The sequence below is a fragment of the Musca vetustissima genome, unplaced genomic scaffold (assembly GCF_032173495.1).
Source record: "Musca vetustissima isolate MV318-11 ecotype Yass unplaced genomic scaffold, APGP_CSIRO_Mvet_v1 utg17997, whole genome shotgun sequence".
Lineage (NCBI taxonomy): Eukaryota > Metazoa > Arthropoda > Insecta > Diptera > Muscidae > Musca > Musca vetustissima.
The window spans coordinates 20919-165097 of NW_026875557.1; the positions used below are offsets into that span (position 1 = coordinate 20919).

Genomic DNA, 144179 nt, shown 5'->3' on the forward strand with positions numbered 1-144179 from the left:
ATATTGACACTAGTATTACGTTGGAATAATAAAAATTCAAGAAAACTACATTGATAGAGGGGGACGGAAAGGAAACCTAGTCTCAGTTATAACCCGTTCGCCGATTGGTCCACATATTGTATATTATGTGTGGAAATCTGTCCAGAAATCCCAGCTACTCATAAAATCGATAAGATTATGTTAGCCTATATTGGAATCGGCCCATTGGTGCTTGTCACAATTCTCGGCGGAGGTTAAATACGCCTATAGAAAGATTTTATACGGTCAACACAATTTCCATGATTTAATCTTTGGCCGGGGATTTATGTCCTTCAATTTTTTTAAGAAGGCGAGATTTGAGTGGCTCCATAGAAAAAATAGATTGTAATCCACAATATAAACAACATCACAAGGAGCCATGGCTACATGTGGGAAACTTAAAATTAATCGCGACCAGGTCTTAAACTTTATGTTTCACTGGCCGAAACCGCCAATAACCCAAGAATACACAAATTCATTAATTATTCCTCAAAGAATAGTTCTTGACAAAAATAAATTAATAATTGTTTGTTTGTTTTTATTTTTTTCAAAAACTTATTGTCAGCGTGACAATTTAATTTCTATGACAACAATGTTGTTTTTGTAAAATATTTGTTGTTACACCTTGAGTTACGCAATGTGTATTTTTGGGTAATTTGGGGTTTGTGATAATAAACCAAGTATTTATGAACAAAATAGATGTCGATTTTGAAAAGTCGACTTTGCGATTTCCGCAAAGATCAAAAGTCGATTTCGACTTTTAAACTTTTTAATGCAAAAAGTCGATATGAGACCGTTATCTTTGGATATAGGATAGAACAGAGCGTAGACGAAATATGGTAGCAGCCATACATGACCAGAAACTATCAAGAAAGTTCTTTTATTTCTGAAACGAATCGTAAAGCCAGATTGTTTTTCGTAAAAGCTATAGTAATTAGAATCCGACTGAGGGGAGAAATATTATGCTTTCGGATGAATTAATGTTAAATATTAAAGACTCAGACATGGAAAAATTACCGTGAGATAGTCGAAAAATTAAAGGTTAAGATCTGAACTTTGATGGGTGTTTCAAGGTATTTGGGACATTTGTATAACTGGATACAAAGTGTGGAATTGAGTCCCGCGAGATCCCCATTTTAGCCGCACTAATGATCACCGGCTAAAATGGAGAGTTGCCAAGTTTCTCTGCATTTCAATGTGGTGTTAAATTGGGCACTGTCGTCATTATACAGCAAATCGGAATTATGAAAGTCGTTTCAATACGTCAAATTTATAAAATTTTGAGTAGTCTTAAATTGTACCTAAAATCGACCAAAAACGACTTCGACAACGCGAAGCGTTGTTGTTATCGTTCCCTTATGGCTGTTTTATTTTAGATAACAAATAAGGCGGCGGATGGTTCAACGGATCCATTCTGCTTATGTCATAAGTGTGATTAGTTATATATGTCAGTAACAGAATAGAAGATAAATTAAAAAAAAATAATATATACCACCCAACTGTAAATAAGCCATTGAAAATTGCAACATATGACATCTCTTTTGCATTTGTTGTTAATATTAACTATTTAAATATTTATTTTATTTATTAAAATTACTTAAGGTGTAAAATAATTTCATTAGTTTTTTGTCTGTTTTTCTTTCTATTTCCTTTTTCAAAATGCTGTTTTAGTTACATTGTGGGTTTTGTGTTTTTTTTTTTGTAGATACTAATTAAATGTGATTTTTGTATACACAGCAAATAAACCTCCTTTGCACTGATAATCATAAATACATAACAATAGAGATATTCGAATTAAATTATATTATATTGACATTGGTATTTATTATTTTTCCACCACATCTCATTATATTAAGATTTGTTTCTTGTTTTTTGGTATTTGTACAAAAGATAAATCAATTTAATATAAAAAATTTATTCTCTTTAATGATGGTGTTATATATTTTTAGAAAAGGAAAACATGAGGCATTACTTGTATTTAATTTGTTTTTTGTATAATAAAATTTGTATATATTAAGAACAAAATGTTACATATATATTATATTTTTAATAAATTTATTTTTTCTTATCTTTTTGTTGTATATAATTAAGGAATTTTGTAAAGGATATGGACTCATTATTGTTTCAGTTTTTCTTTTTGGTTTTTTATTTAAATGCATTTTGAATACTAGACACCACCAGCAATAAAAAAAGACTAAAACATGTTCTTTAAAATTATACACAAAAATAAATCTTGTTGTTATGTAAAATATATATTTAAAAAATACTTAAAAACATATATATGATAAAAATCACACACTCACAAATAATTATTTAAAAAAACAATTCATAAAACTTATTTGAAAAACAAAAATCATTTAAGACATTTCTGTCACACAACACAATATCTCGATGAATAACTTAACAATTATTATACAAATATTGTTGCAAAAAGTAGCAAGAAAAAAAAATACATAAGTAAAAATAATCTATGAAAAATATTGCAAATAAGAAAGATTTTTTGAAAAAAGAAATAATTGCATTTAAATGGGGCTTAGATATATATTTTTGTTTAACATTAGATTTCCTATTAAAAAACAAGTTTTTTAAATTACACACGGTGCTACAAAAAGGTAATTATATAACAATAAAATTAATAAGCAGCAAAGCAGATACAGGGAAAACAATTAATTTCAGGAGTTTTCATAAATTCTCAAAAAGTATAGTTATGACAAAAACGAGATAGCTATTTATTAGAGGGTCTCATATTTGTACGAAACGTGTTTATCGATATTTGAAGGAAATAGTAACCAACAAAATAATAATAAACGGATTTATAATTTCAGTATTTTAATTGTTTTTCGTTTTAAATTTGATTTAGATCTTTCGCGATCTACACCCGTCGTCGTTCAATATGACCTCAAAACGGCCGTGGATGCCGAGAATGCAGTGGTTTTTTAATTTCAGAAAGACTAGAGGTTTTACAGTCTGTTTATGCATTTCGAAAGAAATGTTTCTTTCGCTTTCAATGCGAATGAAAATCAATTTTGGTTTATATAAAAAGTTTTTACAGGCAAAAGAAGTCGAACGATCAACAACTCGAAAGAAAACATAAACGTATATTTTTTCTTTACAAATTGGGTTTATGTATGACGAAAAAGCTGTCATCATGCGAACGAGAATGTCAAATTCACTCACTTGCTTTATAGTTTTCGAATGAATGAACTATGTACCAAAATTTGAAGCACATTCACACAACACAATCTCCATACAAAACAAACATTTTTGGAACATCATTTATAGGTATCGCTTCGATTTTTCATTCATGTTTTTGGAAAATAAAATTCGACATTCGACATTTTTTATGTTAAAATGTTTGTTTGTATTTGTATAGTTTTTCTCATTTTCCATTTGACTCTCTTTTATTGAACATTGTTGTAAAACATTGCATTTAATTTAGTAGTTTTTCGCATGGTATACGTTACGACAAACGAACGATAGCTTTCGAAATACAGGAACGCTTTTTTAAACGAAAGTGAGTGAGTTACTTTCTTTCGCATTGATTTTCGTTCGAAATAGAAAAACAGGCTGTTAATTTTAATAATGTTGGCAGGTAAACAGCTCGACGATTTTGAAATATTTGTATTCTGAAGAATAAACGGCTGACATAAGAATGATGTGCAATAATTTTAATATGATTCTGATTAAGGTTGTATAAATTTAATCGAAATACACCTAAATATGTGAGTTAAAAACACAAAAAAACGGAGAATTGATGAACAAATTTAAAGAATTTTAATTCATATTAATTTTAAGAATTTTTATTTTGTATTGAAATTGTTGGCCAATTTTAATTTTTCGTTCTTGTCGTAACCTCACTCTTTGAGAACATTTTGCAAACATTAAAACTTAAGGTTTAAATGTATTTAAACTTTGTAAGAATTTTTTTTTTGGTTGTAGCACCATTAGCGCCATTAAATAATTTCTCTTTTGAATATAAAATGTAGACATAATTATAGCATATAAAAACAAATTAATAATTAATTATAATTAAAAAAAACAGACATTTGCAGCACACATGCAGTTAGAATATTTTTCTTTTACTTATAGTATGTATAAATCTATCATTTATGTATAAACGACGACAATAACTAGGACGATGACATTGAAGCAAAGCTAATTGCCATGATGGATGTGTGTCTCCTGTGTGTGTGAGGATGTTGATGGCGAGTTTCAACAATTGTTATTTATTGATACACTTTTCATATGATGTGTTGGGACTTTTTTTGGCAACATCCAATGTATCCATACCGCTCGGCATCATCATTATCATTGTCCTGGCCTTTCGATTTGTCTGTTTGCTCTTCTTGTAGTAGTAGTAGTAGTGATAGAATAATTTGGTTGATTTTTTGTTTTGTTTCTGTTTTTGACTTGTATATTATGCTGCCAATAGATTTCGTATATTTTTAGGTGTGTTATCTTCATTCAAATGTTTTGTTGTATATCGCAGAGCATTTAGCAGGGGTTCGGCTTTAATTGCAGGTTGTTGCTGTAGAAGTCTTACACAGCCCTTGACATCGACATGAGAACCTCGAGCAAATGCACCGACCGGATGGACATGATCGTAGAGTATTACAAGACCGACCATAACCCGTAATACCAGCAGGTGGGTTTCTTCACGTTCAATTTGTTGAAGGAGTTTACTGGAAGGAAAGCAAAAAATAAAAACAACAATTAATATATGCTACAGTTTTTATATTCGAATATTTCACTTTGGAATGGTTGTTGTTATACTTACGGATTTTCCAACATTCTCAGACACACTTTGGCCATTGTGCCCAGCGTTTCCGTTGTGTTGTCCACATCGTCCGCATTGTCGGCAACAAATTTAGAGGTAGCTTCACTTAATACTTTCAACATCGGTGTAGCATGGGCATAAAACAATGACATACGATTGGCCAATTCTGTACTGACCAGCATATTGTTTGTTGCATCGATACGTTGCCGACTGACAATGCGTCGGTAATAACTGAAATCATTTTGTATCGCAGGTGTTTTCATCTGTAAATAATGGAAAATATGACATTTATTAATCAATACAAAATATATTGAAATGAAAATTTATCTTTTGGCTACGATTTGAAAATTTGAACGTGCATTATATTGAAGGCTTGTAACTTTGCATAAATGCATTTGAAGACTTAAAGGATAAGAAAATTATTTGACATAATTTTGTTGTTGTTTTGTAGTTTTTTTGTAACTAAAAATAATTCAATAAGAAGTATAGCCCGTGTGTCTGTCTTGAAATCACGATAGAGGTAGCAATATTTATGATAGAACTCTGACATGTTGTACATACATTGGAATTATTCCTAGGATGTTTGGTATTGAAAAAGGGATATACTGGTCCGCGTTTTGGTAGACTTTTTGACACGTTTTTCAACCGAATGGGATTTTATTTTGGCAGTTTGGGTTCTCAAGGCGTAATATATCTTCTTACCAATAATTATCAATAGGGGTTAATTTTTATACCCCCCTCCATAGGGTGGAGTGTATATTTGCCACTTTGTTTGCAACGCATCGAAATTTTCAATGGAGACCCCATAAAGTTTATATATTCTTGATCAGAATAAAATTCTATGTAGATTTATGACTGTCCGTCTGTTGAATTGCAAGTGGGATATATCTGTTCACGTTTTGCCATAGCACCCATATAGCGGAACTCACAAATATTCGGGTTAGGCCATATATAACCGTATAACCTTATGGCTAATGATGGTATATACACTTTGATACGGTGAAAATGTGCCTCATCGATATATTGGTTTTAGAGCCCATATTTATTTGTACCAAATCCGTTTCCAAACTTAGTTTATGTTCGAAGATGGGGAATATTGGATCACTCCTCCCCCACAAAATGGTAAAAATTGTGCAACAATGTAATTTTATAATATGATGCGAAATGACTATCCGATTTGAACCAAATTTTGTACAACCTATTTTTTTACTAAGCCTAGATCAAGTCCTCCCCCACAAATGGTACAAATTTTCAATATTTGTAAGGCGAATGGAATGTTAGATTTTAACCAAATTTTGCCTTGTTGTATTTACCTAGCCTACATGAGCTCCAGAGATGGGAGACATTGGTCCACTCCTTCTGGTACTTCCCCCACAAATGGTCAATATTCTATAAACTTGTAAATTTAATTTAAAGCGAATTGGATAACCGATTTGATCAAAATAAAAAACCGAAACCTCTTTGATAACAGCATATATATTATATAAAGCTAATAATAAAATATCTGTGTAATTCCAAAACCCTCCGCGAACCATACGCTGAGGATATATATTTGTCGGTAACACAGCCTGACACTTTTTTCTTGTTTGTCAAATCCTCCTACTAAACATGATCAATATTGGTTCACTTTTTAGGGAATCTTCTATATATAGCGCTCCCACATATAGCGCTACATTCCAAACTTCCGTATTCGGTAGAAAATCCCCCAAAAAATGATCATTAATGACATACGGGTAACCCAGATATAATTCGATATTTTGATGGGTTTGGACGCTCTAATTTGATTTATCAAATTCTTACGGGGGTGTCAAATCTTCCTACCAAAAATTGTAAATATCAGTTTACGGTTTGGTATAGCTCCCATCCTATTCTCGGTATTTTAAAGACTTTAACCGGATCTTTCAGCCCTGGAAGGTTTTGATATAACCCAACGTAAAAATTCCGCTTCTTTTTGGGTAATAGTACATTTTTAAACGAATTTTCGTTTAAGATTTCCAACTACACCATTTTCAAATATTATTCTAAACATAGTAAATGTAATTCAAGAATTCCATTTGTAATTCATAGAATAACTTTCGAAATTCATAGAATTCAATTTGAATGCATATACTTCCATTTGAAGTTCAACGGATTGCATTTCAAATTCATAAAATTCCATTTGAAATTTAAAGAATTAATTTTGAAATTCATAACATTTAATTTGAAATACATAATATTTCATGTTTTTTCATAACATTTAAAAAATTCGAAAAATATTGAAATTAATTGTTACGAATTACAACTGAAATATTTTTAATTACAAGTGAAATGTTATGAAATTCAAATTGAATTCTTTGAATTGTAAACTAATTTCCTTGAAGTTTCAAATGGAAAGATATGAATTACAAATGAAATTCTTTAAATTTCAAATGTGTTTGTTTGAATTTCATAAGAAAAGTTTAAAATGAAATGTTCCAAATTACCAATTACATTCTCGAATTACAACTGAAATGTTATGAATTGCAAATTGACACAATATAATATTCAAAATCTTCGTTAGAGTGAGAATAGGGTTTTTTTCTAAATATTCCCTAAATTTTTTCAACTAACCCTCGTTAAATTTAAATGGTCATATACATATGTAAATACTTTTGGAAGAAAAATCTCTAGAAAAACATAAAAACAAAGTCATATAAGAATGAAACCAAAAAAGTGACACTCACACACAAATGAATTGAATAGAATTGTTTAACTAGGCAGGTGAATTAGTTTTGAGAATTATTTCATAGCAGGTAGCTACTTTATAGTGGCAAAAACGTGCACAAGATAATCAGAAGGAAATGGAAAAACATTACGTGATTTGACAATTAGATTTGTAAATTAAACAAATCAGTCGAACGCAAGCAAGCAACCAGGCAGAGAGTCAATCCGTCCGTCCGCCAAGTAGCAATTATGCGTAATAGTCCATAAGTTGGACGATGTTCACATATAACATTAACATACATAAATGGATAATTATAATCAGATGAGGAGGTGACAAACAACCGCGACAGGTATTTTCCATATGAAATAATTCAAATAATTTTCGTTGTGAGAGTTCAGGGAAAAACGTGAGGTTTATGTTTTGAAGCTCATCACATCATCGGCGGCATCGTCGTAGCCGCGGCAAAACTTTAAACTACTCAATAGTGCCAAGTTAATAGAATCAAAAGCAATACTCCTCCTGCCTCCCCCATGTCCCTTCATAGCTCACACCGGAGTGGAGATGTTGCTGTGTTACAAAACAACAAGGTTCTAAGTTTTTATATATAAGTAGCGAATGTTAATGCTGGAAATTGTGCAGTTTTTATGTGGATTCTGAATAAACCACAACATGAATCATAGAGTAAGTAATAAATAATTGAAATCCGTTTTGAATGTATGGAATTTCCAATTTATTAATTTAAAATTTGTTTCTTTTCTCTAGAAAATAAAAATGTCTCCATTTTTACTACTGCTGCTGTTTCACAATACCTGGGGACAAGTGGATAACTATAATTCTTATAAACGAAATTACATATCATTACCTCATCCACAACAACAAGAACAACAACAGCTGCCAGTAATTGGAACAAATAACTTCCACGCAAATCCTTACAATACTCCATCATTTACACCATTCTCCTACTCGAACAGAGATTTTGCCCAGATCTCGCCATACTACAATAATGGTGATAATATTAATGAATTGCAGCAGCAGCAGCTGCCATTCCAACACAATACCAAATCATTGCCATTTACACCCAGTGTAATAACAACACCCACAGATTTGTGGTCTGGTCCACCTATTATAGTTGAGGATATTGGCTATTCTGCCTCTGATGATGGACAATTGCGAGGCAAAATACCATCTTTGCGTACACCCAAAAATCTACATATCAACAACAACCACAGATCAGAATACGAAGATGGAGAACAGCGGCAACTACAACAAGGAGGACAATTACAACCACAACCAAATGTAGCGCCACAACAGCTACAGCCATCACATTTTAATTATGGCAATGGAGTAATTTATCACAGCGATATTAGGCGGCATCAAATATTTAGCTCACCTGACAATGAAGTTTCCACACAAAGACAAGATTCGAGAAAACCCCAAATAAATGTAAAAATTTACAATGAACCGGAACTACAACCTCCATATAATACATCGCCAACAACAACGACAACAACAGAACATCAATATCAATATCATTCAAATCCTCCACAGCCACCACAACAATTATATGCCACAAATACAGATTTGAATTATTACCGGACAACGAATGCTGCTGCTTTTAATAGGACAGCCGAACAAGGAACAACTGATTATGCCAAACATTTTAAAGAATATTTGAAAAAATATCCACGTCGAATTAAACCAGAATATTAATTATTAATTACTTTAGAAAATAAATGCTTTATTGTTATTTGAAATATGAAATCGTTAACAAATATTCTATATATTACTAAAATTCCTGTATTTATTCAGACGACCTGCTAAATGTCATACATAGCGCCAAGATCTTCTGAACGAAAGCACTTTCAAATATCTTCTATTATAGCTAGAAGTAGGTCGAAGTTGTCTAGATTCCGACACCAATCCAACATTTTAAACTTATTCACCCCTATTCCGTATGTCGTCGTCGTTGTCGACGACGTTTCTCTTTCGACATCACTTCGCATCGACATCGACATCACTTCGACACTGATTTGGTATTCTGTAACACTCATGCGACGATGTCGACTATTTATCGATAATATCAATAAAAACAAAAAAATTGTTGCATATTTTTGGGCAAAAATGAGTTTGTATCCGTCACCTCACTGTGGCACAGGGTAAATGTGTCTGCAATGACCAAAAAGAAACGAGATAGACCCATAGTTTCTTTTTATTATATATGTACATAGAATTATTTTTCAGTCGATTTATTGTCCCTCCATCCATGTATTATTTTAAACAATTTACAAAATGATCCGAATGGGATGAAATTTTATTTGGCGCATAGACGATTCCTGTTGATATTGGTCAAAATCGGTACAGATTTATATATAGATCCCATATATTTTTCTTTATTTACACTTTATTTTGCATTAAGTATTGAATAGATTCTAGAATGATGTATCATGTTCTTGTCCAGTCATGTTTTTTTTTTAATTTCTAAAAAAAAAATGTTCAAACGCTTCAGTCGTCAACAAAAGCTATGACGAAGAAAACTTCGACATCGTCGTCGTCACACATTGTTACGGAATACCAAAAATGTTTCAATAGTTATCGATAAATGTCGACAACGACATAGGGAATACCAATTTGCAAAAGACGACTCTCTTCGACGTCGTTTCGTGTCGACGACGACATACGGAATAGGGGTGATTAACTTCGAAAAAATCGTTCATTTGCCGGAAAACCGGCATAAATCAAAAATTGATTTTGCAGAAAATGCTTTTTAAGTTTTCAATCGACTTACACCTTTCAAGGAACAGAGGAATTGGCACAGCTTCTCAATCAATGTTTTTAAGAGATATTGATTTGAATTTTGTACACATCATGATGTCTGAAGTGTTCGCATTATTAATTCAAAAATCACGATTTTTGGTTTATACCGGACTTGCAGCAAGTGTGAGAAGTAGGGTACTAAACAGTACTAAATTTGGTACAATTTGAATTTGGAGGAACGGGTGGAAATGGAATCCTCATTGTGATTGGGATTTGTAGGTAATTTTAGAATTTTTTAACTAATGTGAACGAAAAGTTCTAAATGGTACTATATTTGGTACCGATATTATGAGATGTGGTTTTGGGTACTAAATTTGGTGCAATTTAAATTTTGAGTGAACCGATAGGGTAGGAATCCTGAAATTGGGAAATACGATTTTCATTGACTGTATGATATAGGTAGTTTTGGAAATTAGTACTAATATGTACTAATTGGTACTAAATTTGGTACAATTTGAATTTTGGGTGAACCTAAAATTTGGAGTTAGCATCAATGTTGCAGTATGGATGTTGTTTTGGAAATTCGTACTATTATGTAATAAATGGTACAAAATTAGGTACAATTTGGATTTGAGTTTAGTGGAAGTTTATTTTATTGGGTACTAAATTCTGTAAAAATTGGATTTGGGTGAACCTACCGAGCTTAAATCATAAAATGTGAAATTAGTTTTGGAAATAAATACTACAAGAGTACAAAAGATAGTAAATGGTACCAAATTTAGTGTAGAACTAGATTTCAGTTGTGGTCAGAATTGGTGTGTAGTGTTGAGATATAGATACCCCAGATAGTGTATACAATTTGAAAAATCTGTAAACCGAATATCAAGTTCAATTTGTAATATGCCTATCAAACCTACATCAAGTCCGAAGATAGTACTTCTAGTAATCTCGCCCACAAAGCATCAATATTTAAACAAGTAATAACTATAATTCGAAAATTTCGACCTGGCCGAACGTTTTTATAACCTCCATTATAAGGTGAACATTAAAAATACCAGTAATCGTTTGATCCATAAAGTTGAAATATCAAAAATGTAGCAAACAATAAGCTTTTTTAGATGCACTGTCTTTTGCATTTTTAAAGAGGTTTTTATAATATTTCCATTCCATTGCGTGTATAAAACTTTTCAAATTTTAAGCCAGTATTATTAAGTTCTTAATTACAATTTATATTAATATAAAAAAAAAAACTAAAAATATAATGATTTTAGAAGATTAATAGAAACAAATTAAAAAATTATAGAAAGTGCCTTCGGGGTACATTCGGCATTTTAGAGTGGGGGACATTCGGTCATTTATAGATAGTGCTATATTATTCCCTTAACATGTTTTTGAGTTTGTCATTAGAAATAATCTTTTAATACGGTTGGAAATTACATATATAAGATCAAACGTGCTTGTATTGACGAAATTGCGATAGAAAAAAATTATTTCTGATGGTGTGTGTGACCTTGAGACGTCAACGTCCGCCGCTAGAAAACATAGTCCTAAAAGCCAAACATTGAGTCGCATATTAAAACAACATAGCCTTTAACTTTTAGAGGATCTGCATTTCAAGCGAACTGATAGCGATGATAATTACCAAGCTATAACTATGGTGCCGAATGTGTCCCATCAAATGCCGAAGCTACCCCGGGCAGGCACATACGGCGAATTTTAATTTTTTACAAAACTGTAAAAATGTGTACCTAACCCCAAAAAGAATCGAATGTGCCCCAGTTTGCCCTATATACCGCTATAAAATAGAAAAGCAAAATAGTTTGAAGTAATTTAGAAGCTCTTCCATTTATAAAAGAAGGATACCGATTTTAATAATACACATTATTCAATACTTCGAGTAAACCAATATTTAATTTTAAAGTATTTTTCAACTCCCCTATTACCAAAAGTCTATTTGCCCCCATAAATTGAATCAATACATTTCTTGTCTCCCTTAGGCATTTGACGCAAATCGTTATCGATTTATTTTAAATATTCAAACATTTCACGAATGGGGCGGTAATATTTTGCCTTTCAGCCAACCAATGAAGTACTTATACATAAATATGGTTTTATTATCAGCCGGTGTGTGCCATCATATGATCTGTCTACCAGGATGTTTTTGTGTGCAAAAAAAAAATGAAAACAGGAAAATAAGTTACATGTTCTCGACACGAAACACAAACAGTAGAAACAGGGGGATTGGGGTAAATTTACCTCCTTCCTCACTGGGAAAAATATACAGTATTTCGAAGGTAATTTGGAGCATAAAAATACTTTTGATGCTGGAATGTTTATGTTGAATGTTAATTATGTCAACATTCAACATAAAAATATTGTAATTGCTAATTTTGTCCATTGGAATATACACATACATTACACGCTGAGACTGGATATGAAACATTTTTTGATGCTGGAAATTTTTTTTACAAAAATCGAATTAATAATAAGAGAATTTAAATAAAGTATATAACAATAAATATATATAAATCTAAAATATATAAAACAGGAATCTTTCGTCTGTGGTGATGATATTTTACAAATAGTTCTCCAATAGACAATATTGGTTTCTAATAATGTTTGACCTATTAAAATAAGATAATAAGAATAAGGGGTTTTCCATTTCCCTTTAGCCAAGAATTATTAAAAATACTAAAAGGATACAAATTGTGATGTAATGTAATTATATGCTGTAATATCTATAGATAAATCCCATACTCTAGACTTTTAAGTACATATAATTTTGTAAACATGTTAACTTTGGATGAATAAAAGAATTGAATTGAATCCATTGGAATATGAAAATATTATAATACTAAAATGGATAATTTCTTTAAAAATTGTCGAACATGAGATCCTGCCTGCACTTCATACTTTATATTAGCACATATTCTACACTACACTTTAATTGGAAGTTCACATAAGTGGAAGATATTTTCCGGACAGTGGTTGTTCGAGTTTTGGAAGTTTGACTATATTTTTATACTAATCGAGCTTCCTATGAGCTCATCACTCTTATTAAGAAGTCCTCTGTTACTCGTCGGACCGCTTATAGACTCCACAAATACTGTCTGGACCTATTATGTTGTCCACTTTTACGTATCTCGTACCTCTTATGAACTCCTCATATTAGGTGGATACCTTTGTGAAATCTTAATACACCAATTGGACAGCTAATCTTTTATTTTGCAAAACTTTATGTTTACTTATGAACTCCTCTAATGACGAAAGGTCCTATGATTAGATTTTCCGGCACTGATGGGAGCTTTGATGAGCTGCATTTCTACTAATAATTTGTTATTATAATGGCAGGATGTATACCTATTATTAAAGAGATCGAATCTTTACAAACTCCTTCTATCTAGGACAGATTTATAATAGCTTTATGAGATATATAGTTTTTCATGGCTAATCTCTGATAAGATTTTCGTACAATAGCTAGAAATTTAACCATTCGTTATTTGAGGACGTCCTCCGTAACTCTTACCAGCTCCACTCTATTCTAGTCGAATATCCTATGATTTTCCTAATTTTATATTTGTCTGAAAATTTTCGAGATTCATTCCATTATCGGGTTTTTAATGACTTTTTCCACACTATTTGGACCTCTTATGAGCATCTATAGCCGCAATACTTATGAGCTCCTATTCAGGTCGGATATATTGTTAGCTTTTCCTCCTACGCTGGTCGCAACTGTAACGATTTCCTCCTCTACGGGAGGCAACTCTTCTAACTTCTAATATAACCGGCTGGAGTTTTACTAGCTTCTATTATATCAGTCCGATGTCTTTTGAGGTTCTTCTATAGAGAGATCAGATGTCTTACACACTCCTCAGTTGGTGCGAGCTTCTCCTGTACAGGACAGTTCTCTAATGTGGACGTAAATAGTTTGCCTTTCTCCTAAACAAGGTGGACGTTTCATAATTCCTCCTTATGACTTTTTACTATACATTTTGGACCTCTGAACTGGTCTGACCTTTAACGAACTTCTTCTTTACAGGTTGCACTTGTAAATAATTGCACCTATACTGGCCTAGCCTCTTCTGGGCTATTTCTTTGGTGTTTGGACCCCTAATAAGCTTCCCCTACTCAGTTCGGACTATGCCCGAATATCTTCCACATTTTTTGGACCTTTATACTAGGTTCAACTCCACCCGCTATCATCTACTAAATTCTTTGATCCTTTTATGCGTTTTAGCTTATTTGAAACCACTGTGCAAAAAAACGAATATGTCTAATTCTATACCGTATTTGTTTCACACGTAACGAAATAATGCAAACAAGATGTAAGGAAACGAAAGTATTAAGTGGATGCATATATGGGTGATATAGATACGTGTCGATGTCTTGTGACCACCACCCCACTTATTGTCGTTTGTATTCGAAGAATTGTCTTCAATGGCTTTTCTGTTCGATGACACTTCGTTGCACAAAGACGAGAAGAAGAAAAGAGAAAAAACAACAACAACTATTACATAAGTTGTGCACTTTTATTTAAGAAGGCACGTTTTCCACTTTCCTGACTGCAACATAAGTTCTACTTATCCAGGATTTGTTTTAATTTCACTTCAAACTGCAACTGAAGTATTTTAAATAAATAAGAATATAATGGATCAGAATTTGAGAAGAAATTTACATGAGCTTGAAGTTTTCTCAACAGAAAATATGAAAAAATTAACTTTTAAAATAAACTGAAATTATATTTCTCATACTCTCTCAAATACACATTCAATTGTTGTCACTGGACTTATTCACATGTCCATCTATTAACCGACTATTTCAATATCAGCTCATCTGTTAGTCATTAAATCATGGGCATCACATCATTCCATAATTAAAAATTCAAATATTTTGCATTGTATTGTTTTTGTTGTTGTTTATTTTTAATGCATGCTGTTTTATGGATATATGACAAATTAGCAATGCTGCTGAGAGGGAATTAATATTTGGTTGGCGAAAAATAAATCCATTATTTTTATATGAAATATAGGACTTTATTTAACATGCTTCGGAATGTCCGATTTGGGCGAAATATGCACCGTTTTCTTGTATGATTTGTGGCCATTTTAAAGGAATTTCTCGACCATTTCTACGATTTTATCGACATATCGACGATCGGCTTGAACGGAATCTACGAAACCAAAATTGCACATAATTGGCTGTTACAGTATAGAGAGAATTTCATTTGTAATTCGAAAACTAAATTTGGAATTTATAACATTTCATTTGTAATTTTATACTTTTCATATGAAATTCAAAAATACCAATTTGAAATTCAAAGAAATTTATTTGTAAATCGTAAATTTCCATTTGAAATTCGTAGAGTATAATTTGAATATAAAAGAAATTTATTTACATTTCAAAGAATTCAATTTGAAATTCATAACATTTCACTTGTAATTCATAATTGTTCTGTTGTAAAATGAAATGTTTTGAATAACAACTGAAATGTTTTGAATAACAAATGAAGTATTTTGGAAAAACAAATAAAATGTTATGTATTTCAAATGAAATGTTATGGATTTCAAATGGAATTCTTTGAATTTCTAATAGAGTTTTATTATTTTCAAATGGAATTTTAGAAATTTCAAATACAGTCCTTTGAATTTCAAATGGTAGTATATGGATTTCAAATGGAATTCTATGAATTTCGAAAGGTATTCCTTGAATTACAAATGAAATTCTCGAATTATAACTGATATGAATTGCAAATGGAATTGTCGAATTGTAAATTATATGTTGTGAATTACAAATGGAATGCTCCAATTAGATTTGATATGTCATTCAAAATGTGAAAAGGTGTAGACAAGGTATAGTTTTATGATATGTAAAACATTTGTGGGTAATTACTATATTGAATATCCAAGTATTTACCCAGATATTGGATATAAACTATTTAAATGCCGAACACTTGACGTAGGCTGTCAAAATTTGGCTCTTAAAATCTTTATATGAAAATAACTACTGACATGGAAAATGGAGTATCTGGGCTCATGGTTTGATATATACCCCAGATAACCGTACCTCCCAATTTAATGTGTTTTGGAAATTAATGTGTGGCTGGAAATTTTTCAATCAAACTGGCTGGAAATTGACACATAATGCGTAATAATTATACTTGCAAAAATTTCGACGCAGGTAGGTTTTCAGTTAGCGCTCATTTTGAGTATTTTGTCAAATATTGGGAAAAAAAAACTTTTTAACTGCCGAACTACATGACGTAGGCTGCTAAAATTTCATGTACGTGGAGATAAAATCGCTTTTAACTAACAAGGACTCAATCCACACAAGTTAGCAAAGCAGTTTTGAATAGCTCTTGGAATGACCTTTCCGAGAGTTACCTGTATTATATATATTTATTGCACAGTGGGTCATTGAATTTTCATCCCTAAAAACAATTCAATTTAAAAAAAAATTAAAAAAAAAAAAATCCGAAATTAATTTTTATTAAATATGCATTTTCTGAAAGTACACCTTGGCTTTCCAATGCCTGCATCCATATTGGTGTGCCATTTTTACTTTCAAATTTTACTAATATCATTTTTTTTTTAAAAATCCATTATGGTTTTGAATAGCTCTTGGAATGAACTTACTTTTTGCTTGTATTATTTACATTTATTGCATAATGGGTCATTGAATTGTTATAAAAACGATTTTAAAATCTGTTATACTGAAAAATAATCTGTTATATTGAAAAATAATATGTTATACGTGACTTTGCTAAATTGAGTGGATTTGGTCTTTCACTGACATCGAAATTCCAAATATTGTCAATAAATTTTCTCAAATATTTTTTTAATCAATACAATTTCTAACATTGAAAATGAGGTCATTTGGTCCATGTCAAGTGAAGTGTGTATGGAAAAGAGTAACGGATACTTACAAGTATAGGGATACCAATCCCAAGATGTTTCTTCTATCTTTTCCTTTCTAAAAATGAACAAAACTAGATCAACGAAAAAATCAAAGCTAGTATCAATCGTATCAATTGCGGTATAGTTTGTTTCGGAACAACCCAAATATAATGTATATTTTTATTTAAGTCCCTTATGACCTCATTAGTTTCAGAATAGGTTTTGCAAATGTGTGTCAACATTTTATGCAGTATGAAAATAAAAATCCGATTCAAATGAATTATTATTGCTATTAAAAAAACTTTTCTGTGGTTTTTTAAAACAGTAATAAAATATTTGTTCGATTACCACAGCGATAAAAGTTGATAAATTTTTGAAAAAAAAAATACCCCCAACAAAAAGTTAACCCCAAGTTACATACATACAACATAGTCACATATGTCCGTTTTCAGAGATGGTCCGTCAAAAACAGTGAAAATAACGGTATATGGTAATAATATTCGAATAAATGACGTTTTCTACATTTATTACATTTTATACAGGTATAATACATAGTCGAAAAACATATGTCCGTTTTTTCTATTTACTTTATAATTAATAAAATTAATATTATAATCGACGCGAGGAAATTTTATTTATATAGCACGTAATTCTGTTAAAATATTTTGAATTTTGAGGAGCCCTTCCCTACTTTTTTCACGTGAAATTTCTAAATTCCTTATTCATGGTATTATAAAATGTTGGCAAAAAAAATTGCCTTTGGTTCGTATTGACACAGGGCTCGGTACTTCTTTTATTATTTACAGGCAATATTATCATAAAATCAATTTCCATAAAGTTCAAATCCAAAATGAAGTGACATGCAACCACACAATAATCTGCGGCAACGACTGCCCACCACTATTCAAAAATTAATGAAACCTCCCAGGCTAGTAACCAGAAACAACAAAAAATAAAAACTTTCAAACACGCAAACATTATTAAAGTTGATGGTTTGGTGGTGATGCCTACACACACAGTCAATGAATTAATTGCAGTGGCAGGCAACTTTAACATCAGGTCACAGAAGAAACAACAAATAATCAACGAATTGAAAACCAGAAATTATACAAAACCTAATTTAACAAAAATTGCTAAAAAATTATATCTATGAGTTTAAAAAATTATTTAAAGAGATTTTTTTTATATTTATGAAATTAAAATATGGCGCCCAACGTGGGGCACTACAAAAAACCTATGTTATATACATTAAATTGTTTTGTAATAAAACCCATTAGATGTAAATATTGTATTATTATTAAGAACCACTCCCATCAATACCTCGTTTCCGAGGTTGTTATTAATTTTACCCATCTTAATATCCATTAAAAAATTACAATAATAAAAATTACTAGTTGAAACCTGTTGTTAATTGTTTTGTGTGCAAATTTATTAAAAAAATAGGAAAAACAAAACTCACCTTGTGTTCATCGAATTTTAAAACAAATTCTAAAATTTCTGCCAGCTGTTTGACCAGAGCCTGTTGTGTTTCCAAATGCTGTGTAGGATTTAGTTTACCGCCCACCAGTTGACCCAATAGCTTTGGTACGATTTTCTCCAATTCTAGCGAATGTTCGTAACAACGTTTTAATTTCAATACTAACGGCAGTACAGCAGCCCAGGCTTTTTCTTGGCACTGTGGTGTGGGATCGGCAATGGCTTCACGTATTTCTTTGCCAGCACCCTGTAAATAAATTTAAATGAAATGAAAATTAATGATTAATAAACAATTTTTAAAGGTAGTATGTATGTAAGAAATGCATATATTCTAGACATTGTGTACAAAAGGGGGTGATCTCTTTTTTTGATGGCCAAAGATCTTCCATTAGGTTTATATAGACCCAAAATATTCCAGAGAACATAAAGAAATAGTCAGTAATAAACGATGGGTTATTCTGTAATAAACGATGAGTGTCTTACATACGAAGTAATTTACACATAGAGAGCAGGTCTTCTACAAATAAAAAACATCTGGAAGAGATCTACGTTAAAAATAGGTCTTATGTAGATATAACACATTTGAAGAGTTATCGTTATAATAGCGCAACATAAGTTCTTATCTTTTTTGAGACTTTCTAGAGGTATTCTACACATAAAACAAAATTATGGAGGAATATATTTTGGGAACCACCATCTATTGTTGCCTAGCAACAACGTCTTCTTGAAGTTTTGCAGTGGTTGGAGTCCTTGCTTATTGTAGCGCATTCTTATTCCAATGGGTGGTGATATCTCTTGTCATTCCCAATTTGTGTTACAATCATGTTGATGCCTAGGTTGGTTATTAGCATGTCAAAGGATTTCGAAAACAGTTCATTTGGAGAAGAGTGTAAGCCTCTGAAAAAATCGATTTCAAAGAATTTTGTTTCCACTACACTAGCTCAACAATTTCAATTGTTATCCTCCTTCATCGGAGAGTGTCGGAAGCATTTCATCTGTTCAACTATAAAATCCTCTTTTCACACATTTCCGATTTTAAAGAATTTGTTTTCCTCGGTGTGCCTCGGATTGTGGTCATGCACACCAATCTCTGCATTACTTTAGCCATTTCCATTTTTTTCTCCTGTTATTCCTCTTGGGCTTCCATAGAGCATCGATATTCGATTAGTTTTATTAATCATTAATTTATTTTAGGTAAGTAGATGATTGGCCTGTTGTAGCCTATCATTGGTGTCTGGAAACAACGTATCTTTAAAAGTAGTGGGGTAATTACTTACTTCAGCGTTGACATTTTTTCTCTTATTGATATCTCCCGCCATTTCTAGTTTGTTTTGTCCTAATGTGATGGCGAAAATTGTTATTAGAATGTTAGAGAGTTTCGGGAGCATTTAAGTCTCCGTTTTACAAATATTCGATTTGAATGAATTTGTTTTCCTCTGTACGCATCGGATAGTTATCAGGTTCACTATCCACTGCACTACTCCACACATTTCCATTTTTTCTGCTGTTACTCCTGTTGGGCTTCCACAAAGTATCGTCGTCTTATTCGATTAGTTTAGTTAATCATTTATTCATTCCAGCTAATGAATGCGGCTGCCATCTATTGTTGCCTAGAAACAACACCTCTTTAAAAGTGGTTGGCGTCATTGCTTATTTTAGTTTTGTTTCAATTTTGTGTTATCCTGGTGTGATGATGTTAATGGCGAAGTTTGTTATTACCCAACAAACCAAAAGTATTGAGAATAATATTATATTAAGCTTACCAACACAAGCATTAAGCTTGAAAATGTCTTGAGAAAATCTTGAGAAATGATTATTAATAATTGTAGAAAAATCAAAACGGAACCCTTATGATACAATTACTTGTGTAATATTACTAAAAGCTTATTCTTGCAATTGTAGAATAAGCTTACAAATGTAATTTTATCTTAACTAGTGTGTATATAAGCTTACTCAACTCTTGAGAAACATTTGTGTACAACAATAGTTTATCAAGCATAGTTGAAAACTGTTTGTGAATTCAAATTTTAACAACATTTTTTTAATATTACTAAAAAAAGCTTAAGAACAACTATTATTATAAGCTTGTTCTCAAGTGGTATTGAGATTTGATTACTGAATGGTATGTTGGGTAGGATGTCAGAAAGAGGCATTTCATCTGGTGTCAGCTAAGAAGATGATTGATAATCGAATATTTGTAAAAAGAGGATGTAATGTTATTTTTACAAATATTCGATCAGAAAAAATTGTTTTCCTCAGTACGCCTGAGACTGTAGTCAGGTACACTATAAACTGCACAACTGCTTATCTTGGGCTTCCACAAAGCTTACATACTTGATTAGTATTTTAGGTATGAAAATGATTGGCCTGATTGTAGCCTGTTAGGTTGGATGGTGGGGCTGCCATCTATCGTTGCCTAGAAACAACGTCTTCTTGAATTTTGTGCATTGGTTGGGTCCTTGCATATTTGAGTTTAGTTATTTTCCTGTGTGTGGCACTATCTCCTGTCATTCCTATTTTGTGTTAACATCAAGTGTTGATGCCGAGATTGGTTATTAGAATGCTAGGGGGTTTAGGATGCAAGTCTCTTTTTACAAATATTCGATTTGAATGAATTTGGTTTCCTCATATTGGAGATATTTCAAGAGATGGTGTGTGTATATATAAAAATATACGATACCTTCTCCGATTATTTTTTTTTAATTTTAGATAATACATTTTTGAGGTCCACCTCGTTCTAATATTGTCTTATCCAGTTAACTATCAAACCGTTAATTAAATGCAATTAAGTTATGTTATATAACTGTTCTTTTCAATGAATTATTTTCGGCACGCTTCAAACTTCAATTACATATAAACATGTAATCTGTTGTATCGGCATCACTGGCTGGATTTAATTTTTAGTGGAATAAAAAATTCAAAATATTTTTTTAAACATGCATGTAGAAGAAAAATAGCGGTTTAGGTACATAAAACTTCAAAATAACATAAAATTTGCAAAGGGGAGTAAAAGAAAAAATGAAAAAAGAAAAAACAACAAATAAACCAACAGGAACCGAAAAGTTGAAAAAGTAATGCTAAACTACTGCCATAAATTAAAAATGCACAAGTCCAGTCGACAAGATTTGTTCTGGTGTTGTTCATCGTTGTTGCGTTTGGTGGTATAGTGGTTTGCTGTGGGTTGGTAGGTGGACGACAACATGACTGCATGCCATCAATATTTTATCCCCCAACAAATGTACATGTTGCATGTTGATTCCGTTGCATATGTTGATTGGTAGAAAATATCATGCAACACGGCAACATAGGCATTTGTATGGACGTATGTTCAAGAATGAATGGCAAACAAAGATTATAGAAAATATTCAGACATGTACACGGCATTAGAATGACTGGGTGGATAAATGACAGAATGAATGAACGAAATACTTACTGACTGAATACATGAATGTTACTATTATTCATTGTAAATATACCCGGTATGTGCCCGGTTACCTTTCTTTAGCATGTGCCTGCAATATGTTATGACCGCTATGGGGCATAAGAACAGTTGCAAAATAACAATACAGCGCGTTCAGGTTTAACTGGTTTGAATGGAACAGTGGTTTGGGACTTGAAAGTTAATAAAAAATACTAAGAATCGTAGAATCTTGAAGTTTGGGATGAGGGAATGCGTATTAAGGTTGAGAAGTAGGATTGTTATAAGGAGGTGGTTTTGGAAGCATGTACTCATATATACGAAATGTACTAAAGAGTACTAAATTTGGTACAATTTGAATTTGGAAAGTTGTACTAATGTGTACTATATGGTTCCAAATTTCGATTTGGGATCATTGTTGGGGGGTAGAATTGAGCTATGGAAGAAGTTTTATAAATTCATACTAAAGTATAATAAATTTGGTACCATTTAAATTTTGGGTGATCCGATGAATCGATAGATCTGGAGTCGTGAAATTTGAAAATAAGGATACTGTATGAGTGTAGAATAAGGGTATTGATGTAGTTTTGGAAATGCATACCCTTTGGTACTATATTTGGTACAATTTGAATTTTGGGTGAACGGATAGAGCTGGGATCCTGAAATTTGGAGTTAGGTTCACTGTTAGTGTGTGTAGGAAGTTTTGGAAATATGTACTAAATGGTACTAAATTTGGTAAAACTTGGGTTAGGATGAACCGGTACCCCAGGAATCCTAACATTGGGAAATAAAATTTGTATATTATTGTGCACTAAAAAAGTAAATTTAGTAAAATTTGCATTTGGGTGAGCCTATAGATCTCAAATCATGACATTTTGGACTTCCTCCACGAGGAGGACTCTATTTTGTGAATACTCTAAGAGCTCAAAGCAGATTCCTACATACGTTTTACGTATATTTAAAAGTAGCATCTGAAAACTCTAATATTTCTTTTATGTATAGGGTACTTAAAAAGGATCGGAGTATATTGAGGAATCACTGAAGAGCTCGTCTGTATATAGATAGATGTCAATATGTTGCAACATCTATTTAACTTCTTTTTACAGGAAACCTCTAAGAGCTCATGATTTCTTCTATTCACAAAGCCAAATAAAAGGATATCTCCATTAGACCTGCATAGAAGACATCGAAAAGGACTTATATGTATAAGAGCCTCCTATATAGGAGACTTTATAGGGATTTTTCATGTATATAATATAATGTATATGTAACCTTTAGAAAACGGAAGATGTCCATATATTTTCCTCTTACCGTAGGAGGCATTTTCTTGACTCCAGGCGTCCTATAGTACTTTTTATGAGAGTTTCAAGAGGTTTTCTATCTATATTATCTGGACATCTTTCACGAAAGAAGACCCTTTGGAGTTATTCTACAGATAGAATGTCATATTGTGGTTTCAAACAAGAAACACTCATGTGTGTGGTACTGATAAAAGATCCTAAAAGGTTATTCCTCCAAAAGTTATTCTATGTACAGAGTAGGGTTTCTAAGTAATAAAAAAATTCTAAGATGTTTCCTTAGTATAAAAACTTCTAAGAGTTATTCTAAATAAGCGTTATCAGTAGGTATATGAAACTGGTCCAAGATGTTTTATGTCTATGGATTACGAATGGGAACCCTTTAACAGATCCTCTATTGTTCTACCTTTGCCATTATTTATCTAATTTTGTCACCTATTTCGATTGAGTACTTTTGTTTTAATTAGTAATATTTTTCAATTTGCAAATCGGAATTGCATCCTTTCCACGTTCGGAGCGCTCCCTCCACTTCTATTGAGACACCTCAAATATCAGGAATTGCATTGGCATCTTCCGGCGACTAAAATCACATGTTGCTTTGACGTGTGGGAATCAAGGTAAGTTATTGGTTGCCAAATCAGGGTAGTAAGGCGGATGCATGCGAGAGTTTTTGGCCGATCAAACAAATTGTGGCTTATCACTCAAAATTTACCATCCTACGAATAAGAGCTCCTGCCCCGAATACTAGATTTGGGCGGTTCCACCTTGTTCGATTCGTCCTTTGTCTTAGTCCTTTGAACTAGTTCATTCCGGAAGGAATCAACTCTACCGAAAACCTTTCGTTGGATTTAGCACGTCTTCGAATGCTCATACGGTCGAAGGCTGTCTTATTTCAGGTTCATATGCATAGATCCATTAATCGGCTACTGTGAAAATCTTCTAACGGTATTTTAAACCTATCGATCGTATTCAAAAATACGAAATTCTACCTTACTAAAACACTGTGCAATTTTTGTTTTTTTTTTGTATTTTTTAAATCAGGCAACACACCGTAGCCTAACTGACCAAGAACAAATCAACAATTGTAGCCAGCAAGTAGACAGAAATAACGCCACACCATCTATGAGGCCATTGACCAATGCTAATGAAAGATGGGGATTTTCATTACTGTTATTATTGTTTTTGTTGTTATTGTTATTTCCATGCAATGCATGCGAGAGCTGGTTGGTTGGCAGTGGAAGTGGTAACATTTTCACAAAAGTTAGTTTTTTTTTTTGTGGTAGAAATGTGCAACCAAATGGCAGCAGCAATTATTGTTGCTGCTATTCTAACTTTTGCAAGTTTTTGAGGAACAACAAATGGTCAGGATGGTGTGAGTTTGTGTGTGTGTACGTTTGAAGTTATGGGAGAATAGAATAATAAAATGGTATTGGATTTAATTTGCATTTATAACGTGTTAGCCAAGAGTAAATTATAAATTAATAGCTAGCGTTTAAGTTAAACACTTTAATTATAAAAAAAACTCTAAGGTAGAGATTCGTGAGAAGTTGAAATAGATTTCATTACCTTTAGGAGAAATGTTTTGACTAGCTTATCGTTACATTATCAACATTTTAACCACGTCCTTTTGAGGTGTTATACAAAAATACATGAGATTTGCAATTTTGGAAAATTCTTCGCTTCTTCCTAAAACATTCGTGAAAATTACTTGGCATGAACAGCAAAATCCCTGATATTGAATCGACGGGTGTACAAAATCATTTCCTTCACTGCTTGCTTCAATGTTTTCTAGAGTTGTTCCTTCCGGAACGAACTAGTTCAAATGAACTATTCTCAAAAGGAACGATCGGTACTACTTTCCTTGATCTAGATATTTCCATTCACTGACGTGTACCCGTGAACTATTGAACAAAATGAACTACGGAACTAACTGAATATCCTAGTTCCTCTTTCGAACTAGGAAAACCTCAACGGAAAATAGCGGAAATACTCAATATCTGCTGTCCAAAAAAAAAATATATCTTCGAGAATCGAATTTTCAAGAAGTCGAAAATCAGCGAGAAAAATATTTAATATAAAAGGCAAAAAGTGATTGCTAAGTGCACCTAAACTTGAAATCGCAATGGAATATCTGGAAAAGGAATGTAACCTGGAAACAATAGGAAGAATTTTGCAGAAGCTTGGTCCTCATGGCAGTGTTGCACTGAAACAGTCATTTATAAACACCAAAAAATTCGGAAAACACGATTGAAGTTTGCGCAGGAACACGAAAAAAGGATTTTGCATTTTGGAAATCTATTATTTTTGAACATGAAAAAAATTTAACTTGTTTGGGTCGGATGGCGCAACGCGAATAAAGCCGTGGACCTTAAGCACACAATTCCGACCGTTAAGCACGGAGGAGCCTTTGTAATGGTATGAGCGCTGCCGGAGAAAAATTCTGGGTTTTACTGAAGGAATTATGGAAACGATTTATTAAACATTCTAAACGATAATTTGAAATGTAGTGTTGAAAATTGTTATCAAGATAATGACTCTAAACACAAGTCCCAGCTTGTTCGAGAATTAAAAAGGTTTAAACACCTCCTCAGTCACCGGATTTGAAACATATAGAGAACTTATAGACTATTTTGGAGAAAATATTAGAAGCCATAACATTTCAAGTAGAATGGGAAAAAATTCGGACATCTTACACGGAAAACTTGGTGAAATCTATATCGGCAAGGTTGAAAGTTGTAAGAGATAACAAGGGATATCACTAAGTGTGTTAACACCAAAAAAAAATCTGTTTGTTAAAAACTTTATCTTGCTTCTGTTAACAAATCAAAATTGTTAACCAATTTTTGGAAATAGCTGATCAGACCTCGATCTCTTAAAAACCTTTATGTTATTAGGTTGGGGTGAAAGAAATCCATTAGGTCGGTCGTTGAAAATGTCGATAAAATCAGTGACATGATAGATGTTGACCGGAATGTTAGCAGTCGTAACATCGCCCAGGAACTAAAAATCAACCATAAAACTGTTTTAAACCACTTGAACAAAGCTGGATTCAAAAAGAACCCGAAGTTTGGGTGCCAGACCAATTAACAGAAAAAACGCTAAATTCTTATCCCTAATGTCAACAACTGGACCGTTTGAAGATAGCAATTGACCAGAAACGGCCAGAATTGGCAACAGGAGAGGTGTCGTGCTCCACCAGGATAACGCTAGGCCACACACATCCGCCATACAGTCCGGTCTTGGCAACAGGCGATTATCACCTTTTGCTTGCATTGCAAAATTTCTTGAATGATAAAAAAATTGGTATCTAGAGAGGATTGTGAAAACCGACTACTAGATTTTTTTGCAATTTTTTTTTTTTTTTTTGAAATTTCGCCAAATCGGACATTCCTAAGCATGTTAAATGAAGTCCTATAGTTCATATAAAAATAATGGATTTCTTTTTCCCCAACCTAATATAAAATAGCTCCCTATGATAAGAACTACGGACTGCTATTAATTGTCCTTATAGTCTACATGAAAGTTTCATTTAAAACTCAACTTATAATACACAGAAGATTGCACCAAAAACAATACCATTACATAACTGAAAAACGACCCCTTAACAATTAGACATAAACACGACCGACCTTGCATTTCATATTCAAGTCAATTTACTTTGGCCACAAAAATGAAAAGAAGAGCTGAAGTACCCCAACTCTTGAGACACAATCCGTACTTGTCTAAAAAAGAGAACAAACAAACACCAACAACTCATATAGGCCCGCGGCGGATGTTGGCATCTGCTAGAGAAATATTCTGAAAACAACGACAGTTTTACAAACAACAACCACAACAATAAAACAAAGAAAAACTGAAACAAGCAAGTCACCTGTCTGCCAGGTAGTCTGAGAGGGAAAATAATGCCTCAACACACACACACACACACACACACAAACAAAAAAGAAAACATGTTATATGTTTAGTTATTATGCGGAGATAAAAACATAAACAAGGACTATGAGAAGGACTCCACAGACACACACTAGGTATTTTATGATAATGACAGCAGCGATAACAATAAGGACTAGTGAATGCAACAACAACGCCACAATCATAAAGTCATTACCACACTTATTTATGATGCTGCTGTTGCACAAGTAATGACGATGAGGATGGAGCTGCTGACAAAAACAGACCCACAGTTGGGGAGTAAACATATCAGGATACGTAAATCAACGTCCGTAAAATAGATGAACAAAAGGAACTAACACATTTCCGTAATTTCCGTTTATGTATTTGTGGGAATGAAAGGTATGGATTTCTTCCTCACATTTTCAATGAGGAAATCGTAAATTTTCTTCTATTAAAAGGTCTTCAATCATTGAAGACCTCAAATGTTTCTATTTCTTAGATTTCTAAAAGAAACCCTTAGGATGACTTTCTGACATTTTAATTTTAATTATTTTGTAAAAAAGTGATCAGTACCATTTGACGTACGACCATGTGTTGTGTTGTATACGGAGTCTGATAACATAACTTTATTTTAGAATTTCCGGAGTTACGTATGTTCGATTTTCTTATGTTAGTGCACATGTCCGATATATATGTTTATAATATTAGGTTAGTAGCGTTTTGATACTCTTCGATTTTTATTATTAAGTCTTGTGTAAATTACATGTCCAAGGACATCAAAAAACACTACCTTGATATTCAGCGTAGTTTGCCCGAATTAATTCGACAATAACGGAAGGGCTCAACCAGAACAGGTCGGGTGTTATAGTGACATTTGATGCTCGATCGAAGCTATTCGAATACGTCGAAAGATGTGGAATTCAAAGCTTTAACAGGAAGTTCCCAGGGAAGGGTACCGCACGGCATAACGATTGTTACGTACACGGATGATTGAACGATTATTTCGACTGGACCAAAAATTGATGGCATTCGCAAAAGGCTGAATCACACAGAGGCAGGCAGCAATTCGTGAATACAATTTGCGGGTAAGACCTGCCACCGATTGCAGCAGAAGAGCAGCAGCTACCACTACAAACCAAAATGGCTTTGACTCATTTGGTATCTGGGAGTAGTCGCCTAAATTCATAAAAGGCACGAATTGTTGACAAGAACTGCACAGTATGTGGTGGTAATGGTTCGCATGACATGCTACACATCTTCAACTCCCCACTTAGCTAATAACACATTCACTTTGGATACAACCAGTACAGATCGCAGACTTTTTGATCCAAGCGTTAGAAGCAGAGTCAGATTAGCAGAAAACAAGTAAATCTTTGGGGTGTAACGTTACATTAAAAAGAGGACCAATATTGTTATTTTTCCGTAGGAAGATTTGATACCCAATGAGAACCAAACGTGGATCGATATACCTCACCGTGAACCTATATTACTCATTTGCAATACCAACCATCCTAGTAGTAATATCAATGCCAATTCAAAATGTCCAGTCCCACATTGGCAGATTACTTCCCAATTCGTTCAAAGGTGGCTGTTACCGCTCGCAATGTTCGACTTATTGTGTCATCGGTATAGGCGAGTAACATTTACTGTTTCGTGCACATAGTACCTTTTCTGCCTCCTTTGCCTCTCGTATGACCTTTTCCAGGATGTTAAACAGGTCACAAGACAAACTGTCGCCTTGTCTGAATCATTGTTCGATATTAAAGGGCATCGATAGGTGCTTTCCGACTTCACCTGCTGACCTTGTGCCAATTAAAGTTATCCTGCATGTACGGATTGGGTTGTCGAATGTGGATTTATAGTCGACGAATAGGTGGTATGTGTCTATGTGTTTTTCGGTGGTCTTTTCCAGGATCTGGCGCAGAGAGAAAATCTGATCAATGGTGGATTTGCCAGGCTGAATGCCGCATTGGTATGGTTCAATGATGTCATTGGCCATTGGCTTCAGTCGTTCACACAGCACGCTAGATAGCACTTTATGTGCGATGGAAAGGAGACTCATTCCTCTATAGTTGGCCCCTTTGTTGTGCACGGGACACAGGATGCTGGGATTCCAATCATGGAATCATGAGATTCCATTTGGGCATGCATTCCTCTAGCCAAATTGTACTAATCAGATGGTGCATGGCTAGGTGGTATATATATCCTGACCGTTACTGACCACCGGCCTTAAATAGTTCGGTTGGTAATCCATCGGCACCTGCTGCTTTATTGTTCTTCAGCCGATTAATTGCTACTCTGACCTCATCTTGGCTAGGTGGTATACACTCTATACCGCCATTTCTTATTGATTCTGGGGTATCTTCTTCCAGAAACCGATAGCCTTTCAAAATGTTCCTTCCAGATCATCAACACGCTACATGTAGTATCTATCACCAGGTTTCCATCTTCATCTCTACAGTAGGATGTGCCGGCAACAAAATCATCGGTTTGGTGTTTTAATCGTTGATAAAATTTCCGGACTTCATTCACATGTTTTTCTTGTTCTTTCTTCTTAAAATATGTTTCTCCTCTCTCCTTTTCTACCCATAATTCTCTCTCACATTATGTATTGCTACTCTCAGGGTTGTCCTATATGCTGCGTTTTTCATATCAGTAGCATTACGACCCTCCTGATCTTACCATGGAATTAGTGTTTTGAAAAATGTGTTTAACCGTAGAAAAAAGTATATACATCATGCTGGAAAATCCTTAAAAAATAATTCTAAATGCTTATTAGTTCTGAAATACATTTGTAGCAGTCCTCTATATGAAGACCTTAAAGTCTGCTATGAGAAAACCTGAATTTTCTATAAGAAGAGTATATACTCTTCTATTAGAAACACTCAATCTTTTTTATTTGAAAAGAATCTCGAGTATTTAAGTCTCCTCAGGAGGTGATTTTTAATGTACACGATTTTCTTTTCATTTGGTGTGTACAACCACCTCTCACCGTTAATGTGTGGGATGTGTAATAAACCTTCCTGTATGACGGATTACTTCTACAGACAATAGGCTCATTATTATTATGAATAGAGTCTAAGTACTGTAGGAGAATACATGTTACTACATTATGTTGGTGTTGTTGTTGCTGTTATCCTTTATTATTACGTTAGTCTTCGGAATGAGCAAATATGCGAAGAGGTGATGCATAGGAAAAGTCATTAGAGTTGGATTTTATTTCATTTACTGGATCATTGAACTTTTAAGGTTCATAATTGAAGGGGTTTATAATTATTATTACAACATTTTGTTACTTCATTTGCATTCGGATATTTACATAGGAGGAAATATGAGAATGTGAGAGTGAAATATAAAGAGAAACTGATGTTACTTCAAGGGACGTTGTTTTAAGCAGATGCATTTTTAAAATGTTTGTTATATAATGAAGAGAAAGAGAGGGCTGAAGTATTAAATGCTGAATTTGCATACGAGGTCCGATCAAAAAGTAGCCGTTATCTTGAAATTAAATGGATTATATATGTTAGATTTTTAATTCATTATGTTAATTTGGCATATTGTTCTGTTCCAGATCCTAAAAAATGTTTTATTAATCGAAATCCCTTTATAAATTTGGAAAGTTTTACAAGTTTTTTTCCGGGAACAAACCATATGTTGGTAATATCAGCTATTTTGGTTTTTCTTATTGACAGATTTTTTACCATTCGAAAAATTCGATCAACGAAAGTGTATTAATTTTGTATTAAAAATAATATTAACTCTGTAATCGGTAAACCGCCTCCTTCAGACGGTCTGCAGTAAATACCTTGACTGCAGTCTTATTTTTTAAAAAAAAGTATTTTCTAATCTCAGTTGAGAGATGATTTATACTCTTGCTAGGAAAAATTCAGTAATCAAGTGTCTGTCTGTCGATCAAAAATTATTATTGAGGGCCAGAATCATTTTATAGAGGAAGTGTGTAAAAATTGGCCGGTTACAGGATGTGGTGATGGCTAGTCTACTATGAGCAGAACACAAATGTAATTGTGGTAAAACCTAGTCCTAGAAATGACAATGGTCGTCCTGACGTCCGAACACTTCAACAACCCATGAAAACATTGAAGCAGTGGAGAAAATGTTTTTGGAAAAAAAATTAATACTTTTTTTAAATTTCTGGAATAACTCACAGTTAATTTTTCGCTGAAATTTTAATGTTTTGCTCATTGTTTTTACTTCAAAGGCGTGGTGCATAATCACTTCCTGCCACAATGTGTTACGGTCGATAACATAACACATGCGAAAGGCAATATTTTTTCCAAAAAATGTAAACATTTCATTAATATCACAACTATTTTCCTACTTCGCTCTAATTTACTCTCTCTTTTTTGGACAAAATCAAAAATAATCCTCTCAAAAAAAGGACCACAACCACCATTCATTATTCGACTTTGCACTTACTCGATTGTGACTGAGTAGTTTTGTTTTCCGTTGTTTCTTTCAGAAATTCTTACCTACCTCTGTATTAGTGTTACAAAATTCGCATATGTATTTTCAAAATTATTTCGAGATAAATGCTAAATACAATTGTCGATACAAACAACAAGTCCAACCGAATGTTTAGCATTGTATGTGGTTGTTCTAATCACGCAGGACATAAGTATTTAAGGAGAAACGAGACAAGATGTAACGTTCTCTCTCTCTCCCTCAGACAAGACACCGGTACTTAAAGTTTTATGAATTGTAGTCATAGAATCCAGAAATCCCGACATTGCCAACACTTTCTGAACACTATTCATATATATATATATATATATATATATGCAGATGTTTGCCCTTCCCAAAACTGAAAACACCTGCTGTACCTAAAGAGTGCGTTTCAGAAGTGTTATAATTATATTATATCTGAGGGGGGAACTTTGAATGGGACAAGGCGCATTAATGAATAAATAATGTTTGAAACATTTTAAATTACGGTTATTTTTGGATCAGACCTCGTATCTTACTCGGTACTAATTTTTAAAGAATTTTTTTTTTTAACAATTCTGTAATGACTAATTATGTTTTCCAAAAATTAATTTATCGTTCTGAGTTTTTTTTGGATTTATAGCAACCATAACTAATGCAGTTGCTTTACCGAAATTTACATAAATTGTTGGTCGCAATGACAACAGTAACAGCTTGTCCATTCTTCATGGAGAACACAACTTCCTTCTTCTGTCCAACAATTAAAGTAAAAGCTAACTGAAATTGTTTATTGTAAGGACTTTTAAAAATCCATTTTTTTGTTCTCCTTCTGTCTCTGAATTATGTTTACACTATTGACCCATTTCGTGTCTGCATGTCGGCCAGGAAGTGATGAAACTTCACAATGAAATGTTTTATTTATGAAAAAAGGAAGTGACGTGGAAAAAGAAAACAGTAATGGAATTAATGGCCACAGGAAAGGGAATGTTAAAATAGTTTATGCAAATTATATGACCACAAACCGATTTATAAAGGGTGTGCCAAGCAGAATGAAGGATATTGTTATGGGCGGGCTAATAAGAGTTTTAAGGACGAGGAGCTGAAGAAGGGTGTCTTGAAAAAGAGTGCTGAAGAAGGCTGTCCTTATAGCCGATCTGAAGAAGAGAGTAAAGCTATTCTCTTTAACCAGCTGAACATATGATTTTAATAATGTTGTCCTTTTAGAGGTGCTGCATAAGGGTATCATTGTATACGAGACATATGTTGTGTAGTTAAGAGTGACATGAGAAACAATTTCAGTAAAAAAATTCGCAGTAAAAAAGGAATTTCGCAGTAGAAAAATTATTTTGTTTTGTTCAGTTGTGAATTACAGGTTGTTAAAAACGGAAGTGAACATAGAGAAATTTCGGTACATTTTACAGTTTGTGTGTGTTTTTACACAGATCTGATCTCATAATGGTAATTTTTATAGACAAAATGAAAACAGTCAGGAGAAGAATAGAAAATATAGAAAAGAGAATTGTAGAAGAAGAGAAGATGCAAAAAAGAACCAGTTGAAAAAATTAAGAAAAAATATGTATATTTTAGTTCTGTTAACGTTGATCGTCTAAAAATAGTAGTTAACGATTTTCGTCGCCAGAAGATGATGTCTCCATCATTAGGAGATATTTATAGACGAGGTTGAGGAGAATATTTTTATAGCAGAGACATTAATGGAAATTTTTATATAAATTTTCAAGGAATTTATGGCCTAATATATAAAAAATTCAAATTCTTAAGTCGTTTTGTATCCTAAAGATAACCTCCTACATCAAACTTTTTTTTGAATGAATTGTCATTTCATTTTTCGTCCATCATCTTTGCACATTTCTTTTCGTCCCGTAATCCTTGTGTTAACAGCATTTTTGACTTTTATGTGAATGAATGGCAACACAAACCCAAGAATGACTTAATAATTTTCCAAGTCACGTTCCAAGTAAAGTCGATGCCTCACAATGTCTGCGGAATCACCCACGCTGGCAGACAGTAGGAATTGGAAGGAAATACAAAAAAGAAACAATATTGTAGTCACTGTTGGGGTTTTCTTTTGCTTTGTTTCTCTTGTTTTCACATTTTTCTTCAAAGTGAACATGACAACGACAAAAACGAATGTACAAGAAAATGCAACAAGGTTTGTAAAGTTAAAATCGTCATGTAACCCCTAACTGTATACAACAATAATGATTATTATATAATATAAACAATAGTAAAATAATTTGTAGAGGGAATTATTAATATAAATATAAGAAAAACAATGAATAACATATTTTTGGAAGGAGTTTTTCTAGTTATTGGGAAACCAAACTGACAATTTCAAAATACTCCAATTTCTTTTGATATTTTTCGTTTATGAAATTGTGCCATTATTTGAATTTTTTTTGGCACAATCAGCCAACATATTACACGCATTTAGTTTGTTTTTGCTGTTTAACAGTGCATTTTTGATGTCCTGCATAAAATAATGAAGAAGCCATTACAAAGTAGATGGCAGTACAAAAGAAGAATAGCATGGCTAGACAATGTGTCGCCATCAGATTAATGACCAACTGAGGAACAGACAGAGTTTGTTATTTACACAGATATTTAAAATCCATATAAAAGGCAATAAAAGTTTATAGTATAAAGAATGACTATTCGAGATAGTTGGCAGGTGTTTAATTGGCAGCGACGAGTGCGTTTAATCGGGAGCGAGTCACACTCCAGCTATCGAGAATATCTTTCTCATACTGTATGAGACGGTTTTCAGTGATAGTATGGACTCCTTTGGGTAAGTTTTTCAACTGAATTGATATGTTGATTTGGTATAACGTATTCTGCAATGGTGAATATATTAGGTTGGGAAAAAATAAATCCATTATTTGTATATGAACTATAGGACTTTATTTAATATGCTTTGGAATCTCCGATTTGGGCCATATATGTTGTATGTTGTTGTATGATTTGTTGCCATTTCAAAGGCAACGTAATAATGCTATCTATTTGCAAAAAAAAAACTCTAGTAGTCGATTTTTACAATCCTCCGTAGATACCAATTTTTTACCGATTTTCACAATCCTCCCTAGATACCAATTTTTTATCACTAAAGAAATTTTGCAATGCAAAAAAAAAAAAAAAAATATGATAATCGCTTGATGCCAATTCCTGACTGTATAGCGGATGCATTAAAACTTCCCAACCAAGCTCCCGAAGTTTCTGGCGAGTCACTGAAGATGTGTGTGGCCTAGCCTTGTCCTGGTGGAACACGTCACTTCTCCTGTTGGCCAATTCTGGTCAATTGCTATCTTCAAACGGTCCAGATGTTGACAGTAGAGATCAGAATTTAGTGTTTGACCATATGGAACAACTCATAATAAATAACTCCCTTCCAGTCCCACCAATGCATATCAGAACCTTCCTGACCGTTAGTCCTTGTTTGGCCACAGTGTGGTGATTTACCGCTCTTTGACTACGATCGTTTTCGCACAGGGTTATCGCATGTGACACATTTCTCATCTCCAGTCACCATCCGTTTAAGTAATGGGTCTATCTCATTTCGTTTGGCCAGCGCTTCGCAGATGGAAATTCAATCCATCCTATTAATTGATGTAGCACCCAAACATAGCCGGCCAAATTATATAATTTCTCCGATTTTATCGACATTTTCGCTTGGAGTCATCATTTGACATAACATCCACATAATGGTACCCACCAATTTAGATGTAAACCCATCTTCTGACATAGTGGCTAAATGAAAAAGGAACCCCATCAGTTTTCGATATTTTGAAGATTTTAGTCCCGAGGTAGTTCTAATTTGGTATTACGTGCCGATCCATTATTTGGCATAGCCCCCACATAACTGTCCTTCCCCATTTTGGTATTTTGAAAGTTTTAATTTAATTTCTCTGTAATTTGGTATGATGAAAAAACTTTAAGGAAAATTTTCAATGCGAGTCCATCTTTTGACCTAGCCCCTCTATATAAAAAAGGACAAGACCCTTTTTCGTAATTTAGTATTCCGGATTCCTGGTAGGTATTCTTAAAATTTAGCCGAATTTCCCCAACGAAGAAGCGGGTTTTCGTATGGTGAAAACATCTTTCCGGGAAATTCGATGTGGGTCATCTTCTAGCAACATAGCTATAAAAAGAGTCCGAAACGTTTGGATATTTAAAAAAATCCACGAGTGAAAAGGGAGTCTTTATATATGGGAATCCGAGAACAGTCTACAAAGAAGTCTTCAATGACATAGAATAAAAGATAAGAGCTGAAGAGGAGAGAATTCCTCAACGGTGAAGGTGAATACATGTATTTATTTAGACGATCTGATTATGGTAGTCTTTATAGGAACGCGGAACACACCCAGGGAGTCTTTATATAGGCGCTAAAAATGGAATATTTAAATACAATATGAAGAAAGTCAGTAGAAGAGAGTATTTATAGAACGGAGTATTTATAAAAGAGACCATATTTAGAAAGTGTAGTTCCAATTTCAAGCCAGTTCCAAGCTACACTAACATAGTCTCCATAAAAAGATACCGACATATTTAAAAAGTTTGGACTCTCCACAATATGGATTGTATTAACAGTTTGGCCAGGATGAACTGAATAACTTTTCTATAACTAAACAAAGGACCCAAGACCCAAAAATATTCCACAAAAATATCGGTCATAGTATTTAAGATAGGGTCCTAAAAGACAAGAATCAATAGCATGATACTTTTTCAGAAAACCGTATATCTTGAAGGTTGGTGCTAACTAGAATACAAATCGATTGAATTCATGTGGTGATTATATGGTAGTCAGGAGACCTTTTAATCATGACTCGGCAACTTATACATATGCATTTGATTGGTCACACAGACACAAAGTTCGCTCTATCACCGTTGCTTTTAATTGACCTTTAACAAATTTTGTGTTTATTGAAATTCCATGGATTCAATTGATACAAAAAAGCCATTCTTTAGTTTTAACTCCCATTTCCAAGCCTAAATTATTGATTTGAAGAAAAAAAATGAATATCTCAAAAATTTGAATTTCATTCTAAAGCCCTATGAATTAATAATTTGCCCTCGTAAGCCGACTACTATTTCAGTCACATGGAACTGTAACGTGAACACTAACCGATCACAGACAAGTATAATCAATCTTCCACTGCGAAAATTCTCTACGCCACTGTCGATTTCACGTTCATACATTGCCGCGGACTTTTGCGGCAAAGTCAACAATCGCCAGCAGTAGCAACCACAAGCATGAGTAAATAACCACACAAATTGAAAATAAGATGTATGAATCATAAAATATTAAATGTGGTGAATTACGAATATAAATGTGTGTGGATGTGGTATTCTAAAACTGAATAAATAAACAATGGAAGTCATGAACAAGAGCAACAACAACAAATCATCGTCATCATCAGAGTACTCATGAATTTATTTTGTCGCTGACATTAGTGAGTTGCCATTTTGCGGTAGTTATTACAAAAAAAAATTGGTCGATTGGGAACATTTTCTGGCCCGGAATTTGTCAACTTTAATTTTATAGATTGATGGAATGCTGATAAGTAGAATCATTTATTCGTAAATTGAAGAGTTTCGTACGTGGTGATAAAATAAAGCCTGGTAAAATTCGATCACCTAAAGATAAAGGTTGTAACAAATGCGGATGATGTAGTCTTGTTGATCAATCATATGCTACATAATACAGGTTGCTTTGGTAACTCTTTCTAAACTAGCCAAAGCAACTCGTCTTGGCGTCAACCCCTCCTCTTCCCTTTTAATCGGGTGAACGAGTAAATTCTTGAAATTAGGTAGGTCTTTATGGATGCATTTTTTCTTGGTATAGAACTTTAACATAATATGGCAACATTGTTAATTAGCCAAGTGAAATGTATTTCTTTATTTTTTAAGTGTTTAAGACTGAACAATTCAAAAACATTACATCTAATTATTTGTATTATTATTTTTGTATGTTTCGTTGTTGTGGTCTAGCTGGGAAGGAGAGGTTGTAATAATTTTGGTTCCAGTGAATGTTTGTTTTTCCATGTAAACGCTTAATTTTGCAATAAAATTATTTTATTGCAAAAGCAGATAACGTATGACGCATGTGGAAAAATCTCTTCTATTACACGTTATCTTGATATAGGTAATGTATTTTTTTTATTATTATCCACTTAGATAGGGTGTTAACTTCAAATAGTTTACTGATATACACTGGTGGATAAAACTAAAGCAACTGAAATTGCAAACTGAATAAATGGCCTTTATTTTATTTATTTATTTTTTTGAAAATAAGGTTACAGTCAAAGTTTTTTCAGAAATTTATTCATTTTTAAAAAACAAAAAATTAAAACGCAAAATTTATTTTGAAGTAAAAATATTCTATGGGAAACAAAATTGACCCAATTTTGGCTTGGTCAAAACTAAAGCAACTTTTAGAGTTTTTCTTATAAATAATCAAATTTTGCTAGTAATACACACGTAACTATTATTTTTAATTACGTCAGCACTAGCCAATGAATCAATAAAATACTCACTTTGATCCTTGGATATACTATTCCTTGCATCCTGAACTAACTCCGTTTCGAAGAATTTGAAGTCGATTTATGAGCACAATAACACTCTTTCCAAAACCTAGATTAAGTCTGAAGATGGGACACATCGGTACACTCCTCCTATTACTTCCCCTCCACAAAATGGTAATAACTTTGCAGGAAATTAATTTTAAAATTGGATGTGAGCGGAGTATCTGATTTGAATCAAACTTTGTATAACCTAATATTAAGTCTGCTTCTGCCAACTCTCCTACCACACAGAAAACAATTTAATGAATTCATACTTTAGTTTTTTTTTTTCAAGAACCTCACTTAGAATACGTAAAAAATTCTTATAATCGTGAAAAAGCGACTATTTTACCAAAAGTATGTAAAAATTTCATTAATATCAGAACTATTTCCTTTCTTCGTCTTATTTTACCACTTTTTGCGCTCATTTGTTATCCTCTATACTCTCGAATGTATTTCTCTTTCTCTCATTGGTAAATTGACAGTAGGGTTGGAAAACATAGCCGCAGGTAGGAACAAAAAGTACGAAGAGATACCTTCAATTATATTTCAAATCATAATTATCGAGCAATATTGGCCAATATATATACCAGTTATATGTATACAAAATATATCTTATAATTTAAGCATAAATGTATTTACGAATAATAAAAAATTTACCAATGAGAGAAAAAACTCTCAAGATACATGACTTAGATTTGTAATGTAAAGAAGGCCATAGGTCTATCCCGTAACTTGTTGGTTTTTAGTTTTGTAATCGTGTATTTGGCTATTGTTCCTCTTGCTAACAAATTTCGTCTCTCCACTTACTCGATTGTGGTTAGTTTAACATTTCATTGTTTTTTTTTTATTTCAGACACTGCATTGCTATTATAAAATTCGCAGGTGTATTTTCCAAATTATTTGGAGTGCTTAACATTGTTATATGTAATGATTGCTTTGTGACTTAACATGCGAATATGGATATCAATAAGACATGACAAAGAACAAAAGGTAAAAGCAAAATAGAAGAATCAAAACTACAGAAAATTTCATGCAAACACACTCCAAAGTTGTTTTCAATCCTCTCTCTCTCTTTGACCAGTAAATAATATTTAAATGTTTATGAATTGCATTCATAAAATGTAGAAATCTGAACATTGGCAACATAAATTATTTTTTCTATGCAAGGGTAAACATTTAGAAAATTGTAAATTGTATATAAGGCGATCCGATTTGATCAATTGATAAATCCGAAGATGAGGTCATATAGGGTATAATATAGAGCGAATGGTGACTTGGTAGACCCTAATTTTTACTAATTAAAGGTAATAGAGGTGCTTTCCAGCCACGGATGGTATATATTTCCCGTCAAAACTGACAGACACCTTTTTACTATTTTTTTCTTTATGATGACAAAAACCGCATTGAATGATGTCAAAGACACAACGAATTATGGGAAGAAATATGCGATTAAATTAAATTAATTCGCTATATTTGGCCTCCAAAATGCATCAAACTTGGCTTAAATATTCCTTATTACCTTTATACATTCCATGGAAATATTTGTTTGAGCATACATCATTATCAATAGGATTTCCAATGGCATTTTATTTGTTGTTTTCGAGTTGCAAATTTGTATACATTCTAAAACGTCATAGATTAAGTATTGTGTAGATATTTTTCATAACAATTTTATACTTATGTTATTGTAGTCCGCCTCTTAGAATTTAATATCGAAAATTTTCGCACAAAATGTCACCTCATTCTCCTACTCCCTGTAATCCAGAATAACTAATTTTTCCCCAAAGCAGATTTTTTTCGCTTTCGAACTTCATTCAGAATAAGGCGAAAGCGAGAATGCGAAAAAATTCACTGTGAAATGTTGTTCAGAATAAGTCGCAGGAAAAGAAGCGAGACAATTCACGTGGAATTGACATCCAGAATAAGGCTGGACATGTCTTCTGTTAGCGGACCTAGGAAAATTATTTTTGGAAATATCGACTGTTTTCGATCAATAACCAAACTGGAAAATACGGAAGATGTTCATCGATTGGCTTGAGAAGCACTTCTGCTGTCGCTTGATGCTGACACAATAAATCTAATTTTTGACACAAAGAATGAGGATAAAGATTTTTGACCTCCGAATATTCTACGGAGAAGACAAGAAACACGGATATTATTTGTTCTCATCGTCGTTTTCCACTTTTACTCGATCCTCCCCCGTATATAGCTTTCAGGGGAACTGTTCGATTGAATTAGCCGAAAAATGTATATAGTAGGCTATAATATGTAATATAATAAATCACAATACAAATTACTTGGTTATAATTTGTCTATGACATATTGAAAATCCATATAAAACTTCCTTTCATTAATAAAATAAATCAATTTAAAAAATAATATTTTTTATTTATAAAACACAGCTACTGTTCAGCTGCAATACCGTAATGTTGATTTGTTGCCGGAAATCATTTATAATGCGCCTTAGTAAGAAAAAAATTGTTTTTCATTTAACGCCACAAATAGTTGAGTCGAGTGAGTTTTGGAGGGGGAGGAATGACACAGCAAATCTCATTGATAAAACAAACATGACGCTTAGCAATCAGAGCTAACTATTTTTTTTGTCTCGCAGAACGAGGGAAATACGCATATTAAATGATATTTTTCTGTTAGAGAATGAAAATTAGAGAAGTAGAAAGGATATACATATATGGGGGTAATCATTTTCTAGAAGTCATGACATCTGAAGTAGTAGATGTCCGAACTAATCCCAACAACTGTGTCCAATTAGTTTTTGGGTCAAAAATTAATCGAAAAAAATTGGTACAACCAATATATCAAAACATTGAACACATATTGCCAATTTAGAGTAAATTTAAGAAGCTTTCGAAAATTACAAAGCGAACAAAAATTAAAAATAGGACAACACAATTTGTCAAGAGAAAAAATGTGGGTCGGTCGTGTTGTGTAAAAAATGAAAATCATTGGCAGAGATCTATGGGTATTGGCTGCGTATTCCGTTTTTTTTCAGTAACCATTGCCGGTATTTTCTCTGATGATGATGGCGGCAATGATGGTGATCTCTTGTTTGTGTCAATTGTGCGTTTCGTCGATAGCGTTTCATCATGTCGTCGCTTAAATCTGATGCTATTAACAACAACGACCGCGTTGACGCAGCTTTCTAAGTACCATGTCCCCGCGCCAAATGAAAATGAACACTACTTGTAAATTCTTAACCCAATTTATTCGAGTGTAAATGTTATTGCAGCAGTACAGCGGCAAAAAAACGTTGTTTTTAGTATCACATTTGTAAAGATGGCTAAGAAACGACAGCCGCACACAAGCTGCAAGCCAGTCATTCTGTCTGTGTCAGTGATCTCAAACTATGGCACTAACATGTGAAATAGTATTTCAAACGATGAAAGCGACGACCAAGAAGAGGAATTGAAAGATGTATAACACTTTTTTTTGGTTTTGAGAATATCAAGATGGTGTTGATGAACGAAGAGAATGAATGAGGGGGGTGGGCTGAAGTGGAAAGATTCAACGCCTACCGCCGCACTAAGCAAAACAGACATGCGACACTTGTCACGTGTTCAGATTCCGAAGAAGCGGGGGAGGCAATAAGTGTGACAGTTAAATGCCATGACAACTTAAAATTGTTTTCTTATGCCGCCACCAAACAAAACCACTTATATAAAATAACACGTTAAGTTGTTTTTCTTTTCCAATAAGAAAAACATTTTGAAATTCCTGGAAGTATTTTGGGTGACAAAAGTTCATATTTTTTTCATCTTGGCTTTCTGATGGCAGTTGAAACTACAGAATATTTGCCACCCAATGAAATTTGCCTAAATTTTGAAAATACCGAATATTGGGGACAATGTTTACGTGGTATCAATATCGAAACGTGGACCATTTTTTCCCTTTTCCAATACCAAACATAGAAGTAGGGGCGACTAAGACAGCCTCGGGGAAAATTCGGTATAGATGCGATTGACGAAAATGGATCAAAACCTACTACAACAAGTGAAAAAATGTCAGTTGGTGTTGCCGATTGTCTGCGGAGGTCTACGGAATATCACAAAGGAGAGAGTGCAACGATGGTATTCGCTTGAAATTTTGGAGTATACCGATGGGTCTTATCTTCGAACATAATCTAAGTACCATAAAAATAATACGTTGTGAAAAATTTCGATGGAATTGAGTATTCGGTTCGCTTCATATGAGATGTACAAGTTTTCAAAATGTTGACCCTTTGTGGGAGAGATACTTGAAGAAGTGGAACGATAATCCCTATATTTAAACATTATACAATCATGTTTAAAATATTAGTTTGTAGTTCGAATCGAATAGTCCATTCACGATATATTACAAAATTAATATACAATTAAATCTTCACCATTTTGGGAGGGAGGTACAAGAAGGAGTGGACTCGTCGGTCCACTGGCGGCGAACGCCACTTTTTAAAGCCTTCATAGAAATGGGACAAAAAATGGAATCTTTAGGTGACAAACTGAAGAAGGGAGTAATTAAGGAAATTTTTCTTGAACATTAAGTTGTGAAGAGAGTCTTTATAGAAAGAAAGTTTAGAAACAATACCACTTCCAACCAAACCAAAATCACACTCTACAAGACGCGGATATTTCCCGTGCTGTTATATGGATAACCGTGCTGTTATATGTATGGGTATTTGAGCAAGCAGATGAGGCACCTCCTGGAGTGTTTGAGAGAAAATTTCACCGAAAGATCTATAGGCCGATCTGCGTTGACGGTGAATGTCGCCGTCGAATGAACCATGAGTTGTACCATATATTCTCGAACATCGGCATTGTCAGACACATCGAGCTGCAGCGGCTACGTTAGCTAGGCCATGTTGTGTGGATGGATGAGGATGCCCTAGCACAAAAGGCATATAAAAACGAGCCATTTGATGGCTCACGCTGAAGGGAGAAAAATTAAGTGGAAACACGGTCTTTAAAATTGGAAGAGCTGCACGCAAGACCGACGCGTCTGGGAATCTTTTTTAAGTTCGGCTTATGGAACAAATGTTCTGCCACAAGTCAGCTAAGTAATTGAGTATGCATAATAAAAAAAAAACAACATCAATCAAATGGCCAAGTCGAGCGCTCTAAAAGGGCAATATCCCTAATATAAAATCATAGCATAACTAAACCGCAAAGTGGGTCTGCCCTATGGCCTCAATAGTCTATTGAATTCTATCTTTGAGGTCTTGAATCGACACTGGAGTATTGATGTAGTTCTTTTTTTACAAACTCCCCGAAGGATAAATTCGCACCTCTTCGGAGATTATTTGCACCTGGAATCTTTTGGAAAAAAAACTATGTGATACGTAAAACAAACAGTTAATATAATCGAATGTTATCTGAAGCGACTCCAAATTGTTTGGTTATCCAAAGACTACTATAATTTTTCGATCTAGGTCCAACCTATGGTATGAGCCTTTTATGGTATTTTGGAAGGTTTTGATCATATTTTTCTACCGAAATAGCTGAAATTTGCATTTCGAGTTCTTGGCATGTAAAAAAATCAAACAAATTCCAATGTAAATCCATCTATTTATATAGCCTCCCTAATAAGATTCCCATCCCACTTTCCGAATTGTGAAAGTTCCCACTGAAGTGATTTTGATTTGGCAGTGAGGTTTTCTTGATGCCGAAAAAAGTGAATTTAAAAAAGAAAGTCCAAAGGTCAACAATAATTTTCAACAGTAAAATATCTTTGTGGAACATTTTTGTTATAGGTCCATGTTTCGACATAGCCCGCTTAAAATGGTCCCACCCCATTTTTGGTATTTTTAATTAATTTTTTTCTTAGCTTCTGATATTGCGCCCCATTTAAAGGTACTGATTTCAGGTTTCGTTTTTTCTTTTCCGCTAAACTTAGAGCGACATCGATTCTTCGTCTTTTAAGTCCTGCATTGCCTGCAGGAGAGTACACAAGGAACACAAGAAGTAGAAGAAGTTTATAAATTCCAAATGAATACGTTGTGAATGAGAAATAAGGCTATTTGTCTAATATTTTTTGTAACTCCTTTTTTTCACACAGTTATGTGAGAAAGTTGTCAAAAGTTGTTCCAGTTAAAATTATTCAAAGAAGATGAAGAAAAATTGTGGATGCCAGCGAGAAGAAGTAAAAAAAGGTGAAAAATAAGTTTTGAAAGAAGGAACATTTAAAATGCAAGACACAGGCATGGGAGACGTGTTGTTTTTTCAATGCTGACACAAAAAAGAATAGTGTATTTATCTATGGAAAATGAGTGATTGAAAATTGTAAGGGATAGAAAGACATGGAAACTGGAACAAGCAAAAAAATAAGACTAGGCGAAGTCCTTACGCCATCCGCAATTAGGAACATTTAAACTTAGAAATATATTTCTAATAAATATGGACTAAATGGACTACAACCTTTAGGGGTTACGGTGAGGGGCTTACTGAGGACATAAAATAGTAATAAAAAAATAGGATCGAACCATGATGAAGGAAAATATTGACCAATTTTGGTATGTTTTGCGTGGAAGTGGAAATAAAATACAAAAGTTATATAAGTCCATCATATGGGATATATCGTAACTTAACCCTAACATTCCCTATAATGGTTGAAATGGGTGTTTGGTTAATAGCAAGTGCAAAAAATAAGCATACATTTTAAATGCAATTGTTCATGTTATCGTTGTAGTGTTTTTGCGTTTTTATAAGTTTATTGTTCTCTTTTAAATATTCAGTGTCATATTAATTGCGATATGAAATACACGAAGAAAGACAAAGCTTAACGAACAGACACTCAATTGTGAAAAAGGGGCTGGGTGTATGATAAGTCTGTTTTGTTGTTGTATTTGTATAGAAATCACTGGAATTGTCACTTTGTTAGACTTCAAATGTTCCACATACATGCCTACTTACATATCATGTCATCACAATGCATTGCATTGTGATTTCAAAAAAAAAATACAAGGTGAAATTAATTTAAAACAATTTTGTGACATTTTTTCACTTTCATTTCATTTGCTTGTTTGGGTCAGAAAACAAAACAAACTAAAAATGTGATGGGACACTTGGGGGAGATGAAAATAAAAATGAAAGATATTTTAAAATATTTGGTAATTTTGTTAAGATATTGAGTAACAAATGGATTAAGTCGGTTTAAACCATTAAACAAAATAGGCATAATCGCGAATTTGAAAGGCATATTGACATAAATTGAACATTTTGAAATTTGCGCATAAAGGTTGACACCGCCAAAGCACATATTACTTTAGTTTTCCACTGTCAAATTTCCTTCCCCACGGTAACCGGTACTTGATGATCAAGTAAAAGGATCATAGGTGTTGTTAATGTGACCTGTAGTTTTATTATATTGTATAAGGGAAGATCGGGCGGACAAATAAAGCTATGTTGATACTGCTAATCGAGAACGGGGTCCTATAATAACTAAATTATTTAAATCGAATTTCAAATTTCTGAGATCAGTGGTAACCGCTCTGTACGAGTTGGCAGACCACATTGAAAGTATCTTCGAGAAGAAAATGTTTTTGTCTATTTGCATTGATATCGAGTGGGCTTTCAGTAATGTCGGCACTAAAACATTTATCCAATCCTAAGAGACCTTTCGAGTTGACCAGGCAATCATAGCCTGGGTCAGCCACAGGCAAAGGAATAGATGGATAAACTGTAGCCTACCAAACATAAATCATTAGAAACGAAGTAGTCATAATACTTCTTATGGGAAAGAATCCTTGTCGAAGAATCCTATCTGGGGTTCATCCTAGACAGAAACCTTAAATGTAATAGACCACACGATTACAATACGCTCTTTCTTACGAATGCTCACGTCGGGAATTCGATTGTTTTCAATTTATCGCTAATTATAAAGTTACAATGAATGAACAAGCATATGCAACCACTCGCGAATGCGAACATTTTACGATAAATTCACTAATGATAAAATTTCTCTGCAAGGGTTGTCGATTCGGTCTTTCGCTGTGTGTGTAGCAGAAAATTCGAATGTGCAAAACAAAGAGCATTCATTTCAACAAGAATACCATAAAAAAGTAAACACACACAGCGAACTAATGTGTGGGTAGCAGAAAGTGTTCAGAATGTCAGAATGTGTGAATAACAAAACACCTGCCTAACAACTATTGAGTTCACGAACGTTTGTTCTTTTTCTTGTTGAGCATTCGTGAGCATTCACGAATGTTCGTATTCTTTTGTGAGTGAATGTCAGAAAGAATTTCAATCACCAACGCAACGAACGATCGTTGTTGTGTGCTCTCACTCGTTCGTTATGTGTATGCGAACATTCTTTTCGGGAATTCTCGCTTGGCAAAGAATTTATTGCGATAAATTCATTCGTAAAATAAGCTCAAACGAAAAGAGAGAATTTTTGAGCACCCTGTAAAAAATGAAGCGATCGTCGCACCAAAATGTAGTACAAGTCATCAATTGGATCCTCAATTTGTAGTTTTGAGTCGGACTGTATACTTGAAATTAGAGTAATCACAACATTGTGAAACCATGATACCAAACGCGGACTCATAAGATAGCGGAGCACTAACGAATATGTCCGCTGGTAACTATTGTCACACCAAGATGGCTCCAAGCTAACAGGCAAGTCTGGGCTGGGATTTTTCATTGAAGAACCTACAACCGAAATTTCACTTCGCCTACCAGATCACAATACGATCCTGCAGTCGGAGGTTCAAGCTATAACGGCGTGTCTGAAAGAGTTTAGTGCAAAACTCTGGTCAGGATATAGTGACATATATAATGACAGATAGCAAACAAGCCATAAAAACAATAACCCCTATGACAGTTAAATCCAAAACTGTATTAAAATGTATAAAAATCGTAAATAATTTCTCGCAACATGGTCTCACACGAATCATACCCATATGAGCCACATAGGAATAGAAAATAGAAATCGAGATAGCAAATGAAATAATGCGAAACCTTTTAGGGTAACGCGTCTAGAACTTATGTCATGGGCAACGGAAACCCACAAAATTCTTTGGAATAGCGAGGGGACTGGGGAAAATACATTTTGTGGGGAGGATAAAACTAATTTAATCTTAATGCTAAACAAAAAGGAAATCAGCAGACTGGCTCACATGCTTAATGTTGTTGTTGTAACAGCCCTATTGCTTTCACACATTGGGCTGAGGGAAATCGAGTATAAGCAGACCCCTCTGTCATGGAAACGTCACATGCTTAATTGTTTGTCCTAATATTAGACATGTGATGGATGCTGCTTTTCGTCCTTACCTAACCTAAGTTTCTGAGAATAATAAGGTCGATCTAAAGAATAGAAGGGTCTCGGAGAGTTTCTCAATAGACGAAACACCCCATTGGGTTCCTCTACAGATATGTGATATGTACAAACCTACACAACTATGTTGTCGGGGTATTATAACTTTGTGCAGCCCCAAGAGTTTGTAACGCCGCGAAATATTGTTCCTAGACCCACATTTAAGTATACTGATCGTCATATCTCGACTAGCTGAGTCGATCTACACATGTGTGTCCGTTCGCCCGTCCTTCTATTCATTATAATTTGCAAACAAGATACAGGCCACAGTTATGGACCAACCTTCACGAAATGTTGCATGTAGGGTGGGTTCTGGCCAATGAATGCCCCTATTGTTTTTGGTAAAGATCGGTTAATATTTAGGGGATGAAATGGACCAAAAACTTTATTCTTGTCTGATTTTCTGGTCGCTCCCGCAATTATGCCCCGAACATCGCGAAAGAAGAATAAGCAAATAAAGCATGCCTGTTTTGATAAAGATCGATAATTATCAAGCGGGTCAAATGAATGGATGGAAGTTGACAGTGTATCCAAATGGAGTGGTTGGCCTTTAAATTGATACCAATTATATTGTCGTATGTACTCGGATGAGGGAGTTAAACTTAAATATTTATACGTGCTTACGTATTCATATATTATTTAGTAATCCATTAACCGCTGATCGCTTTAAAATTTTTCAAGAGGTTCCATTTATGGCTCCATAACAATTTTGGGATGAAGTGAACCGAAAACTTAATTGTTTGTGTTTTTCGAGTCGATATATAGGCCACAAGCAGAAAATCTCAACACAACCCACGGTGTAGGGAATCTCGATAAGTAATTAGCAGGACTGTAATGAATATTGGTCGTGCGGATTTGGTCGTGCGACGTTTCTATCGAATTTTGGTTCCTTGTGGACTTCTGAGAAATGTCCTCGATATTTTATCGAAAATTTTCAATATTCCAAACAAAAAATATATCGCAAATTAAACCCGATATTTGGCGAATATTAATACTTTTTAATAAGTAGAGATGGGCAGTGGGTAAATACCCAAAGGGTAAATACCCGGTAAATTGGGTAAATACCCATTTGTGGGTATTTATTTGGGTATTTACTATATTGAATCGGTAATACAACATCTTGCACCCTATTTCCGGGTTTCTGTTATCAAATCGATTTAGAATGAATAGTTTTACGATACTTTAAAGACGTGGGTAAAAACTTGGGTAAATACCCGAGTTTTTACCCAAAAATTGGGTATAAACTCATTAACTGCCGAACCACTTGACATAGGCGGACAAAATTTTGCACACATATTTCTAATGACAAAGCAAATATAGAAATCCAACATGGGGTCCCTGGGTCCAAGTTTTGATATAGCCCCCATATAACCGTATCTCCCGATTTAAGGTATTTTTTGCCTATTAGACACATTTTACAACCAAATTGGGTACCTTTGTATGAGGGCTACCAGTAAACGTGGACCTACATACATAAAATTTTGCATGGATATTTGGTACCCAAAAAGAACACTCTGCGCCAAATTACAGCCAATTTGGTTGTAAAATGTGTCTAATAGGCAAAAAATACCTTAAATCGGGAGATACGGTTATATGGGGGCTATATCAAAACTTGGACCCAGGGACCCCATGTTGGATTTCTATATTTGCTTTGTCATTAGAAACATGTGTGCAAAATTTTGGCCGCCTATGTCAAGTGGTTCGGCAGTTAATGTGTTTTTACCCATTTTTCGGGTAAAAACTCGGGTATTTACCCAAGTATTTACCCACGTCTTTAAAGTATCGTAAAACTATCTATTCTAAATCGATTTGATAACTGGGTATGGGTATTTACCCGGTATTTACCCACCCCTTGGGTATTTACCCGGTAAATACCCGGTAAATACCATCTCTATTAATAAGTATTTACAATTGAAAATACAGACATATAGAAATTTCAGATGTACTCTTATATGAGGGTGCTCCAATATCGATTTTTGGTGGAATGATTTACAGCCCAATGAAAATTACAGTCGTTCCAGTTCAAAAATACCGAATAATGGGGACTATACCCATTTCCAATACCAACGAATTTCTTTGAGCTAGTAAAGAAATAACTTTTAGTGCAATATTATCCAAACTGCATAGCTTTTCCAAACGACACCCCATAATAACGGAAATTAAAATCCATGAATTTATGAGGATCTAAAACAAATAGCAAACCCCTGTTTAATTTTCATATGGCATTTGCAAACATCAATTGTCATTGAACAACAATCCATCAAACATGTTGGAGCTGCTATGCATTTGACGTAATATTTATTATGGATTCAATGGAATTGATGTGATTTTATTGAATTGAATATTTAATTTATTTCGCCGGGCTCAACTAATTCGACTTATTTTCCCATTCCAAAGCGGCGGATATAATTACGTTAATTGGCCCATGTTTGGGTTGAATGACATCGTTGACGCATTTATGTTTGAACGTATGTAATAGCTACCAAACATGGTTTGACAACTTTGGTTACTGCTGGGTATCTTGTTTTTTTTTTTCCAAACATTTGGGCTATGATCTATTTATGGATGAAAAAAAAAGAAAAATTCCAAGAAAAAATAAAATGGCATTACATTAGGAGGGTTGGGCATATATGAAGTGGTTGACATGACTTACATTGGTCAGGGTCATAGACAGTTGTTGTTGCCGTTGTCTCTGTTACTATAAAGTTGTTACATCGTCTGGATTGTAAATATGGAAATTGTGTCATTAGGTTGGTCGTTTGACTTGTTGTGAGGTTCTGTTCCGATGCGTAAGACATTTGTGTCAATTATCGAAAAAAACTATTCTTTGGAAGTTGTCCAAAGTCATGGTTCATTTAGAATAGTTTTTTTTTTGTTTTTTTTTTTTTTTTTTGCAATGACTGAGGAATGTCTGGTCAAGTTATTCATTATTTAAACTATTCGCATTTGTTGCATGTCATTCATGTAGTTGTAATGATAGATAAGCCGCTTCGTAAGAATTATACATCCGGCATTTGTTTATCCACTGTTTATCCACTGTTTTTGCTGTGTTTTTTTAGCTAATGATGTAGACTATGAGTTTAATAGATAATTCTTATGGTGTATTCATTTATATGAAATTCAAATTAATTTGTAGACTGATTTTTTTTAACAAATTGTCTTGCGAACTATGTTTTGAAATAATTACAAAATAAAACCAGTAAGGAACGTTCAAAATTCGGACGGGGCCTTAACCACTTTGCCAATATACAGAGATGCCGATAGGTATAATATCCATATAATATAATAACCATTGGCATGGAATCGAACAGTCCAAAATTTCATCTGAATCGAACAAACGTTGGGTATATAGGGAGCAATTTCATGAACGGGCCAAAACGAAAGCAACTAAAATTGAAAGGTTAATAAATGCCGCTCAAATTTTTCAAAAATAAAGCAGGTGCCGATGGATTGCCAAGCCAATTCGGCTAGAGGAATGCATGAACAATGATTGGAATCTCAGCATCCTGTCCCGTACACTAAAAATAAGACCAGAGGATTTATGCCAACTATAGAGGAATAAGTCTATAGAGGAATAAGTCTCCTTCACATCGCATATAAAGTGCTATCCAGCATGCTGTGTGACTGATGCCAATGGTCATTGACATTATTGGAACAAATCAATGCGGCTTCAGGCCTGGTAAATCCACCATTGACAAGATATTCACTCTGCGCCAGATCCTGAAAAGGCCGACAAAAAATACATCGACACATTTCAACTATCCGTCGACTATAAAGCCGCATTCGACAGCCCTATCCGTTTAGAGGTGTTTAAAGCCAAGTCTTCGTTCGGCATGCCTGCAAAATTATGCAGGATAAATTTAACTGGCACAAATCAGCAGTGAAAGTCGGAAATGACCTCTCTGAGCCCTTTAATACCGAACGAGGATTCACACAATGTGACAGTTTGTCGTGTGACCTTTTTAACATCCTGTTGGTAATGCTCATACTAAAGGCAAATGTGAACAGAAATGGAACTCTGTACACACCGACGACATGGACATAATGGGTCGAGCATTGCGGGCGCTAACAGGACTGGCAGTATATGGCAAAAATACCATATGTCACGCACAATAGACTCGGACCAACTGTGGAACTTGAAAACTACAGCTTCGAGGTAGTGAACGATTTTATATACCTCGGTACCACCATAAACAAAACTAATAACATCAGCGTTGAAATCCGGAGGAGAATAGTGTTGGCCAACAGATTCTACTATGGTAAGCGACTCAAAAGCGAGGCTACCTCTCGCCAGACCACACACACACACTCTACAAGACGCTGATATTACCCGTGCTGTTGTATGGGTACTTGCGCAAGCAGATGAGGCAGATGATGTTTGAGAGAAAAATCCTCCGGAGGATCTATTGGTCGATCTGAGTGTATGGTGAATATCGCCGTCGAATGAACCATGAGTTGTGTCATCTATTCTTGGACATCGATATAGTCAGACGGATCGAGCTGCAGCGACTACATTGGCTAAGTCATGTTGTGAGAATGGATGAAGACGCCCCAGCTCAAAAGGCATATAAAAAGCGAGCCAAGTGATGGTTTCCGCAGAAGGGGAAGGCCACGAATACGATAGAAGGATCAAGTAGAAGACAACATCTCAGAAAAAGGTGTTTCAAATTGGATGAGATGCGCACAAGACCGACGCGCCTTGAAATATTTTTTAATCTCTGCTTATGGAACGAAAGTTCTGTCACAAGCTAGCGTAAGGGGGGTACCATAACGGTAATTTGGATTATCATTTAGAAGAAAATATATTTATTTATTTAATTTGTTCAGGTTCGATATAAAGGTACCTTCAGTATTTCGAAAGTTTAACCACATTTTTCCACCGATGTAGCTGTAATTTGCTATAAAGCTTGTTGAAGGCTGACATACATATATACAGAAAATTATAAGGGTATGCCCACCTTTTTAAATGGTCCCCACATAAAGTTAAAGTCCTATTGTCAGAATTTTGAAAGAATTAGTTTAGTTTTACCATTGTAGTTGTTGTAATTTGGCATTCCGGGATATTGAACTGTAAACCACATTTTCGGGGAAAAACTAGTCTATATATGTTCAAGTTTTAATATCTCCTCCACATAAAGGTCCCGTCCCATTCTCATGGAAGTTATTTGATATAGGATAGTGATTATTTCATATAGGGTAATGCTATGTAATTTGGAACATTAAGGGTATAAGTAACCTACTACCATTGAATGCAATAACATAATTCTTCATATAAGGTCCCGATTGAGGATACAAAAAGTTCGGACCAAATGGCTTTAGGTCGTCCCAAAAATGTTGAAGTTTTGCAAACTTTAGCTGCATCATTTTGAACATTTTTGTACCGAAATATTGGTTAATTCAAAATAAAGCACTTTTCGACCTATTGAACTGTGTAGTTCATGCATAAACTAAACAAGTTTTGTACATAGAATGTATGAAATTATGCTCCAGGACATGATGATCAAATGGTTGAGTGCTTGCTCGTAGGGTCAATGTCAACCGATCTGTAGTTCGAGGAGTCTGCTAGACCACCATTTGAATGTTACATTAGTAAGGACTAAGAACTTTTAGAAGCTGTAAGAAAGCCAGGTTCCGGATTTCAAAATTCATATGGTTGTAGTAGATATACATACCTGATTGTTATTACTAATGAAAAAGAAACTTCAGCTCAATACTGTAAGGATCATAAGAGGCTACTGCAGAATTAGGTCTCTCACCTCCCTCAGGAATATCAATGGTGTGTATTCTTTTGCAGATTATTGTATGGCATATACTACAAAGATTTTCTCCGGAATATATCTTACGTAAATTCAAAGTTTTGTCAAAATTTACTTCTTTTTGGGTATTCGTGGTGAACGCAATGAACCAAAATGTAGTAAGTGGAACAACCGCTAAATAACTGACTACATTGTACATCATAAAATCTAGCGTAGGCCGTATTACTCGTCAGAACTGTTAAATGCCACATTCATGAACGATTTGTTCCAATATATATTTTGTTCAAAAATTTTATAGATTTGGTGTGGTAGTAAACTTATAGGATTTGCGAAAAATATGTGCTAATTGTCTGACCAACCCATGTAGTAGGTATAACACGTTCCTATTCCATTCCATATATTTTTTTTCAACCTCGATTATGTTGTTGTTATATTGTTTAAAAAATCGCAAATAAGTAAGAAAACAATATTTATTAAGTCATTAATCAATCGTCGGGCTTTGAGGTGTTTAAAAATATGTTAATAAGCCGTCATTATTTAGGTGTTTGAATAAATTACAGCTTGATGAAATGAAACTCTTAAATCGGTCATTAAGAGGCAGAACATAAAAACCGGTTAGAAATAAATGCCTAAATTTTATGACTACATCGGCTAAACTGAAAATCTACAAAAATGTATTAATGTGAGAATAATATCTTCAAATATTTTTTTTTTGACAAATATTTAATTTTAAGGTTTTCATAAATTTCTTACCGACAGGTATACACCAAGATTTTTGAGAAGTTTTATAAAGAATAATTACCTAAAACGAAAAAAGATAAAAAATTAATATAAAATTGAATAAAGAAGAGTAAAAAAGTGGGAGATAAATTTTATATTTAAATAAAATAAAATATATGGTTTGTTCCAGTACTTTTTATATTAATTTTGTCATTCCGTTTGTAACTCATCGAAATATTCATTTTCGACCCTATAAAGTATGTATTCTTGATCAGGTTAAATTCTATGACGATCTAGCCATGTCCGTCCGTCCGTCTGTTGTTATCACGCTATCTTCTGAAGGAATTGATATAGGGTGCTGAAATTTTGCATAGGGTTGTCTTTTGTCTGCAGGCAGGTCAAGTTCGAAGATCGTTCCACGTTTAGGCATAGCTCCCATATAACAGTACCCTCAAATTTTCGGTATTTTGGGGTTCTTGAGCGCGTTTTTCAACCGAATACGCTGAAATTTGGTACATTAAGTTCTTATTGGATACTAAAAAAATTATAAATATAGGTCCACTTTTTCTGGTATCCCCCATATAACGGTACCTCCTAATTTTCAGTATTTTGGGGGGTTTTGATTGTATTTTTCCATCGAATTGGCTGTAATTTAGTATTTTGAGTTCTTAATAGGTAACAAATCTCTCCACAAAAAAATAGAAATATACGTCCATTTTTTCGGATAGCCCCCATATAAGGGTACCCCCAATATTCGGTATTTTGGGGTTCTTGAGCGTGTTTTTCAACCGAATTCGCTGCAATCTGGTATTTTGTAGTCGTATATGGTAACAAATCTCTCTACCAAAAATGTTTAATATTCGCCCCCCTTTTTGGGGTCGTCCCCATATAACCCCCTTTTTTATATTAAAATAGTTATATGATTTGTTCCGTGTTTGGGTTTGGTTATAAGACTCTGTTGTAATCATTTCATCCGCGGAAGATACGAAAAAAGCTAGAACATAAGGTTCGATAATTAACCTTATATATGTTCATATATATGAACTGTAACTCGCATTTAGGCCTAGCCCGAAACATATGGGAGGTACATATTGGAGGTGCCAGAAGGAGTGGACCGATATTCCCCATGTTCAAACTTGAACTAATTTTGGATGAAATAAAAAGATGGGCAAAATTTGGATGAAATCAAAATTGTTTGAAACAAATTTGGTCCAAAGAAACATGGGGTCACTTTTTGGTATGTTCCCTATATTTTTATTTCAAGTACCTGTCAGTGTATCTATCGTGGAGGGTATCCAAAGTTCGGCCCGGCCGAACTTAAAGCTTTTTCACTTGTTAATAGTAAAGCTAGTAAAGGGAAACATTTCAAAATTGCTCTCAGAGTACAAAATAATTTTAAAAGTTCGGAACGCAAATTCAGTAAATATTCCAAAATTAGATGGCAATACTTCAAAATGAACATAACAGCCAATCAGAAGTTGGCATTCCTGTTTACCATTTTTTTACTCGTTCAAATTTCTCGAGTAAAAAGTCTACGATGAGAACGCCATTTTGTTTTCTTTCTCTTAAATTTGGTTCAAAGTTTTACTAGCTTTGTGGGTTGAGAAACGGTTTTCGAGTAAAAAGTTGCAAAACTTGTAAAATTGGTAGATTCTTTTAGGTTCTGCTATGGAACTATAATATCAATAATTTGTATCAGAATAAAATGATGTTTGCAGTGACTTGAAAAAATGGAACTAATTCGTCAACATGTTTGGGTCGAGCAATTGGTCATGTGCCGACTGTTCCGCTTGAGTAGAACATTTCATTACACATTCCGCTTAAATAACCCGTATCTAACTCATTAAAAGTTCCACACAATTTAATATCAATTATATTGTTTGATAAATTACCAAATAAAAAAAATTCTATTCCAATATAAAATCCACCTGTAATTGGTTGACAAATTTGCAAATGGATTCATAAAATATTGTTCCATTTATTTAAATATACAACAAAAGTGGTGCTAAAATTAAATTTCTTGCACGATACATAAATATAAAACAATTTCATGCCAGACGAAAATGATTTCCATTTAATATGATAAATATATGATATAATATTTTGTCGTCTGTCTGAATGTCATGGACCTTTATTTCAATCATTCATTCATATTTATGAGCCATGAACCACCACCATGTGTTCACACTTCTAGCGTCAAAATTGCTATCCATATTTAAATTTGTATTCAATTAATATTAGGAAGAGGAAGAATATAACAACAATAATTGTAATTGTCTGGATGGTTCGTTTGACCAGACATATAAACAATTATCCATCAACAACTGTCTGCGTATCAATGTACAGTGTTTCGAAACAGATAAAAAGGATACACAACTTTATGATAGACAAGACATCAGTTCATGAATTAAATACAGTGTGTCAATAATGAGTTTAAACGTTTATAATTATTAAACATTTTCAAATGTTGTAGCTCAAAATAACACTAATTATATAATTTCTGATATTTATTTGTATTTTTTTACAATTTCATACTGCACATAATTCAGTTTGAGTCAACTAAATTAAAATTTAGTTTAAAATAAAAGAACAGTACAAGAAAAACAAATATGGCACAGTTATCTCTTATACACATGTTTACGTTTTTATAAAAAATCAAAAAATATAAAATTAATAGAGGTACATTGAAAATACGTTTTTATTTATTCAATGTGTAAACTCATTCTTGACATACTGTATTTTTTGATTGGAAAGGGAAAATATGGCCGATTTGCCTTTTGGTCTTCTTTACAGCTAACTAATAGGTTTTTTTCATATCCTATTGACCTTCTTTATAGATAAGGTTTTTGGAGAAGATCGACGAATTCGAGTTTTGGGACAAGTTAATGATGTAAATAATAAATTCCATGTACATCGCCCCAAAGAATGGAGAATATTGCTGATATGGAGAATATGCAGATCACTCCGAAAATGAGGTTGGATCAACATTTTAACGTTTTTTTATGGCCTGAGTTGAATGCTATTGGTCTGGGCAAGGTTTGCTTTTATTTAGAGGAAACTTTTCGGGCCATGTTGAGAGAAAACATTTCTTCATTTTAAAAAGATTTCCAAGCGCATCGGTCTTGCGCGCAGCTATTCCAATTTGAAAGACCCTGTTTCGAAATGTTATCTTCCCCTTCTGCGTGAGCCATCAGTTGGCTCGCTTTTATATACCTTTTGTGCTGGGGCATCCACATCCATTCTCACAAGACCTAGGCAACGTGGCCGCTGCAGCTCGATAGGTCCGACAATACCGATGTCCGTGAATAGATGGTACAACTCATGGTTCATTCGATGGCGATAGTCACCGCAGATCGGCCCATAGATATTTCTGAGAAATTTCATCTCAGTTTTACATATGGCGGTACCAAGGTATATACAATCATTGACTACCTTGAAGCTTTAGTTCACAAGTTCCACAGTTGGTCGGAGTCAACTGGACGTCTTGCGCGTTGATATCATCAGCCAAACCCACTTTGGCAGACTCCTTTTCGATTTGTTCAAAGGTGGCTGTTACCGCTTTCAATGTTCGACCCATTATATCGATGTCATCGACGTAGGCGAGTAACATATGCTGTTTGGTGTACAAAATGCCATTTCTGATCCCCTTTACCTCTCGTATGACCAACAGGATATTAAAAAGAACACACGACAAACTGTCACCTTGCCTGAATCCTCGTTCGGTATTAAAGGGCTCCTATAGGGGGGTTCCTATTTTAACTACTGCACTTGTGCCACTCAAAGTTATCCAACATACCCGCATTAATATAGAAGGAATGCCGAACGCAGACATGGTTTTAAATACCTCTAAATGGATAGTGCTCTCGAAAGCGGCTTTATAATCGACGAATATGTGGAATGTGTCGATGTGTTTTTCGTGGGTCTTTTCCAGGTTTTGGCGCAGAGTGAAAATCTGGTCAATGGTGGATTTGTCAGGTCTGAAGCCGCATTGGTATGGTCCAATATTGGCATTGACCATTGGCTTCAGTCGTTCACACAACACGTTTGATGGCACTTTATATGGGATGTAAAGGAGGCTAATTCGTCTATACTTGGCGCAGGAGACAAGACGATAGTCTCCTTTTTGTGCACGAAACACAGGATGCTGAGGTTTCAATCTTTGGTATGCATTCCAAATTGTACTTCGGCTGGTAGCCCATCGACAATTGCTGCTTTATTATTATTCAGCCGATTGATTGCTATTCTGACCTCATCTTGACTAGTTGGTACACACTCTATACCGCCCTCTCTTATACGTTCTGGGGTATCTTCTTCATCAGCACTATTTGATACCAGAAGCTTTTCAAAATGCTCCTTCCTTCAGCACACTGTCTGTATAAGTCACCAGGTTTTCTTCTTCATTTCTACAGAAGGGTGTGCATGCGCCAAAGCCTTCGGTTTGGTGTTTAACTCGTTGGTAAAATTGCCGGACATCATTATGACTCCTGTACATCTCGATTTGCTCACGCTCACGTTTTTCTTGTTCTATCTTCCTTTTTCTGAAAATACGTTTCTCCACTCTCTTTTTTCTCCCGATAATTAACCATCGGTTTACGTGCTGCTACTATCTGCAGGGTTGCCCTATATGCGTTGCTACGGTCTGCAGGGTTGATCTATACGCTGTGTTTTTCGCCTCAGTAGCATTACGACACTCCTGATCGTACCACGGGTTTCTTGATGGTGGCTTTTTGGTACCCAATTATTGGTTTTGCTGCAGTTTGTAGGGAAGAGGGCATTTTTTGCCATTGTTTTTATATAATATTGTCGGGACAAGGAGTGTTTTCGTCAAGCAGATGGGTAAGTTACAGCTTTTCGACGTCGAGGTTCCGTGTTACATTAGATCGCACATTTTAAGACGGGTGCGAATCTTGGCTGCCACAAGGTAATTGTCCGGATCGATCGAACGTCAAAAAAAACTGGATGAATGCTTTCCGTCTATCACAACATGATCGATTTGATTTCTCGTTGTTCGATCGGGAGAAATCGAAGAGGCCTAATGTATATCAAGATGCTTGAATCTGGTACTGCTAACTACAATGGTTTTACTGCCGCAAAGTCAATTAACTTCTTGTCGTTGTCTGATGTTTCTCGTTTCATTGCAGCTACAATACATGGCGTAATCATCTGATTTACATACGCCAGCCCCTTTCCATCGCATTTCCTGTAAAATAATAATATTGGCTTTGTACTTCTTGAGTACATCCGCCAAACGGAAAACTGCGCCTGTTCTGTACAACGTGCGCACATTCCAAGTACAGATTCGCAGATTGTTGTCCTTTATACGTTTGTGGGGGGTCGTCAACATTAGGGGGTTTGGTTTTCTTTTCCGTTGCTTTTCATAGTATTAATTTTTTCCGAGTGTGGGCAACTAACCCGACGCCTCAACCCATTTTTTATAGTTCTTATGGGTACATATCAGCTCACTATTTCAACGGGTGATGAAAATAGTTACCCCAGGTGACACCGCGTGGAGTTCAGTGTCCACAATTGAGATGAAAGAGCGCCCAAGATAAGCCTGGGCTTCGCCACGTTAAAGCCAATCAGAGCCGTTGCTTGTTAATTATACTCCCCTACTTACTAACTATTATACATTTTCTTTCAAGCTACAATTTCCCCACATTTATTCTACAATAAAACACTGTACACATTTTGGGCTATTTGTTGAACACCCTCATTATGCCATTCATACCGACAGAGGGTAGACACAAAAAACAAATATTTAACACCTATTACCATGTCCGGGTGTGAAATAATATTTTTCTTTTTGGTTTGGGGGTGCTGCTAACGGAGGAGGAAATTGTCTATTTTGCAATGGCCGGAAGTTTGGCGAAAAGAGAAAAAATAGTTAAACAAGCACGACAGTCAACAACCACTTAACACGTTCACACCAAAAGAATATCAAATTGACAATTTCGGCAAGTGGTTCTTTGTATGGTGGCATGTTGGCATGTTTAGAGTTTTTTCTTGTTTTTTGTTGTCGTCTAAGAAAGAAATACAATCGCTAACAGACTGCCTGCCTGCCACATGCAACAAATAAAAATGTAATAATTTCTCTTTAACTGCTAGTACTACTGGCAATTTGAAATTTGACAAACATAGTGTCATTCGTTTGTGTCTTTCACTCACCCGTCTGTTATGCCGAATACCCATCTCTGGTGTCTGTCTGTCTGACATGACTCAATTTAAAATGCGTTAACTATATTTTGACCTCTCACAACCCATGGGTCCAGTAGACCATCACCACCGGGGACTGACTTGGTTAATAAAATTATTTCATTTAATTTAATTACGACAAAAAATGTACGCAATATTCATACACAAAATGTCTGCATGACTAGTACGAGGGTCGTGGGAAAAGTTTTTGTGAAACAAATTTGCAATGTTATGACAAATAGAAAAAAAATTGACAAATTGTGGGGTTAAGAAGACGACACAATTCAATTGGAAATAGGCATAAGCTAAAGATTGAATGCTAGAAAAACGCATTCAATTTTTAAAAACCTTGCTTAGCAAAAAAATGTGTCATCTTTACACATCACAATACTTCGTTCATACTTAAATCAAGTTTCCAGTCCACTCCTTGTGGTACCCCCAACACAACGAGTGAAGATGAGACTCTTCCCCACAGAGAGTCAAAATCGTAATATTAGTTTGGAAAAAGAGAAATCCATTAGTATTATTATTATTTCTTTTTTATGTAAATGGTTTAAAACAGTTGTGGTCGATTTTTAGCTCCTGGGTGATATTACATCTACTAACATGCCGGCCAACTTCGATCATTTCACGCGGATCAGGCTATGTGAAAGATGGAACAAGGAGGAATTTTTATCATCTGAGAAAAACCAGCAAAACAGCCCCAAATGTCGACGACCCCCGCAAACGTATAAAGGACCACGATCTGTTATTGCCTTACAGGAAATGCGATGGAATGGGACTGGCGTAAGTAAATCAGATGATTACGCCCTGTATTATAGCTGCCATTTATGGTTAAAAGGAGAGTAAAAGACTTCGTCTTTAGATTCACTCCAGTGGATGAGCGAATTACTATAATCCATATAGAAGCGAAGTTCTAGATCAGTCTCATTTCGCCCATGCTCCGACATAAGACAAAGCCTAGAAACAGCATATGACCGCTGCTGTGGCCATGACAAGGAGATTTTAATGCAAAAATCGGAAGGGAAAATATTCTTGGCCCCACTGTCAAAAAATTCAGCCTACATGAAGAAACATCCGACAACGGCATGAGGTCGATTGACTTCGCGGCAGCAAAAAACATGGTAATTAGCAGTACCAGATTCAAGCATCTCGATATACACAAGGCCCCCGAATTTCTCCCAATCGAACAACGGCTGCCTTTAGCAGCCAAGGTTCGCACTCGTCTTAATGTGGCAGCAAAGGAGCGATCTAACACAACACGGAAACTCGACGTCGAAAAGCTGCAAACACAACAGGTAGCCGATGCCTACTCCGCTCAACATACCCACCTGCTTGACGAAAGCACTTCTTGTCCCGACAATAGTATAGAAGCACAATGGCAAAGAATTGCCCACTCCCTACAAACTGCATCAAAATCAACACATGGTACGATCAGGAGTGGCTTAATGCTACTGCTGTGAAAAACGCAACGTATAGGGTAACCCTGTAGACAGTAGCAATGGAGAATTATCGGAAGAAAAGGAGAGAGGAGAAACCTATTTTCCGAAAAAAGAACAAGAAAAACGTGAACAAATCGAAATGTACAGGAGTCAGAACCAACGAATTTCACCTACGAGTAAAACACCAAACCGAAGGCTTTGGTGCAGGCACTTCCTCCTGTAGAAATGTAGATGGAAACCTGGTTACAGATACAGACAGCCTGTAGAGGATTTGGAAGGAGCATTTTAAAACGCTTCTGGTATCAAATATTGGCGGTGAAGAAGATGCCCCAGAACCAATAAAAGCCGGTTAGAGTGTATACCACCTAGCCAAGATGAGGTCAGAGTAGCAATAAATCGGCTGAAGAACATTAAAGCAGCAGGTGCTGATGGATTATCAGCCGAACTATTTAAGACCGGTGGTCAGATGCTGATCAGGACATGCACCAGCTGATTATTACAATTTGGCTGGAATAATGCATGCCCAATGATTGGAACCTTAGCATCCGTGCATAAAAAGGAGACAAGACGATATGTGCCAACTATAGAGGAATAAGTTTCCTTCCCATTTCCTTTTCATTTCGATGCTTCGACATACATACATATTTATGTGTGAACATATATACATACATTTGACTATCAAGGAAGTAGACAAGGAAGTATAAATTTGATGTCCTTCCAAATATTACTTCGTGTTATTAGAATGGAATTCTCTTCGTCGAATATTTAAAAGAAAATAAAATGTCTACAAATGGAATTTTGATGAAGAATCCATGTAGAAAAATTTGATTAATATCACCACTGGGCGTGACCGTTGTATTTTTTTTAGTTTTTTATTCGGTTCACGAAATAAACGAAAGACAGCCATCCTTACGAAAGAGTTTGGATATGGTTTGTTGCTTTTGTTGTTGTTATTGTGTGTGTGTGTAATATTGCCATTGACATGTTGTGGTTATTTTTATATTGTCCTGGTCACACATAGTTTGTAGGTCGAACCGAGTAATAATTTGCTTTGTTGGGCCCTGCTGACACACTTCGTGTGGTGTAGTGTGTTGTCGTTGTTATTGTCATAAATAAATAAAAAAGAGTGATGGAAAATATGCGATGAACAAAGGATAAAAATAGAGAAGAAAGGTCGTGTGTCTATAGCGTAGATTAAATTGTTACAATTTAATCATGCACAAGAGTTGGCTATCTGCTATTTTTAATCGGAAAAATACTACTCATCCGGAGCCGTCAAGGCATTTTATTTTATAAAAAAATATGTGAAGTGTAACTTTGACACACATATTTTCCCTAATTTTCGGTGATGACTATGTTACCCGGATTGTTTTCAATAGTAAAAAAGAAGTCCTCAGGAGACCTGATGATTATTTCTACAGAAAAAGGACGTCCTCGGGGGACCTGAGGAATGTTAGAAAGATCCTCAGGTCCACCACCGCCCCCTCAAGTCACTGAGAACTACTTTTTTCAATAGAAAAAAATTCCTCAGGTCACCTGAGGACTACATTTTTCTATAGAAAAACGTTCCTCAGGTCCCCTGAGTACTACTTTTTTCAATAGAAGTAGATTCCTCAGGTCTCTTGAGGACTGCTATTTTTCTATAGAAAAAGATCCTCAGGTCCCCCGAGGACTTCTTTTGTCTATAGAAAAAAAAAATCATCAGGCCCCCTGAGGACAACTTTTTAACTATAGAAAAAAATTCCTCAGCTCCCCTGAGGACTACTTTTTGTCTATAGAAAAAATTCCTCAGATCCCCTGAGGATTACATTTTTTCTATAGGGTCCTGAGGATTTCTTTTATAGACAAAAAGTAGTCCTCAGGGGACTTGAGGATTTTTTATATAGAGAAAAAGTAGTCCTCAGGGGGCCTGAGGATTTTTTTCTATAGAACAAAAGTAGTCCTCGGGGGACCTTAGGATCTTTTTCTATAGAAAAAAGTAGTTCTGGGGGGACCTAAGGAACGTTTTTCTATAGAAAATTTGTTTTCCTTAGGAGATCTGATAATTTTTTTCTATAGAGGGACTTTTTGCATCTTTACCCTCGAGAACAGTATTTTTCTGTTAAAAAACCGTATTCTCTTGGAAATGCAATCCAATATTCATTATAGTCTAATGTCTACTTGTTGTTATGTCCATGTGTATCAATATCCCCTATTTGGTGGCTTTGTTTGTGACATTCATAGCAAATGAAATGTAATAATCAAAACATGTATTCTTCTATTGAAATGGAGAACACAAAACAAAAAATCTTAGATTTTCCAAAACAAAAAAGCCACAAAAATATTATTTAAGACCTCCCCCAAATGGAGACATGTGGCTGAATGCACAACACCAGATATACAGACAAACAGACAGTCAATCATTCGCAAAACTGTATTTTTATGGTAATACCGGTGGCGCCCTATTGTTTATTTTCGCTGCGGCTGTTATTATAGCATTTTCGAATTTTTTTTATTTACTTGAATTTCGTTTCATTCGTGACGTTCGTTTTCTTTGGACTTTTTGTAATAAATTAGGCTAAAGGGGTTAGATTGGTTGTATTTCAATTTCATGCCCTGAAAGGTTATCATAGGTCATGTGCCCACATTACAACAACAGAAGACGAGAGAGACAAACGAACAACAAAACAAAAAGCTCAAAGCAGACTAGGGTTTTGTCTGTCTACGATTTAAAATAGTTTTGGGGTAACATTTTCACTTTTTTGTTTGTTTTTTTGTTGTGCGAAATTTCCGTTGCTTGTCCGCAGACGACATAGAAGAGCGGGGGAGAATGACAATGTAAATAACAATTTAGAACATATGTGTCACCAATACTGCGATCCACTTCGTATGTGATGACTTTTTTCGGTGACCCAAATATGATGTATACAAATTGTGCCAATTCTAATTTCAAATCCATTAGAAGTTTTTTTATTGTTTTTTAAGCGGAGAAATTTTAAAATTTTATAAAAAAATAGTCTGATTTGTTGGCATGGAATTTTTTTTATGGAAAAAAGTCAAATAGGTGATAGAAAAATATTTTCATATGGTGATTTCTTTCTTTTATATAAATTAACATATGATTTTTGTATAGAAAAAAACTCTGCCCTGTTGAGGGTAATATTTTCTATAGAAAAAATTACTAAAAAATGTTAAATTTTTATAAAAAGAATCTGATTTGTTTGTATTGAATTTCTCGGAATTTTTTATAGAAGAAAGTCCACTTGGTGATTGAAAAATATTTCCATATGGCGATCTTTTGTCTCTATAAATAAACTGATGTTTTTTGCAAAAAAAAAAAAAAAAAAAAAAAAAAAAACTGTCCACATGAGGATAATATTTTCTACAAAAAAAAAAATACTCAATTGTCTGAGAGTCTCATATGACTTGAATAATATATTGAAATATGAACAGATCACTGTGGATTTTTTCTAATTCTCCATGGACTACATAAAAAAGGACCTGAAGTTAATGAGGGTTTTGTTATATAAAAAGCAAATTATTTTATATATAAAAGCAAATTTTTAAATTCAAAAATACCGTTTTTTAGAAGGACAAACAATTTTGTTTAAAGTAGGGCAATAAGGATTTTTTCCTATATAAAAATTCTACCTTTAGGCAAATTGAGAAGGTGTTCATATTCAGAAATATCGGTCCTTTTTTTAGAATTAGAATTTTATATTTATGAAATAATGGTCCTCAAAACATATTAATAAAAACGGACTATCCGAGGATTTCTTTATAGAAAAAAGTTTTGCTATAGAAAAATTTTGTCCTCATGCAAATAAAAAGTTTTTCCTATTGGAAAAATATCGGTCCTCAGGAAATGAGAATTTCATAAAAAAAATGAGAACGAAAAATATTTTGTTTATACAAAAAAATTGGTCCTCAGACCACCAAGAAATTTTTGGCATAGTAAAAATCCGCTGAAAGCCCTCTAAGGACTTTAATAAAAGAATATTTTTATCAATTTGTTTCCATAGTAAGCATTTTTTATGGGATTAAATTTTATTCCACGGGAAAACATCTTCAGTGAACAAGTTTGTTCTACAGTAAAAATATCCCTTAGCCTAATAGATGATTTTTTCTATAAAACAATTCGAAAGATATATACAATTATATATTTTAGCAAATACCTACAGGATCCACATTTAGTTCCATTCAGCACTTGTCGAACACATAGGTACACCTATTTTAGATTGCCTTCATATATTAATCGTTACTAAAACAAAACTCTTTGGTATTCATTTTAACTCTCCGTCTGTGACCCACATTCCAAATTTTAGGTTTCCAGCTCTCTCATTTACCCAAATCCAAATTGTACCAAATTTAGTGCATTCCGTACTATTCGTACACAAAATTCGAATTTCCAAAGCTGTCTGCATAGCTCAATTCTACACTTCAAAAGAAATCTAACTACCAAATCTCAGAATTCCAGCTCTATTCATTAACCCAAATCCAAATTGTACCAAATTTAGTGTTATTAACTAATTTTCTTACTCAAAAGTAATTCTTCATAAAACTACATCATTCCTTCACTCTAACAGTAATCTTTATTTCACCAAAGTCCAAATTGTACAAAATTTAGTACTTTTCGTACTCATAAGTACGAATTCAACTCAAAACTTCTTAAATTCTGCGTTAAAATATGTATACTATTCAAGTTCTACTGTTCATCAAATTCCAAATTGTACAAGATTTGGTACCATTCTGTACTTTTCGTACCTATATTCCAAAACTATATCAATCCTACACTCCGACAGCAATCTTAGTTACAACTTTCAGAACTTCAATTCAACACCCCAACAGTTATAAATTTCAGGCTCCCAGCCCTATCCGTTCACATTGATCCAAATTGTACCATATTTAGTACCATTTAGTACTTGTACAATTTCGAATTTCCAACACTACCTCAATCCTGTACCCTAACAATAATTTTAATTCCAAATATAAGTTTTCCACCTTTATCCGTTCACTCAAATCTAAATTGTACCAAATTTAGTTCCACTAAGTACAGATAATTACGAATTTTCATAACTAACTCAATGTGTCAACAGTAATTTTAAATACAAATTTTAGGATTCTCGCACTGCCTGTTTACAAAAATTCTTTTTTTTTTGTACGTTTACATTACATTTCAAATTTCTGAATTCTAGCTCTTCCCGTTTGGCTAATTCAAAGGGTACCATATTTAGTACATTTAAGTACTTTTCGTACCGTTCTAGTTTGAATTTCTAAAAACTAGCCTGATCTCACGCCTGCACACCAACAACAACCCACACTCAAACTTTCAAGCTTCAGCCGTTCCGTTAATTATCACTAAGTTTTCTTTTTCTGTTAGAAGAAATTTTGTTTTACCGAGAAATTTTTTATTTTTATGGGACACGTATCCTGCGCGACAAATTCTTAGTGGAATCTGAGGACCATTTTTTCTACAGAAAAAAAATCCCAAATGGCCTCGCAAAACCATTTTTTCTATAGAAGCTAATTTTCTGTAGACGCAGAGAAACTATTTCCTATCCTTTTATATATTGAAAATATGACCTAATTCCAGTGTTTTATTCTTTTCTATAGAAAAATTTTGTCTTAGAAGCCTACGAGTTTTGTAGTAACTAAGTTTAAAATTATTTTCTATAGAAAAAAAAGAACGGAGAATTTTATTGTGAATATATATAACTTTTTCTATTCTTATTAAACAAATAGTTTTTTCGTCTGTCAATCAATTATTTTCTGTGGACAAAAATTGGTCCCATGGGACGGATTATTTTTGCTATAGAAAAAATTGTTCGCTGGTTACCAAAATTCTCTTTTCAAAAAAAGTTTAAAAACCTTTGAATTTAATGAAAAGCTTTCCATTTCCAATTCAAAATGTTTGCATTTCTGTACTTTAAAATTTTCCATTTCCCCAATTTATATTTTTTTCCTTCGCCTAATGGAAAAATAAACCCCAAGCCTTTTGTTACTAGCTAAGCACATGTGTTGTTGTTGTTGCTGCTGCAAAAAAAGTATCATTTTAATGATATTCTACACATTCGTTTCGTCCGTTGTTTAATGAAGCATCATCGTCATCACCATCTCTACCGGTTTCAGGAAAGACCTGGTTTTTTCCATTTACCATTTTAATCCTTTGCCATTTACTAGTCGAAAGTATCTGTGTCTGTCTGCCTGCCTGCCTGTTCGGTCGGTCGGTCTAGTCTAGATTGTGTGTTACTACTGTAACTGCATTTGGATGTGGGCCAACTAAAACTAAGAAAAAATACTGGCATTTTCCTTCCCCACTCCTGTTTCTCTCTTAACCAGTTATTCCAGCATTGACTTTAGAAATGCCATGGTGTATTCAGAAGCTGGTCTAAACGAAAAGTGTTTCATAGTTGGCTTTTCTTTGTCGATGACATTTACGTACGTATAAACTGTTTATTTGAATGCATATTCCATCAGGGAAACGGGCTGGTGGGTGATTTGGAATTTGAATGCGTTTTAGTTAATAGTTAATGAAAAAAAGATTGAAAACAAAATATTAAAAGTTTTTCGTATTGTCAAAATGAGTTTTGGGACTTATCATTGTAGATGCACTCAAAACCACTTGTAGGCTATTGAGGATGTACTTAGGGGCATATGGGGAACATATATTTCGGTTTTTGTCTATGTTAGTTACAAACAATCGTCATAATATAAGTTCAAAATCTCAAAAAATCTTAATACGCGTCTATATAAGTTCAGTTTGAAAACTTGTTCAAAATTTCGTCGCATTCTGACAAAAAACATTAGACAATTTTGATGCAATTGATACGTGTATACCACGTAGCCAAGATGAGGTCAGAATATCAATTTGTCAGCTGAAGAATAATAAAGCAGCAGGTACCGATGGAACTATTCAGGACAGGTGTTAAGATTCTGTTCAGGAACATGCACCAGCTGATTAGTACAATTTGGCTAGAGGAATGCATGTCCAATTATTCGAACTTCAGCATCCTGTATCCCGTGCACAAAAATGAGACAAGACGATATGGGCCAAGTATAGAGGAATAAGTCTCTTTCTCATCGCATATAAGGTGTTATCCAGCGTAATGTGTAAAGGACTGAAGTCAATGGTCAATGATATTATTGGACCATACCAATGCGGCTTCAGACCTGGCAAATCCACCATAAACTAGATTTTCAAACTGCGCCATATCCTGGAAAGGAAAAAAACCCACGAAAAATACATCGACTACAAGCCGCATTCGACAGCCCAATGCGCTCAGAGGTGTTTAAAACCATAACTGCGTTCGTTATTCCTGCGAAATTCAGATCTACAGACTTTAACTGGCACAAGGTCAACTGTTAATGTCGGAAGGGACCTCTCGGAGACCTGTAATACCGAAGGAGGATTCAGACAAGGTGACAGTTTGTCGTGTGACCTTTTAACAACATGCTGGAAAAGGTCACACGAGATGCAAATGTGAACGGAAATGGAACTCTGTTCACCAAACAGAATATACTCGCCGACGACATCGACATAATGGGTCGAAAATTGCGGGCGGTAAAAGCCACCTTTGAACAAATTGAGAAGGCGTCTACCAAAGTGGAACTAAGACTGCGAGAAGACCAAGCTGATGGTATCAACGCGTAAGACGTCGAGTGAATGATTTTATATACCACGGTGCCGCCATAAGCAGTTCAAAAACAAGGCCATCTCTCGCCAAACCAAAACAGACGCTGATACTGTCCGTGTTTAAGAGAAAAATTCTCGGAAATAGCTATGGGCCGATATGCCTCGACGGTGAATATCGCCGTCGAATGAACTATGGGCTGTACCATCTACTCTCGGACATCGACATAGTCAGACGTAACGAGCTGCAGCGACTACTTTGGCTAGACCATGTCGAGAATGGAGAATGGATGAGGATAATCCAGCTCAAAAGACATATAAAAGCGAGCCAAGTAATGGTTCAAGCAGAATTCAATGAAAAAAACAAGTGGAGGACATCATCTCAGTTCCAATTCGTTCCAAATTTTAACAAGTTATACTGTCACTCAAGATTTTTCTCTTTTCCTAACACCGTTTGTGTTCGAAAATGGGGGATTGTTCAAAAACCCAATTTCATACATTCGCCATTTTGGTAATTTTTGTGCGGTGTACTTCTGCGGGTTTGTACTTAATTCGAACCTACATTAATTCACGAATGTCCCTTTAAAATATCAAGTGAAAATCTCAAGACCCCTTGTTGGCATCAAGCAACGGCACTTTAAACGCGTTTTTCTCGAAACACAAAAACTTATGATCCAATCCGTTCCAAATTTTAACATGTTATACTGTCGGTCAAGTTCTTCTTCTTCCCAGGGCCGTCGCTGATTTCGAATGCCGTTGGAATGTCCGTCGTCGAAAAGAAAGACGTTTCGCCAATTACAAAAAAAAATACAAAACCACAACAACGAAATTATATCAATTCCCTTTCTTATCCTTTGAGTCTTCAAGTACAAAGTTACAAGTCTTCAATGTAAAGTACAACCATTCGCCAGCCGGTTGAAAACCGTAAAAAAATCGAGAATGGGTAGAGTCCCCTCAAGCTAATTTTTTCAAACGAAGGAAATGTAAATCGCTATTGCAATATTAATACCGTTTTAATTATTATTATAAATATTTTGATGTTTCTAGAAACATGAAAATCAAAGAACCTCCCCACAAGATGCCAAAAAGCCATAAATGTTTGCAGGCAGCTGGAGAACTCTTTACACTCATGTGCTATTAATCGCGCATATCGTTCACAATATCAAAGCTATGTGGGATCACCAGGTCTCCTTGTGGAATAGCCGATCAAAATGATTGCTGAGCATTATTCTACCTATTTTTCCTTCTTAATTTCATTTATACTAATTAATTCCATAAAACGGCAACATTTAATTTTCATAATCTTTTGTTTTACTTTATTTTATTTTTTGTATTGTCCGCATGTTTTTTTTTTGTTGTTGCTTTTGTGACACTGAATATTAGGTTCAAAGTAAATATTTAACAAATTTGATGACTAATAATCTTCTTGTATAAATAATAGAGATTGTTAACCGCACACAACAACGACAACAACAACAACCATAAAAATAAACAACGGTATAAAAAAAACAATAAACACAATAATGCGAGAATGGTAGGGAATATTAAATGATGATAAGAGGGGAGTGCAAAATTATAGAACGCAAAAAACTAGACTTTCGGAGGTCTTAATTCAATGTAAACAAATTATACGATTTTAAATTCGACTAAACTATGTATAGGAGACGATCGCGCGAATGTGATTGTTTGAAATGTGACAAAAAAATAAATAATAAAAACATAAATTTTAAAATTGTAGATTAGATGATTCACATCAACACACAAACAAATATTTTAATTACAGTAGAACACTGTTAAAATAAATTGTATGCAACAAGAATAAGGATATAGTTGATTGAGTACATAGAAAAAAATTGCTTTGGAAACCCTTAAAATGAAGGTCAATTTTGTAAAAAAATTTCAATCTTGTAAAAAATTTTCAATTTTTCGTCCATTGTATCACTCCTGGCTATTTCGACGAAAAAAATGTCAGTATATGTTGTAATAGTATTACTATTATTTAGACAACTGTCCATTGTGACAACTTTTATTGCTTAATCCAAATAAGTAACTAAGTTCTACAATGGATTCCAAATAATTTACCATTTTGTTGTTATCATTTTTCTTTTGGCAAAAATTCCACTGCATTAGTTTATCAGCCAAATATGATGGGCAAATCAATTAGATTGTCATAAATGTCAATTATCATTCATTCAACGATTATCTTTTCTTTTGAATTTATCAAATTATTGAGTAACTGTTTTGTTTCGAAATCTATTGGATTTTTTGTCGAATACTGAGAAATGTATACCACCTGTGGTTTCTGCTTGATTCTATGAATAATAAAAAAGGGATGTTAAAATGTTAAATTGAAATTTTGAATATTTGAATCACGTGATGTCGAGGGACTTGAGTCAAATAATTACGTCACATTAAATTTAATTCTTCTTGTAGGGGACTTTGCATCACGAAATGAAATAAATAAGGGGTTATCATTTTGTAGATTATTGTTTGGAAGGCGCACCACCCTGAGTATAATTAAATTTATATTTTTTGATTGAGACTAAATTGAGCTTTGCTATCGCTAGGTATGAGATAAAACTTCCAAATATGTAAAAATGTAACAGTGATTTAGGTAGACTTCGATACCTTATTTTTTAAATAAATAACCACAAAGAAAAAAGTAAAATAACCACAAAAACGGGATATCGCAAACTTAGTAGTCATCAGCAGCCATAAATTCGGATGACGGCATGTCAAACACTGGTTGATTCGAATAAAAAATCGTTATCCGTCAGTGATTTACGGAGGAAGGCCTCCGATTGACGAGGTGAACTACTGACACCCCTAAAGTCAGTGCATTCGAAATACACCATTACATGGTGTATTCATCTAGGCTACAAATACAGACCTTAGTCAAATGTAACCAGTAGTCAATATACCCCACACACAAATAATATATAAATAAATAATATAACAACAGCAGCCAGAAATTAATGAAAAAAGCCGCCTCTCATCATCACCATCAGATGCTTGCTCACAAGATATATTGTTGTTATGGTTTGCGCAGGTCCGCCAACTACACACAGGTGTTATTATATATGTTTTTACCGAACAGTTTTCGGAATTAATGTTTCAAATCGGTCATTCAATTCGCTTCAAATTAAATTTACAAGTTTATATAATTAATATTGACACTTTGTGGGGGAGGTACCATAAGGAAAGGGCCGACGGTCCCCACCTTCGGACTTCATCTAGGCTTGGTAAAGATAATAGGTTGGGCAAAGTTTGATTCAATTCGGACATTCCATTCATCTGATATTGGGTTTGTAAATCTTGAAAATGTCGACCATTTATTTGTGGTGGTCGACATTTCCGACTTGATATAGACTTAGTAAAGAAAGTTGTGAAAAGTTTGGTTCAAATAGGATATTCCATTTGCCTAATATTACAATTATAAATATTTAATATTAACCATTTGTAGAACAGGTACAAAATGCTGTGGGTCCCAATCGGTCCCATTTTCGGATTTAATCTTGGTAAACATAATAGGTTGTGCAAAGTTTGGTTCATTTCGGACATTCAATTCAGCTGATATTGGATTTATAAATTTTGAAAACTTTGACCATTTTTGGGAAAGGGTACCAGAATGAGTGGACCAATTAGTCCCACACACACAATTGTTTCACAATTCCATCAAGAAGTCATCTTGTCTGTCGGTTGTTACTTCAACAAACAAAATCTGAAGCTCACAAAAGCCCAAAAACTGCTTCTCAACGAGTATTGGTGACTATGTGTATGTTTTATTTTTTTCCAAACCTCGAAGAAAAAAATCTAGACATGGGGCTGATAATTTACCAATTCATTTGCTAAATTGCATGTAAGCATGATCGTGGTAGTCCTTTCGTTAATATTATTTTTCATTATTAAGGACATACCTTATGGAACGATGGGGATGATAATAAACTTGAAAATGTATAGAATATAAAAATAGGCTGAAGTATTACCAAAAAAGGTACAATTCATTTCGCAGATCAGTGCACTGATTTAAACGATATAATAGTTTTCTTGCTTCCTGAGAGAGCAGGCTCCCAAGTTCCCTATTTCTTTTCTTTTGGTATAGACATAGACATTCTTCTGTGGACAAATGCCAAAATGTGCTACACGAATGATGAATTTATGCGACCGCTTTAAATTGTTGCATACCAGATTAAATAATTAATATTCACTCTCAAAAGGGTGGGCTGTATCATAATGTTTTTTTTTAATTCGAAAATCATTGAATTACTTCTCTTGCCCTAACAATCATTATTCACAAAGTGACATTATTAATCATGCACAAAATACACATGTTATTCTTATTCTTATTATGTTATGTTTTTGTTTTTTTTTTTTTTCTTATAATTTATCATTTACCTTATAGACTTGTATCTCATCCAGCACCGCTTCTGATTCCTTAAGCACACGGTCCACTTCGTCGTAGACTTCACGTTCAGTTTCCGTGGGTGCCGCATTCTCAAAATCCAAAAAGACATCGTACGATTTGGCTGTGCAACAGTTTGAGTCATCGCGTGCCAATAAACTCAATAATTTACCCATTTTTGAAAAAAGTTTTGGTTTTGCTTTTATGTGGGTATGTTCTTATTTTTTGTTGTTGTTACTGTAGATTTATTGTTATTATCAGGAAAAAACTTTGTTGTTATTACTTTTTTTTCCAAATAAAACAAAATATTATTATAAAAACACACGAAATAAAACACAAAATTCCGTATGCTGTTGTTGTTTTTGCTGTTATAAAAATAATAAAATGCTGCTCTTTTCACCTCTTGAGCAATAATAATTTCTTCTGTTTGTTGTTGTTACTTTGTACTTGAAAAAATGTATTTTTTGGTTTTGTTTTCTTTTGTTGTTATTGTTTTTTATTTTTTGTATCTGCGCACAGGGTTTAACGTTGCGTTTCCTTGTTTGAAAATACTTTTGTCGACAAATAATTTTTTTTTATCCAAAAAAATCGAAAATAAAAAAACACAATCCTATAGACATAAAATGAATATTTAATTAGAATTTTATTGTATGAATGGTTTAAAAGTTTATCGATTGTACATTATGTGTATGTCTGTGTGTTTGTTATGGGTTGAACAGGCGTTTTTTGATGATGGTAAATATTCAATTTGCAAAATTCATTTTAAGTGATTTTAAAGATAATTTGCAGCGATGAATAAAATTAAATACTGTGGGAACGTGAAATATGGAATAATCTGTCAAAGGGGACAAATAAGAATAATTAAAATAAATATATATGTAATGGAATCAAATTAAAGAAATACAAAGCCGTTATCTTCAGGTGGTCGGACCGTATTTTGTATATGTCTTACGGTAGATTTCCATAGTATAATAAAAAAAATTGCATAGATCGTGAAGATCCCACTTGTCGTGCGTGTGCAGTTGATGCTCATCCGTTAGGAGGTGAATATTACTTTATCACAACTATTGCTGGCTAGTATTATTAAGACTTATTGGATTGGATTACGGCTGCTAGATTGAAACCTGGGAACCTAACCGAAGATTAATAGGGTGATCATGTAAAAACACGGACCTTTACAGAACTTTTTTTACTACACCGGAAATTCAAACAATAGCCGCTTCATAATCCCGAAAATGTGGCGTTACCTTTATATGGGAGCAAGAACCTTAACACTTTCAGTTTTCGTCGAAGATATTTCTTCAAGAACCTGGACATGCTTAATTACAGTCACATCAGTAGAGAAATACACCGAACATGGGGTGGAACTTTTATGTGGGCCCATATCGTGGACCCACCAAAAAATGTTTTTCAAACTCCAAAAACCCTGAAAGCAGCATTACTCCCACTATTTTTGAAATTGCAGATAATCGGTCCTTATGACTTTAAATTGCATTATTAGAAAAAAAAGTAAAAGTGTCAGTCAAAATACGGACAATAGAATGGACCGTTATATGTGAAGTTATAGCAGAATGTGGACCAATAAATCCCATTTGCTGTACCAAACTTTCTAGGAGAAGTAGTAATGTCTGCAGAACTCTATCATTAATATTGTGATTTCATCATACAACAGAAGGCGGACGGATATATTTAAATCAGCATAGAATTTTATTCCGATCAAGAATATATATATATACTTTATTGGGTCGCCGCACTTGAGATTGTGAGGAACGGAATAAAAAACCATGGCTTAGATTTATTTTATGGTCTGGTCCATACGGAAATTTACATTTCCTGAGATTTGACTGTATGGATTAATGTAATTTTGTAAAAAAAATTAGTGTATCCTGGAAGTCTTCTCTATTCTATAGGAGAAAGTCTTAAATACCGACCGAAAACTAGCCACTGTATTCTATTTAAAATAAGATTATGTCGCGAATTCGATTTTGCTATAGATGATAGGGGAGGAAGCCAATATAGACTTCTCAATAAAATAGTAATTTAAATTTCAGTAATTTTTTTACACATATTTCCTAAGAAAATTTTTAGAACAATGGGGAAATACACAAATAAGGAGAATAAGTCTCCTTCCCATCGCATATAAAGTGCTATCCAGCGTGCTGAGTGAACGACTGAAGCTAATGGTCAATGACATTATTGGACCATACCAATGCGGCTTCAGACCTAACAAATCCACCATTGACTACATGTTTCACTCTACGCCAAATCCTGGAAAAAAAACCCACGGAAAACACATCGACACTTTCCACCTATTCGTCGACTATAAAGCCGCAGAGGTGTCAAAAGCCATGTCTGCGTTTGGCATTCCTGCTAAATTAATTCGGCTATGCAGGATAACTTTAACTGGGACAAGATCAGCAGTAAATGTCGGAAAGGATCTCTCGGAGACCTTTAACTCCGAAAGAAATTCAGACAAGGTTACAGTTTGTCGTATAACATTTTTAACATCCTGCTGGAAAAGTTCATTGGAGAGGCAAAGGTGAACAGAAATGGCACTATGTACACCAAACAACACATCGACATAATGGGTCGAACATTGAGAGCGGTAACAACCACCTTTGAACAAATTTAGAAGAAGTCCGACAAAGTGGGTCTGGCAGTAAACGGCGAGAAGACCATGCTGGTAGTATCAATGGGCAAGACGTCCAGTAGACTCGGACCAACTGTGAAACTTGAGAACTACAACTTCGAGGTAATCAAAGATTTTATATACCGTGGTACCGCCATAAATAAAACAAATGACATCAGTTTTGAAATTCGGAGAAGGATAATGTTGGCCAACAGATGCTTCTATGGTCAGTTTAAGTAAGCAGTTTAGAAACAAGGTCCCCTCCGGCCAGACCAAACTCACACTCTACAAGATGTGCTGTTATATCTGAAGCATGAGTACTTACGCAAGCAGATGAGGCAGCTCTTGGAATGTTTGAGAAAAAAATTTTCCGAAAGATCTGCATTGACGGTGAATATCGCCGTCGAATGAACCATAAGTGGTACCAGCTATTCTCGGACATCGACGTTGTTAGACGTATTGAGCTGTGCCGACTACGTTATGAGAATGGATGAAGATGCCCCAGCCCAAAAGGCATATAAAAACGAACCAGCTGATGGTGGAAGACAAAATTGCCGAATATGGTCAAATTGGAAAAACTGCGCCAAAGACCGATGGTCCTGGAATTTTTTTTTAAGCTGGGCTTATGGAACGAATGTTCTGTCACAAGCAATCTAAGTAATTAAGTAAGGGAAATGCAATGCTCTCACTAGAAATTTTGAATCTTATATCTTAGGAAGTTTAGATTTCAGCAAGACACAAATTATACCATTGTATTCAGGGCTCTTAGGACTATATGTGGTTAACGTTCCAAATGGGAACGTTACTGGGCCCTAAATTTTACTCTTTCCTAGTAGAATGTTGTGTCGGGTATACGGACGCTCGCTGTAAATGTAGCTTATGTTAAATATCGCAACCCTTCCATCATTCACAACAACAGTTTGCACTCCTCTGTTCGTCTAAATAACATTCAATTTTAAACGATTACACCGTCTATAATCCGAGCCGATATTTTTGATTAAACGCGACTTTAGCAGATTATATACCGAACATTTATAGCAACACATAGGTATAACATTAGGGAAAATAAAAATATGATCTAACTTATGTTTGGATTCAAGTTTTTTTTATCGAAATTAAAACCCTTCAAATCCTCTGCTGTTTATTTTATTATTTTTTGTAATGTTATTCTTCTTGGTAAACTTTTGAACACTTAAACAACAAATGTCATGATCTGAGTCAAGATGTCACAGACAAGAGAGAACAAGAACAATAATGAAATGAGAGCACTACAAGTAACACTACAAACAACAACAACAACAGAAACTAGTTGCCCCATTAAACCAATTATGGAATGTGTTAAAGAAACAAATAAAAGAAAAACAGGAACAGTGTTCTATCATTTAATAACAAGGTGTTGATAGAAATGACAGAAACTGAGTAAGAGAGGAACAATAAGACATTTGCAGAAAAAAAATAAGCCCCCCTCATGAGTAAATCGAATTATCGATAAATGGTAATTATGCAAAAATACGCATAGCTATCACACACACACGCGCATACATATTGGTCGACTATAACATATTGTAGCAAACAAAGGACACAAGAAAGGAAAACAAATAGTTGGACATAGAAGAAAAACAAACTTCACAAAAACAATATGGGTGGTGCTGGAATAACCATAACAAAAACAATTACAGATGTTGACCTCAAGGACCTAAAGTAGCATAAAGAATAACAAGAACGACAACAACAAAATGTAAAAAACACGCACAAGACATTCAACTCTTCTCCCAGTACTCTCGCCTGTTTGCATTTTGTTCTCATACGACGTTGTTCACATATTGCTGTATTGATAACATTCTTTGTGGGGGGTGGGGTGTGTGTTTGTGTGCGGCTGCGTTTGTGTACATATTGCCTTGCTGATGAAGATGATGACCGCTAGTTATTGCAGCGGAAACCAAAAATATAAACAAATCAGCAAATGTTTATACAAAAATAGTTCTACTTTTCTTCTGGATAGAGAAAAAAAGGAGGAAGGTAGATATTTTGGATTTTCTATATTGCTGAAATTCCCCCTGGGCCGTATGTATTAAACGTTTTTCTTTTTCCAGGTATTTATTATTATTGTTGTTCTTGCTGTTTTTGTTACACCGTGTGCTTTGTCATGTTTATTCATTGTTATCTTATATATTTGTTTGTGCAAAATGCTTATCGCTATCCGAGCCGCCATGGATTACAAAAACAACAGCAATGGCAGAACCAAAGAAAATAATAATTATAAATGGAAAAAAGCTTTTGAAAGAACCAAGGTAGATATACAAGGTAGCCGCATCGGCGAATTTCTACAACAAACATCGGTTGTTGTATTTTGATATGTCAAAAATATTTTGCCAAAACAAACAGATTGGCAAGATTTTCTTACACAAATTCTTGTAGAAAATGTTAATAAAAGTATTGCCAATAAAGCTCTTCGAAATTCGGAGATTTTCATTCATAATTTTGTTTTTTAATTTTTTGGTTCAACATTACAACAACATTTTTGACATTTATTTGTCCAACAGCTGGGCCGATGCGGCTACCTTATTAAATATACCTTGGAAAGAACATTTGAATGACTTTTATGGAGTTTTGTGATATTTATGGTGGGGCAAGCAAGCAGAAGCAGCAGTGGGGGCTGAATCATGTCCCATGGCCATATGTGCGTTTTTGCTGTTGTGTTACTGTTCCTCTAGTCAAAATGCAATGCACGTTTTATCGGCTTATGTACCCAGCAGAAGAGATGTCAATATGTAATTTGAGTGTATGTACATATGTGTTGCGATGATAAACGAAATGAAGAGGAAAATGGAGGTGTTTTCATTCCTACGCAGGGGGCGGACAATACTCCAGCACGGGAGGTTTTCTGCTATTTTCCAATCGCCGGTATAAACAGGAACGAGGGGTGTTTCCCTTCGAGTTTTTTTTTCCGATTTTTCACTATCAAAAACACACAGACTGCTGTGTGTGTTTTATATTTTATTTATATATTTTCCATGATATTAAAAGAATTTTGCAAATTATTTATTTAGCACCATCAACCGCTTATCACAAATTCCTTATTTTTTCTTTTTTCTTATTACTCTTGTTGTGGATATTTAATCGTTTTCTTTTTTCATTCGTTAATATTGTTATCACCTTTTTTTGTTGTTGAAAGAATAAAGAACTTCTTTTCTGGTTATAGCTTTATTACTTTATTTTTGTTTGATTTCCACAAAACACATTTACTGGAATAACTTTTTTGTTATTATTTATTTTCTGTGTTATATTTTTCCGAATTTTTTATTTTGATTTTTCTACTCGACGCGGGTTTGCTATAGGCCTCAATTTTCCACGAACTCCTTCTCTCCGACACATACGTTCTGATTTGCCGACAGTTTTTGTCCCAACTAGCTGAACAACAGAGTCAGCAGAGGTGTGTTAACGGCGTGTACGCAAGTAAAGAAACTCTGTTGTTTTGTTTAGATAATTAGTAGGTAGGTTCACACGATATGATAAGTTGTCATTTATTATTGTAATATTAGACAAAGGAAGGGAATTTGTGTTCTTGTACGCAAAAACGTATAAATCATGGTACAATTATAAAAGGTAACAGCAAATCCCAGCTGATTTGATTCCAACGTTATATTAGTGTCAATATGAATTTGACAAATTATGTTTTTAAAAATCACCCAACAGGAAAATTGGGAACGCATACAATTTAAAATTGTTCTTTATTAAATGTGCTCCTGTATTCAATTTACTCAATCTGCCAGCTGGGAAAGTTTGAGGAAGCAAATCTTTCTTCAAGGAATAACTCGCTATTCCCAGCATTTTCTTATGTGTTACACATATATATGGCAATGGCTCAATTATAGGAAAGATGTGGAATAGATAGAAATATAAATTTGATAGATTTTCATTCATATTTTTCAATTTTTATTTTGAGGATTCGAAAATATTTCATTTTCAAAATAAAAATAATTTGATGATAATTTGTTTGTTTGTTTACATTTTTCTGTCAAATGAGTTGACACTAGTAGAACTTACAACAACAAATTTCCATGTGGTTGTTGTATCGTTTTTTGTACAACAACACTTGCTGTTACCTTCAATTATTATACCATGCGTATAAATATACGACGTTAAGACTAATAGTACGTTTACATTTAAACGGATTTCGTTAACCCAGTGGATTTCAATTGTCGATTTATTTGCATATATGTCAAATAAATCTTCATAATGTAGGTTAACCCGGTAAAAAGTTCTAATGTATATGGCGTTTAAATCGACTCGATTTGTTAATCGTGGTACCAAATCCCAGCTGTTTAGACTAGTATTAAAATTTTATAAATTGATTTGCAATTTGTTTTGAATACCATATCAAATAAACGTAAATTAAATTGATATATATTCAAATTTAATTGAAATGAAAATTATTTTTCACTTCTTGAGTCTGTAAGTAAATACTTTACGGATTTTGGCACACATTCATAATCTTTTGTCAATATTTATATTTTTATACCAATTACCACACTGCGGTACAAGTTATTATGTCTCTGTGCATTTGTTGTAATAGGCAAAAGAAGACGAGGTAGACCAATGGTTCCTTTTGAGAATATGGATAGAATCACTTTCTGAGTCGATTTATGCATGTCCGACTGTCCGTCCGTCTGTCTGTCCATGTTAAATTGTAAACAAAGTACAGGTCGCATTTATTATCCGATTGAGATGAAATTTGGCACAAATCATTTATTTGGCCCAAGGACGAAAATCGGTTCAGATTTAAGCGGTGTACACACTATCACTTTTGAATGACAGTTTTTTATCGATTACTGACTGTCCAACAACCATGAATATTTTTGTGGTTGCTTAATGAATGACAATCATGAGAGGCCACACTATCAAACAAGCAAAATTTGGGCAAGAGTGTCATTCAAAAATGATAATGTGTACACCGCATTAGATATAGCTCCTATATATATTTTTGTCCGATTTTTAGCAAATGGTGCACCAAAGAGTCAAACTTAGGCCGATTGGCATACAATTTTGCACAACGTACTGGACTTACGATGGCACAACGTGTGCCTAGTTTTATTGAAATCGGTTCAGATTTAGATATAGCTCACATATATATTTTCCTCCGATTTTTTGACAATGGTGAATTTTCCAGTAACATTTATTCAGTAAGTTCTAGTTCAGAGGGTAAGCCTTTTATACTCTTTTTTGCGATAATACTGAGAAAAGTAAACAGACAACATTTAGTAAGATTTAGCAAATAAACCGCTGATTCAAGAAAACATTTGATTTGCGCTAAAATATACAACAAACAAAGGACGCACCCAATTATTTGTATTGTATTTAATATTAAAAATAAAATGAATAATAAAAGAAAAATTGATTTGTTAAATTTCTAGTAGATTCTTGCAATACGAGAACATGCCACATGTATATACTCAATTTCTTGTTTCCAAACGAGCATAGTAAAAATTGTTTTAATATTTTTTGTAATTTATTTTTGTGTTAACAATTACGCATGTTTTTATTTGCAATCAAGTATCAGCTGACTCATTACTAAATTATATCAAATTCGGTGTAGATAGCTCTAATTTATTTTCAGGATTTCGTAAATCCATATCACGTAACATGGTATAATAATAGAAGGTAACAGCAAGTGTTGTTGTACAACAAACGATACAACAACCATATGGAAATTTGTTGTTGTAAGTTATATTAGTGTCAACGTCATTTTACAGAAAAATGCAAACAAACAAATTATATTTATTTTGAAAATGAAATATTTTCGAATCCTCAAAATAAAATTTGGAAAACATGAATGCAAATCTATCAAATTTATATTTCTATCGCTTCCACTATCGCTTCCACATGCAGGGAATTGCGAGTTATTCCTTGAAGAAAGATTTGCTTTCTCAAACTTTCCCAGCAGGCAGATTGAGTAAATTGAATACGGGAGGACATTTAATAAAGAACAATTTCGAATTGTATGCGTTCTCAATTTTCCTGTTGGGTGATTTTTAAAAACATAATTTGTCAAATTCATATTGACACTAATATAACGTTGGAATCAAATCAGCTGGGACTTGCTGCTACCTTTTATAATTGTACCATGATCACATAAAGTGCTCTATAATTAATGGTCTGTTTCCGTACTGCAAGAATCTAACAAATAAATAAACCTATCATGAACACCCCTAATACAACATTTCAACCTGGCAACATTGCAATCAATTGTTGCGTTATCGTTATTTATTGTGCACTTCGCACTTCATTGTTATCGATTTTCACATTGCCATCACTAACACTTGTAGTATATTTTTGTGTGTGGTGTAAAAGGATTTGGGAGAAATTTTTGCAAAGAAATCCCTAGAAACATCTACAGGAAATTGCAATTCAATTTTTAATACAGCCATGGCAGAAAATAATAAAATTCAATTGGACGACATACAGAAACAGGTATTCGAGAAAATTGCCAAAAATGATAAGGACGGTTTCAAGCAGCTGATAGCTCAAGTTAAAGGAGGAGTCAATTTCATCGATGAAAATGGAATGACACCACTGCAACATGCCTGTTGTAAGGGCAACAAAGAGGCAGTACAAATTCTATTGGACATGGTAGGTTTTTCATTCATAATTTTCCACCAGTGGTGGTGGTGTTTAAAGGGCGCCTTTTTATTTACATTCTGGCCACGTGCTCTTGAGGCTGGGTGTTGTTTTCTAAGTTATTTCTAATAAATTGTTTATTTCTCTAGGGTGCCGATGTGGATTACAGTCAACATGGAGCCAACTATACGCCATTACATTTCGCCGCCTTATCCGGTAATACAGAAATCTGTTCAATGCTACTTGATGCTGGCATCAACCCCAGTACCCTAAACAGTGTAAATCGTACTGCTTCCCAGATGGCGGCCTTTGTCGGCAATCATGCCTGTGTTGAAACGATAAACAATTACGTTCCCAAATCAGTGTTGGAATACTACACAAAACCCCAAGGACTCCAGAAAGAACCCCATTTGCCACCATCAGTACTTGATGCCTTCCACAAATTTGTTATCGAAACCAACTTGCATCCGGTCCGTATTGTATTAAATCTTCAAAACTTCGGCTTGCTGAAACATTTGCCCGGCTTGAAGAAAGCCTTGGAATTAATGTGTGAAAAAGAAATGAAAAAGCCCTCCGATGTTAACGAACTAATGGCATTTAAATATCACTATTTGCGTTGGATTGTTTCCGAATTGATGCGATGCGAGGAACAGTGCAAGGCCCAGCGTAAAGACAAACCGGCAACTGATGACTCCAACAAACATGACTTTGTTGAGATTTTCATTAAACGGGTGCTGAAAGAGAACAAATTGGGCCAACTGGATTATGTCGAGTTCACAATACGCGATTGTGTTCGGGAATTTCCCTTCCGGGAATGTACAATCTTCCGTCAGATTGTTGCTCAACTGCCGGCGAAGGATGCTCCCCCCGCCTTGACTATACTACGTACTGCCATTAATGGTCAACGCGGCTTTGTCGACGAAATATCCTATTGCAGTTCCTGTGGCAATGAGAAGCCCGACAAGAAATGTTCCAAGTGCAAAGCAGTGCAATATTGTGATCGTGAATGTCAACGTTTACATTGGTTCATGCACAAGAAGACTTGTAATCGTCCCACATCGACAACACAAGCTGCTACACAAGCCCAGCCCAAGGGTCCCATCGATGCTGCCGAACTGCGCGAGGAATTGGCTCGGATGACTGCCAGTTAAACCATATATTTACTTCGTGGGCATGGGGTGGGTAACTTTTCCTACGGGGAAAGGGTTAAACAGTGTAATTTGATGTGTGCATTTTACGCTAAAAGTAGTCGTCTCCTTTGGAGTCACCATACATACATATATTTCCATGTGCTGAATAATAATTTTAGATATACATACTTCCAAACTGATGTTTCGCGAGGCCAATTACAGTCTCCCAATAATTTTATAAGTGCTAGATGTAGTTCGATTACGCATGATACGTTTTTATTGTATGTATTGTATTCGCGCTTATATAGATGGCAGTGCACATTTTAGAATCATCAGTTTATTATTTTTTTAAATAAATGAAAAATGGACCATGTGTTTTAAAAATTATTTATAGTTGACTCTGTAATTTAATTATATGTTTTTCAAAATATGTTATATGGATTTTTAGACTTAAAAATATTATTTTACTATAAACAATTCTATTTACAAGAACGTTTCACTCGTTCTCAGTTACTTGCACTCAGACGGTCAACATGTAAAAAATTGTTAGTACATCACTCATCCGATCACTCATCCGATCGCATGTAAATGTTTAAAGTTCCCTATTCATTCTCTTGTAACTACAACGGATCATGTCTCCACGGAGTAAATCTACACGCTATTGAATGGCTTTCGGCTCATAAACCGATCATGATCAAAAAATAGAATCGGAACTTTATTCAAAAAGAGCTGAGACATGGGAATTGGTTTTACTAAAATGTTTTATGTACAAAAGTATAATATTTTGATGTGTTAAACGGAACACACATTTTGTTCGGGATAACTTCCTCTATGAAGATTTATATGACATACATAGATGACATGCAATTGACAAATTAAATCTACAGGATTTGCATAATCCAATACCATGTAAATGTACTACTACAATATCGGAGGCCAACATCTTTATCTTTTTTGAAAGGGATAATAAATGGACATAACTGAATCCCCACGGATTCGGTATGTTGTGGATTTTGAGCACATTTTACAATGGAGGTGACTGTAATTCAATATATTGGGGTTTCATTGGGTTGGTATACACCGTTTTTTCCTTACTTTGAGGTTTATGGGCAAGTCGTCCTCCCCACAATTCCTAGGGTGGATGGTATTGGAATGTCCCATTTCCACGTTTTGGTATAGCCCTCATATAAAGGTACTCTCTCCCTTGACATGTTTTTCAACCGAATTGCTGTAATTTGCAGCGTATGGAGTATCAAATACTCTTCCGACCGAATATGATCAATATTGCTTTATATTTTAGGGTACCTACAATATAACGGTACACCTCAATAATCGGTATTTTAGGGTTATAGGCATGTCTTCCAAAAGTATCCGCGTTTGGAAATTAAGATTCACTTTGGTTATCAAATCTGCCTTCGAAAAATTATCAATAACGGCTTATGTTTCGGGATATCGCCCAATATTCGGTATTTTTATGGTTTAGGCAATATTTCTACCTAATTCATATTATGGTTATGTTATGGTAGTAAATCCTCCTACTAAAATTTATTAATATTGGTCCATCTTTTAGGGAATACCCCATATAATATTTTGGGGAACTTGAGAACGCATTTCAACCGATTTGGGATAAAAATGGTCAACATTGGCCCATTAATATATAATATTGGCCCATGTATCACTTTTTAGGGAATAACCCATATAAAGTTACATTCCAAATTTCGGTATTTTGGGGAGCTTGGATTGTAACTCAATCAAATTATTGTACTTCAATCAAATTTTATATTTTGGATTCTCATTGAGTAAAAAATCTCCCTGACCAAAAAGTACACCCATCATTCAGTATTTTGGGTGATTTAGGCACGTTTACCAACCGAATGCGATCTTATTTGATTTGTCGAATTCTTGTGGCGTGTAAATTATCCTACCAAAAATGATCAATGACAGTTTACCGGTACCATCACATTTTCGGTATTTAGAAGACCTTTGCCGCATTTCCAACCTATGGGACTGCAATGTGGTATAAGGGATTCTGGAAAGCTCACTTATGTATATACAAATTTTGCCGCGTATATATTAGTCCATGTTTTGATGTAACCCCACATAAAAATTATGCTTCATTTTCCTTATTAATAAATTTTTAACCGAAATTACTCATGTAAGCTACTATAATTTGATATATCAGATTTCTGGCAAATAAAAAATTAATTATAGAAGCCCGTTTAGATTTTTCAACTAGAGTCTGTAATTTGAAATACTATTTCATCGGAGACCATTTGGTTCAAATATGTTTCAGACTATTTGGAGTCTATTTACAAATGTCCGTTAATCTGTCTAGTTTGTGCACACTGTAATTGCCGAAAGGTCGGGAAATATAGACTGATTTCTTCTTACAAAGTCGGAAAAGTCGGTATAGGACCGCTTTTTTGGTATATTGTTTTAAGGTTCTCTCCTTTTTCATACCCTTCAACACACTGTGGCAGGGTATTATGTCTTTGTGCATATGTTTGTAACAGGCAAAAGGAATCGAGATAGACCCATGGTTCCTTTTGAGAATATGCATAGAATCATTTTCTGAGTCGATTTATGCATATCCGTCTGCCCGTCTCTCCATGTATTTTTGTGAACAAAGTTCGCATTTATGATTCGATTTGGATGAAATTTGGCACATGTCACATAAATGGAGAAAATCGGTTCAGATTTAGATGAGTTTCGACGTCATTAATGGCTAAATATATTGCACTTACAATACATAATACAATACAAAGCTTGCAATTCGCGAATTAGTTGACATCAGTTGATGCGCATGCGATTTTCGTATAAACCGAATCAATGTCTTTCAATAATTATTAATTTTTCGATGTTTAATTTAGCGGTCAAAGTGTGCCACTCGATGCACTTTACTATGCAAAAGCCCTAAAAATGGCTAAAAATCACGCAACGTGCATTTTTATGCGCATCCGATTTTAGTAATCTCCTATGAAAATACGCAAAAGGACACCTATTTTAAAAGGATCGGTTAAGAACCGCGGATGTGCCTCCACAATCAATTTTGGATAAAATACGCATATTATTCGCGTATCGATGTATTTTTGACCTATTTCCACACAGATTCGCGAATTTGACAATACAAGCATAAATGCATGAAAAATTAATTCGTAGAAGGTTAGGTTAGGTTAGGGATGTACGGCTGTTGTAACAACCGTCCACTCGGAAACTATGTCCATTGTGATCATCCTTTATGTATAGGTGTACCTATAAAGAGAAAGAAGAAAAGATAGTGGAAGAGTAGAGAGAGAGGTAGTCAGAATGGGTGGGAGCGGAAAAGACATTATTTTAGCCAAGTCAATTTTTTGACAAAGCCTAGAATTAGGTTAGGGTCTATTTTGGAGAAGAAGACTAGAATATCAATTTCATAACATCCAAACTGTTTATGTCTTCTGCTGATCAGCGATGGACATTTGCAAAGGATGTGCTCAATTGTTTCCACTTCTTCTTCATCCTCACATAGACGACAGTAATCCTCTCCACTGGAGTCCCACTTAGAAGTGAGAGATCTAACTTTGCAGTGACCAGTAATGATCCCCACAACGATCTTAATCTCCCTCTTGTTGTGATCCAGCAGCGAAGACGTTCTTTTACGAGAGAATTCTGGCCAGATAGATTTAGAGATTCTGCATGCAGGTTCCCTTAGCCATCTGTTGCCGACTACCTCGCAATGGAACGCGCGGATTCTGCCAATGAAATAGCTAATAAGGGGTTTCACAGATCTCTCAATCAGAAGACTGGACGACTGTGACCCCCCTCGAGCAAGCTCGTCGGCTATCTCATTCCCTTCAATATCGTTATGTCCTGGAACCCAGCATAACCCAAGTATTTGACGTATATCATTCAGAGCGGTTTTACAATCACGAACTGCTTTCGAGTTTATAGTATGCGACTTCACCGCTTTCAGGGCCGCCTGACTATCTACGTAAATAGTCACCGGTCCTGTAATGTCTGTATTAAGTGCTTTTACTATCTCGGCCGCTTTCATGATTGCAAGAATCTCTGCTTGAAAAACGCTACAATCATTATTGAGTTTATATGAGTTTCGTATACCTAATTCCCTGCAGTAGACGCCTGCGCCAGTGCCTTCCTCCATCTTGGACCCGTCTGTGAAGATTGACAGACCTGGCAGAGGTAGGGAGCCAGGATTCCCTGTTAGGAAATTCGACTTTAATGTCATTAAAATCCCTATGGGGGGGGGGGAATATAGTCACTGATATGACTATCCCCCCTAAAAAGGTCATAACTTGGCGTTATGTTTAGAATGCTGGCATGACCATAGTTCAGCGATTTCAAGGCATCTGTTTCCCGGAGTCTCAGGGCACACCTAGCAGCCTGGAATTTGATCAGAATGTCCAATGGTTGGAGATTCAAGATTGCATTCAAGGCTGCTTGTGGTGTGCTTCTTAATGCTCCAGTGATCAGAATTGAAGCCGATCGCTGTACTAAGCTCAGTTTTGTCAGCAGCTTCTTTTTATTCACGCCCTGACACCAGACAAGACATCCATAAGTAAGTATGGGTAAGACAATCGTCGTATACAACCAGTGTATAATTCCGGGTCTCAATCCCCAACTCTTGCCTATGGAGTTCTTGCATGAATAGAGTGCCATCAATCCCTTCTTAGAGCGTTCCTCGACATTCCTATTCCACAGTAACTTGCGGTCTAGGACAGTGCCAAGATATTTAGCTTCATCAGAAAGGGTTAATGTCACTCCACCAAGTGATGGCAGACGGAAACTAGGAATTTTGTATTTCCTAGTGAAGAGTACCAGTTCGGTTTTTGTGGGGTTTACACCAAGACCTTTGGTGCAAGCCCAATTTGACAGGGTTGAAAGAGCACCCTCCAGGATGTCTGATATTGTCGTAATAAACTTACCCCCAACCAACAAGACTACATCATCGGCATAGGCTACAACCTTTATCCTGAGATGATTGAATTTCATAAGTATCTCATTTATCACCAGAAGCCACAAAAGGGGGGAAAGAACTCCACCCTGAGGTGTGCCTCTGTTGACAGATTTCCTCACGGAACTCTCTCCTAGGGATGAGTTGATAATTCTGCTTTCCAGCATTCTATCCATCCATTCCGTAAGGAGTGAGGGGATACCTATGTCTACGAGAGCAGAATGGATTGCCTCTAGCTTCACATTGTTGAAAGCTCCTTCGATGTCGAGGAATGCTGCCAACGTGTAGCCAGAGGACTCCATATTCTTCTCGATGTATCCAACCACCTCATGCAGAGCTGTATCCACTGATCTGCCCTTGATATAGGCATGCTGGGATTTACTAAGTTTATTACGGTCAATGGTACCTCTAATTTCTGAGTCTAGTAACCTTTCTAAAGTTTTTAGTAGAAAGGAAGAAAGACTAATCGGTCTATAGTCTTTAGGTACCGTATGACTCAGCTTCCCGGCTTTCGGGATGAAGATCACGGTAACCTCTTTCCATAGACTGGGTATGTACGACAAAAGTAAACAAGCCCTAAAAATGTCCTGCAGATATGATATTATCCGTTCATCTGCGTGTTGCAGCATGGCCGGTGTTATACCATCTGGACCAGGAGATTTGTAGGGTTGAAAACTATTTATCGCCCATATCATTTTTGGGTATCTTATAGTGTCTTCTATCATCTTCTCCTCTTCCCTCGTCCGAACTGTAGGCTGATGCACACACTGCGCATCTTCCCTATAGTCCTTACAACCAGGAAAGTGGGTTGATGATAGAAGATCAAGAGTCTCACTACCAGAGTTTGTCCACGTTCCATCACATCGCTTAATACTTCCTATGGATTTTGGATCCTTAGAGAGTACTCTGCGGAATCTGGCCGCTTCGTTGACTCCTTCGATCGACTCGCTATAGCAGACCCAAGACTCACGTTTAGCTTTCTTGATTTCGCCCTTGTACCTATTGAATTGTCTTTTATAGACATCCCAATCTGTACTGAGCTTTGTCTTACTAGCTCTATTATAAGCTTTCCTTGCAGCCTTTCGCATGGTTGCAAGGTCCTGTGACCACCATACCGGCTGAGATTTTTTCCCAAGGTATGTTAGAGGACAAGATGCCTCATAGCTCTTCAGAAGAGTGGCCGTGACATTTTTCACAGCTAATTCAACATCCTCAACCGTTTTGAGATCATTACGATCCCGAAAAGAGGCTGCTGTTTTAGCTTTGAATTTGTCCCAGTTCGTCTTCCGAGGATTCCTATAAGGTTTCTGTTTAGCTCTAGAGGTAGGAATCTGGAAGGATATGAGTCTATGATCCGAGAAGGAACATTTCTCAGACACCTCCCAGTTTACGACCCCCAGAGTCGTCCATATTTGTGAGGGTTATATCGATGACTTCACCTCTCACCCTATTAACAAAAGTTGGTGTATTGCCTCTATTACAAATTCTAAGATTATAACTAAGTATAAACTCGAAGATGGACTCACCAGAGAAGCAGAGCTCTGTACGGCCGACGACTGCGTGGGCCTCTTTGCAGCAGGTTGTTGCTCCTCCGAGGACCTCATTCTCTTGACAGCCGTGGGCTGTGGCCGAGATTTGGCACCCGGGGTAGCAGCTACTGCAGAGGTATGCCCAGCAGACGCAGGCACCTGCTTCACGTTCGCTACCGTAGAAAACCGCGATTATTTACGCGAATTTGTCAAAATAAGTTTTTGCAGTTTTTTCCACATTCAAGGTACCTATATCCGCCGTTTTATTGGACGGAATTCAACATGGATGGGCCCATTAGATCCGGCACGTAAAAAACTAAAATCACGCGGGGTTCCACGGAATTTGAATGGACTTTCTTAATTTTAGACTCAAAAAATATGTTTTTTATAAAAATTTACGCACTAAATTTGCCTAATTATAAGAAAAATTCAAAAAACACCGAAAATCCGGCTTCAAAATGTCAGCATCCATTTTGGGTGGATGTAGTGATTATATCGAAAAATCATACATTAGAACCATATTGTCCATGGGGTATTCTGCAACTTAGTCACTGATCACATGTGCGTGCGTTGTGTAGTTTAGCCACAAATCGGGAACGAACACAAAAAAAACTCGTTGGCTTCAACGCATTTTCACCCATTTTTTTACATTACCAACATCACAGCTTCCACTCAACTTATTATTTATTACCAATATTTCAAGATTTTGACAAGAACACTTCATTTTATGGAATTGAATTTAAATATATATGCAATATTCGCATATTTCGCGAGTTATAACCTTGCAAACCCCAGCTTCAAGGAATTTAAAAGATTTTTTTAATTTCCCATATATAGTTGCAAACGGAATGTAAATGTTTTTCTTTTTGCTGAAAAATAGCGACATCTACATATCAGATATTTAAGCTAGCATTGCATCTTCAAACTGATTGCTGTCTTTGCTAGTCAAAAATGTCATTGCCAAATAACGAAAATAATATAATCATTTTACAATTTTATAATTTTGAACTCCTGTAACAACGATTTTTATACGCACATATAGGATTCCTAGAAGTTTCAAGGCAATTTCACCCTTTGCATCAGATGTTTCACGGTCCTTGTGATGTCACAAGGAGTAAATTTGTCAGCTGGATTTTATCATAATTTTGCTTCGAATTTTAATATACAGGAATTTAAGCGGGACCTTTGGTTGGAGTTTAGGCAAACATGGACCTAAACTTAACATTTTCTGGACAGATGTTGATACTTCATCAGGAAGTTGAAGTTTCAGTTAATTTGGTGGAAAAAATGCCGCTGAAACTTTCAAAATAGGGAAATTTGGGCGGGACCTTATATTAAAACATTTACTTATATCAAAAATATTCTACAAATTCACCCTCCAAGAACCCGGAAAACCGCATTGCAGCCACTTCAGTGAGAAAATGCGTCTATAGCCTTTAAAATACGAATTTTCATAGCCTCTATGCAAAGAATACTAAAAATATGCAGGACCTTTACATAGAGGTTATGCCAAAATGGACCTACTCCTATCTGCAAAGATGTGTCTCAAACTTCAAGTAACCAGAATTAAACATTGAACCTCCTTTAAATTTACGCTTACAGCTCTGTTAGTTCTTTAAAAAATCCACGCTTGCAGCTCTGATAGTCGTTCAAAATATCCAGGCATATAGCTATGATAGTCCTTTAAAAAATCCACGGATATAACTCTGATAGTCTTTTAAAAAGTCTATGCGAATAGCTCTGATAGACTTTTAAAAAATCTCCTCTATTGTCATTTAAAGAATCCCCTCTATAGTCCTTTAAGAAATCCACGCTATCTCTGATAGTTATTTAAAATTTCTTTAAAGAATCCCCTTCATAGTCCATTAAAAATCCACGCTTATAGCTCTGACAGTCCTATAAAAATCCACGCTTATAGCTCTGACAGTCCTTTAAAAATCCACGCATATATCTCTGACAGTCCTTTAAAAAACACGCTTATAGCTCTGACAGTCCTTTAAAAAAAACACGCTTATAAATCCACGCCTTTAGCTCTGATAGTTCATAAAAAATTCACGCTTATAGCTCTGATAGTTTAAAGCTCTGAGAGTCCTTTAAAAAATCCATACATATAACTCTGATAGTCCATTAAAAAATCCACGCTTTCTGCACTGATAACCCTTTAAAAGATATGCCTTTAAAAATCGTTTATAGGGACGCTGGAGGGGCAAATTGTACGTTATAAAAGATTTTGATTGTACTTCTCTAATTGTTCCCCTTTAAGTAGCATTAATTGCCCTTTTCAAATAAACGTAAATATTTTACCTAATAGAAAATTAAATAGTTAGAAATGTATAGGCGTAGAAATACACCTGTTAATATCCAATTTCCCACAACAGTCCTCAAGGATATAACGGGATTGAGAAATATAATTTTAATCACATCGCATGTTTGTCGCACGTGCAACATTTAATCGGTTGTTACCATAGAACGTGGACTAATTGAGAATGTCGGCGGAGACCATTCATCACCACCACTAGCGACACAGACACATTCTTAGTTACTAACAATACAATTTGCCAACAATTAAGGATGATGGATGAACCACTCACTAGAAAATACACAAAAAGGGACAAACTATCTGTGGTTTTGGGAATTAAATATTGAAAACGTATCTACGTTTTAGATACATTTTAAATATTTAATTCGCATTTAATAGTAATTGGCATTTCAATAAAATACATCTTTATTTCCCAATAATATTTGTTATCTCTGTTCGAAGCAGGTGTCATCTTATTTCACGTTTTGTGTCATTCGCTGGAATCCTTTATCGCATTCGATTGGTTGGCTGGTTATTTGTCATCAAACAGAAGATGTTCGGCCATGTGATTGACAATCACGTTTTTATGTCAAACTAAATTCACCTGAGGTTTCAGGTATGTTTGAAATTTCATTAGAAAACCTTGGACGTGTAAATGTGCTCGCATTCTCTGAATGTACTGCAATTTAATGTGAAATCAAAATTCATGGTTGGGGATAATTGATTTTGAACTTAGAACAAAATAAACGCATTTTCATAATGCAAATATAACGGTACACAATGTTGTCGCCACTGGTGTTACTATGTCAGCTTGGCGGTTGAATTCCTTTAGGGCAATATTTAATCGTATCAATTATGGTAATGACTGTGATGCTCGGAAATAGATGCTACTGGCATACTTGCACAATCCCATTCCAAATAATAAGTAAATGAAAGAAAGCGATTAATTTATCCGCAAAGAAATTAACGGAAGGTTATTGCCCGGAGTTACTAAAAAACATGTCATACCTGCAAGTAAAAAAAGAACAACGTATTATTCCGCGGATAGAAAAAGGAAATGAAGTTTATTTTAAATTTTAAAATTAATATTTCCATTTCTGATAGTATTTGGAAAAATATTCTTGTGGCTTGGAGAATATTTGTTAAAATTTTCTTTAAAAAATCCACGCTTATGTCTCTGATAGTCATTGGAGAAATATTCTTTAAAAAATCCACACTTATGTCCCTGATTCGAGGAATATTCTTTCGAGGAATATTCTTTAAAAAGTCCACGCTTATGTCCCTGATAGTCATTGGAGAAATATTCTTTAAAAATCCACGCTTATGTCTCTGATAGTCTTTGGAGAAATATTTTGTAAAAAATTCACTCTTATGCCACTGATGATCTTGGGAGAAATATGATTTAAAAAATCTTCCCTTGTCTGATAGTCTTTGAAGAAATATTCTTTACAATGAATCTGAACAGGTCCTGTTCAATATAGTGGTTGTCATTTTCATACTGGTTTTGCAATGATTTTCCCCCATTTACTGATAAAACTACTTCAGGGCATTACCATTCACTCTAGTTACTTTATATTTTGTATACATACATAATACTCATCTACATTTGCATAAACTTACATTTTATAAACACTTTTGAAAATATGTTTTTTTGCTTTATTTAATAATTTATAATGAGTAGATACTTTGTTTAATCGCGTTGCTTAGTAAATGTGCTTACATATCTGTGTGCGCGTTATTATTTCAAGTATGTAACCGACCTTTTATGTAATTGTGTGGTTAAAAAAAATCAAAACAGGGGGATACAAAATGGCATGATATTAAAAATATTTTAAGCCACCTACAATAGGTGTGGATTTTTAAAAAAAAAAAAAAAAATATTTTAAGCCACCAATCAAAGCTCTAGATCCTCTGCTACTAGACAAACTCCCAGAGACTTTAGAAATAGACTTTGGCTACTGTTAAATTTGTCACCGCAACAGATTGAATATAATCGCATAAACCACATAACAACCATAACACGGTGTGGTTTTTAAAACAGTATTTAGCATATTAATTGAAGCTACAAAAGATTTATAGACACCATGTAAACCAAACAGCACCCTATGTTCGTCATAAAAGAGGATATCAGCAAGCTTAAATGTTTCTAAGCTACGCTAGACATTTTGTTCTAATTTCGTATTTATCCGCAAAATTCTAACATGTATGTACGTGAGCAGTAATATGATTTTTTGTTCACTTTCATTTGAATTTGTTGTACTCAAGCGTAAAGGATCAGGAAATTATTACCCACACTGCTTTCCATCATCCTCACGCGATGGAATGATGAAGGAAAAAAACAACAACAAAGAGAATACAACCGGTATGTCGCTGCTGCTGCTATGTTCGTTAATGTTGTTGCGGTGGTTTACTGGAATTGTTTTGACTGCGTAAAACCTCGTATCAAATATTTAAACGAATGCTCATTAACTTACCTGTACAAAAATCATATATCCCACGCACACACACATCGTTATTTATATAAACACAACAATTCTTAACAAACAAAACCGTGAACCGAGAGATTATTGCCAATGGCAACATTATGAATTATTTGCTCGAATGCCATTGTTTCAATCATACCCACCGACCGACATGATGTTGTTTGAAGAGATGCTTTTTGTTGGGATTGCACCAAATTATTATGTGGTCTTGGCCAAATACAACGCGGAGAGAAAACAAGGCAGCGAAGCTGTGTGGGGAGTAGGTTAGCTTGTATACCCCAAGGATCAAATCAACCACATTTTATAATTGAATTTAAAATGTGAAACTTTTTCAATTACTATGTTCAGGAAATTTAAGCTCAATACATATACACATCACCATGTATGTATGTGTGTAAAATTAAGGTAAATGGGTAACGGAGATGTGTGTGTGTGTATGAAAGCTTCCATAATTTCCACACAATGTAATTGTATCGAAATATAATTAAGTGTGTATTTATCGGGGAACATAAATTACATTATAACTAATTTTATAAATCACATATCATTAGATTTTTTTGATTATTATCTGATTACGTGCAAAATATTTTACACACATATTTCAGTTGGAAATGAATAGAAACATAAAACATTTTCCGGTGAAATATTTAGTGGCGAACAAATTTCTCTTACCCGTGAAATTACAAAAATACTGTTGTGCGAAGTCTGAAAAAATAATTGGCGCATAATTTTAAGGTAGGATTCTTTATTGACCATTCTCAATGAATGTTGTTCGTGAATGAAAGTACTTCGAAGCAAATATGGCATGTGACGATTGTTCTGTTTGAGCAATGCAGGACGGGTAATTCTGACTGATGCATCACATTTTTTTGCTGAAATCATTAGAGAAATTCGAAAACAGAAACTGAAAAGGTAAATAAATGAGAACCAAGACAATACGTCCTTTTAAACATCGGCTCAAACCAGAGCCTTGTTAACCGGGCAACTCGTGGAATGGATCTGATATGGCACCCTTTTTTATTTTCGCACATCAAGACAAAATATGTGGCCAAAGATTGTCGTCGCCAGAATATGTTTTTGAAGCTGTCAAACCCCATGATTACATTACCACCTACGTATTACGTCACTCCCCCGCAATCCACCATACATGGGAATAAAGGAACGAGATCAGAAAACGGATTTTTTTTAATTAAAGAGCTGGAACTAGTTCCTATATTTCCTTTAGTTCCATTGAACTAGTTCGTTCCGGAACTACCCAACTCTAGTTATTTCCGCGCATATAACAAAGGGACTCAACTAGAACGGGTCGTGTAATAAAAAAATTATGGTGGAGCTTGATGTATCAAAATAATTTGGTGCTGCCAATCACGCCAAATTGTTCGATGGCGTTGAAGGAGCTACCATCTAGCCACGTTGTCAACGTTGGGCCATGAACTATTTGTTCGGACGCCATTCGAACGTGGAATTCAGAAATAAGAATTTAAACAACCGTGTAGTAAACCGGGGAGCTTTCCAATACCTTTCTGGTATTAAGAATATTAGGTAATGTCACTAGCCAACTTATTTAAGGAGCTGATATCGGGTTGAAAAAGAAAAAAAGTGGATCTGTGGCAAACTACGTGCCTTCAGTGTGGTCCGCACGAACGTGTTTACTTACTTAGCTGTCGTATGACAGAACATATACCGATGTCGAGAATAGATGCTACAACTCAAGGTTCATTCGATGGCGATATTCACCTTCAACGCAGATCGACCCATAGATCTTCCGGAGAATTTTTCTCTCAAACACTCCGAAAGCAGCCTCATCTGCTTGCGCAAGTACCCATGCTTCCGATCCATATAATAGCACGGGTAGTATCTGCGTCTTGTAGAGTGTGAGTTTGGTCTGGCGGGAGGTGGAGTTTTCTAAACTGCATTAAAATTGATGTCATTAGTTTTATTTATGGCGGTACCAAGGTATATAAAATCTTTGACTACCTTGAAGCAGTAGTTCTCAAATTCCACGGTTGGTCCAAGTCTACAGGACGTCTTGCGTGTTGATACCATCAGTTTGGTTTTCTCGCCATTTACTGCCAAACCCACTTTGGCAGACTCATCTCAAATTGTTCAAAGGTGGCTATTACCGCTTGCAATGTTCGACCCATTATGTCGATATCATTGGCGTAGGCGAGTAACATGTGTTGTTACTCTGTTCACTTTTTCATATCGTATGACCTTTTCCCGCTGGATATTAAAAATATCACATGACAAACTGTCACCTTTTCTGAATCCTCGTTCGGTATTCAAGGGCTCCGATAGGTCCTTACCGACTTTAACATCTGACCCTGTCCCAGTTAAAGTTGTCCTGCATAGTCGTATTAATTTTGCAGTAATGCCGAACGCAGACATGGCTTTTAATACTTCTGAACGGATAGGGCTGTTGAATGCGGCTTTACAGTAGACGAATATATGGAATGTGTCGATGTGTTTTTAGTGGGTCTTTTCCGGGATTTGGCGCAGAGTGAAAATCTGGTCAACGGTAGATTTGCAGGTCTGAAGCAGCATTGGTATGGTCCAATAATGTCATTGACCATTGGCTTCAATCGTTCACACATCACGCTGGATAGTACTTTATAAGCGATGGGAGGAGATTTATTCCTCTATAGTTGGAACATATTGTCTTGCCTTCTTTTCTGTGCAAGGGACACAGGATGCTGAGGTTCCAATCATTTGCCATTTATTCCTCTAGCCAAATTGTACTAATCAGATGGTGCATGCTCCCGACCATCATCTGACCACCAGTTTTGAATAGTTTTGCTGGTAACCCATCAGCATCTGCTGCTTTATTATTCTTCAACCGATTGATTGTTATTCTGACCACATCTTGGCTAGGTGGTATACACTCTATACCATCATCTCTTATAGGTTCTGGAGTATTTTTTTGCCGCCACTATTTGATACCAGAAGTTTTTCAAAATGCTCCTTCCAGCTTTGCAGCTTTTCGACGGCGAGTTCCCGTGTTACATTAGATCGCACCATTGCTGCTACATTAAGACAGGTGCGAACATTGGTTGCCACATTAATATTCGCTCCTTGGATCGATTGAATGTCTAAAACAGTGGATAAATGCCTTCCGCTTATCACAATATGATCGATTTGATTTAGGAGAAATCCAAGTGGCCTTGTGTATATCGGAGAAATCCAAGTGGCCTTGTGTACATCGTGATGCTTGAATCTGGTGCTGCTAACTACCATGTTATTGCTGTCGCGAAGTCAATCAACCTCATGCCGTTGTCTGAGGTTTCTTCATGGAGGCTGAATTTTCCGACGGTGGGACCAAAAATATTTCTCTTCCGATTTTTGCATTAAAATTTCCAGCAGAATTTTTATGTCATGGCCAGGACAGCAGTCATATGCTGTTTCTAGGCGCTTGTAAAATTTGTCTTTGTCTTTCGTCGAAGCATGGGCACAAATTAAACTGATGTAGAAGAACTTCGCTTTTATAGCGGATATAGCAATTCATTCATATACTGGAGTTATCTTGGAAACGAGGTCCTTTATTCTCCTGTTAAACAATGGTAGATGGTGGTGGTACTAAGATAGAAACTACTGATGAAACAATTATAGTAATAGACAATCGTATAGCCAATATACTTCCCAGAAGTTGAAGAAAAGACAATGAACAATGCCGCCGACAGCAGTAGAAGAGCGTCAGCAGCCGATACAAATCAAAGTGGTTTGGGCAAAACTAAAATCAGGTTCACTATGGACGTACATGTCGCATCCATTTGAACCGGCAGTAGGACCGGATTAAGCTACTAAAGCTGCTACAACAACTTATGAAAACTTATTCCCATCTTCATTTGCTTTGGATGCTGAAGAAAAGAAAACAAAATCGGGATCCCATTGAAAATGTTGTAAAATCCACTTTTATTACTCTAAGACAAATTTATATTATCAAATACTAAGTATGTACATATGCTACGTTGAGATTTTACTACCTGCCACCTTTTTGTGTGTGGCCGAATCCTTTATTTAATTGAATTGGGATAAAATGGGGGTGGGGAACATCCACAACACGGCATAACAAAGGCTTGGCTTTTAATAACGACGTAATGTTGATCCCATGTCGTTAGAACGTGCTGCTGTCCCAAATACAAACACCTAATGTGATTATATGACAATGAATCGGTATGGTGTCCTTCTATCTAAGGACACTCACACACACACTCGCGCTCCATCACCTGTTCTCTCAATTAAGACACATTTATTTGCCCAACATCGTAATCGGGCATTTAGCTGCTCAACGACATTGGCAAATTGAGGGCACTAGGCTGAATGACAGCAAATCACGTGTTTCAACCTCCGCTCCGTTGATGTGTCACTGCAAAATGGGATTGCTATCCCAATTTTTGAATAGGAATTATGATTGGCCAATTGAGTGGCTAAATTCTTTGGTTGTTATGAAAGGAAATGGATTTTCATTGTTAGGCACCATTTTGGAAATCATTTTCCTAGGTGATGTTTTGGGAAATGTGAGGAATTATTAGCAGCGAATGTTATGTGACAAAAAGGATGACATGTTATTTTGGGGATGTGCTCAGGTGATTAGTTGGATAATGATGTATAGTGGTGGTGTTATGATTTGGAATGTTGCGTTGGGTAAGTTATGAGATAATCAGTTAAGTAAGGTTAGGACTAAAATGCCGAAAATATGTTGGACGCTTTATGTGGACCGAAATATCCCATTCGCAATACCAAACACCTTGGGAGTACAAGCAAAGTCTGTGCAGACAGACAGACGGATATGCGTAAATCGACATAATATTTTATTCTGATCATGAATGTACTTTGAGGGGTCTCGGTGAATATTTCGAGGTGTTGCAAACAAATTTAATATACACTCCACCCTAAGGTGGAGGATATAAAAAGAATCAAGATGGATCCATAGTTACATTGGAGAAAATGCATAGAATCTTTTTCTGAACGATTTATGTATGTCCCGCAGACCATCCTTGTAAAAAATAAGGTACATTTAAAATCTAAATTAAACGCAATTTTATCTAGCTTTTTTATTTGGCCCCATGGCAAACATTATTGAAATTGGTGACATCAAGGTGACGTAGAGGATGATAGGTAACAAGCAACGGCTATGATTGGCTTTAACACGGCAAAGTCCGGGCTTATCTTTGTACCTCTTTCATCTCAATTGTAGACGATGGCCTCGCCCGGTGTCACCTGGGATAGCTACTTTAATCATCCGTTGAAATAGTGCCCACACTCGGAAAACCACCAATGTGACGACCCCTCCAAACGTATAAAGGACGTCGATCTGCGAATTTGCACTTTGAATGTGCGCACGTTTTACAGAACAGGCGCAGTTTTCGCTTTGGCGGATGTTCTCAGGAAGTACAAAGTCGATATTATTGCCTTACAGGAAAGGCATTTTTTCCGTCCATGCTCCGACGGATGACAAAGATGAGCAGACCAAAGACATATGTTATGAGCGCCTAGAGACACCATATGAGCGCTGCCCTGGTCATGATATTAAAATTCTGCTTGTAATGCAAAAATCGGAACGGAAATGTTTTTGGTTCCACGGTCGGAAAATTCAGCCTCTATATAAAACATCCAACAACGGCATGAGGCTGATTGACTTCGCTGCAGCAACAACATGGTAGTTAACAGCACCAGATTCAAGCACCTCGATATACGGAAGGCCACCTGAATTTCTCCTGATCAAGCTACGAGATATCAAATTGGTCATGTTGTGATAGATGGAAGGTATTCATCCAGTGTTTTAGACGTTCGATCGATACGAGGAGGGAATGTCTATTCGGACCAATATCTTGTGGCAGACAATGTTCGCACCCATCTTAATGTAGCAGTAAAGGTGCGATCTAATGTAACAAAGGGAAAATCAACACTTGGGTACCAAAGACCACCATCAAGAAACCCGTGGTTCGATCAGTAGTGTCGTAATGCTAGTGATGTGAAAAACGTAGGGTATAGGGTAACCCTGCAGATCATAGCAACACGTAATGCAATGGAGAATTATCGAGAGAAAGGAAAAACACATTTTCAGAAAAAAGAAGAAAGAACAAGAAAAACGTAAGCGGGAGCAAAACGAGATGTACAGTAGTCAGAATGAAGTCCGAAAATTTTATCATCGAGTAAAAAACCAAACCGAAGGCATTGGTGCAGGCACATACTCTTGTAGAGATGATGAAGGAAACTTGCTGGTGGATACAGATAGCGTGTTGAGGATCTGGATGGAGTGAAGAAGATACCCCAGAACCAATAAGAGATGATGGTATAGAGTGTAAACCACCTAGCTAAGATGAGGTCAGAGTAGCCATTAATCGGCTGAAGAATAATATAGCAGCAGGTGCAGATTGATTACCAGTCGATCTCTTCAAGACCGGTGGTCAGTACAATTTGGGTAGAGGAATGCATGCAAGCCGCATTCGACAGCCTAATTCGATATGTCTGCAATCGGCATTCCTGCCAAATTAATACGGCTATGCAGGATAACTTTAACTGGCATAAGATCAGCAGTTAAAGTCGGTAAGGACCTCTCGGAACCACTCAATACGGAACGAGGATTCAGACAAGGTAACAGTTTGCGTGTGACCTCTTTAACATCCTGCTGGAAAAAGGTCATACGAGATGCAAATGTGAACAGAAATGACTCTCTGCATATGTTACTCGCCAATGCCGACGACATCGACCAGCGGGCCGATCTGCATCGACGGTGATATTCACCATACAATGAACCATGAGATGTACCATCTATTCTCGGACATCGACGTATTTAGTCGGATCGAGCTGCAGCGACTACGTTGGGTAGGCCATGTGGTGAGAATGTATGAGGATGCCCCAGCCCAAAAGGCATATAAAAGCAAGCAAGTGATAGTTCACGCATATGGTTCAAATTGGATGAGCTGCGCACAAGACCAACGCGTCTGGAATGGTTTTTTTAAGTTCGGCTTATGAAACAATCGCTCTGTCACAGCCAGATAAGTAAGTAAATAGCCCCTTTTCCCAAGTGATTTGGATATAAGTAGGCATTTCAGGTTTTCAAAGGATAGAAGAGCTTAAGCAGACGTTTTCAATATTGATTACTCTATAGCCCTCATGTTCGGTACATTATTTCAGTATGCGGACAATGTACAATGTACGCCATAGGGAGTTCTATATTTGGAATGTGCATCTTATGGTGGAAAGTGCAAATAGTTGGACCCGACCGAACTTGGGACATTCGTTATTATTTTAATATATTTTCTTTCGCATATCAATATATTTCAGAATTTTGACTTCAAATAGGTTGCTATTTATTTGAATTTTACCTGTAATCTATATAACGCATCAAACGCAATCTATGTAACGCATCAAATGAGAACGGCTGGACCAATTTGACTCAAAATTTCTTTCAGTTGTCGGTAATTGTAGTGGGAAGGTTTTTATGAAAGAAAATTTTGAGAAAAATCCACGAAAATCTTGCAAAAATTATTTTAAAGAAACGGCTGGACCGATTTGACTTGAAATTTCTATTAGTAGTCTGTAATTGAAGTGCACATGATTTAATGAAAGATCATTTTGAGAAAAATCCGCGAAAAAGTTGCAAAATATATTTTGAAAGATCTTAGCATTTCCACACATTTTATATCGAACCTTTATGGTTTCATCTCTTTGTAGTTCTTTTGGGCCATATTTTGGGCGAAAATCGGCAGCGTATATCTTTAAGTAATTGTCATTTGTGTAAAATTCTCCAAATATGTTAATTTTCTACAATTAATTGGATTGTCATTGCCTTGAAAAAACTATTGTATATGAAAATCTATGTAATTGTCATTTGTGTAAAATTCTCCAAATATGTTAATTTTCTACAATTAATTGGATTGTCATTGCCTTGAAAAAACTATTGTATATGAAAATCTATATTTATATAAAATCTTAAAATGTTCGTGGAGTCCCAGGGAAGTTTAAAAGATGAGAAAAAATCGGAAATCGTGAAAAAAATGCAAAAAATATCTTTGCAAAAATCTATCATTTTGCTCAACTGGAAAGAGAACAACTAACAAAAAACCAGTAATATGTAAAAACAGCCAAGGTATAATATCTAATGTTAATATTATACCAAAATCTCTTCAAATTTATTATAACAATGAGTCTCATGATGTTACCCCTTCGTGTTGAACATGTGACTATAAAAATAAAAATACCTCAATATGTCAACTACCGATAACACTCAGGTTGAAAACGGGGTAAGAACTTTAACATACCGAAAATTGAACGGGAAATATTTATTTATTTATATTACGTTAAGCTATAGTGCATAATTTCTGGGATGACATTATTTATCCACAGGAATCCCTTATGGCTAATTGTAGCCAACACTATGATAAAATTTTATTTTTATTTAAATACCGAAAATGAGGCGGGACCTGTATGTAGACGCAATATCAAAACTTGAACATAAATAGAGAATTTTTCGCAAAAATGTGTCTACTACAATGGAATGGAGATGTATTAGTTTTTTGTAGAAAGATTTGACACCACATGAGTAATTATGGGGTATACAATTATATGGGTACTACCCGGAAACTTGCCCAATGATTGGAACCTCAGCTTCCTGCCTCCCGTGCACAAAAAAGGAGACAAGATGATATGTGTCAACTATATAGGGATTAGTCTCCTTCCCATCAAATATATAGTGTTATCCAGCGTGCTGTGTGAACGATTGAATCCAGTGGTCCAAATCCACCACTGACCAGATTTTCACTCTGCGTCAAATCCTGAAAAAACTTCCATGAAGACATATCGACACATTCCACCTATTCGTCGACTATAAAGCCGCATTCGACAGCCTTATCCGTTCAGAGGTGTTTAAATTTAGCTGAGACAAGATCAGCAGTTAAATATGGAAATGACCTCTCGGAGTCCTTTAATACCGAACGAGGATTCAGACCTGTTTATTGATAATTTTAAGTAGAGATATTTTCTGCTCAATAAGTATCCATTGTATTAATTAAATTAGAAGCAATTCTGTTGAAGGCCGTGATCAAGATCTCCAAATTCCGAATATTGAGGGCTACCATTATATGGGCGGTACCCCGAAACATGGGCCAATATTAATAATTATCTGTACGGACACTTTCTGCTCAATGAGAATCTAAATTATAAAATTACAACCAATTCTGTTGAAAAATCGTTAAAATTCCTTATATTACGAGGTACCGTTATATGGGGGCTACCCCAAAAAGTGAACGAATATTTAATATTTTCAATACCAAATATCCTTGGAATAGTAATGTATGCAAATTCTTAAATAGTGGAGGCTAACTTAAAATTGGGCTACTATTATGTGGAAGTCTTATAAATATATTGGGAAAATGTAATTACATCCGAAAGTCAAACATACAAATGCATCAAAATTTTTTAAATTTAATTTTTTACACAAATTCAAATATTAATAAAATTATTTACAGCGAAACTTTAGAAGGCAAAAAATTTGCAAACTCTTTACAATTCCGAGTTATGGTGTAGGTTATAAAAAAATTAAAATGGCGAAAATTATACATCAACAATATTGCTAGGCAAGACAACGTTTGCCGGGCCCGCTAGTATGTTATAAATATATGAGAAATTCTCTCCATAGCACCTCGTATGGATATTTTTAAGAGACTATAATCTATGTTTAGAACATATAAAACTTAATCAAATCTCATTTCCACTTTGTGGTTGGGATAAAATACTCTCCCCAAATGACTGTCATAAAACGTGGCTTTCTCTTTTGGCAAAAAAATCGCACAAAATTCTTCTCGGATTCCACATAATATTAAGCTGGTTTGTTATTACATTTCATTAACAGCTTTGAATACATTTATGGTACTGGTGATGAGAAAATTACCCATAAAGAAAAAGAGAAAACTTCATTAAACCAAATGATTGCATAACAACTTGTTGCGATAAATTGACAATTGACGTCAAGTAAATTACGAAAGCAATAACAAGTTAATTTTTTGTTGTGCTTACATTTTCCTATGTCCACACTCACTCAAACACACACAACGAAATATTTACCCACACACACACACACAAATATATTGGTTTATGGAGGCGTAATTTGGGCGTTAAATTACCATACACAAGGCGGAGAACGTCGTGGAACATGACAACCTGCATAAACAAGAGAACTTGTATATCGTCTTACTAGCTGTAGCATCTAGGGGTTTGTCGGCATTTAATAATAAATAAACAGTAGTCGGTTTAGTGGTTATCTTTAATAAAAGTTTTTTTAACAGAGGATAGTACATTTTTAGCAATGGATCTATTTGCCAACTTGTAAGAAAAGGTCAAAATTCGGACAAGAGGTGGACCTAAGATTTTTATTGTAACCAATAGTAACGTATGAGACCTTTGACAAATCTTAAATTTAAGTGTCAAAGGTCTTGGTGTAGTTATAGCTTTTTAATTTATAATAGCATTCCTGAATTCCACTGATCGGCTCATATATATATAGCGATATAAAGCAAGTTTAACGATTTTGATTGTATGTGTACAAAATTCTGACGATCGGACAGGAGTGAAATCTTTTGTGGACCACAGACATGAAATCGAATGAATTGGCAATATATGCACAATTTTATGTCAATCCAGGCCAGACTAAGGATTTTGGTGTATTATTAATATAATTTGAAAGCCCATGTTCCGAGATATTGTCTTCTACTTGATCTTTCCATCGAATTGGGGCTAGAATGGATGAGGATCCACAGACTGCAGCTTGATACGTCTGACTATGTGGATGTCAGAGAATATATGGTATAGCTCATGGTTCATTCCACAGCGATATTCGCCATCGTCGCAGATCGGCCCATATCTCTTTAGGAGAATTTTTCTCTTAAACACCCCAAGAGCTGCCTCATCTGCTAGCGCAAGTATGCCTCATATAAATTTGCCCTCTAAATTGAAGTATTTTCAGGAAGTATGGATTTTCTACACATTTTTTCAGGATTTTATACATACCCTGCTATGTCAAATTTTTGGGCTTTTGAGATTTTAGTGAAAACCCCCATTGAATTTGATGAAATTTGGTTTACAATAATCGATTGGTAGAATTGTAGTTATATGTATGTTCCCTATATTTTAATTTAAAAAATTTTTCAGTATTTCTATGGTGGAGAGTATCCAAAATATGTCGATGTCAGAGAATAGATGGTATAGCTCATGGTTCATTCCACAGCGATATTCGCCGTCGTCGCAGATCGGCCCATATCTCTTTAGGATAATTTTTCTCTTAAACACTCCAATAGCTGCGTCATCTGCTAGCGCAAGTACCCATGCCTCTGATCCATACATCAGCTCGCGTAGTATCAGTGTCTTGTAGGGTGTGAGTTTGGTGTGGCTCTAGGAGGCCTTGTTTCTAAATTGCTTATTTAGACCGTAGTAGCATCTGTTGCCCATCACTATTCTTTTCCAAATTTTAAAACTGATGTCATTAGTTGTATTTATGGTCCGAGTCTATTGGACGTCTTGCTCGTTGATACCATCTCGGGCCCTTTTGGCAGACTTCTTCTCAATTTGTTCAAAGGTGGCTGTTAGCGCTCGTAATATTCGACCCATTATGTCGATGCCAACGGCGTAGACGAGTAACATTTGTTGTTTGTTTGCATCTCGTATGACCTTGTGCTGACCTTGTGCCAGTTAAAGTTATCCTGCATAGCCGTATTAATTTTGCAGGAATGACGACTACAGACATGGTTTTAAACATCCCTGATATGACTGCCGAATACGGCTTTATAATTGACGAATAGGTGGAATGTGTTGATGTGTTTTTCATGGGTCTTTTCCAGATGCAGATGCTGCATATTCAAATTCTAATCAATGGTGTATTTGCCAGTCCTGAAGCCGCATTGGTATGATCCAATAATGTCATTTACCAATGGCTTCAGTTGTTACTTTAGCATATTATATGCAATGGGAAGGCGACTAATTCCTCTATAGTTGGCACATATTGTCTTGTCTTCTTATCTGTGCACAGGATTTTCAGGTTCCACTCATTGGGCATGCATTCCTCTAGCCAAGTTGTACTAATCAACAGGTGCATGCAACATCTGACCACCGGTCATTAATAGTTCAGGTGGTAATCCATCGGCACCTATTCTTCAGCCGAATTATTGCTCGGCTACTGACTTCATCTCGGCTAGGTGGTATACACTCTATATTATACACTCTATATTCTTCCAATCTTGATCATTTTTGGAAGGTCGATTTTCTATTCAATGAGAATACAAAATAAACCAGTAAGGAAAGTCGGACGGGGCCGACTATATGATACCCATCACCACTTTGGGTATATTATACATATGTATCCTAATAATTGCATGTCTATGTTTCCTCTTTCTCCAACCTATCCTAACTTTAATTTCATTCGAGCAGATTTAGAGCCGCCTGCGTAACATGGGGAAAATTTATGGAAAACGATTTATTGATACACTCTACCGCGTTGTTAAAAATATAACGAAACTTTGCACACATCATTCTAGACCTAATTCATTACGCTGTACCGTGCAAATCGAAAGATATATGGGATCGTTTACATTAAATCGGACAAAATATATATGGGAGCTATATCTAAATCCGAACCGATTTTTCCCAATTTCAATAGGGTTCGTCGTTGAGCCAAATTAGTGGCATGTGCCAAATTTCATCCAATTCGGATTATAAATTCGACCTGTACTTTGTTTACAATTTAACATCGACAGACAGACGGACGGACATGCATAAATCGACTCAGAAAGCGATTCTATGCATATTCTCAAAAGGAGCCATGTGTCTATCTCGTTTCCTTTTGCCTGTTACAAACATATGCACAAAGACATAATACCCTGTACCACAGAGTGGTAAAGGGTATGAAAATGGCTAATTTGACTGTAGTGCGTGTCCAAGCTCCCCAAAATAACAAAATTTAGGCTGTAGCGTTATGAGGATGATTCCCTAAAAAGTGTTAAAAAAAGTTGCCAAAACCCCCCAAAATACCGAATTATGGGGGGTTACCAATATATGGGGGCTAACCGGAAACGTGGGCCATTATTGATCATTATTGGTAGGGAGATTTTACCCAATGAGTTCCCAAAATATTGAATTACAGCTAACTTGGTGAAGCACGTATCCAAGCTCCCTAAAATAACGAAATTTGGGATGTAGCGTTATATGGGGGATTCCCTAAACTGAACCAATATTGTTCATGTTTAGTAAGAAGATTTGAAAGCCAATGAAAACCTTTAAAATTAAATTAGGAAATTGGGAATTTGCGTGTGCAAAATGTCAGTGCTCTATCTCAAATATTGCGATTGACAAGAGGAGTTTCAATTAAGAAGTGAAAATGTGTGTAAAGTTGAAATTTAAACGGAGTTTTCTATTAAACATTTTGCAATTATGTGGATTCGACTGTACATGCGAAATATCACACAAACTTATAATATGCGAACAAACTTCTTCTGTAGTGTGTAACAACTACCATAAATTCGGGTGTATATTACGCCAATGTTACAATATTTACCCACAGGAAAAATTATTCCATACCCAAGATCCTTTATGTATGTATGTATGCGTATTTTTGTTTGACTAAATACATGCCCATGCCTGTTTCAAAACATTCTTCCACAAACATTAAAGACAAACATGACCACAAAAAAAACTATAGCTAAAACTCGCACACACACATCCCCATCCATTTGGACGTGTCGAAATGCAAATAGACAAACACAAACATGCAAAATACATAAACTTCCTTAAAGTAAATACCGGAAATAAACTAGACACGTCAATGCTGCCATCATAAAAACAGAAAACGGAAACATAACGAACAGGAAGACGAGCTTCATATTGAAGTGGGCAAAAAAAAACTTTGTTTGCTATCGCAGATATTTGCAAGCGCGAATTGTGAGTTTATTTTGACGGCTCTCGACCAAACAACCAATGTCGAAGTAAGTGGCCGTTTGTGCCGAACACAAAATAGAAATTTCCGACTGTCGAACATCGGGCAAGACCAACGACAACAACAGCAGCAGCAGCAACAATCTAATATTCAACAGTTGTGCAATGACACATAAAGGGACCGGGTAGGAATTTATTGGTCACGCACTTTATGAGTGGCGGTGGCAGTAGTAAAATTTAAATGTATGGTTTTGCTACTTTATTTCTCGTGTTGTTACGAAAAATTTTGGGAATACAGGATAATGTGGTTTAGGGGTCGTGTTTTCATTTCTGAAAATGTATATATGTTTTAGTGGTGGACGTAAATGAAACGGTTAAAGTTCTATGATATGAAAAACCAGTAAGGAAAGTAGTAAAGTCGGACTGGGCCGACTTTATGATACCCTTCACCACTTTGGGTATATTCTACATATGTATCCTAACAGACGTCGGCTTTTCGGAGGAACATTAACATGAAATTGAACGAACTTTAATTTAAATCTACCCCGATTTTCTCACAACTTAACACACGAGCTATGGTAGGGACAGATTTCCATCTAAAAGGCACGAATATCCCCATGAATAACAATATCCCCATGCAGAACGACAACAACAATTGTGTGCCGGTCGGCCAAACCTTGGGTCTTTAGTGCACAATTTACATTAAATCGACGAAAATATATATGGGAGCTATATCTAAGTATGAACGACTTACACGAAACTTAGCACATATCATTCTGGACCTAATTCATTACTCTATCCCAAATTTCGTGCAAATCGAAAGATATGTAGGCACTTTGGAGCCCCATTTACGTTAAATAAGACAAAAATATATATAGGAGCTATATCTAAATCTGAACCGATTTTCACAAAATTTAACACACATCTTTCTAGACTTAGTTCACTACGCTATGCCAAATTTCGTGCAAATCGAAGTATATTTAGGGACTTTGGTGCAATATTTACCTAAAATCGGGCGAAAATATATATGGGAGCTATATCTAAATCTGAACCGATTTTTACGAAATTTAACACACATCTTTCTAGACTTAGTTCACTACGCTATGCCAAATTTCGTGCAAATCGAAGCATTTTTAGGGACTTTGGTGCACTATTTACCTAAAATCGGACGAAAATATATATGGGAGCTATATCTAAATTTGATCCGATTTTCCCAATTTCAATAGGGTTCGTCCTTGGGCCAAATAAATGAGCTGTGCCAAATTTCATCCAATTCGAATCAGAAAATGCGACCTGTACTTTGTTTACAATTTAACATGGACAGACAGACGGACGACCTGTTACAAACATATGCACAAAGACATAATATCCTGTATCACAGAGTGGTGAAGGGTATAATAACTTAAACTCTTTAACATACAATGCAAAATCGTCATAGAATTTTATCCTGATTTCGATGAGTTACAAACTTTTGCTCAACAGCTTGACTTTAATACCTTGATTAAGGCGGCAATGTTAGCCACTAGTTTCCTCAGGGCTTTTATGCTCTTCGAGGACTCAAATTCTAGCATTAGACTAGCATATGCCTGCTACTTCGTTAGCGAATGTGAGAATTATTTAAACATGGGCAAATATTATGTTTTATGTCAGAAGTGCTAATCAAACTGCACACCTTAATCGACTATAATTAACATTTTGGTACCATTTAATTCCTTTGTTATATATCTCAACACTATATCTCAACACTAATGCTGACAGAAATGTAGTTCTATAATAATTTTGGTACATTTATTACCTTTCGCAATCTTGTAGTACTTATTTTCAAAACCAATTCCAAATTTCATGATTCAAGCTCTATAGGTTCACCCAAATACTAATTTTACCCAATTTAGTACCATTTATAACATATTAATATAAATCCAATAGAAATCATATTCCCAATTCAGAATTCTGCACGATCGCTTCTCCAAAATATTATTGTACCTAATTTAGTACCATTTAGAACATATTAGTACGAATTTCTAAAACTTCCTACATAGCCCAATACTACCCCACAACAGTGATCCTAACTTCACGTTCATCCAAATTCAAATTTGGTACCATTTAATACACATTAGTACAAATTTCCAAAACTTTCTATATCCCAACAGTGACTCTAACTTCAAATTTCAGGATTCCAGCTATATCGGTTCTCTAAAAAATTTACTTTGTACCAAATTTATTACACATTTATAGGAATTTCCTACACTTCATCAGTGATCCTCATTCCAAATTTAAAAGTTTTAGCTCCACTGGTTCGTCAAATACAAATGGTACCATATTTAGTACTTTTAAGAATCGTTCGCGCTATTCTAGTACTAACTTCCTTAGCTGGCTTGTGACAGAACATTTGGTCCATAGGCCGACCTTAAAAGTCTTGTCCGGAAATGTTGCCTTTCCCTTGATCTTTCCATCGAATTGGTGGTCTTCGCCTTCTACGTAAATCATAGTTGGCTTGCTTTTATATGCTTTTTGTGCTCGGACTAACTCATCCATTCTCACGACATGGCCAAGCCAACGTAGTCGTTGCACCTCGGTACGGCTGACTATGTATAACTCATGGGTTCATTCGACGCCGATATTCACCGTCAACGCAGATATGCACATATATATTTCGGAGAGCTGCTTCATCTGCTTGCGCAAGTACCTATGCTTCAGATTCATACACCAGCACTGGTAGTATTAGCGTCTTGTATATTGTGAGTTTGGTCTGGCAAGAGGTGGCCTTGTTTTTGAACCGCTACTCTGTTAGCCAACACTATCCTTATACGAATTTCAAAACTGATGTGAATAGTTTTATTTATGGCGGTACCAAGGTATGTAAAATCTTTTACTAGCTCGAAGGTGTAGTTCTCAAGTTCCACAGTTGATACGAGTCTACTGGTTTTCTCGACATTTACTGCCGGACCCATTTCGGTAGACTCCTTCTCAATTTGTTCAAAGGTGGCTGTTACCTCTCGCAATGTTCAACCCATTATCTCGATGTTGTCGGCGTAGGCCAGTAACATGTGCTGTTTGGTGTACAGAATGTCACTTCTGTTCATATTTGCATCTCGCATGATCTTTTCCAGGATGTTAAAAAGGTCACACGACAAACTGTCACCTTGTCTAAATCCTCGTTCGGTATGATAGAGGTCGTTTCCGACTTTAACTGCTGACCTTGTGCTTGTTAGAGTTATCCTGCATAGCCGTATATATTTTGCAGGAATTCCGAACGCAGTCATAGCTCTCGCAGTCATACCTCTGAACGGATAGGGCTGTCGAATGCGGCATTGTAGTCGGCGAATAGGTGGAATGTGTCGATGTGTTTTTCGTGAGTCTTTTCCAGGATTTGACGAAGAGTAAAAATCTGGTCAATAGTGGATTTACCAGGTCTGAAGCCGCATTCCAATCCAATAATGTCATTGACCATTGACTGCAGTCGTTCACAGGGCACGCTCGATGACACTTTATATGCGATGAGAAGGAGACTAATTCCTCTATAATTGTCACATATGGTTTTGTTCCAACCATTGGGCATGTATTCCTCTTGCCAAATTGTACTAATCAGCTGGTGCATGTTCGAGAATCTGACCACAAGTCTTGGATAGTTCGGCTGGTAACCCTTCGGCACTTGCTTCTTTATTATTTTTCAGCCGCATGATTGTTATTCTGACCTCATCATGGCTAGGTTATTGATATATCGAGATGCTTGAATCTGGTGCTGCTAACTACCATGGTTTTTGCTGCCACGAATTCAATCAACTTTATGCCGTTGTCTAAGCTTTCTTCATGGAGGCTGAATTTCCCGAGCGATTGAAAATCGTCGAAATTTGAAAATCTTAAATATTAATACGTTCTATACATTTTTGTTGCTGTTGCACAATTTTAAGGTGGATATTTATTTTACATCTTTACTCCTGGTACAAAAAGTAAACTGAAATAGTTCTTAAATTAAATTAAAATAAAAGATAAAAACAATTTATTTTTGTTTGACCTTTGATTCAACACCAATCAGCTAGAGCTTAAAATTTAATATTTTTCAAATTGTCGCTGTAATTTCAATTTTCCATATAAGAAAATATAAGAAGCCTACTTATGTGGGTATAGATGTCGTCCCCAAGAATTAACAAGTGTCAATAAGGAAAATTCATTCCTTTTTCTTGTTGTTTGCATTCCCTTTTCCTTTCTTTATGAGCTTCGTCTTCACGAAATCCTCATCAAATTGAAACACTTTATTTAATGTTGTGTGGTTGGTTGGTCGTTTGCTTAGTTGGGTGTTCCAATGGACGAATGGTTGGGTGGTCTGGTGGTTTGGTTCCCTTTACACACACACAAGTAAATGTTGAACGTTGCGTGGGGAATTAAACACGCACTTTGCCAAATAAATAAATAAACAGAGGAAATTTGATCCGGGGGCCAACGGCAGGGCTAGGGACAGCAGCAGCAACAGTTGAATATTGCCAGTCAATGTTTACTCAGCAAGTCGGACACATAAATAAATAACAATTGTCGTATTGTACAAATGAAAATATATAATTATTTCTTTATTGGTTTGGGGATTTTTCGTAGTCCCATGCACACCCCCGCCCATCCCAAAAAAGCGAAGAGAAAGTAATTGTTGAAATTAAGCCAGGATTTATTTTTGTTTGTTTTGTTTATTATTATTTTTTCTTGTCAGTGTGTTGTTTTTATGATGATTAACATGACAATGGGGTTTTAGTTTTAGGGTGTTATTAATATTTTTTTTCATCAGAAAATGTTGAAAGGAATTTTATTTTTATTTGAAAAATATTTAGAAATGAAAACAATAAAACTGATGTTATAAAAAATTAATATGAATGACAAATAAATTAAGGCAATTTATTATATTTATCTTAGGACCTAACATTGATAGCCCCAATAGTTTTATCTCTGAGGTCTTGAATCGACGCTGAGCTGTTGTCCGGGACCTTATCATTCAAGTGACCCTTTAGGAGCTTGTAGCAAGATATTAAATCACAAGTTCTCGTTGGCCAATTGTGATCACTTTTTTATACCCTCCACCATAGTATGGATGGTATATTAGTTTTGTTTTCCCGTTTGTAACGCATCGAAATAATCATTTCCGACGCTGTAAAGTATATATATATTCTTGATCAGCGTAAAATTTTATGACGATTTAGCCATGTCCGTCTGTCTGTTGTAATCACTCTAGCGTCTAAACGAATTGAGATAGATCGCCAAAATTTTGTCTGCAGGCAGGTCAAGTTCGATCATGGGCTACATCGGTCCACGTTTAGGCATAGATACCCATATAATGGTAATGGTAACCTCGGTATTTTGAGGTTCTTGAGCGCGTTTTTCAACTGAATTCGCTGAAATTTCGTACTTTGAGTTCTTTCTGGGTAGCAAATATCTCCACTAAAAATTATAAATATGCGTCCATATTTTCGGATAACCCCCATATAACGGTACCCCCAATTTTGCGGTATTTTGGGGGTTTTGATCGCATTTTTCAACCGAATTCGCTAAAATTTGGTACTTTGATTTTTTATTGGGTAGCAAATCTGTCTATTAAAAATTATACATATATGTCCATTTTTTCATATAGCCCCCATATAACCGTTCCCCCAATTTTCGGTATTTTGGGGTTCTTGAGCGCGATTTCTTCCGCGTTTTGAGTTAGGTTCTAAAACTCTGTTGTAATCGTTTCAACTGCGGAGGATAGCGAGATAAAAAATTAGAACGTTAGGTTCGATAATGAACTATAGCCTCATTTAGACCTATCCCCTGTGTGGAGGTTCAAGAAGGAGTGGGCCGATATTCCCCATCTTCGAACTTGATTTAAGTTTGGAAGAAATATTACGATGACTTTGGATGAAATCTAAATTTTCTGAAACGGATTTGGTCCAAAGAAACATGGGGTCTAGAACCAATATTTCGGTGAGGCACATTTTCACCGTGTTAAAGTGTATACACCCTCATTAGCCTTAAGGCTGAGGGTATAATTATTCATTAAAAATTTCTGAAATTTGTATTTTGGTTTACATTATGGTTTACATAATCCGTTTTTAGAAATGTCGGTATAGGCCCACTTTTTGGTATGTTCCATATATTTTAATTTCTAGTACCTGCCATTATATCTATGGTGGAGGGTATCCAAAGTTATGAATGTTAATATGGTTCAGAAACGTTTCCCATGAAAAAACAATCACTCTTGCACTTCTCAGCAATCACTCTTGCACTTTTCGAGACCCGGATGTGAAAATATTGCTTCATGTGTAGCCTCCGAGGTGAAAATGTGCCTCATCAGTGGTGATGGCATTTACCGGGTAAATACTCAAAGGGTGGGTAAATATCAATTTGCTGGTTTTTATTTAGCTATTTGGTATATTGAATATGTAATACAACATCTTACACCCTTTTCAAATCGATTTAAAATAAATAGTTTGACATTAACAACGTGTGAGCCAAATCTTGGCCGCATATGTCAAGTGGTTCGTTCGTTAATGTAATACCTTAAATGCATATTAAAAATTCAAGCTGAAACTATTTTTTATTATTATTAGAAGAGAAATACGTTCAAACGGAACAACGATGAAAATGATATCCTCTGATAACACTGTGCTACAAAATTTTGCGGAGTGGAAAAAATGGGGATGAAATGACTTGGTGAGTATATGAAAACCCCAGAAGGAAAAGTTCGCACATAGGTCAAAGATCGGATATATGACACGATCATTTTTGCTGGCAACTCTATTATAGATGAAGAACATTTCGTCCTTCTAACTCGATTCCTTTGTGTGTCCTTTTCATCCCTAATTTAGTTGCGATTTTTCATCCTCATAATATTCTACAAAAAATTTTCATTCTTCCTCGAAATTTATTTTTTTGTTGGTGTGTTTTGAGTAAACAATTCAGACGAATCTGACAGTTCTTCATAATAATACAGTCAGTCATCATCAGATATAGTGTGATAATAAGGTTAATATCCAACATTCGCATCAACTTATTGTTTACGTTGGACGGGGAGCATATCACAAGCTTGGCGAATATTGACCAATCAACAGTTGCACGTATATGTTATTATTTCTCAACAAAAAATCAATCATACGCTCCAGAGGCAAAAATAAACAAAAGAAAAGATATAAAAAACTACGCTGTGTGTTTGTTTAACCTTTGTTTTTTTACGAACATCAGATGAATATGTCGAACCTACAAAAAATGTATTCGCTTGTAATTGTATTATTAATGCAATTACAAGCTTAAACATAGCTTTTTAATGCTTTAACAACTATGTATACATATGTGCTCTCTGGAAAAAACATACACAAATTAATATACAAACAAATAGTACAAAAACCTATGTACTTACTTAGAAAACATTGTTTTTTGAATTTCTTGGTTTCAAAAGTATGGGAGTGGAATTCGACATATCGCTCACTTGCAACAAGACAGGCATAACTCAAAAGACGTGATTTTCGACTTAATGATGCATAATTGTTCGCTATAATAGACCTCATGTTGTGTAAAAAAATTCGTAAAAAAATTCTCTTATACACTGAAATTGAGAAACTTTAGTAGTTCCTCGGTCTCATATAAAGTGTGAGTAAATTGAAAACTTAAAACGCGTTATAGTTTGCATACGCGAGCAATTGGCAAATTTGTGAGGACTATGATTCGTCCCGAATTTGTATTTTCCTCATCGTTCACAGGAATTTGGATTGTCTTATGACACATTATGTTGCATTTGTCCTGCTCACGCAAAAACTGAAATCAACTGACCATTCGCAACGTGGAATGGGTGTTGGAACCACGGGCGGTCGACTGAAATATTTCGCACAAAAGAGTAAAGTGACTTAAGGATTAATCAACGCCCAGACGAAACGGCTGAAGCTAGAATCTTGGGGTGAGGTCCAAATGTGTCAGAAAAGGCTGGGTTTTTGAAAATTCGTACTAGAACGGCACAAAAAACTAAAAAGTATTAAATGTGGTACCATATGTATTTGGCGAACCGGTGTAGCTAGAACTCTGAAATTTGGATTAGAGCAACGAATAAAGCTATAATTCTGAAATTTGTAATTATTATTATCCCCATACAGTCGTATTCCACAATAAAAGGGGGTTATTCTGTACTCGAAAGTATGGGATGCTAAGCCATCTGTTGTTCGATAATGACATAGGCCCCACCCATTTTCGGTATTTTTAATATTTATCGTGAAGGATGGTATTGTGGTAACACCAAATGTTCGGTAATTCCTACTCTATGTAATCATACAAATTTATACATATACACATACAAAATTATACATATACACATACAAGTTTTATATCGAACCAGCAGCTTCCACCCCAACCCCCGAAATAAAATCCTGGCTTCATTATGGTTTACAACAATCGCTTGGTAAGATTGTAGGTATAGGTATACTTTTTGATATGTTCCCTATATATTCATTTCAAGTAACTGTCAATATACCTATGGTGGAGGGTATCATAAATTCGGCCCGGTCGAACTTACCGCTTTTGACAGCTTCCAAGAAAATAAATTTTGGAGGTCAATATCATGAAAAGTTTGCAACGACAAATCAATGAATACAAAACTATAAACATTTTCGTATAAACTTTAATTATTCCGGAGTTTTAAAGGGGTGAACCTCGGCTTCAGCTATGTTAAAAATTTGGCAATACTGCCCATATATATTGGCAATACTGCCCATATAAATGAATATTTCGAGGAGTTGCCAAAGGAAGTTTAAATCACGCCTTTACCCAATTACTAACTGCTAGTGGATTTCCAACTTTTATTTTGATAAAATTCAATTTCAATTGACTTGCACCATAGGTAAGGAACTATCACAATATTGAATCTGATACAAGTTTAAAACATTTTTTTTATTTTTTGCTGTTACATATTGTTGTTATTGGATAGTTCGATTCGCCAAAATCGATAAAATTATTATTGATAGTGAAATAAATATTAATTGAACTGCTTCGCATTTTTCAATGGACGAAAATGTTAAATTAATGAAATTGTTACTTAAAACGCTTCCCATTCAATGTTAAAATCAAAAAGAAATATTTGTTTTTGTTGGCTGAAACTCTCAGCATTCCGATCTGATATCAACTTTTGGCGAATATTGACCAATCGACATATATACGTATACATTATTTTTTCTCAACCAAAAATCAATTATACGCTCCACATGCCATGTAAACAAAAATAAGACCATCACTGTTTGTGTTTTTGGTTAACTTTTATGTTTTAACGAACATTGACTAAAATGATTGAATGTGTAAAAAATGATTTCGCTTGTGGTTATTATATTTTAAGTGCTTAAACAACTATATATTCATATGTTCATTTAATAAAAAAACACGCAACATATACAAAATTATTAAAACCAAACACGTTTTACATATCGTTCATTTGCTGCAAGAGAGGCATAACTCGAGTTAATGATGCACGATTGTTCGCTATAATATACCTCATGTTGTGTAAAAAAATCATCTGAATATCTCTTACACACTCCAATTGAGAAGCTGTAGAAGTTCCTTTGTCCCATATATGGTGTGAGTAAATTGAAAACTTAAAACGCATTTTCTGCAAAATATACCTTTATATATAACCTTCACCACACTGTGGTACAGGGTATTATGTCTTTGTACATATGTTTGTAACAGGCAAAAGGAAACGAGATAGACACATGGTTCCTTTTAAGAATATGCATAGAATCACTTTCTGAGTCGATTTACGCATGTCCGTTTGTCCGTCCGTCCATGTATTTTTGTGAACAAAGTACAGGTCGCAATTATGATCCGATTTGGATGAAATTTGGCATAGGTCACTTATTTGTCGAAGGACGAACCCTATTGAAATTGGGAAAAATCGGTTCAGATTTAGATATATCTCCCATATATATTTTCGTCTGATTTTAGGTAAATAGTGCACCAAAGTTCCTATATATCCTTCGATTTGCACGAAATTTGGCACAGCGCACTGAATTAATTTTAGAACGACGTGTGTTAAGTTTCCTGAAAATGGGTTCAGATTTAGATATAGCTCCCATATATATTTTCGTCCGATTTAAGGTAAATGTTGTATCAAAGTCCCTTAATATCTTTCGGTTTGCACGAAATTTGGTACAACGTAATGAATTAGGTCTAGAATGATTTGTGTCAAGTTTCCTGGAAATCGGTTCATATTTAGATATAGCTCTCATATATATTTTCGTCCTTTAAAAATGCGACGTCTGTTAGGATTCATCTGTTGAATATACCCAAAGTGGTGAGGGGTATCATATAGTCGGCTCCGTCCGACTTTACTACTTTCCTTACTGGTTTTGGTTATGTCTGTCTTGCAGCAAATGTATAATATTTTTTAAACTTTAACAAACATATGAGATTATTTTTTGAATTAGGGGCTACACTAAAACGTATACCGATACATCACATTAACAATACCAGTACCAGCAATGGTTTACGGAAATACACACAGATTTATATAAGATATATGTTTTTATTAAAGAGTTGACCATCTGCGTGTATAGAGCAGTAAGAAATCCGGGTCCATGACCTGAATATCTGGTCCTTTTTTGGTCGGGGTTTTTCATTTTTGTAGAATATTGTGAGAATGAAAAATCACATCTTGTGATAATTGGATTCCAGTTCAATAAACTAAGGACGAAAAGGACACATGAAGCCTTATATGATTGTGTTACAAATGGAATGTCATTTTCAAAACATATCCAAGATTATATATAAAACAATCACATTTTTACATAGGCATAACTATATGCCTGCTCCAGAACCTGTAAGAATATACGAACTTTTACCTACGATAACAATTTTTCTTTTTTTAATGGGGATATTGATAAGGCATGGTAGAGTGGAACATGTATATGCATAAACGTGGACCGTTATAGCCCATCTTCGAACTTGATCTGCCTGCGAGCAAAATACGACTCTACGCAAAATTTTGGCGATCTATCTCAATTCGTTTAGAGGCTAGAGTGATTACAACAGACAGACGGACAGGCAGGTCAAGTCTGCAGTCAGGTCAAGTTCGAAGATGGGTTTTATCGGTCCACGTTTATGCATAGCTCCCATATAAGGGTACCCCCATATTTTCGGTATTTTGGGGTTCTTGAGCGCGTTTTTCGACCGAATTATTATTGGGTACTAAATGTCTCCACACAGAATTATAATTATAGGTCCACTTTTTCTGGTAGCCCCCATATAACGGTACCTCTTATTTCTCAGTATTTTGGGGGTTTTGATCTATTTTTCCGCCGAATTAGCTGTAATTTAGTATTTTGAGTTCTTAATAGGTACCAAATCTCTCCACAAAAAATTATGATTATAGGTCTATTTTTTCGGATAGCCCCCATATAAGGGTACCCCCAATTTTCGGTATTTTGGGGTTCTTGAGCGCGTTTTTCAACTGAATTTGCTGCAATTTGGTATTTTGTAATCTTATATGGTAACAAATCTCCCTACCAAAAATTATTAATATTTGCCCCCTTTTGGGGTAGTCCCCACATAACCCCCTTTTTATACCCTCCACCATAGTATGGAGGGTATATTAATTTTGTTTTTCCGTTTGTAACTCATCGAAATAATCATTCCCAACCCTATAAAATATATATATTCTTGATCAGCGTAAAATTCTATGACCATATAGCCATGTCCGTCTGTCTGTCTGTTGTAATCACTCTAGCGTCTAAACGAATGGAGATAGATCGCCAAAATTTTGCACAGAGTCGTCTTTTGTCTGCATGCAGGTCAAGTTCGAAGGTGGGCTTTATCGGTCCACGTTTAGGCATAGCTCCCATATAAGGGTACCCCCCAATTTTCGGTATTTTGAGGTTCTTGGGCGCGTTTTTCAACTAAATTCGCTGAAATTTGGTACATTGAGTTCTTATTGGGTAGCAAATCTCTCCACTAAAAACTATAAATATGGGTCCATATTTTCGGATAGCCCCCATATAAGGGTACCCCCAATTTGACGGTATTTTGGGGGATTTGATCGCATTTTTCGACCGAATTCTCTGAAATTCGGTACTTTGAGTTCTTATTGGGTAGCAAATCTTTATACTAAAAATTATAAATATAGGTTAATTTTTCGGTATTTTAGGATTCTTGACCGCTGTTTTCAACCGAATTCGCTGAAATTTGGTACATTGGGTTTTTATTGGGTACCAAATTGTCCCACTAAAAATTATAAATAAAAGTCCACTTTTTCTGATAGCCCCCATATAAGGGTACCTCCCAATTTCCAGTTTTTGGAGGGGTTTGGCCGGATTTTTTAACCGAATTGGCTGTAAATTAGTAATTTGAGTTATTATTGGGTATCAAATCTCTCCACAAAAAATGATAAATATAGATCAATTTTTTTGGGTAGCATATAAATTATACCAAAAATTATTAATATTCACCCCTTTTTAGGGGTAGTCCCCATATAACCCCCTTTCTATTTATTTTAAAATAGTTATCTGATTTGTTCCGTGTATTGGGGTTGGGTAGCCGTTACGGGGAATAGTCAATTTTTACCCTACAAAGACTATTTAGCCACCTGTTGTAACCATTCCGCCTTCTAAAAATATTGTGATAAAAGAAAACCAAAACATAATAATAATGAAATATATCGGCAGACATTTAGGCATCTCCTCTATATATAGTGATACCTCCTGAAGGAAAGAATTGAGATAAACAATTAAAATATTGGGTTCATTATTGGCATATACCGGTCATTAATTAGGCATAGCCTTCATATAATGTTATGCCCAAATATTCACTATTTCTTACACTATGTAATCAATATTGGTCCCCCTTTAGGCATAGCCTCATATAACTTTGTAATCTTAATTACAGTAGTTTGAGGATTTTATACTCTACCATGCGTTATCAGTATCAGTCCACTTTTTGGATCTTACAGATTTTAGGAAAAATCCCCATTAAAAATTGCTGAAGTTTGTATTTGGTATACATTATGGTTTACAACAATAATTGTTGGTATAGGTATACGTGTTGGTACGTTCCCCATATTTTCATTTCAAGTAACTATCAGTATAACTATCAGTATACCTATATCCCGGCCGAACTTAACGCCTTTTTCACTTGTTTTTTTTTTTAATTTTCTATGCAAATCGACAGGAGACTTTTTTGTCCGCTATGTCACAGGACAATCTAGTATTAGCGAAACAAATGTGCTATGTTAAAGCGTATGCTATAAAATAGAGTTTATGACCAAAAATTGGCATATATGTACCAAATAACTGTCTCATAACTATGCTTTAAAACGTTGTATCGAAACATTAAATATTCACCAACTTCTTTAAGATTGTTCGGTATACCTTGTTACTTGAACCAACATATTTTTTTTGGGAAAGCCTTTAGGGAATAGTTGTTCCCTGAAAAAAAGAAAACAAACACAATAAAAAGATTGTTATGTGTCATAGACCATAAACTGAAGAAACCCCCGACGAAAAACTGAGAAGAATCCCAAAAAAAGAAAACAACATCAAATACAAAAATCATTCACCTGTGTATTGGGGTCTTCGCTTCGTTTTTGCCGTGGGGGGTCAAACCGTTTTGTGTGGTTTTTGTCCCGAACTACAACACACACATGCACACTCACAGATGCCATGCGAACAATAGATACATTTGAACTGACTTTACCGTAAAGTTCATATTAAATCGAAAGATATAACCTCTCGAAGAAATCATCTCTTCCCCACCCCTCACCCTCAACTATAGCAGATATGCTGTACAAGTTTAACGTGCTATAAAAGTGTTAATTTTATTGTAATCCATTTACCTTTTATGGAACTGTGTGTGTCTGTTGGATGGTTGTTGTTCGGTAACCACTTATCCGCCACTGACTGGGCTTTCATCGGTTGTCCTTTAATTTTCTCCCCAATGGATGTGAGCATAACTGTCTTTGTCAGTCAGTCATTTATGGTTGGTTGCTTCGTTCGTTCTTTGGTTGTTTGGATGGCAAAAAAGACCCCAACCGGCCAACATGAACAAAAATTGCTGTTGTTGCTGTCTGTCTGTTACATTCAGTCGCACAAATGGAGTCAAAGTTTATCAGCAAATTAGAAAGTTATTTCAAGCAGACCATAGCAACAAAAAAAAAAAATGGAAAAAAGAAACATGCCAAGAAATTTCCCGTGAAGGAGTTAATATTTTTCAACAGTCCTTTATACACCAAAGTTCACTTGAAAGCAAAGTAATTAACTAGACAACAAGCGTTGGTGTATTGCCTCTGTTTCGGTCGAGTGCGACTGGGCAGAGGAGTGGGTGGGTAGATTTTTGAAATAACTGAAGTAAATAACACAACAAATGTAACTGTTCGCATACCTTGTTATACCTGGAGGGCTTCTCGACGACGATAACTAGTATAATTTTATGCAGTAATAAATTACGATTAGGATTTTTTCCCTATTTATGCGGGAGTAGGATTCTACAAAATTTATTTACAATTTTATTTGAATTCTAAAATAAAATTAGTGTTATTGTTTCAATTGAAATAACTAAGAAAATTAAAATTTTGTTAAATAGTAGAAGGATTTTGTCTGTATTTTATTATCATTTCTGCATTGGTATGAGTGTTATATAAATTAAAAATAAAATTTTATGTTTAGAACCTGCAGATTTGATAATGGGTCGTTACCTAATTTAAAAGCCCTATGTGAATAAGTGAGGTATTTCCCAATTCAATATTATACAAAATATATACCTCGGAAACTATCGAAGTTATCGATAGAAGAGACTATGGCTATCATATTTCCAATTTTCGAAAATTTGGGATTCTTAACCGCGTTTTTCAAATGAATTCGATAAAATTTGGTACATTGGGTTTTTATTGGGTTCTAAATGTCTTCACAAAAAATTATAAATATAGGTCCACTTTTTCCGGTAGCCCCCATATAACCCAATATACTCCAAATTTTCGGTATTTTGGGGGTTTTGAGCGTAGTTTTCAACCTAATTCGATGTAATTTCGTATTTGGTAACAAATCTCCCTTTCAAAAATTATGTATATTCGTCCCCATATAACGCCTTCTTTACACCCTCCACCATAGCAGGCAGGTCAAGTTCAAAGTTGCGATGTATTGGTCCACGTTTTGGCATAGCCCCCATATAAGGTTATCCCCCAATTTCAGTATTTTGGGGTTCTTGAGCGCGTTCTTAAACTAAATTCGCTGAAATTTGGTACATTTTTTTCTTTTTGGGTGCCAAATGTCTCCACTAAAAATTATAAATATCGGGTAGCCCCCATATAAGGGCACTCCCAATTTTCGGTATTTTGGGGTTCTTGAGCAAGTTTTTCAATCGAATCGTAATCTAAACTTCAGTAGTTTGAGGATTGTGTATTCGACTATGCCTTATTAGTATCAGTTCACGCTTTGGGATTTTCAAATTGCTGAAATTTGAATTTGGTGTAAATAAACCGGTTTGTAGAATTATCGGTATAGGTTCACTTTCTGGTATGTTTCCTATATTTTCGTTTCAAGTATCTGTCAGTATATCTATGGTAGAATCTCAAGATTCTAACTCTGTCGGTTCACTCAAATCCATATTTGGTACAATTTTGTACAAATTTACAAACCTTCCTGCATATCCAATCCTACACCCCAACAATGATCTTAACTCCAAATTTGAGGATGCAAGCTCTATCAGTTCACCCAAAATTCAAAATGTACCAAAACTTGGAACCATTTAGTACCCACTTGATCGTTCCATCGGATTCGTGACCTTCCCCATTTGAATTTTCAAAACGTTCTACATTGCTCAATTCTACATCCTAACAATGATCCTTCAAATATCAAGATTCCAGTTCTATCGGTTCACCCAAAATTCAAATTGTACCAATTATAGTACGATTTAGAAATTTTCGTACACATATATAAAAATGTCCAAAACTACGTACATATTCCAATCCTACACTACAACTGAAATCTTAATTTCACATTTCAGGATTCCAGCTTCATCCGTACCTCCAATTTGTTCCAAATTTAGTACTGCTTAGTACTTTTAAAACTACAAAAATCATCTGCTTATGTCGACCCTATTTCTCAACCTTGATTGGAGTTCGAAATATCAAGTTTTTAGCTCTATCCGTTCACATGATACAAAACTGTAACAAAATTAGTACATTTTAGTACCTTTTGGTAAAACTATTCTACAATCCATCAATGGCCCTTAATCCAGAGTTTTAGCTCGTTAGCCAAATATAAATGGTACCATATTTAGTGCCATTTTTATACTCTCCACCATAGTATGGAGGGTATATTAATTTTGTCATTCCGTTTGCGACTCATCGAAATATATTCTTGATCAGGGTAAAATTCTAAGACGATCTAGCCATGTCCGTCCGTCCGTCTGTTGTAATCACGCTATCTTTTGAAGGAATTGAGATAGAGTGCTGAAATTTTGCATACGTTTGTCTTTTGTTTACAGGCAGGTCAAGTTCGAAGATAGGATATATTGGTCCACGTTTAGGTATAGCTCCCATATAACAGTACCCCTCAATTATCGGTATTTAGGGGTTCTTGAGCGTTTTTTCAACCGAATACGCTGAAATTTGGTACATTGGGTTCTTATTGGGTAGTTAATGTATCCACAAAAAATATAAATATAGGTCCACTTTTTCTTGTAGCCCCCATATAACGGTACCTCCTAATTTTCAGTATTTTTGGGGTTTTTTATCGTATTTTTCCACCGGATTGGTTGTAATTTAGTATTTTGAGTTCTTAGTAGATACCAAATCTCTCCACAAAAAAATATAAATATAGGTCAATTTTTTCGGATATCCCCCATATAAGGGTACCACCCCCAATTTCGGTATTTTGGGGTTTTTGAGCGTGCTTTTCAACCAAAGTCGCTGCAATTTGGTACATTGGGTTCATATTGGGTACCAAATATCTCTACTAAAAATTATAAATATCGGCCCACTTTTTCTGGTAGCCCTCATATAAGGGCACCTCCAATTTTCGGTATTTTGAGGTTCTTGAGCGCGTTTTTCAACCGAATTCGCTGCAATTTGGTACATTGGGTTCATATTGGGTACCAAATATCTCTATTAAAAATTATAAATATCGGTCCATTTTTTCATTTCAAATACCTGTCAGTATATCTATATCTATCTAAAGTTCGGCCCGGCCGAATTTAACGCTTTTTCACTTCTTTATTCAGTAAGTCAGCCAATTAGTTTACTCAGTTATGATATAAATTTACAAGTTTTCAAAAAGTTACACCTTTGTGAGGGAGGTACCAGAAGTAGTGGACATATGGGTCTCATCATCGGCCCTTATCTGCGTTTGGTACAAATATTACGATGCAAATTTCAAGGATCAATAGCTTCATATGAAATATTCAGGGACCGAAAATAACAGTTATTTTTTAAAATGCGAACAAAAAATCTTCATGTTAGAGACATGGGACACCAATAGTGTCATATACCAATAGATTCGTACTGAGGAGCCCATTAAGGATATTGAGTGATCTTGAGAAAACACTCTCAGTTCCCATGTTAAGGATTATTTTTTAACGGAAAAAATAAACGTTGATTTTTAACTGTTAAAAATGATTTTTATTTTTTCCGTCAAAAATAAAAGTCTTTTTGCGATTTTTATTTTTTCCGTCAAAAATAAAAGTCTTTTTGGGACTTTTATTTTTTCCGTCAAAAATAACAGTCTTTTTGGGACTTTTATTTTTTCCGTCAGAAAATAAAATTCTTTTTGGGATTTTTATTTTTTCCGTCAGCAAATAAAACTCTTTTTATGTAAAGAAGTTTATACAACTTGTAATCAGTTATAAAATTACAATTTATAAATCTCTGTCCTTATTACAATAAGTGTACACATAAGTAATCAAGATCAAAGGTAAAAAATATTTGTTATAAATTTTTAAAAAATAGTCTAGTGTACCAAATCATGAATATAAATTAATAAATCATTCCCCTGACTATTAGGTCAAAGGTTATATAACTGGTACCAAACTCTATATGTTTATTTACGTAAAAAGACTTTTATTTTCTGACGGAAAAAATAAAAATCACAAAAATACTTTTATTATTGACGGAAAAAATAAAAGTCCCAAAAAGACTTTTATTTTTGACGGAAAAAATAAAAGTCCCAAAAAGACTGTTATTTTTGACGGAAAAAATAAAAGTCCCAAAAAGACTTTTATTTTTGACGGAAAAAATAAAAATCCCAAAAGACTTTTATTTTTGACGGAAAAAATAAAAATCATTTTTAACAGTTAAAAATCAACGTTTATTTTTTCCGTTAAAAAATAAATAATTAAAGTGGATTATTTTTATTTAGGTCACATAATAACAGTTATTTTTTACCTGATTTGATATAAGTTATAACCGTTACGGTCCCTGGAAATATTAAATTTTTTAAAATGTTGGCGCTTTGTGTGGGAGCTTTGTGTGAAATATTGACTCAATCTTCTGGATTGGGTTAGGTCTGGAAAATATTACAATGGGTCAAGTTTGGATGAAATTTGATATTTCGTTCACATCTATGTGTGATTTAGAAAATTTCAAAATATTAACCCTTAGCCTTAGGTTTGCGGAGGTTTTTGTTTTCGATTTATATATAAGGTTTTTACCAAAGAGGTGTCGTCGGATTTAAAGTTGATCAAAACTGTTATTCAATTCGCTTCAAATGAAATGTACTAGTTTATAAAATATTGATCTTTTGATCCTAGAAAGACGGGACCGACGGGTTCAACTAAGGACTTGATCTCGGTTTGGTAAAGATAACAAATTGGACTTTCCATTCGCCTGATATTAGATTTATAAGTATACAGACAAGAGGGACCAATGGATCCCATATTCGGACTAGATCTTTGCAAGTAAATATTTACTAATATAGTAGGCTGTGCAAAGTTTGGTTCACATCGCACTTTCCATTCGGCTGTCACAATGTCTAATTTAGATTTTCTCTTCCCTTAGCGGAACATTACAACTACCGAAGTGCTGTGCTTGCGATGTGCTGCCCATAGTCTCCAATGTAATTTAAAACTTGCCAAATATCCACAAGTAAATAATTTCCGGGCATGTCGATTTTTTGTTACTGAAAACGTCTTCCACGCATAATGAAGTTTTTGAATTAAGCCGGCAAATGTTATGGAAAATTTATATTTAAAATTAAAATTATCTAATATCCGTTTCCAATGAATTGAAATGCCGGCTGTTGGAAAAAGTTCACGTTATCAAAACAAACGAACACTAAGAACAACAAAACAAGCAATTTAATTACAAATCAATTGTTGACTGTTGTTCTACAGTTCTGCGACAGGAGTGGTAGGGGAGGACTGCCAATTGTCAGACAATTCGAAAAAAAAAACATTTTAATCCTACGTGAATCGTTAAAATGTAAAGCTTAAAATGTCTACCAAAAATAATAGGCTCATTATTGAAATTAATAGAATTGTTGTTGGGTGTACGACGTGCTTCTCTGTCACTTATCATTGTTCTTTGTTTCGAGCTGCAGATACAATTGAGCAAATTGTCTACGAGAAATTATTCATTAGGTCAAATGTTTGATTGAAGAAAAATAATTAATAATAGCTTGGATGGAAGGAAAGCACGTTTGAATTAAAAAAAAAAAAAAATGTTGTTCAGCTACATCCCATGCATCCAGAAGCCTGTTTAATTCATACGTTCTTCGTAATGCAAAATGTATTAAAAATTTATTATTGTTCCTAGATATTGGGGTTTCCGAGCTAGAATCGGAAGGAGAAGTGGAAAATGACGATGAACACATACGAATATCAATTTCTTGTCTTTGGGGACCCTATCTTAAATCATATGAGCGTTATTTTGTAGAATCATTGAAAGTTAATTTGGTGGTATTTAGTTTACAGCTCAAGAAAATTACGATGAAAAAGATACACAAGGGCTCAAAATTTGACTGATGAGATGTCATTTCAGTAATAGCCTGCAATAGATAAACATCTGCAAGGTATAACGTTTTTCCTTAATTTCGTTTAGAGTTATCAGCAAACAGATATAGTCGATTTATGCATGTCCGTCCGTCCGTTAAGTTTCGTGAAAATCGGTTCAGATTTAGATATAGCGTCCATATATATTTCGTCCGATTTAAAGTAAATGGTGCACTAAAACCCTATATATCTTTCGATTTGCACAAAATTTAGCATATTGTACTAAATTAAGTCTAGAATGATGTGTGTTATATATTCGTAAAAATCGGTCCAGATTTAGATATAGCTCTCATATATATTTTCAGATTTAGATATAGCTCCCATATATTTTTTCCTCCAATTAAACCAAATTACGCCTAGAATAACCTTATATATAGATCCCAAATAGATCCCAAATATAATTGTGCTCGATTTCATACAAATGGTACACCTAAGAATCCAAGCCCATTCGATTAACATGCAATTTTCAAAGATTTCAGAATTGTATGTGTTGTTGTTTTAAATTAGTTCAAATATCTATTTAGTCCACACATTTAATTTCGTCATTTCTTCAGGATATTGTACATATGAGCATCTCTTGTATTTACTCAAAGTGGTGAAGGGTACCGTATAGTTGGCCCCGTCCGACTATACTATTTTCCTTACTGGTTTTTGCTTTAGGAAAATGTATATAAAATAAGTAAAAATGGTTGTCGGTGTTGCCGACGGATATATACCCTTAGCCTATGGGTTGCGAAGGCCTTCGGAATTACACACAGGTTTTATTATTCCCTTGACCAATCTTTGTAAAAATAATAGGTTGTACAAAGTCTGGTTAAAACCGGATAGTTCGTGCTCACCATATTATAAAATTAATTTTTAGTACATGGATTGGAATGATATTTTCCATCTTCGAAGAAGAAGATTCTTCGAAGTTCTTTCGGAGAATTTTCCTCTCAAACACTCTAAGAGCTGCCACATCTGTTTGTGGAAGTACCCATCCCTGCAACAGCCCGGGTAGTATCAGCGACTTGTAGAGTGTAGCATTGCAAAACTCCTGATCGTACTATGGGTTTTTGGTACCCAAGTATTGCTTTTGTTGCAGTTTGTGGGGTGTGGTCAATTCTTCTATATTATTATTGTGCTTCTATATTATTATCGGAACAAGGAGTGCTTTCGACAAGCAGGTGGGTAAGTTGAGCGGAGTATATTCTGCCGCCTGTGGTGTTTGCAGCTTTTCGACGTCGGGTTTCCGTATTACATTATATCGCACCCTTGTTACTACCTTAAAACGGCTGCGTACCAGGGTTGATTGATACTCGCTCCTCGTATCGATCGAACGTCTAAAACACCGGATCGACGCCATGATCAATTTGATTTCACGTTGTATGATCAGGAGAAATCCAGGTGGTCTTGTGTATATCGAGATGCTTGAATCTTGTGCTGCTAACTACCATGTTTTTTGCTGCCGCGAAGCCAAACAAATACATGTCGTTGTTGGATGTTTCTTCATGGAGGCGGAATTTTTCGACGGTGGGATCAAAAACATTTTCACTTCAGATTTTTGCATTAAAATCTCCTAGCAGAATTTTAATGTCATGGCCAGGGCAGCAGTCATATGATGCTCGTAATGGTCATAGGTGCTCGTAAAATATGTATTTAGTCAGTTCATATTTGTCTTCCGTCGGAAAATGGGCGTAAATAAGTCTGGTGTAGAAGAACTTCGCTTTTGTACGGATTATACAAATTCGCTCATCTACTGGAGTGAATATGGAGACGAGGTCTTCTATTCTCGCATTAACCATAAATCCGCAGTCAAATTCATGTCTCGTTTCATGGCAGCTATAATACAGGGCGTAATCATCTGATTTACTTACACCAGTCCCTTTCCATCGCATTTCCTGTAAGACAATAATATCAGCTTTGTACTCCTTGAGTACATCCTCCAAAGCGAATACTACGCCTGTTCTGTACAACGTGCGCACATTCCAAGTGTAAATTCGCAGATCGCGGTCCTTTATATGTTTGCGGGGTCATTAACATTGGGGGGATTTGGTTTTGTTTTTCATTGATTTTTTATAGTATTGATTTTTTCGATAGTGGGCAACTAACCCGGCGCATCAACCAATATTTGTGTAGTTCTTATGGGTGCACTCGCGGCACATATCAGCTCACTATTTCAACGGGTGTTGAAAGTATCTACTCCAGGTGACGCCGCGGGGAGGTCAGTGTCCACAATTGAGATGAAAGAGGGACCAAGATAAGCCTTATAACTATAGCTTATAATCGATACTAATTAATGGTAGTTTTAAGATTGCATTCTGCACAGGCCTATTTGAAATGCATGTATGTAGTTCTTTATTCGATTTATATAACCATTATATATATATTTTTTTTTGACCTTTTATCGTCTTAAATTTCTATTGTCTCAACACCAATTAGTACTTCACATAAGATAAAAGTTTTTGTCTAAGTTGGCTTAGTTTTCTTTGGAGCATTGACATTAGAAATGACACAGCAACATATGTATATATAAATTACAAATAATACATAAATTACAAATGTTACACCTTTCTTACATATGTTTCACCTCCGCTGGGGAGGTTGTGTGCGAGTGTTTGTGTTATCTCAAGAGATGTGAAATAAATGCTTTTGCGTTTCCTTCATTCGTTTTTTGCTTTGGCGACAAGCAATTACACACATGCCTAAGATTATCAGTAAGCCAGAGATCTTGAATGCTCCAAGGAAAACTACCTTTACATCCCTTCTATGGCTAATGAAACAAACTGATTTGCTGTAATTTAAAATTAATACTAATTAATGTTATACAAATAAAGAACAGGAGATAGAGAGAGATAGAGAAAAGACACATGTGCTGCCGTTTTCATTTTACATAGTTGTTGTACGCACAGTAAAACCTTTAATTAATGATAATTAAAGCTGAAATACATTTTACTTTATTCCTCTTATCTCAAATCTCTTTAGCAAAGTTGCAAAAGTTTTGTAATTGGGATCACATTTATATAACATTATGGCGAGTCTAAAAGGGTTCACTGTATTTATAAACAAACTTTCGCGTTTTCTTTTCTTTATTCAGTTGCGTTTAGCCATTTTACACACATACATATATACCCTTGCACATAAATTCCAATAAAGGACGTTCGAAATATTTTACAGTCGCTTAGGGATGCGAATGTGTGAAAAATACTCTTTACCTAATGTTTGAATAATGACACAAGGGAGACACAATTTTGGTGGCTCTGTAGTAGTTCCTATTTAGACAACTCCCCCATATAATTATACCTCCTGAAGGAAAGAATTGAGACGCAAAACAAAAATAATGGGTTCGAAATGTACTTATGTCGGTCATTAATTAGGCACAGCCCTCATATAATTATGACCCAAAATATTCGCTAATTTCTACACAATGTAATCTAAAATGCAGTAGTTTGAGGATTGTATATTCTACCATGCGTTATTAGTATCAGTCCACGCTTTGGGGTTTTCATTAAAAATTGCTGAAATTTGTATAAACCGCTTTGTAGAATTATCGGTATAGGTTCATTTTTTGGTACGTTCACCATATTTTAATTTCAAGTATCTGTCAGTATACCTATGGTGGAGGGTATCGGCCCGGCCGAACTTAACGCTTTTTCACTTGTTTAATTTAAAATAATTGTTTTGCATTTTGGGTGGTTCTAAGACTTTGTTGTAATCATTCTGCCTAATTTTAGAAATTAGAACGTCATGTTAGAGAATGAACTATATCGGCCCGCAGCTAGGTCAAGTCCCCATACAATGATATCTACCGATTTTCGGCATTTTTAATATTTAGCGTAAAGGAAAGGCAGGTCAAGTTCGAAGATGGGATATATCGGTCCACCTTTAGGCATAGCTCCCATATAAGGGTACTCCCCAATTTTCCGTATTTTGTGGTTCTTGAGCGCGTTTTCAACCGAATTCGCTGAAATTTGGTATATTGAGTTGCTATTGGGTACCCAATTTGAGTTCTTATTGGGTACCAAATCTCTCCACTAAAAATTATAAATATAGGTCCATTTTTTCTGGTAGCCCCCATATGAGGGTACCCCAATTTTTTGACGTTCTTGAGCACGTTTTTCAAACGAATTCGCTAAAATTTGGTATTTTGTAGTCGTATATGGTAACAAATTTCCCTACAAAAAATTATTAATGTGCACCCCCTTTTTGGTGTAGTACCCATATAACCCCCTTCTTATACCCTCCACCATAGTATGGAGGGTATATTAATTTTGTCATTCCGTTTGTAACACATCGAAATATTAATTTCCGACCCTATAAAGTATATATATTCTTGATCAGGGTAAAATTCTAAGACGATCTAGCCATGTCCGTCCGTCTGTCCGTCTGTTGTAATCACGCTTCTTCTGAAGGAATTGAGATAGGGTGCTGAAATTTGGCATACGGTTGTCTTTTGTCTGCAGCCAGGTCAAGTTCGAAGATGGGATATATCGGTTCATGTTTAGGCATAGCTCCCATTCCTGGGCGTGTTTTTCAACCTAATTCGCTGAAATTTGGTACTTTGAGCTCTTATTGGGAAGCAAATCTCGCTACTAAAAATTATAAATATAGGTCAATTTTTTCTGGTACCCCCATATAACGGTACCCTCCAACTTTCGGTATTTTAGGGTTATTGAGCGCTGTTTTCAACCGAGTTCGCTGAAATTTGGTACATGGGGTTCTTATTGGGTACCAAACTTCTCCACTAAAAATTATAAATATAGGTCCACTTTTTCTGGTAGCCCCCATATAAGGGTACCTCCCAATTTCCAGTTTTTGGGGTGTTTGACCGGATTTTTTCACCGAATTGGCTGTAATTTGGTATTTTGAGTCCTTAATAGTTACCAAATCTCCCCACAAAAAATTATGAATATAGGCCCATTTTTTCGGATAGCCCCCCCATATAAGGGTACCCCCAATTTTCGGTATCCTGGGGTTATTGAGCGCGTTTTTCAACCGAATTCGCTAAAATTTGGTATTTTGTAGTCGTATATGGTAACAAATTTCCCTACAAAAAATTATTAATTATTATTATTTTTGGTGTAGTCCCCATATAACCCCCTTTTTCATATTAAAATAGTTATGCAATTTCTTCCGCGTTTTGGGTTTGGTTCTAAGACTCCGTTGTAATCATATAACCTGCGGAGGATATCAAGATAAAAGGTTCGTAAGGTTCGATAATGAACTATATATGAACTATAACACTGTGTGGGAGGTACCAGAAGGAGTGGACCGATATTCCCCATCTTCGAACTTGAACAAAGTTTGGAATAAATAATAACATGGCCAAAGTTTGGATGAAATCAAAATGTTCTGAAACAAATTTGGTTCAAAGAAACATGGGGTCTAGAACCATTTTAATCGTGTCAAAGTGTATACACCCTCATTACCCTTAAAGCTGAAGGTATAATTGTCAATTAAAAATTTCTGAAATTTGTTTTATAGTTTACATTGTGGTTTACATAACCGGCTTGTGGAAATGTCGATATAGGTCCACTTTTTGGTATTTTCCCTATATTTTCATTTCAAGTACCTGTCAGTATATCTATGGTGGAGGGTATCTAAAGTTAAAGTATTCAAAATGTGGTCAGATATGTATGAAATGAAAAAAAAAATGTGGAAAATAGGATTTAAAAATTTTTCAAAGATATATTGTAAACTACAACTAGAAACATTAAATTCCTTTCAAAAATAGTAATCTTGAATTCCTAACATTTTCACCACAGCGTATTGACATTTATTACCAATGGCGTCTCCCAACCCACGAGGAACTACAGGGTGAGAATTATGGTATTCAAACGGCCAATGAAACCGTAACACGCTGCCCGAATGTTGCTCTGCGGTATTTTGATCCATTCCCGGCGAAGCGCTTGCTTGAGGTGGTTGACACTTTGGTATTTTCTAGAGCCAAACTTGCTTTCCCAAATACTCCAGACAAAATAGTCCAACGGATTGGTATCCGGAGACTTTGGTTGGAATAGTGCGCTGGAAATGCAGCGAGGAACCTCATTTTGTAACCATTCATGGATGGCGCGTGCTGAGTGCGATGGTGCTGAGTCCTGTTGGAATGTCCAAGGTCTGCGGCCAAAATGTTTGCGTGCCCAAGTCTTTAATACACCCTCCAGAATATTTTCGCGATAATATTCGGCATTTATTCTGATGCCACGGTCGATTAATACGCGGAGAGCGACCATAAGCTGTTATGGCGGCCTACACCAACACCATGGCCGGGGCTTTAGTTCTGGTGGGCAACCGAAGGTGCACATTTTCAACTGACTGTTTACAAACTGCTGGACAACGAATGTTTTCTCATCGGAGAAAACCAAATTCGGCAGTTCACTACTTTCGGCCAAGCGAAGCAACTCTTCAGCTCTTTTCAGTCTATTTTCTTCCTGTTGCGATGTAAGTTCTTGCACTCTTTGGAATTTCAATGACTTTACCCCGTGCTCATTTTTAAATTGTTGCCGAATGGAATATTGCGATATGTTCAGCTCACGAGCCATTTTTCCGCCATTGGGAGGCAGGTTTCGATCAAGTCGCTTTTTCACTTTTCGAACCATTTCTTTTGATGTTGCTGTTTTCTTACGTCCACTTCCTTGAGGTTGGGCTACGCTACCAGTATCACGGTGCTCCCACCATAGCCACTTGTTGTTTTCCGGCCAAATATAAAGAAATCACAAAGAAATCAAATCAAGCGTGATAGTCTTGAATTCCATCACGAATAATTTTTTTTTCAGAAAATTCTCAACAATATAATGAGCTGTCACTAGAATAATTTTTCCAGCTGTCGGTCGAGTGGCTTAGAAATGACAGAAGTTTGAAGTTGGTTGCAGTTTTTTCATCTCACCCTGTATGTTATACCAAAAAGTGACCTATACCAACGGTACAATTGTCGGTTGTTGTAAGCCAAAATCTACACAAAATACAAAAGAAAAAAGTAAGTCCGTATATGTTTATTAGAAAATATGAATAATATTTCTATTGAAAACCATACTAATCGTGAAAATATATTTCAATTAAAGACAATAATTTATATTTTTAGAAAAAATATATATATTTATTTATTATGCCATCAGCACTCGTTTCAGATTTATGCATAGACATAAGATCTAATAAAGAACAGCGTGAGCTTAGCATTTGATTTCTCAGATACGCTTTTACTCGAAATTATGTTGCTCAACCCATCGTGTTTCACAATATGAATGTAGTCGTATGAAAGATTTATTTGTTTATCGAAATATTATACATAAATTAGCAGACCTTTTTGGAGTTTCTAAAGAGAGAGAGCAAATTTTCAAAATTTTAGAAAATATACTTCGAATTTCTCGAATCTTCGAAGCTGCATTTAAACATAATTTTAAAATATGAAAAAATAATAATGATTGAATGCCGCAGAAATGCATTTAGATTTAATAATGTCCCCCAGCGTACGTCCCTGGATCCGTTAATATTAATGGGACGAAATTGACCAAAAACTCGATTTTTTCTGTTTTTTCGCTACCTCCAGAGGTCATTATTGTTTGCAGAACTTCACATATTTTACACAGCGAAGGGTATCTGACCAAATACTTAGAGCGACTGTTTAGATGATTATCGGTCAATATTCCAAGGGCCAAATCAGCCAAAACTTAAAGTTGCCTAAAAGACAAAAGTCGACTTCGATTTTTAGACTTTTCAATACAAAAAGACGTTTAATCGATTAGTCGATTTATTTATCCCTATTCCAATTAGTACAACAAAACGGTATATGGAGCATTTAAGTGTATAATCCATTCATTTGTCGGCTTCCGAGAGATAGACCATAAGGTGAATTTCTGTGTATATATTAATATATTTTATTAGGTGTAGGTTGATATATGGGTTGATGTTTGTGTATAAAAGTATGACCTTTAATCGGATTTCAATTCTATTTGTGTGCGCACCCAGTTAAGAAAGTTGCATCGACGATGGGAGTTGTATCCACGATAACTGTAAAAACTCGATAGTCAACAGATTTAATTAAAAAACCAGTGAGCGGAGCAGTATAGTCGGACGGGGCCGACCATACGATACCCTACACAACTTCCTAGAAAATCTCACTTTGTGTGGTTCTATATTCTGACCTCTTGACTGACTAGAGGTCAACAAAAATTACTAATATTCAGTACAGTCCTTCTAATTTCTTGTGCAGATTCCCTTCACCGTGGCTTGTGTTGTGATGTTCGGCTTTCAATTGTGGCCTATAGATCGACTCAAAAAAGAAAAAAAAAAAACACACACCAAAATTAAGTTTTTCACTTCATCCCAAAATTATTATCTGAACATCACTGAAAATTAAAGGCATGTCCTTGACCATAACGGGAACCTCACCTAAATAATATCTGAGTACGTCAGCACCTGTAAATATTTAAGAATAACTCCCACATCCGAGTACACACGACAAGAAAATTGATATCAATTTAAAGGTCAACCACTCCTCTTGGGTAGATCTGGGGTAAATCTATACGCTATAGGATACCCATTTTATAATTTTTCACACAAAAGTCAGGGTCCATTTGATCCGCTAAATATTGACCGATCTTTATCAAAACAGGCATGCTTATTCTTTGGCCCGATCCCTTCTCCATGCAAAAAAATTGGCGGAGTTTGGGTCATAATTGCGGCCTCTGGAGCGACCAGAAAAACCGACAAAAATAACGTTTTTGGTCCATGTCATCCCCTAAATATTGACCGATCTTTTCCAAAAACAATAGGGGTCTTCATTAACCAGAACCCATCCTACATGCAAAATTTCATGAAGATTGGTCCATAACTGTGGCCTGTATCGTGTTTACAAATTATAATGGACAGACGGATGGACGGACGGACACACATGTCTAAATCGACTCAGCTAGTCGAGATATGACGATCGGTATGCTTAAAGGTGGTTCTAGGACCAATATTTCGCGGCGTTACAAACTTTTGGGGCTGCACAAAGCTATAATACCCTGACAACATAGTTGTGTAGGGTATAAAAATAGACACCGAAACTGATTTGTTCGTTTAAAATATCAATAAACTTTAAATTCCCTTAAATGTATTTCGAAAAAAAACATATATTTTTTTAATCATAAATTCATGAATATTTAGTAACGTGTTAATAGGGACAAGAGTTATTTAATATAACGCAGAAATTTGACCCTTCCATAAACATTTTCATGTTTTTTTTTTATTTTGGTTGAATTCATTGAACCATTAATTTAATATTTCAAACGCAACAAAGTTGTGCCAGCGGCAAAATTTTCCTTTTTCATCCCACGATTTGGGGTATGAAGAACCACCCCAAATGTGAATTGGGACAACCAAGACATTTTCATACAGAATGTGTGAATATGTGTGTATATGTGCGGGCAAAAGACTAAGTGGAAGGAAGATATGTGGATATATGAGTATCTTTCGGAGAAATATTGAAATGAGTGTCTGTGTAAGTGGGTGTATGTGTGTGTTTAATGTGTTTACTTTACCCGAAAAACTTTTGCTCTTTATTTTCCAACTTTCATAATTTGGTTTTGTTATTGGGGTTTGTTGTGTGTTGTTTTTCGTTTTTTGCATTTATTGTGTCGTTTGCCCCCCCCCATGTTGTTGGTGAAATGTAAAAGAAAAATCGTAAAACTGGTAAAAGTTTTACCATTTAGAGAAACAACAAGTTCATCGATAACAACATTAACCTGTTGCTCTCACATCAATTTTCTTTGGGACAATGCCATTCTTTTGAAATGGCGTAGGATATGGCTACATTTTCGTAAAGTAGTTTTTTCTTGTCTGCTTCGATTTTACGACATAAATTTGTCTTTTACATAAGAAAAAATATTCATATACATATTTTGTGACAATATCCGTATAGGATATTAGGTATAACGTCTGTTTTATGAATATTCTGACATACATAGATTAGAGTTCCTTGTTAATGTTATCGAATTCATATACGAGGTCTGCTTAAAAAATAACCGTTCGATTTCAGCATTTGTCTACCTTCCACCATAAGGTAGATTAAATTTGTCGGAGAACCATAAAATATATTTGTTCTTGATCAGAATAAAATTCTACATATATCGGTCCATATAACGGCACCCCCAAATATTCGATATTATGGGCATTTTTGTCATGTTTTTCAACCGAATTGGCTATAATATGCAACGTTTGTTTCTTATTGGGTTTAAAATCGTCCTACCGAAAATGATGAACATTGGACCACTTTTTACGGTAGACTCCATATAAAGGTACACCACCCCCTATTTCGGTAATTTGGGGTGTTGAGACATGTTTTTCGATAGAATAAGTTGTAAATTGGCTATCAGATCTGCCTACGATCAATATTGGCTTATGTTTCTGGGTAGCCCCATATAACGGTACCTCCCAATATATGGTAAATTGGAAACGTTTTCCAAACGTACTGGCTGTAATTTGGTACATGGTACAGCACATATCCGTACCAAAAATTATTAATATAGACCCAAGTTTCAGGGTAGCCCCCATATAATGGTACCCACCAATTAGACACGTTTCCAACCGAACGGGCTGTTACGAAAATATATATATATAGGAGGAGTACACATCATTCCGGACTTACGCTATGCCAAAATTCGTGCAAATCGTATGATTTTCAGAGACTTTAGTGCACCATTTACCTAAAATCGGACGAAACTATGTATGGAAGCAAAATCTAAATCTGAACCGATTTTCACGGAACTTAGCACACACCATTCTAGACTTAATTTAGTACGCTATACCAAAATTCATGCCAATCAAAAGATTTTCAGGGACTTTGGTGCACCATTTACCTAAAATCGTGCGAAACTATATATGGGAGCTATTTGTAAATCTAGCCTGATTTTCATGAAACTAAGCACACATCATTCTAGACCTAATTCAATATGATATACCAAATTTCGTGAAAATCGAAAAATATATAGGGACATTGGTAGACCATTTACCTAAAATCGGGCGAAACTATATATGGAAGCTATATTTAAATCTGAACCGATTTTCACGAAACTTAGCACACGTCATTCTAGACGCAATTCAATATGCTATGCCAAAATTCGTGCAAATCGAAAGATATATAGGGACTTTGGTATACCATTTACCTTCAATCGGGCGAAACTATATGGGAGCTATATCTAAATCTAAACCGATTTTCACGAAACTTGGCACACGCCATTCTAGAGTTAATTCAATACGCTATGTCGAAATTCGTGTAAATCAAATGATTTTCAGGGACTTTGGTGCACCATTTACTTAAAATCGGGCGAAGCTATATATGGGAGCTATATCTAAATCAGAACCGATTTTCACGAAACTTGGCACCCATCATTCTAGACCTAATTCAGTAGGCTATACCAAATTTCGTGCAAATCGAAAGATATTTAGGGACTTTGGTACCCCATTTACCTTAAATCTGACGAAAATATATATGGAAGCTATATCTAAATCTGGACCGATTTTTCCCAATTTCAATAGGGTTCGTCCTTGGGCCAAACAAATGAGCTGTGCCAAATTTTATCCAATTCGGATCATAAATGCGTCCTGTACTTTGTTTACAATTTAACATGGACAGATGGACGGACGGACATGCATAAATCGGCTCAGAAAGTGATTCTATGCATATTCTCAGAAGGAGCCATGGGCCTATCTCCATTATTTTTGTCTGTTACAAACATATGCACAAAGACATAATAGCCTGTACCACAGTGTGGTGAAGGGTATAATTATTAATATTTGGACAATTATGGACACATTCTTTAACCGAATTGGCTGCAATTTGGTATTTTTTATTATCTTTGGGTGTTAAATCTCACTATCAAAAAATATGAATATTGATCTCTGTTTTGTTATAGCCCCATATAACAATAGCCCCGTCTATTAGATATTTTGAGATTTTCTATAAGTTTTTCTGACGTATTTTTCGGTACGTTCAAGCTACCATCATACAATAATTTTTCTCCCAGACGACCTCATTCATTTTAGATACTTTGATTGTTATCCTCATGGTGGAGGCCGGGCCTAACTTTACATCGTTTTTGCTTGTTTTCTTTTGTATTTTACTTTAAGTTTTTATAGCAGAATATCATATGGTCGACTCCGTGAGACTTTTTTTTCATTTTTTTTAATACATAATTGTGTTAACGCTTTAATCGTGTTAATCTTCGTAATATGTTCAATACATTTTTTTAATTTGCAGGTTATCACATTATAAGTTTGGTATTACTTTCGATGTACACAAGTTTGTGGCAAAGTAGAAAACATATTGTGGCTTATTGAGCACACATCCTCACGCAACATACAAATGAAATCGTTTCCTTTGGTTTTATGCAAAGTTTATCGGCAAGAATCAAATCGTTACTGCGAAGAAAATACTTGAAAAAAAACTTTGACAAGACAAACTTTTCAGAAACTTCTTTCATTGGCGCACATTGAACTGTCAGTGTGACCTATGACCTAGTTTTTGATCAAAAAATCCTTAAATAGGCTACACTCTTTAACAGTATGAATATTCAAAATGGGTATAAATATTTTAAAATCATTTTTAAAATGACAAATTTTAAGAACTTTATTAACTTCGAAAAGTTGGGTAGTAAATTGAAGGAATAGAAAAAAAGTTTATCATTAATATAAATTAATTTATGTGCAAATCTATGGAACTTTTTTTTGATAGTTCAGCAAAAAAATGTTAAAGGCTGTATCGAGTGCGTATTTGAAGTAGCCGATGTCCCTACATTGGTGGATGAGGGCGCTGAGCAAAATCATTCGGAACTGATAAAATCATATGGATATATTTTTGGGTTCTTCTTCCTAATGGGATCGATCGCCGTTATTTACATGGCGGTTGTTCCATAAGCCGAGCTTAAAAAAGATTTCCAAGCGCGTCGGTCTTGTGCGCATCGCATCCAATTTGAAAGACCATGTTCCGAGATGTTGTCTTCTACTTGATATTTCCATCGGATTCATGGTCTTCCCCTTTTGCGTGAACCATAATTTGGCTCGCTTTTATATGCCTTTTGAGTGGGGGATCCTCATCCATTCTCTCAACATGACCTAGGCAACGTAGTCGCTGCAGCTTGATCCGTCTGACAATGTCGATGTCCGAAAATAGATGGACATCTACATTGTCATTGTTGTCTGTTGGCCAACACTATTTTCCTCCGGATTTCAAAGCTGATGTAATTAGTTTTATTGATGGCGGTATATAAAATCTTTGACAACCTCGAAGCTGCAGTTCTCAAGTTCCACAGTGGGTCTGAGTATAGTGGACGTCTTGTGCGTTGATATCATCAGGATGTTCTTCTCGCCAGGATGTTAAACAGGTCACACGACAAAGTATTACCTTGTGTGAATCCTCGTTCGGTATTGATGGTAAGGGGACCCCCCCATTCTCGGGCTCACTGATTCAAGAATGCCCCTACAAAATTTCAAGTGAAAATCTCAAGAACTCTTGAAGATATAGCCGATTTATTGTGTCAGCATCAAGTGACAGCTAAAGGGCTTCTCAAACTTTAAACGCGTTTTTCTCTTTTGCGAATGGCGAGCACCATAACTCAAAAACTAATAACCCAATCGATTCCAAATTTTTACACGTTTCTCTGTAAGTGTATAGATATCGTATGAACTAGGATAAAGCCAATCGGTGAAGATCTTCCTTATTTTTTAACTTGGTTTTTGGTAAAAAAATCGGCGATTTTCCAAAAATATTTTTTTAAAGGTCCGCCATTTTGTTAATTTTAGAGCGAAGTCAATAGTTGGGATTTCCCTTAAACAGGTCACACAACAAACTTTCACCTTGTGTGAATCCTCGTTCGGTATTGAAGGGCGAGAGGTCCTTTCCGACTTTAACTGCTGACCTTGTGCCAGTTAAAGTTATCCTGCATAGTCGTATTAATTGTGCAGGAATACCAAACACCGACATGGCTTGTTGAATGCGGCTTTATAGTCGACGAATAGGTGGAATGCGTCGATGTGGATTTGCCAGGTCTGAAGCCGCATTGATATGGTTCAATAATGTCATTGACCATTGGCTTCAGTCGTTCACACAGTTCGCAGGATAGCACTTTATATGCGATGGGAAGGAGACTTATTCCTCTATAGTTGGCACATATCGTCTTGTCTCCTTTTTGTGCACGGGACACAGGATGCTGAGGTTCCAATCATTGGGCATGCATTCATCTAGTCAAATTGTGCTAATCAGCTGGTGCATGCTCCTGACCAGCATCTGGCCACCAGTCTTGAATAGTTCGGCTGGTAACCCATCGGCTCCTGCTGCTTTGTTGTTCTTGAGCCGATTAATTGCTTTTATGACCTCATCTTGGCTAGGTGGTATACACTCTATACCATCATCTCTTATTGGTTCTGGGGTATCTTCTTCATCGCCACTATTTCATACTAGAAGCTTTTCGAAATGCTCCTTCCAGATCCACAACACGCTGTCTGTATCTGTCACCAGGTTTCCTTCTTCATCTCTACAGGAGGAGGATGTGCCTGCACCAAAGCCATCGGTTTGGTGTTTTACTCGTTGGTAAAATTTTCGGACTTAATTCTGACTCCTGTACATCTCGATTTGCTCACGCTCACGTTTTTCTTGTTCTTTCTTCCTTTTTCTGAAAACACGTTTCTCCTCTCTCCTTTTCTCACGATAATTCTCCATCACGTTACGTGTTGCTACTGTCTGCAGGGTTGCCCTATACGCTGCGTTTTTCACATCAGTAGCATTACGACACTCCTGATCGTACCATGGGTTTCTTGGTGGGCAATTCTTTGCCATTGTGCTTCTATACTATTATCGGGACAAGAAGTGCTTTCTTCAAGCAGATGGGTAAGTTGAGCGGAGTAGGCCTCGGCTACCTGTTGTGTTTGCAGCTTTTCGACGTCAAGTTTTCGTGTTGTATTAGATCGCACCTTTGCTGCAACATTAAGACGGGTGCGTACCTTGGCTGCCACAAGGTAATGGTCCGAATCGATATTCGCTCCTT

General features: G+C 35.3%; 2 protein-coding genes across 2 annotated transcripts; one reads left to right on the top strand and one right to left on the bottom strand.

Annotated features, from left to right (window-relative positions):
- Positions 1-4430: 4430 nt before the first annotated feature.
- Positions 4431-73837, bottom strand: LOC133338044 (CYFIP-related Rac1 interactor B). Its single transcript, XM_061546229.1, has 4 exons — positions 73653-73837; positions 18585-18848; positions 4796-5058; positions 4431-4700 (listed from the first exon to the last, which is right to left on the bottom strand). Exons 1-4 carry the CDS (start codon positions 73833-73835, stop codon positions 4436-4438), a joined length of 975 nt encoding a protein of 324 aa, XP_061402213.1. The 5' UTR covers positions 73836-73837; the 3' UTR covers positions 4431-4435.
- Positions 73838-82680: 8843 nt separating this feature from the next.
- Positions 82681-84071, top strand: LOC133338046 (ankyrin repeat and MYND domain-containing protein 2). The gene is made up of 2 exons (XM_061546230.1): positions 82681-82918; positions 83056-84071. Exons 1-2 carry the CDS (start codon positions 82715-82717, stop codon positions 84055-84057), a joined length of 1206 nt encoding a protein of 401 aa, XP_061402214.1. The 5' UTR covers positions 82681-82714; the 3' UTR covers positions 84058-84071.
- Positions 84072-144179: the final 60108 nt, after the last annotated feature.

Excerpts from the sequence above, each read along its gene's own strand:
- LOC133338044 (XM_061546229.1), bottom strand. The coding sequence starts at position 73,835 with ATGGGTAAATTATTGAGTTTATTGGCACGCGATGACTCAAACTGTTGC. Across the intron at positions 18,849-73,652 it reads ATGAGATACAAGTCTATAAG|GGTGCTGGCAAAGAAATACG; the intron begins GTAAATGATAAA and ends ATTTATTTACAG. Across the intron at positions 5,059-18,584 it reads TAAAATTCGATGAACACAAG|ATGAAAACACCTGCGATACA; the intron begins GTGAGTTTTGTT and ends CATTATTTACAG.
- LOC133338046 (XM_061546230.1), top strand. The coding sequence starts at position 82,715 with ATGGCAGAAAATAATAAAATTCAATTGGACGACATACAGAAACAGGTA. Across the intron at positions 82,919-83,055 it reads TACAAATTCTATTGGACATG|GGTGCCGATGTGGATTACAG; the intron begins GTAGGTTTTTCA and ends TTATTTCTCTAG.